General features: G+C 35.2%; 9 protein-coding genes, 3 long non-coding RNA genes and 1 other non-coding gene across 16 annotated transcripts; 4 read left to right on the forward strand and 9 right to left on the reverse strand.

Moving 5' to 3' along the window:
* The first annotated feature begins 12,524 nt into the window (after positions 1–12,524).
* LOC131020954 (serine/threonine-protein kinase D6PKL2-like) lies at positions 12,525–17,227 on the forward strand. Its single transcript, XM_057950009.1, has 2 exons — positions 12,525–13,155; positions 16,299–17,227. The coding sequence occupies exons 1-2, from the start codon at positions 12,656–12,658 to the stop codon at positions 17,098–17,100; spliced, it is 1,302 nt and encodes a 433-aa protein (XP_057805992.1). The 5' UTR covers positions 12,525–12,655; the 3' UTR covers positions 17,101–17,227.
* Positions 17,228–20,752: 3,525 nt separating this feature from the next.
* LOC131006623 (uncharacterized) lies at positions 20,753–21,529 on the reverse strand. The gene has a single exon (XM_057933802.1). It carries the CDS (start codon positions 21,527–21,529, stop codon positions 20,753–20,755), a length of 777 nt encoding a protein of 258 aa, XP_057789785.1.
* Positions 21,530–22,209: 680 nt separating this feature from the next.
* LOC131020995 (60S acidic ribosomal protein P2A-like) lies at positions 22,210–23,826 on the reverse strand. The gene is made up of 4 exons (XM_057950067.1): positions 23,615–23,826; positions 23,380–23,469; positions 22,524–22,753; positions 22,210–22,388 (listed from the first exon to the last, which is right to left on the reverse strand). Exons 2-4 carry the CDS (start codon positions 23,465–23,467, stop codon positions 22,362–22,364), a joined length of 345 nt encoding a protein of 114 aa, XP_057806050.1. The 5' UTR covers positions 23,468–23,469; positions 23,615–23,826; the 3' UTR covers positions 22,210–22,361.
* A 43-nt stretch (positions 23,827–23,869) lies between these two features.
* On the forward strand, positions 23,870–27,942 carry LOC131020971 (uncharacterized). 4 transcript variants are annotated; one of them, XM_057950041.1, is made up of 9 exons: positions 23,870–24,014; positions 24,204–24,361; positions 24,446–24,514; positions 24,696–24,845; positions 24,936–25,009; positions 25,123–25,241; positions 25,687–25,770; positions 25,901–26,101; positions 27,735–27,942. In XM_057950041.1, exons 3-8 carry the CDS (start codon positions 24,508–24,510, stop codon positions 25,998–26,000), a joined length of 534 nt encoding a protein of 177 aa, XP_057806024.1. In that variant the 5' UTR covers positions 23,870–24,014; positions 24,204–24,361; positions 24,446–24,507; the 3' UTR covers positions 26,001–26,101; positions 27,735–27,942. The 4 variants fall into 4 exon arrangements, with proteins under 4 accessions (XP_057806024.1, XP_057806032.1, XP_057806015.1 ...); XM_057950049.1 differs by having other exon boundaries at positions 24,464–24,514; XM_057950032.1 differs by having other exon boundaries at positions 24,467–24,514.
* Positions 27,862–30,909, reverse strand: LOC131020961 (flagellar radial spoke protein 5). The gene is given in 9 exon segments (XM_057950020.1): positions 27,862–28,279; positions 28,814–28,925; positions 29,016–29,095; positions 29,179–29,267; positions 29,367–29,431; positions 29,526–29,642; positions 29,726–29,810; positions 30,644–30,728; positions 30,730–30,909. Coding segments are annotated over 9 exon segments (981 nt in total). The 5' UTR covers positions 30,772–30,909; the 3' UTR covers positions 27,862–27,973.
* Positions 28,528–28,679, reverse strand: LOC131007449 (U4 spliceosomal RNA). The gene has a single exon (XR_009096148.1). It is a non-coding gene; the product is annotated as a U4 spliceosomal RNA (small nuclear RNA).
* A 20,753-nt stretch (positions 30,910–51,662) lies between the features above and the next one.
* LOC131021003 (uncharacterized) lies at positions 51,663–54,594 on the reverse strand. The gene is made up of 2 exons (XR_009100821.1): positions 54,417–54,594; positions 51,663–52,561 (listed from the first exon to the last, which is right to left on the reverse strand). It is a non-coding gene; the product is annotated as an uncharacterized LOC131021003 (long non-coding RNA).
* Positions 54,595–61,417: 6,823 nt separating this feature from the next.
* LOC131021010 (uncharacterized) lies at positions 61,418–64,349 on the reverse strand. The gene is made up of 2 exons (XR_009100824.1): positions 64,172–64,349; positions 61,418–62,316 (listed from the first exon to the last, which is right to left on the reverse strand). It is a non-coding gene; the product is annotated as an uncharacterized LOC131021010 (long non-coding RNA).
* Positions 64,350–75,396: 11,047 nt separating this feature from the next.
* On the reverse strand, positions 75,397–77,809 carry LOC131021013 (cytochrome P450 94C1). Its single transcript, XM_057950091.1, has one exon. The coding sequence runs from the start codon at positions 77,069–77,071 to the stop codon at positions 75,596–75,598; it is 1,476 nt and encodes a 491-aa protein (XP_057806074.1). The 5' UTR covers positions 77,072–77,809; the 3' UTR covers positions 75,397–75,595.
* A 23,008-nt stretch (positions 77,810–100,817) lies between these two features.
* LOC131006630 (uncharacterized) lies at positions 100,818–102,325 on the forward strand. The gene is made up of 3 exons (XM_057933804.1): positions 100,818–100,839; positions 101,320–101,675; positions 101,753–102,325. The coding sequence occupies exons 1-3, from the start codon at positions 100,818–100,820 to the stop codon at positions 102,323–102,325; spliced, it is 951 nt and encodes a 316-aa protein (XP_057789787.1).
* Positions 102,326–104,088: 1,763 nt separating this feature from the next.
* Positions 104,089–106,612, forward strand: LOC131021022 (uncharacterized). Its single transcript, XR_009100827.1, has 3 exons — positions 104,089–104,191; positions 104,277–104,340; positions 106,310–106,612. It is a non-coding gene; the product is annotated as an uncharacterized LOC131021022 (long non-coding RNA).
* Positions 106,613–112,874: 6,262 nt separating this feature from the next.
* Positions 112,875–115,440, reverse strand: LOC131021029 (uncharacterized). The gene is given in 17 exon segments (XM_057950110.1): positions 112,875–113,157; positions 113,159–113,268; positions 113,270–113,404; positions 113,486–113,854; positions 113,857–113,974; positions 113,976–114,013; positions 114,015–114,157; positions 114,368–114,410; positions 114,412–114,469; positions 114,589–114,658; positions 114,661–114,754; positions 114,865–114,911; positions 114,956–115,034; positions 115,036–115,185; positions 115,188–115,265; positions 115,267–115,340; positions 115,343–115,440. Coding segments are annotated over 17 exon segments (1,752 nt in total). The 5' UTR covers positions 115,374–115,440; the 3' UTR covers positions 112,875–113,042.
* A 7,030-nt stretch (positions 115,441–122,470) lies between these two features.
* LOC131021038 (uncharacterized) lies at positions 122,471–124,116 on the reverse strand. Its single transcript, XM_057950121.1, has 4 exons — positions 124,002–124,116; positions 123,052–123,675; positions 122,776–122,955; positions 122,471–122,697 (listed from the first exon to the last, which is right to left on the reverse strand). Exons 2-4 carry the CDS (start codon positions 123,670–123,672, stop codon positions 122,617–122,619), a joined length of 882 nt encoding a protein of 293 aa, XP_057806104.1. The 5' UTR covers positions 123,673–123,675; positions 124,002–124,116; the 3' UTR covers positions 122,471–122,616.
* Positions 124,117–129,961: the final 5,845 nt, after the last annotated feature.

Here is a 129,961-nt window from a genome sequence, read left to right on the forward strand (position 1 = left end):
GACTATAATATTTACACAATTGCTTGTCTGCAAATTCAAACGAACACATCATAGTATAGAATCTATCATAACTAACTGTACGCAACGAAAATCAACAAAAAGGCAAGATACGTGTATGAAGACATGCACCCATCGTTCACCTATCAAACACGACAAAAGTTTCACTCGGCACTCCATCATATCTATTACTGCTCAACCTGCACATTTATACAGATATGCAACGTTGAGTACGAGGGTACGAGGTGAACACATGCCAAAAGCTATGCACATGTTTATATAAATTATATCATTTCAATAGCACAACAATGAGTTTTTAGCTAAAAGGCTCAAGCTTATTAAATTCTTTTGTGAGTCTAAAGTTCGTCTGCGCAAACTAAATTCTTTTGTAATCCATCATATCTAAAGTTATGCATCAGAGAAGAGGCTACCTGTCACGGACACTTGATCTGTCTATTCGCCCACAAACACATAGTCATTAGGTATACACTAATTCTGGCAGGATAGTCATCCTCTCAGAATCTGAATAATTCTATCGATGTAGAAACGAAGGAAAATAGGGGGACAACGGCGGACCGAGTAGTTGTAGAGAATAAAGAAACTGGTGGAGAATCTGGTAGTTGGTGAAAAAAGGAAAGATAAAGATGAGGGGGGATGGTGGAGAATTGTCGGCCGCCTGCTTGGGTTGTTGACGAGAAGAAAGAAGAGGAGGGGAGGAGAGGGTGGGCGGCAGACTTGGGTCTGGTTGTATAATTGGATGGATGAAATTTTGAAATTTTTATTTGTTCTTTGTTTTCAATTTTTCATATTTTCTTTTATTTTTATTTTTATATGTTTTTATTATAATTTCCATTAAGAATAAAATAATCTATTTAGACAAAAAATGGTTTGAATTAAAATATTTTTATTTTTATGGCAATTATTAACTTTTTCTTAAGAAAATTGGTTATTTAAAAGTTTTAATACTTATATTAATACAACTTCGACGACATGAGCACGGAAAAATTGAGAAGCTCCGTAAAGGAGAGTATGATGATATTGAGAATGAGAATTTTAATTTCGATCCGAAAAGTATAAATTCACATGATTATCTTATGCATACTCACATTCCTGACCTCGTCAAATATTATTTCAGACATTGATTAACCAAATTATGGTGCTTATATTAAATTGTGTGAAATATAAAAAAATTCAATAAGAATGAAAACATTTGCAATTACTTTTAATAAAAAAAATGATTTTTGTGAATATAAATAATATTTTAAAATAAATTATGTGCATATATATGCAGGTTCAACGATGCGAATACATAGAAATTGAAAAGCCTACAAAGGAGATGCATGGCGATATTTAGAATTCGAGATATTCAACATCAGTCCTGAAAGTATAATTTGGGATAATTATCTCATGCATAAGGGTGGGAAATTTGGAATCGGATATCGGGTAAATCAGTATCGACCCGATACCCGATTGAGTATCGAGTATTGGGTACCCGATACCTAGATATTTAGGGTATTAGGTTAGTATCAATATTAGAGTCTACTGAAAAAATGAGATATTGATTGTGTGTTTTTATATTATTTGTTAATAACAAAGAATTGAAAGCAAACACATTGATATAGGTTAAGGGCTGAAAATAAGGGGGGAAATCAATATTTTAAAAAGGGATATTTGCAGTAAAATATACGAACTTTCAGCAAATTCTGATTTTTCCTATAACCCTTAAAATTTGAAAAAAAATACACCACCTTTCGATTTTTTCTGATTTTTTCCACGGGTATGAAATACCCCTAAATAGAAGCTGAATTTAGGACTTTTGACTTAGATTTTTTTATACCTAAGCGTGACGGATAATAAAGGTGGTATAATAAAGTCGTTGCATCGGCTTAGTTATAAACAAATCTAAGTCAAAAGCCTTAAAATCAGCTTCTATTTGGGAGTATTTCAAATTCATGGGAAAAATCAGAAAAAATCGAAAGGTGGTGTATTTTTTTTTTCTTCAAATTTTAAAGGTCACAGGAAAAATCAGAATTTATCGAAAGTTCGTGTATTTTACGGCAAATATCCCAATAATTGAATATTAAGGTACCCGATTACCCCAAATCGGATAAATTGGGTACCCGAATACCCTATCAATCTGGAGGGAATTTTGCAAATTGAATTAATTCGGGTAAATTATGATACCCGAATACCTAACTCGGGTATCCGAGTAGGGTATTAAGGTACAGGCCTTCGACCATTTTTTCCATTCAGGTATATGATTTTTTCGAGTAGGATACCCAAACTCGACTCGATTGCCACCCCAGTCATGCATACTCATATTATTGGTCTCGTCAAATATTCTTTGAGACATTGATTGGTTTCCACAAAATAGCAATTCAAATTAAAATTTGAATTAAAATGAGCGCTACACATTTGTAATTTTATTTTATTTATTTTTGTTTCGAATTCAATAAAGAAGATTGGTTTGTATTTTTGTCATAACATTTTACATACTCGTCATCATTTTAGGCCCATCATTTGGATAACTTTTCTTCGGTCCAATAATAAATGGGCTTTATATAATTCAGATTCAAAATCATCCAGGCCGAGATTTTGTTGCTCAATTTGTAGATACTGCTTACTGCTTGTGGTTTTGGAAACAATCAAATATCCCATATAATCGAGTTATATTCATCTAAACCTGATTCGAATCATATAATCGACGATTGTACGGTACACTCGATTGTACCCAAATTTTGATGTATTACTTATTAATACTAATATTTTATTGATATTTTCTGAAATTTCATCTTTCTCTATATATTCAGCTAATTTTCAAATTCAAAATTCAAGAATTATTAGGAAAATGATCCAACGAAGAGATTAGTCTAAATCTCATTTAAATAAAATCCTTCATAAATAAATAATAGATACTTGATTTAGTTTCTTTCATGATTTAAACATAAAATAAAAATAAATTTTACAATTAGCTAGATTCTTTTAGTATCATATTATTATAAGTAAAAATAGCAAAACGCGCATCTAATGAAGATATTAATTAATGCAGAGGCAATGAGGCATGGACAGCTCCAACTTTTTGACAGTTCGTAATATGCAGAACCATAAATATAATTTAATTCAAACCAATATTATTGACGAAAGCCATTTCACCTAACTTTGCATGCACCATAATTATTACTCCTGTATACACCCCATAAACACACTTCATTTTGCCCCATCGAATGTTTCTAGTGGTAAAGCATAATCAAATTTATGGAAATCATAATTAATCAATTAATTAATTATTCTGAGATTTACTAAGACGATGAATAATTGGTGCAAAATGTGAAACATAATATAGATTAAATGGTACTACTCTGTTGTCAGGTTTGATGAATACAAAAACATTTACAAGTATCAGAGTGAAACTATACACAACCGTGCATAATTACATGATATGATTCTGTATAGAAAATTGTATCAAACATGTACATGTAATATATAAATTCATTATCACGTATGGCTAAAAAATCAATGGGTTAGTATAGTTTATGACTTTATGTATATGTTTAATAGAATTTTCCACAAGTAAATATTGTGGTCCGTAACAATAAATTTTAGATTTGAAATTTGAATTTAAGTTCAAGTAAAAATAAAAAGAGAGACAATTTAAGTTTAAATTTGAATTTGAGATGCTTCGAGCATTTATTTTTTGGTGTCCAAGGGTTCAGAGAACTACTGGCCAACACTTTAAGTCATGCAAACAGTCAAAGTTTAATTATGTTCATGCAAATAAATGAATTCGAGTCACACTATAAATTAAGTCCAGATTATTTCTTTTGACTCATTTTTTAATTTCAACACTATTTTAAATCTTTGCAAATAAATATATATATTTTTCAGTTTTTGCAATTAGGGCTTAGACTTAAATTTAAGGCAGTCGGAAAGACGACACGACATCTCGTTGCCAGCGTGGACCGAAATAAAACGATGTCGTTTTCTCCATATGAGAGAAGCGATGTCGTTTTAGTATTTGGAAAAGTGGAAACAAGATGTCATGTCATCTTTCTGACTACCTTAAAAAAAAAATTAAGTCGAAGTTTTAATTGCAAAAATTAAAAAGAATATGTACTCCCTCCGTTTTTTGCTAAGTGTCCCATTTAGCACATTTTTTTGTTTCTCAATAAGTGTCCCATTTCAAAATTTGAGAGTATATTTATGACATTTTTTCTATTTTATCTTTATTTAATACTTGTATGAATGTAATAATTAGTTATATATATGCATTTATTATGACAATTACTAAGGTTACAAATGTAAAATATCTTATTTTATTGATATGTGTATTTTGACGGTTGGGGATACTTAACTGGGGACACTTAATAAAAACGGAGAGAGTATTTATTTACAAAAATTTAATAGTAGTGTTGAAAATGAAAAATGAGTTCAAGTTGGTGCCTTAATACAATTTACCCTTTTCTTTTCTTTTTAATGAATTTAAGGCCAGTTGTTGACTTGTTGGACGATGCACTGAATTCAATAAGGTATTCGGTTCAATTAATTTTAAAAAGTTCGTAACCATCACATCGCATACTCCATAAAATCATCATATGTAATTATCACAAACTTTAGTCTTCTAACATTCAATTATTATGTAAACCTATACTTTCTTCATATTTCATTAACACGGCCAAATTTAGAGAAGAGTTAAAACATCTTCACTTAAAAATAAATAAATAATACAATCTCCATTATTATCTTCACAAATTATCTAAACATTGCGTAGATAATTTTTATAAGATGATTTAGAAGAACTTATAATCATCAAATATCTTGAAATTTATTTGAAGCCCTCAAAAATTTGGCAAATACCCTTTTAACAGATTGTTTGTTACTATAATTCTTTTGATTGGCTCTAATTGGATCTGTTAGAGTTAATTGTTGGGCCAAAATGATCCATTCTCTGGCGGCCTATTTTTCTTGTTTGGACTTTGTGATAGGTCTTAGATTAAGACATTCTACTAAATCACTTAAATTTATAAACTTTTAATAAGTGGAGTAATGATTCTTGATTGAAAAGTGAAAACGCTATAATTCTATAACATGTTAGCTTGAAGATGGAAAGCCCATAATTGATGCTAATCAATAAAACATTATTTGCTCTATAACATAACAATTATAGCAACTAAACGAAGTACCTATTTCTTACTACACTTTGCAAATATGGCAAAATAAAAAGGTGTGCATGAACCATGATTAACGAATTTTTACCTATTTGAGGTCATCATTCTTAAAATGTTATTGAACTCATCTATTATATAATAGGATTAAGCCTTAACCTATGTGGCATATCTAAAATCTCACCATTTTAAAATTTACCATATCTATTATATAATAGGATTAAGCCTTAACCTATGTGGCATATCTAAAATCTCACCATTTCAAAATTTACCATATATAATCTTCATCATTTATTAATTAATTAACTATTACATTCTATATAAAGATTCATTAATCATAATAAATATAATTAATAATATATATATATAATAACATTAACATTACATATAATCTAAATTAATAAATTTTATTATTTATTTTTTCTAGATAAAAATTAGATTTACATGTCTGATAAGAAAAAAAATATAATCTATATACGATAAATTATTTTAATTGAATGTTAGTGATTAGATGTATATTTGTTATTAATTTTATATTTCTCAATAGCGTACATATTATATGTATATGTTGCAATATATTATATTATATGAATATATATATATATATATAATATTTATATTCTTAATTTTCAATAAAATTAATTTTAAATTAAGTTTGAATTGAGACATGCACGTATATGTAAATTATAAACGGGTGTGGTCATTGATTTACATGTTTGCATAATAAGGCACAAATTCTATAAACTGATTACTTTAAAACAAAATCTTATTTTATGTCTATCAAAATAATTAAAATTTTATTTTTATTTTTTATAAAATAAATCCATGCATTTTATTTATATAGGGAAGAAAAATATATTTTTCATTTCTGCAAACTTTATTTGTTTCTGTTCGTCCATTACTACAATAATAATAATAATAATAATAATAATAATAATAATAATAATAATAATAATAATAATAATAATAATAATAATAATAATAATAATAATAATAATAATAATAATAATAATAATATCAAATATATAATACGATTAGGCCTTAGCCTACGTGGCAGGCCTCAAATTCTTTCTTTTCAATCTCAATCTCCAACGTGGCATTTGAGAATCCAATCTATATATTCTCATTCTCACTTTTAAAACAAAAGTCACACCTCCCTCTTCCTCACCCCATTGCCGCCGTCCCTGAATCCGGTCGGCATCGTCTCCCCCTTCACTGTCTCTCTCTTCTCTCAATCATTTTCTCTCTCTAAAGTCGATTGCACACTCAAATCGAGCCCTAATTCCCCCCTTAAAATGCCCGCCTTTCTCTCCCTCTAAATTCAGGCGTCGCCGTCGTCCTAAGGGCGGCGTTGCTCCGCCTCATCTCTGACTCCCTCTTCCATTCCTTAATTAGTTAGATTCTGTTTCCACTTCTTAAACCCATGAGAATTCTCCATTCGAAGCAATTAATACAAGAGCCGTAAGATTTCTTTTTCCTATAACCCGTTGCCGTTCCTTCTTCTAGACTCTGGCGAAATAGTCGCCGCTGAGCTTGCGGTTCGTTTGCCGCCGAGTCACCGCTGAGCCCTGGAGTTCGTCCACCGTGCCGTCGACCCCCACCCCACCGACCACTTCTCTGTTTTGATACCTCCATTTCCTGATCTGCCGTGATTTTTCCTACACACCTATGGTAAGTATTAAATTAGTTTTCTAATTTAATAACGCGTTTCACTATTTTAAATATAGAATGATTATTATTTTAGAAAGAACAAATTTTGGAAAGAATTTTGGCATCTGCTATCAAGCGTGTTGTGATTGTTGCATGGAAGCAATATTATTTATCAACTCTGATGAGGGGTGAAATATGCAAGGTCCTAAGATCAGGACACGTGGCTTTGCTTGGAATACCAAAGTGGAATACCAAAGATGAGCAGCAGGGAGCAAAGAAGATGTGAGAAATAGGCAGAGGGAAAAGTCCAGAGTAGAGCTAACCAGAGCAGAGTTGGCAGAGCAAAGCTTCCAGAGCAGAGCTGCCAGAGCAGAGCTTCCAGAGCAGAGCTTCCAGAGCCAGAGCTAACCAGAGCAGAGCTTCCAGAGCGGAGGGCCAGAGCCAAGTTGCCAGAGCAGAGATGCCAGAGCCAGAGCTAGCCAGAGCAGAGATTCCAGAGCCAGAGCTAACCAGAGCAGAGATGCCAAAGCAAAGCTTCCAGAGCAGAGCTGCCAAAGCCAGAGCTAACCAGAGCAGAGGGCCAAAGCCAAGTTGCAAGAGCAGAGATTCCAGAGCTAAGTCATTAAAGTCAGAGCCAGAGCCAAGTCGCCAGATCCAGAGTCAGTGCTAAGTCGTTAGAGTCAGAGCCAAAGCCAAATCGTCAGACCCAGAGTCAGAGCTAAGCTATTGGAGCCAGAGAGCGGAGCCACACGCCAAAAGGCGGAGCTACTTAGCAGAGCGGAGCCAAAGAGTAGAAGTCTGTCCCAAGGAAGGAAATCCAGAGCTACTAGACAGAGCGGGATGATGAGGACATAATCCAGCTCTGTAATTAGGGGACAACGACCTGACAAGTTATAAGCTAATAATAGCCTTAATTAGTTTAATGGCGAGCATGCGGAATAGATGACCAAACGGATTTACTACTTTACCCCGACTGTAATGCCTATAAATACCTACGATGATGAAATAAAGCACACGCTCTCTCTTTTACTGCTTTAAGAACTCTTCTCTTTCCTTTCTCTCTAGAGTTTGAACTAATAAAATTACACATATAAATAAAATATCTAAATTGTTAGAGTTATGTTTGTTAGATAGTTGACAATTGGAGTCATGGTTGAATATAATTTCATATTTGATGATGCACTCTCAAACTTTAGATGAGATGATGCTCAAAACTCCAGACGAGATGATGCTCTTTCAAGTTTTAGACGAGATGATTCTCTTTCAAGTTTCAGACAAGATGATGCTCAGAAGTTAGAGGTGATCTGTCAAGTTTGCGACGAGATGATGCCCACAACTTGGTTGGTCTTAAAACTCCAAATGATACGATGTTCGATAAATCAGTTATGGTCTTTTAAATATCAGGCGAGATTATTTTCATAATTAGTTATGCTTTTAGAAGTTCGGAAGTATATGATACTCACAATTCAATTATGATTTTTCAAACTCCATATAAAATTATGGTCAAAAGGCAAAATAAAAAAATTGAACAAAATTAATAAATCTTGTAACAACAAATGCAACAAATCAATCCTCCATCATACTTATGTCAAATTTCTATGTATTTCTACTCTTTTTTTTTTTCTTACGCGTCAACTTTTTATAAAATTTCATATGAAAACTAATGGGTCTTTTTATGATCTCAACAAAATTAATAATTTAATTGCTAAAAGTTGTTGAGATTAATATAATTTAAAATGTATTACTAATTTAATTTAATTTAATTAATTATATAAATAATTTACATAAAAAGTTATTTTATGTAATTATCATATGAATAACATAAAATATATAAATTACAAGAAAATATATACCCGTCGAATTTCGACGGGTAATACACTAGTTATGATTAAGACCAAAAAAGCTACAATCATCACCATTTTATAAAAACGTATTAGTAGCTATATTAAGGTTATAACATGATTTTATGTTAGGGTAAATACCATGAAAACTCCTTAAATATACCCACTTTATCAAAAATACCCTGAAACTTTTGAAATTTTCTCAAAACCCTCAAACTATCAGATTTTTATCAAATATATCCCGCATATATTTTTCGGTTACCAGAAACGTGATATGGCTCGCCGAATACTGCAATGTAATTTATATTCTATTTTTTTTTAAAATGATATGGAAAAAAGGACTTAGTTTCATACCATATTCCATCGTATTTATCCCTAATTCTAGGTTATTAGCGTGAATTTCAAACACGATAGGAGTGAATTTTAAATTTCAGAATGGATTTTTATTAAATGATATAGTACGAAACGATATTGTTTTTGCCATTGCATTTAAAAAATAGAATATAAATTACATTGTGGCATCCGGCGAGCCACGACACGTTTTTTGTGACCGAAAAATAGATGCGGGATGTATTTGATAAAAATATGATAATTTGAGGGTTTAGAGAACATTTCAAAAGTTTCAGGGTATTTTTGATAAAGTGGGTATAGTTCAGGGATTTTTATGATATTTACTTTTTATTTTACTAGAGTTCAATGATATTCCTCTCATTTCAGTAGTCTATACGAATCTAAATATTCCTATATCCCAATTTTAACAAATTAAAAGGTGATTCTATTTTAGGGCTGCTTATTTGGATATTGGGTATTGGTTATATCCGAACCGAATCGAAACCCGCCGATTATCGGATAACCGATATCCGATATTTGGCTAAATGGTACGATTATGGGTATAATATAACTACAACTTTACGTGAAATGAAATGTATCAATTTAAAAACTAATAATTAAATACACTTACGAATAGTCAAAGTATAATAGAATAATCAATAATAAACTATTAAACTCTATTAAAATATTAACTCAACTCAATGAAATCATTAACTTGTTCATCACATCATCACACGAGGAATCGTGAAGGTGAATTGATTAAATAAATTCTGCCAAATAGCTACAATTTAACATAGTTAATTTTTTTTAATGGTATTTCGGTTACCCGTTTAACCGACTCATATAACCGTCTCATTTAATCGGTAACCGATCGAATACCGTTTAGATTTGAGTATGAATAACAGAAATACTAAATTTTATGTACGGGTACCCGAATTTTGGGTATGATTATCCCGTACCCGACCCGTTCATCACCCCTAATACTATTTATCTCATTTGAACAAAAGAAACGAAATAGCGTACGAGATCCAAACATTTGATCCGACCCATCACCGAAACTTTATCATTTAACAATAATAGAGTTTTATTTCCACCCCACGTTTATTCATATTATTGTTATGAATGGGAAATTGAAAAGCCAAATTAAACAAGAATTTCCAAGACTTTTAAGTTACCAACGCCTTTTAAATCGAACCTCATGACTCATGAGATTCGATTTTTTAAGTATGTCTGCTTCAATTGAGTTTTCAATTATCGAACCAACAATTTCTTCTAAAAATCTCTGGTATGCTTCACTTTCATCAGAATAATTTAATATGTAGTTCGATCACATCAATTTTATAATAGTAACCAAGATGATTTAATCATTGTATTTGAGTTCACCAATTGGCTATTATCCCTACATGAACATTTTTTGATCAAGTCGAGATTGTAAGATTGTTGAACATCTTTTTATGTAATTCGATTCATGTTTATTGAATTCGTACATTATTATTTCTAAGTTTGATGAATCCATGTGCAATTGAAATTAAATTGAATGTTCCCTAAAAAAAGGAAAATTTAAATTCATTGAGTATAAAATATATTTTTAATTAATAAATTATTAATTTATCAATTAATTATTATTTCTCCAAAATAATAAAATTTTACAGTCCCAACAATATTACTTTTTAGAGATTCTATATAGCAACACAAAAATATATTCTCTACATCCCCAAAATATTCTGATACATAAATAGTCCATTTTTATTTATTGACACTATCTCATAACATATTATTCTCAATATATCAATTTATCTATCTATTCTACTATATAGTGGACAATTTGTTTACTCACAATATAATTTAATTATCATTATTTTACTATAATTTAGATAAAATCATTTATTCGCTCCTAATATACTCAACTATTTTATTAAAGGGTTAATTGCTCCTAAATACATCACATTTCCTTGAATTCTACAATTGCACATCACCTTTAAATCCGCCCCAAAATACACCACCTTTATATTTTTTCTTTTTTTGCACATGACTAAAAAATCCTCAAGAAATAAATTAAAGTGTTAATTTATAAATTTAAATATCTTTTTAGCAGCGGAAATATAATAAAATAAAATTCTTATAAAGTTTAAAATCATATATATATATATATAAGTATTTTCGTAAAGAAATAAATTCTCTAATAAATTTTTAGAAAGAACTTGAATTAAAAAAATAAACAAGTCATGACATTAAGAAAATAAAAGGAAACTTTTATTTTAATAAATTTCACACGAATTCGATATAATTTGGAATTTAGAGTTACAATAATCAAAAGTACCACATGAATAATATAATGAGTTTGAAAGAAACATTTTTTATTTTTATTTTTTTTTAAAGAGGTTCAACGAGCCCATTCGACTCTCCACGCGCCTCCAATGTCATTTACCTGAAATATTAAATATGGGATAAGCATACATAGTATACTTAGTGTGGGAACATGCAATTATTGTCCACGTCAATAAAATGGTAACACATATGATCATAACATTCAAAACAACACAGTTTTGTCAATCTGGAAGTCACGTCATTTAAAGTGGTAACACCCTAATCTAATTAAAGTGTTAAATATAAATTTAAATATCTTTTTAGCAGCGGAAATATAATAAAATAAAATTCTTTATAAAAATAAATAAAGAATTTTATTTTATTATATTTTCGCTGCTAAAAAGATATTTAAATTTATAAATTAACACTTTAATTTATTTCTTGAGGAAAAACAGAAAAAATATAAAGGTGATGTATTTTGGGGCAGATTTAAAGGTGATGTGCAATTGTAGAATTCAAGGAAATGTGGTGTATTTAGGGGCGGATTTTAAAAGTGATGTGCAATTGTAGAATTCAAGGAAATGTGGTGTATTTAGGGGCAATTAACCCTTTATTAAAACTAATACCATTCCCTATATGATACTCCTCATGTCCCATTATAAATATTTCATTACTTTTGGGCACGAAAATTAAAAATTGTGTAGAATGTAGATAAAGTGGATTGATAAAATTATTTAAATATTAGGTATAAAGAGAAAATATATTATTAAAACTGAATGAAACATTTGTAATGAGACATCTCATTATGAAAAATAAGATATTTGTAATGGAACAGATAGAGTAATTATTTGGAGATGAACAGAGTATACTAGAAACAACAAAATGAAATGAAATAAAATACCCCCTCCGTCCCAATAAAAGTGGCCACTTTTTTTGGGCACGGAGATTAAGAAGAGGATTGTTATGTTTTAATTGAGTGTGACCCACCAAAATTAGTGAGTAATTTTTAGAAAGTGACCTACAATTGTTGACCAAATTAGTGAGTAATTTTGACATTTTTAGAAAGTGGCCTACAATTGTTGACCAAATTAGTGAGTAATTGTTGACTTAATTAAAGTAAACTTTTGCCATTTTTAGAAAGTAGTCACTCTTAATGGGACACCCAAAAAGAAAATGTGGCCACTTTTATTGGGACGGAGGGAGTAAAATAAGTCTCGGGGCCAATGCCCCCTTCCATAATTCCGTTTGCATATTTCTCAAGACCCCCAAAACAGCCCCCAATGCTGCCCCCCACCCTTCTTTTCCGGCCCATTTAAGTCTATATATATTTAGTATCTCCGCCCCCCGCCCCCTCATTCCCCCTCCCCGATGGAGCCATGGCTCGACGACGATCTCCAGAGCCTCAGCTTCAACTCCACCACCACCACCACCGCCACCGACATCCACCGCTCTACAAGCTCCGGCTCCGACTGGACCGCCCCCTCCTCTCACTTCCCCCCCTCCAAGCTCAACCCCTCCGGCGACCCCCACCTCTCCTCCCTCTCCCTCACCGACCTCCGCTTCCTCCACCGCCTCGGCGCCGGAGACATCGGCTCCGTCTACCTAGCGGAACTGAAGCCGCCCACCTCGAGCCTCTTCGCGGCGAAGGTGATGGATAGGAAGGAGCTGGCGAGCCGCAACAAGGAAGGGCGGGCGAGGACAGAGAAGGAAATTCTGGAAATGTTGGATCACCCGTTTCTGCCCACGCTCTACGCCGCCGTCGACACGCCCAAGTGGTCCTGCCTGCTCACCGAGTTCTGCCCCGGCGGCGATCTCCACGTCCTCCGCCAGCGTCAGCCCTGCAAGCGCTTCCCGGAATCCGCCGTCAGGTGCCTACTTTAACCATTTTCTTCATTTAACCAGCGCACCATTAAATTATTTTTTCCGCCATTCAAAATTACTGTAATTAATTTACTACATGGGTTTGATTTTTATATTTTTATTTCTCACATAATAGAGGAGCACTCGTCTGTGTCGCGCCTGCATGCACTCATCACAAGGATATTGTAGATTAAAAACCACATTCTTCATAACACTCTATTTGTAGAAATCTTAATAATTAGTGTCTCAATTTCGTAATAATAAAACCTATAGTAATTATTTAATTTCCAAATAATCCTTTTCTTTCTCTTTGTGCAAAAAAAAAAAAAACTGACACGAATTCTAGAAACATGGCAATAATTGCGGACTATATATTTTGGTGTGGTAAGCGGAGAATTTCAAATATAGAAATATAGAGGAAATTTAGGGTGGGAAAATGGAAGGGAGTTTTTGAATGTGTCTAGGTTTTGATGGTGAAATAGAAAAGCTAGTGAGAGTGAGGTGTCAGCAGGGAGCGGGCCCCACCCCCTGGTGTTAGTCAGTGGGGCATAGCTAGTTGTGGTGGGGGTGGGCACTACCCTATTGGTCAGTGTCTTCGGTGGGGCCCGGAAAATATAATGGTACAATCCGATACGAAACACGGTAGCGTAGCACTGGCTTCGTTTTTGGAAGGTTAAAAGTGGAAAACTGAAAGTGTTGCGAGATTCACTCTATTCGTTTACTTATGACCGCACGTGCTCGTTTACTTTTTACGGAATATTTGTCCATTTATTATTGCCTCCAAAATTACCGTGATGCCCCACTGTGGATTTTTTTTCTTGTCTTTATACCGTTTAGATCTTTAGATGTAATGCATCTCTAGTAGATTATCGCACTCCTTCCGTCCCACGAAGCATGACTCAGTTTCCTTTTTGATTTGTCTTATGAAATTTGATCTGTTTTTAAAAATGGCAAAAAGTTTACCTTTTATTCACTTTTTCACGTTTTCACCTACCACACTTAACACATAAAATACCAATTTTTTAATTCTCGTGCAGAAAAGAAATGGGTCATGCTTAATGGGACGGATGGAGTACTATTAATTCATAAGATATTATATATCTTTCAAAAAGAAAATAATTTAATTATAATATAAGACGCGATCTTATCGTAAAAAATATACATTTGAATTTAGCAATTCTGTAAAATAATGGAAGTATGTGAATTTTAAACATTGTACTTCCTCCGTCTCATTGTATCTGAGACTTTTTTTTTACACGAAAATTAAGAAAAAGTGTATTTTATTTGTAGGTGAAAAAGTGAAAATGTATTTAAATGGTAAAATCTTTACAAAAAAAAGAAAAGAGTCTCATTTACAGTGAGACGCCTTAAATAAAAAGAGTCTCAGATACAGTGGGACGGAGGAAGTATTTGGTTTGAAAGCTTGTAATAATAAAGGAACATGCCAGCTCAAATTCGTGGCGGTGTGTGTGTGTTGATATCGTTTCTATTATGGTTGACTTACAAAACGTGCAATAAAACACGTGACCCATGAATAAATTATTTGGTATATGCTCTTTTACAGATCCCAAGGCAGCCACTCGGTTAAATTCGATCAATTTTGAGAGATTTTTTTGGAAAAAATTGGAGAAATTGAGTTGTTTGTTCAAGATAATATTTGTGTTCTAGGGTGAAATGATGTACTCCTTATTTATAATAGTAGTATAAGTTTTTCTAGGATTTTGCATATATATTAATAAAATAATAGTAATACTTAAATTAACCTTAATCAATGATAATTTTCCTTCATGAAACAATTATTATTTGATGAAAAATATAAAAAAGAGACATAAATGAAGAGAGTTAATAAGGATAATTTTGGTATTAAATTCCAAAACTACATTTAAAATACAACTAATTAAAAGATTCAAAAAGACTTATATTATGAATAGGAGGGAGTATAATATTAGAATGATCAATGATGAATTGATAGAATTAACACCCCTTGGTTATTAATTTATCTAATAATTTAATGTTTTGCCACATTCAAGCATATGATCCTTAAAATGAGGACCATAAAGGCCTTTGAGATGCAAAGGTTCTAACATTTTGCTGAATTTGTGGGATTCCCATTGGACTATTTTTTAAAAAAAATTGTCATTGTCATACCCCTTAGGAACAGGAAAACTATTATATGGTCCCTACAAAATTGGGTATTTGACAATTATGCCATGTTGATGCTAGTGAAGCTAGGATGATGAGACAATGTGGATGCTCTGGTTCTGTGGTGTGAATGAAATGGCATCAATTTAATTTGTTTGTCCTTATTGGAAATAATGAGGTGTTACAAAAATCTTCATAAGCTCTTGATTTGATATTATATTCGAGCGATATTAGGTAATCGATCATGAATCTATTAATGCCGACTTTGTAGCTAGCCCATTGATTTTTTTCTTGACTTTACAAAAAAAACATCTTGCTCCATGACAAAACATACATTGAATTATTGCATTGGACATGTTATTGTTGATGATCATAATCTCATCATGTGTCTTGTGATAGCATAATTTGATAGGTTTGATGGCAGTAAGTTTCATTGTAAACCTAGCTAGAAATGGTTATCTTCTATCTTATCTTTAAGAAGGTAAGAGAAACTTCACTTTTTAGTTTCCAAAGATCTTTCATTTTTGGTAGTGGAAAAGAGCTAAACCTCATTAAGAAAGCAACAAAAGTAAAACCACAAACAGAGAAAATAAAGCTTTGAATTTTATATGGCGTGGGAGGCCGAGGCCCCCCTCTTAGTTTTTGTTTTTCCTTAGTTGGAGGTGGGGTGTGGGGGTCCTAGACATGCTATAAACTATACTTCTACCGACAGCAAAACACATTGGTCTCTTCTTTTGCATGATTATCACATGATAGAGTTGAATTTCTTTCTTTTTAATGTTGTAATGATATTGTATAATATGTTTAGGGCACCATTTTCTGCAGCATTAAATTTCGACCGTGATCTTGCTTGTTTGTGGTGAGCTTGTGACAACAATTAGTTAGGCCCCTTTCTTTTGGCTATGCTAATTCATCAATAATTCATTGGGTCTCAACCAATCATGTTTCCTACATAGATCATTGGTGTCTCAACTCTTCTTGATTTTATGTGTGTGTGTGTTTTAACTAGGTTCTATGCGTCTGAGGTTGTGGTTGCTTTGGAGTACTTGCACATGATGGGAATCGTGTACCGTGATCTCAAGCCCGAGAACGTGTTGGTCCGATCTGACGGTCATATAATGTTGACCGATTTTGACTTGTCCTTGAGATGCGACGACTCGACCTCGACTCCGGCCCAGGTGATCCCGAGCCAGAGCGTGCCGAGCGCACCGCTGCCGCAGGGCGACTACGCCCTCGACCGGCCGGGGTTCGGCTCGACCTCTTGCATCCTCCCCAGCTGCATTGTCCCCTCCATGTCGTGCTTCCACAACAAGCGCAAACAGAGGAAGAAGGCCGGCCGCCAGGCGGGGCCGGCCTTCGTGGCCGAGCCGATTGACGTTCGGTCAATGTCCTTCGTCGGGACCCACGAGTACCTGGCCCCAGAGATAGTCTCCGGGGAGGGACACGGGAGCGCGGTGGATTGGTGGACCCTAGGGGTGTTCATATTCGAGTTGTTCTATGGGGTGACGCCTTTCCGCGGGATGGACCATGAGATAACCCTAGCGAATATCATGGCACGGGCACTCGAGTTCCCTAAGGAGCCGGGGGTGCCAGCCCCGGCTAAGGACTTGATAGCGCAATTGCTGGCGAAGGATCCGGTGCGGAGGCTCGGGTCGACGATGGGTGCATCGGCGATCAAGCAGCATCCATTTTTCCAAGGAGTGAATTGGGCGCTCTTGAGATGTAATCGTCCACCGTTCGTTCCACCTCCATTCAGTCGAGATCTTTTGTCGGATGAAAGCTGCCCTGATACTCCTGTCGACTACTATTAGTAAATTAGAAAATCTTGGAAAACAAGAGTTTATTAAAACTTATGTAAATAATGTTTAAATCTTCAAATGTAACTGTCATTCTACGTATCACTTCTAATTTTGGCAGTTTACTTTCTATTTTCATTTAGAGCGTGTTCTTTTTTATGGAAATGGGTGGAGTACAATTATTTTTTAACTATTCTTCAATATTTCTTTATATGTTTTATAAAATAAATAATTTTTCTTCAATTAAAATGAAATCATTTTCTATGGAAAGTCTTTTACCTTCTTTTTACTTTAATTGTGGAAAATATTATGATAAACGGTCGGTGTGATAATATTGTATTGAGAGGAATGATTGCTGTGATAAATTGGTGAAATCACCGTTGGTGCGTATACGTACGTTGATAGATAAATTTATCATGAGAAAATGGATAAATAATATTATTCATCTTTGAAGTGAAAATAAGGAAGGAAATTATGGAATGATTGCATCGTGGGTGCGTTTACTTTGAAAGATAAATTTATCATAAGAAAATGAATGAATAATACTCCCTCCGTCCGCCAAAAGTATTCCACTTTGACCGGGCACGGAGTTTAATAAAATGTGTGATGATGTTGATATAGTGGAGAAATGGTCCCACCACTTTATGAGATGTGTGGTTGACATTGAATTTGGGGTGGGTTTTTTGTAAATAAAGAGTGTTTGTAAGGATAAAATATAAAGGTGAATGATGGGACCATGGCTTAAAAAGGAAAGTGGAATATTTTTTGCAGACGCCAAATATAGTAATTGTGGAATACTTTTGGCGGACGGAGGGAGTATTATTTATTCTTAAAGTGAAAATAAGGAAGGAAAATGATGAAGCTTCTCTTTTCTGTAAAATATTAAAAAAGAAAAAAAATATTTAAAAGCATAAATTTTTATTATTATTTATTTTTTCATGATAAATTTATCAATCAAAGTAAATGTATTCCACAAAGAAAATGAGATAATGGACTGTTAAAGTATAGTAGTAGTAAATCTTTTCCATTTTTTGTCTCGTATTTTATACCGAAAATTTAGGACCAAGAAGAAAATATCTTTATTGGTATAATATACTAATATAATTAGGGGAAGGGAAACTTAGTTTCGGGTTGTAGAAAGTGACAAGAATGTGTGATAATCTTGAAGTCGACAACGTGCATGCAAACAATGATGTTGACATTGATTGCATGAGAAGCATACAGCCTAGCTGTCATGTCTTTTTTTTTGTATATATGAATAAATTGAAGTTCCACCATTTTATTTATGAATTTTTAGGAGTGTTTAATTCTATGTATAGGATACATAAAATTGATCAAATTGATAGAATGATTAAATAATTATCAAATTTTTGAATGATAAATAATTATTTAATTAGAGGAATTATGACTAAAAAATACATGAATTTTCATGAAAATTGCACTTTTAATTAAGCCAAAAAAATATATAAAGTTATATTTTAGTTGTAACTTTTACCTGAGTTTGACTTCCGAAAAAATTAGAGCTTAATTGGCAGTTAAAATTAAGTCAAATATATTAGTTTTTGTCTTCTTATACATCTGAGCTTCAAAATACTTATCATCATCAGAAGCTAGACCAACATCAGGTGAATTTCCGATTGCCAACTAAGTTATAATTTCGCCGAAAGTCAAACTAAGATGAAAATTGCAACTAAAATATAAGTTGAGCTGATGAGGAGTAATATATGCGGAGTAGAGGAATGAACTCGGACAGAGAAATCACTAGGGTTAGAGGAATAAACTCCGCCAGAGGAATGCGGCTTAGTCAGAGGAATCACCAAAGACAGAGGAATGATTTATCACGCGAGATGGTCAGCGATAGGAGTGACCGTTTTACTCGGGAAGCGCCAGAGCAGAGGAATCGCCCGTCTACGGGCAAAATTACCGCCATACCCTCGACCATGTGGGGTGCATGACCCCAAAGGCAAAATTACTATTTTACCCTTCGATTGTACTCTATAAATACCCCATGCATTCTTCCTATGTAGGATTACGTGCTTTTCACTAATACAACAGCAAACTTATTCTCTCTCGGCAATTCAACTATTTCTCTCAACTTTTATGCTCAAACACTAGGTAAAACTCGTAATTTAGAATTAGGTGTTGATAAGATACATTATTAGATGTATTCTTTTTTTGGCTTAATTGAAAGTTCAGGTGAAAATTGCAATTTTCACCAAAGTTTGTGTATTTTGGGCCATAAAACCCTCATTGCACGATTAAATTATGAGTCGAATTATTCATCACGAGTTGAATCATGCAAACCAAACGCTTGATTAAGTTAAATTATTTTATCAATCATTCTTTATCGGTCAAACAAAACGCTTATAATTTTCTATATACTTTTTCGGGTGTCCCATTGTACTCAATATATTTATGTTTTGAGTGATCACTATACATTATACACTCTCAGTCCAAAAATAGTCAATTTTTATAATTTTGGGACGTCCACAAAAAAAAATGTTCATTTTCATTTTTGAATTTTTTTTATCACATGGTGGGTCATTGTCTGCACTCACAATACAATTAATTATCATTATTAACACTATTTTTTAAGTGGGTTCCATTCTCCTCTCACAATATACTCAGTTATTTTGAATAAAATCAGTGTCGTCCCCTTCTAGGACTATTTTTTATGGACGGAAGAAATATTAAATAATTATATCGAAAAAGAAAATATGCAAAATACAGATTAAATCTAGTGGGAGGGAAGGATTATGAGTTTATTATCGATACTATGACCTAAAACCTTTTCGATCACAAGACCGTCTTCACCAATTATGCCACTTCAAGAGCACAACTTACGTGTAGTAAATCGTTCCTCATTGCAATAAGTTTCGACTTTTTAAGAATCCTAGTTATGTGCGTGTGCATAATCATTGTCAAAAATTGATTATTTTAAGTGAATGTGGACTTAAAAAAAAAGGCAGGTAACATGATATTGGTGAGGGGTCAATTCTCTGCTGGCATGGTGAGAGTTGTAGAATTCCGAAAGTGAGAATCAAAACGCACCAAGTAAAATTGCAACAGAAAAAAGGGATTGATAAACAGAAAAGGATCCAAGTCCAACTTTTTATTTGCCACAAATTACGCTGCAAAAATTTGTGTAACCTATAGTGCGAAAAGGAAATGATCCCACCACGTGATTTTGTGTATTTGATAGAACAGTTGTAGGGTTGGGATGTTTTATAAATGACATAATCAATGATGCAATTAATTTAATCAGCACAATTTTTTTAGGGGAATTTAATTAGCACAATGATTTACTTGATGTGTAGTATGGATCTACCTCTCCCCATAATAATAGAGTTTAAAAATCACTAAGAGCATCTCCAATGCATGGTGTCTTAGGGGGTGTCTTAGATGGTGGTCCCTACCTAAGACACACCCTTCTCCAATGCATTGGTGCTTAGAGGGTGTCTTAGATTTCCATTTCCACAAAATTCATATTTCTATACTTTTATTTTTAAAATTTCAATTTTATTAAAATTAAAATTAAACATTACAATAATTAAAATAAAATTAAAATAAGATAATAAAATAAAAAATAACAATAATTTCCTAATTTAAATAAGCCCTCGACGCTTGCCCGTCATACCCGTCGTGTCCTTGTTCAAGAGCTTCATATTCATCTCCTCTGTTTCATCTCGTCTTGCATTTTTTTGACCTCGGCGATTTCCCCCGTTTTGAGAGCATGCTCCATCATGCTTTCGGCCACCTTCTCGAGGGCGTCGGAGAACGTCGAACCTCCTCCCGAAGACCCTTCTCCCTTCTTTGCCTTGCCCTTGTCTCGCTTTGCCGTTTTTTGGCATTGGGGCCTCGTCGTGACACTCGGCTCCAAAGAAGTGGTGGTTGCTCCACCATCGGAGCCCTTCGACTTCTTTATGGAGTGGAAATCCCCGGCTTGCGACATGAATCTTTCGCACACGCGAAGCACTTTCCAAGCTTTGATGTAGGAGAATTGCTTCTTGAAACTCGCCTCGAACATCGTCTGGGCTTGTTGGGTGATTTGGTCGTCGCTCATACCGCTCCCCCAATTCTCCTTGCAAGTGTTGTAGAAGCCCTCGAAAAATTTCGTCTCCTTTTGGACACGGGCGAAGTGGGACTTGAGATGTTCCGGCTTTCGCTTCGTTGCTCCCAACTCATTGAGTTGGTTGAACTTCTCCGCGATTGCTCCCAAATATTGGAGCAACCTTTGGGAGGTCCCCAAAATAGGATTGTGGGTTGCCTCCGCCCACAAGATTGCCATGAGCTCGGACTCCTCGCTAGAATATGGAGCGCGGGTGCCCTTGGCTTTCGGCCTCACCGCCTCCGGCTCTTCTTGGATGTTGGCGTTCGCCGCCGGCGTGGGAAGATTTCCCATAGCCAAGACATTGGAGGCTTGCGAAAATGAAGCAAATCCCATCATTGGAAGCCTCGATCCGCCTTGTTGCTCTAATTAACGCTACTCGATTGAAGGCAAAGACTTAGATAACTGACTATATGTAATTCGATCCCTGTTTATTCATATATGGATACTACCTGGTAACTACAACACACCATTTGACAACTCAATAATTTGTTCATCGAAACATTAAAATAAGTTATTTTGAAATAAAATCGACATCATTTACATGTCTAGCAACCAGGATTTGGAAAATGATCCAGAAGATAATTGCAAAAATATTAAGAACAAAATAAACATTTTCCCGTTTGCAAAAATATTTAATCAAACCATCATTTTGACTTTAACTCAAATGAAAATTGGAGTTTGTTATGCATGTGATCTTCATTTCTAAAGTGATAATTATTCCCTTAATTTTTCCGAGTCAATTGAACAATTGATCTCATTAGAGTGACTATTTTATTCTCACTATGTCTACACACAAAAACACAAATACCTAAAACAAAGATTTAGAAATGAAAAAAAAAATGAAAAAAGAGCATATTTCACATAGGAGCAACAAAAATATAAAGAGATCCAAATGGGAAATCGCCAGAAACAAATTATATAAAAATAAAAAATATGTATTGAATAAATCTACATCCTAACACCAACAAAATGAGATGAGAAGAGCCTGGAATAATAAAACCATAAAAGAGATATAAAACTCAAAACAAAGAACACTATATTTAGTCCTCAACTTGTTCGGATACAAAATTCCAGTGCCAAAAACATAAAAGAAAACTTCTCTACTAACATAAATTGAAGAGAATGTGGCGAATACTTGCTTGATATACGACTGCATTTGCAAATTCTAGTCAAACAGACCGAAGCCCATGTCCTGAAACAAATAAAGAAAGACAACTCAGGTCAGATAAACAATATGGTTATCATATGAGAAGAAATGCATTTAGACTTATATCTGGTTTCAAGGCACAAGGAAACCGAATATATACATCCATAATAATACACTTACATCGTCAGACTCTTCTTTCTCTTCAACTTTCTCTTCTTTCTTCGCCTCAGCAGCAGCAGGTGCAGCACCACCTCCTGCGCCACTGGGAGAAGCAGAAACAGCAACCGCACCACCACCGGCTGGTACTGAAGCCAATTTTTCCCTCCCGGCAGCAATCAACTCAGTAATATCCTTTCCAGCAACTTGAGACAACAGCAACTCAATTCTTTCCTCGTCACAATCAGCCCCAACTGAAAAAAAAACCCAAGAAACTAAATCATGAGCAGAAGTGACTCAAATACTTCATTAGCAGGTACTGATTGACATAACATTATTCACAGTCATAGCACTCATATACCATAACAAAAAATTTAGATAACTTCATCTGCTAGTAATCACTAGATAGTTTATACTATCTGGATAAAAGATTTGAGCTTGTAACTCTTCACTTATACCAGCTAGCAAATTCATTATTAGACTAACATTATGTATTCCACGCCATTCTAAATAGATACAAAGATCAAAGAAACAACAGAAGTAACTTTTCACACCTCACCAAGATCTAAACTCGTATGAATATCAAAATTGAAAATCAATATTATTAATAAAACAAAATATGCAAGAAAGCAACATGCAATTCTGTTGAAGCGCATCAACCTAACCAATAGAAAGATTAAATTTAGATAAAATTTTGCACAACTGAAACAAGAACGACGCAATCACCACTAATATATATTCACTCAAAAATATATTAGTATTAAATAGATAATGAAGCGCGAACTCAAACAAAAAATAATACAGCATTTAGATCTAATTCCAAAACGCGAATAACGAAAGATAAAACAATAAGACAATTGGCAGTAGCGAAGCAACGAACCTGAGCTCAAAATGCCCTTTACATCCTCGGCGGAGGGACTGGCGTTCCCACCCAGAACCGCCAACAAGTAAGCCGCGACAACCTTCATGTCTTATTTAAAATCCAAAAATAAAAAATAAAAAATCACAAAACAGTTATAAACAATAGAAAATCAGAATTAAATTTCCTCGAGAAACAGAAATGCTACAACGAATAGTAATTATAATAAGAAATAGATGAACGCATCCATATTCACCTGAGAAGTTAAACAGAGACAAATGCACCACTGAAGATCAAAGCTGCTGCTAGGTTTACAGAGGGGAAATCGCGACTTCGTCAATTCGGCTATTTATCCTGATTGAAGATTTAGTTCTTATAGTTAGGGTTTAGGCGGTCCAGGCCGGTATGCGATTGGGCTTTTCTATTTGGGCCGAACTAATCGGCAGTTATGCGATTGGGCTTTTCTATTTAGGTTATTAATTAAAAAATAAAAATAGAAATTAGATTTAGAAATAGAAATTGACAGTTTCAGTCACTTTTCCTCAGTCTTCACCTCTCCGGCCGGTCGCCGCCATCCTGCCCCGTCTCCATCTACATCTCCGTCGCAACAGAAGGCTGCCAGCTTTCCGAGTGCCAATGTCCAACAACAACAATAGGTAAAACTAATTTTCTGAAAAGCGGGTATTTCGGATCCGAGTCGGATATTAGTAAACCTTATCACTAATGTCGGGTCGGGTATCTCTTGTAACTTTTATTGAATGACAAATATACCCTTCCGATTCATTTGTATCCAAATTCCCGTCGTTCAATTCTAGTTTTGCATGAATTTTGTCCGATTTCTACAGTTGAGAAGCAAATTGCTGAAGCAAAATTTGCGTAATTCCGGAAAATTTTTCCAAGAGTATTTTGCTGCAGAAGTTTGATCGAGGAGGTTTTGCGGGATTAATAATCCGGTGGTGATTTTTTCCGTCCTCGCCGGCGCGCCAGTAATTTATATTTTCCGGTTAGTATTGCAACTAATGTTGTACAGTTTTCTGTAGTGATTGGTGTGTTTTTTGATCGGTTTTTGTGCTGGTGTTGATCCAAGTGAGTCTTGTTTTGTCAGAAGCATTTCGTCGAGCAGCTTGTGTTCTATAGCAAGCTCCCGCCATGGATGGTAAGTTAGCATTTTTCTCTCTTTTTAATTCCTTTTTTCGGTTTAAATGAAGTTGATGAATTTAGGTAACTGGTTTATGATGTTTAGAAGGTGGAAAAAGTTGAGAAAATATAGTTAACTGGACCAATTTGATTGGGAAAATTCGTTGAATCATTGTTGCGTTTGATGTGTGTTGGCGTAGTTGATTCGAAGCCTGGCATGGAGGAAACTATACTGGTGGGTGATGATCTGATGATGGGGCCGCCTTCACCGGTGATTCCACCGGAGATAGCATCACATGTGCTCGAGGGAGTTAATCTCTGTGATGGGATTTTGCGAAATTTGTTCCTATGTAAACTTTTCTTTACACTTTCTCACGGTTGATCTTAAGTTTCCCAACTCTAACCAACGCTCTTTGATTTTGATTGGTTGTGTGTCGTAGGTCTGCAAATTAATGACATTGAGCCGTTCTGTCAAGATGAGATTGCATTGTATAAGCAATGTGCTGAGAGGAGGGTGGGTTTTGGTACTGATTAATGAACTGTTATGCTTGATCTTTTTTTTTTTTTCTTTTTCTTTTGTAGAGCTTCTTGACCTAATATTTTTTGAGAGAAACTCCACTTTTGTAGGATAAGGAACTTAGGCAGAGGCTGCAAGATAGTGAGCGGAAATTAGGGATGTCTATGCCTTTGAATCTAGCAAACGAAAGATCTAGTCAGCTGGAGGCAGAAGCAACTCAATTGGAGAGGTGCGGCATACTTTCACCAGCTTAATTCTTGAAAATTTGGAAGTCTATTGCAAGACCAATTAATGCATTCTTCCCCTATAAGATTTTCTTCATTGTGAGCTGAGTATGGGGAACAAGAACTTGCACGTATTTTTGTATATAGATACTAAGTCTTGGGATATTAGTTGTTTGTATGAAACATACCTTTTTGCTAATTCATGAGGCACATTTGAGCTTGTTTTTCTCTTTTTTCTGGTAATGCTGAGCCGGGCAAGTAATGTCATATAAAAGTGGGGAAAGGGTAACGTTATATTTGTACTGACTCGCCTTTGCAGATCCTCTTGGTCTAGCAGTAGTGAGTCTTTGAAACACCAGCATATCAACATATACGCTTACTAGTTTGGTAGATTGTCCAAAGACCATGCTATATTTTATTGATTCATACATTCTTCCCTTGTATTCATAGACGCTTGATTTTGGCAAGTGGAGTCGAAGGCATGGAAGGGTTTAGGCAAAGATGGAGTCTACACGGTCGCCTTACTGATACAAAGTAAGGCCTTCTGGTCCTGAACCTTCACGGATCAAAATGAACGTAGTTGATATCTGCTATCCAATTAACAATTCTATCTCAAGTTTAATTGCCACTGCTAACATTTTTTATGTACGTTGTTGTCATGTAGGAAGCGGCTGGAAGCCCTGAAGCTAGGGATGGATAGTAGAAAGAAAGATGAACCCGTTGGAGACTCGAGTGCGAAGAAGAAGAGATGGTTCTTCTGGTGAATACGGCCCTCATATTTGCTAATGTGATTTTCACCTAAACGATTGTGGAATTATTCATCAACAGCTAAATCGAGTCTTCTTTCATACATTTTGTTGTATAAGAGCATCCGCAATGGGGTTACATGATAGCTTACATGATAGCTTACATGATAATGGGGGGACCACATAGTGTAAAGATGCTGCAGTGGGGTTACATGATAGCTTACATGATAGAATTAGTTTCCATTTTTATGCTTTTTACTTAAATTTAATTGCTCAAATTTAAATAACACCTGTGACTAATAATTAAAATTTCATTCAAATAAAAAACCTAAAAATTACATTAAAAAAAAAAATTAAAAACATAATTTAAATTACATAAATTAAACTCCTAGTCTAGATAAAGCCACGACGCTTGAGCATTTCTTGTACCATGTGCTCGTGGGCCATCTTCTGTACATCGCTCATATGCGATGTATCAATACTGAGGAGTTGCATGTCGAGCTCCCGCTCCTTGAGCTCGTTCTTTTTGGCATATTCGGCCGTGATATTTTTCAAGTTCTGATCGGACCGATCCAACCGCTCTTTGTACTCCGATGACTGCTCGGAGCTTGCCGCCGCCTTCCCCTTCCCCTTCGCTTTCGCCGCCCTTGCCGCCGCCTTCGCCGCCTTGTTCCCAATCGGCCGGGCAGACGAGATCTCCTCGCCTGACGCCGAGGTGGTGAAGGCGCCCTCCTCTGTCGTCTTTGTCCTCTTGGAGGAATGCACGTCTCCCTCGAGGTACATCGACTTGAACTTGTGGTTGTTCCGGAGAATTTTCCACGCATTCCAGTAGTTGAAGGAGGCGTTATTTGCGCTCCGACTTTTGAAAAGAGTTTGGGCCTTGTCCCGGAGCATATCGTCAGAATGGCCGGACGGCCACTTGCTGCGCGCCTCCACCCAAATACTTTCCCACAACCGCACCTCTTGGGCCACTCGGGTCCAGTGGCCTTGAATCTGACGAACTTTGAGGTGGGCGCCGATGAGAGGGTTGACACGGGCGACGATTCTCTTCCAGTACTCGAACCCCTTTTGATTTGTCCCACGGATGGCGTCGTTTGTCTCCTCCATCCAAATTTGGACGATGATGTCCGTCTCCTCAGTGGTGTAGGTATGACGGATAGTCTTACCTCCGTCATCCTCCGCCCCCTCCTCCTCCGCCACCGACGCCGGCCTGTCATGTCGGATCTTGTGGGCGACTTCTTTCCTTCGGCTGCCTTTCTTCGGTTTGGCAGCACTATGGGCCGAAGGCATCTCCTCGCCGGCCTGAGGAGCATCCCCCAAGTTACATCCCGATAAATCGGGATGATATTCGTCGGATAGATCGGGACACCAATTTAGATCGTAGAAATTTGGGTTGTTTGGATCCATGGGGTGTAGAGAGAGGAAGAAATGAAGAAGATGAAGAAGAAGAAGTGAGAGGGCGTAGGGAAAAAAATGAGGAAGAAGAAGAATAAATAGAAGAAAAGAAAGGAAAAAAAAAAAAAAAAAAATTTTTGAACGGTCAAATATACACGCAAACCGAGGAATAAGATTTTTTTTTTTTTAAATAGGCGCGTGCATTGCACGCGCCTTACACTCTCGAGAAATTGGGCTACACGATAGAACGTGTAGCCCTCGTGTAACCTTCGTCTGCAACGGTTACACGATAGAGCTTTTACACGATAGGGCTATCGTGTAAGCTCTATCGTGTAACCGTTATTGATGCTCTAATACTATATCAAGTGAGAGTATTCAATCTCAATCTCAGGATAGCAGTTAGCAGTGCTTTCATAAAGAAAATCAGTTTAGAATAATTACAAGTAAAAGTGGCTCGACTATAACTTGTGATCTTCGTATGACGTGTTAAAATATTACTCTTTGTATTTTCAAATATTCCTGTATGAAAGCAAATTGTTGAAATTTCAAAGTGATTTTACACTCATTGTTGAAGCTGACTACAAAAATATGCAGCGTTAGATACGCCTATATTCATCACCACAGTCGCCGATGATTTTCATGAGATCTTTGCCTTTCTGCGTGACTTGTAGTATGCTACTAACATCCTCATCATCAAGAACAAGTGAGAAGATAGCATTGTTATCTTTGATGTGCTCGGCCAGACCAAGCCTAACTCCGACCATAGATCCTGCTACGGCCGCCTGATCCAGAATGTATCTCACGGCCACCGTTGAAATCGAAACCCCGTGCTTTGTCGCCACTCTTTTCAAGGTCTGCAGCAAACCTTGGAAGAGACCCCATCCTCCCCAAGCATCAACCATCTGCATAATTTAATTAGGAGACGTTTAGTTTTATAATTGATAAGATACATCACTAAAGATTAGTACTCATTGTTAAAATTTCTCCAATTCCACACCATTTCAATAGAATATAAATATAGTAAAATTAAATCAAATGATAAGAACAAACGATTCCTTAGACTGCAAGAACAATAACACCATCTTAGAAAATAATTTATTGAATGTGATTATTATTAGATTAGATAAAGAAAATTAAAACTGTAATGTAGGGCTTTGCCCAAAAAGGGAGCCCTTCCAGAAATTCTCGACGGCCAAAGTCAAGCAATGGCCGAAGAGGGGGTTTGGAAATAGTTTTCAACCAGCAATAGACGCGCCTCGGTTAGAACCTCACTAGCTGCGTCATTGCCCCAAGCGCAAAGATGCTTTTCTCCTACTGCTTACCCACCCTTTTATACAACAAACTACACTTCATTTTTCAATCTACTAACCGATGTGGGATAATAATATGTAGTATTGCCATTATTCATGCAAACCAATCACTTGGGGCTGACTTACCCGTTTGTATTTCTGCAGTGAGGGAGTATTCAGTGGAGGGCCGGCGAAAGGGATCGTTAAATTGGTGTCGAGGAACTTCTCCGATAGTAGTCCACCCATCACCGTGCCATACCTATTCGATGAATTTGCAATTGAGAAAACAAAGTTGATAAAATCAAGCACTGTAGATAAGCTTGTGTGTGAGAGAGAAAGAGAAAGAGACGTTATAAGCTTTACTCCAGTGAGCTGACAGAGCTCGGCCATCTTCTGTTGAGGACGCATGTCAACAATCGAATGCTGTACCTGAAGAAAGGAACACAAGGAATTATTAAAGCATACCAAGACTTGCAACGGAGATCCGAGACAAAGAAGAAAAATCCTCTTACTTGGTTGCTCACAACGGGGATCTCGTTTTCCAGGATCTTTTCAAGCCTCACCGTATCAAAGTTGGTCAAAGCAACCGTCTTTATCTTACCTGCACTGCACACCAATTGCTGAAGTAACCAACCTAATCAAGCAATGGCGGCTCCCATAACGGTAAATGTAATCATCAGATGAATAAGTGCAGACGAACCTTCTTCCTTCAAGTCCGTGAGGTGTTTAAGAGCATCGAGGTAACCAAGATTAGAATAGTCCCACCTAGTTCAGACAGAAACGAACGAGTTCAATATAGAAAAATAGTCTATGATCTGAGACCTAACTGAACAAACCAAGAAATTGATAAGCAAATCACCAGTGAAACTGAAGCATGTCAAGAGAGGCAACATCCATTCTCTTTCGTGAAACGTTAATGCTCTCCCGAACAAAGCTACTAGTCATCTTCACCGGTGGAGGCACCCATTTAGTAAGGCTGCATTGCAGAAGAAAAAATCCATTCCACAGTTTATGAATCTGTGTAATCTTCCTTTCAATACCAAAATAGTTGTTACTTACCCCCTAACATTTTCAAGGTACTCTGGCGGGCGCTCTCTACGTACTCTATTTATGAAAATACCATAAAGATCCTCTGCAGGTCCATCTGTTAACCAACGAATGTTGAGTAAGAAACACGAAACAACGTACATAACAACCCCCTATTTAAGCCATAATCCTATTTAAAGACCATATTTCATCCATTAACTAGAAGCTATCAAACAATGTGAGATGAAGTGGTGCAAAATCATAGCTAGGAGACATGGTTTACATATATCAGCCAAATCAAAAGTGTTGAGTCCAGCATCAGCGTACTGGAGCATGGCCTCGACAGCATTGTCTCTATCGATTCTACCCCAACCGCCACTCGTCTGCCATGTCCCGTTGACTACTCTGCAGATGTCCAAGGAATCTTTCCCATTCTTGACCTCAATTCTCTTCTTATCATCGGTTAACAAGCACACAAATGGCCTTGATACCACTTTTCTAGTTGTGATTGATCTACCATACTTAGCCCTTTTCTTGATTGAATTGGATGAGAGCAGATTCCATGGCCATGAGTTGCTCACAGTTACAGCCATTGGCAGGTTGAAAACCAAAATTCCAAAGGCTAAGAGTTATTATATCCTATACATTTTATGTCACTGCTTAGCACAGTATTTCTATATTTGAAATGACATTTTTGCCCTCGGCTACAAATTTATTGTGCGCCTAAATATTTATGGCTCTTATCCTTCTTTCTTTTTTCCTTTCATATTTTATTTAGTATTGTGATTTAAAATGTTGATTTTCAACCACTCGTAGAAAAATATTCTAAAATTTGCAATCCACTTTTGAGGTCTCGTAAACTTTCCATCCAATAAAAATATAAATTAAAAGCAGAGGAATAAATATCTAAATTTCTCTCTTCTGAGAGGGGCAGAAATGTAAATTACGTACAGTGGTCAGCCATGTCGAAGGTGGAGAGGCCGGCGTCGGCGTAGCGAAGCATCGCCTCGACGGCGTCGTCGCGGTCGATTCTGCCCCATCCGCCGCTGGTCTGCCACATGCCGTTGAGCACCCTGCATATCTCGAGCGAGTCGTTCCCGTTCTTCACCACCGTTTTCCTCTTCTCCGCCACCTCGACCACCGCCTCGCAACACCGCACAACTCCGTGGCTCGCTCTCCTCGGCCACCGGAATCCGACAGAAGGCCGGGAATTATACGAATTTGACATTAACTGGTGCACCGACATCGCGGCGGTCGCCATAGCTCGCGGCGCAGCTGGTGGTGTCGATTTTGGATAATTTTGACAGTTAATGTTGGTTAAATTTGGGGGTTCAAGTCAAGTAGATAAGGCATATTTCGGCCATTTATTTTTTGTTTTTGTTTTTTTGTTTCTTTTCCTTCAATTTTGGGAAAATATTATAGCAGCTGTTAGTCATCAATTCATTATCGTGCGATATTTTTATTTTCATTATTATTATAGGGTTTTTGGTGTTTTTGTTAAATAGAGTAGCAATTTTTATGGTGTGCAGACTATGATGACTATAAAATGAGATACTTCTTGTTTTATCGGGTTATTTAATTAGTTAATTTTACGATTGAAGATGTGAAGTTAATGGCCATACTGTGGAATAGATTAGAAGTAGACGTATTTGACATTTAGCTTCTGAAATTATATACTCCTTCGATCCCAATATAAGTAATATTCATTAATATAAAACTTATCGTGATTTTAGTTTGGCAAATAGAGCTATTCCGAAGTCGGAACTCACGACACGAGTTGTGATTACAAGTAACAATAGACATTTTAGCTCTGATTAGATGTAGAATATAAATGTACATTTTTTAGAAATGAATTAAAGGGTAATTCTATTCATAGTCCCAATTTTACTCTTTATAGCCTTTTACTTAAAATAATAAAAAAAAATTACTATTTTATTCTTTGCCCATGACCCTTAAATTAAAAACCCCTATAATCACAACCTTCGAAAAATATAATTTTTGGGGATTGATTGCTCATGATAATGGAACTACAAAGAATCGATCACTTCTCTTGTTGAGCGGTAACATTGAGCGCAACAGGATAAGAGAATGGCCTCGAGCTAAGGGAGTAATTGTTTTAAATTAAATTAGCTCGAAATTAATTTTGTCATCGAAGGAATACCGAAATTTATAAGATCTGATTAAGCATATGTGATGTTGTCCTGAAACTATGCACGATAATTTCTTTCACAACTTTGAATATGTTGTAATTAGTTGGATTAGACGGTAGACAAACACACTAGCTCAAAATTTAGCATATTTTAACTTTGAATCTTCATGTGCTAGTTTTTTTCAATTAAGAAAGGAAATGATGAGGTTTGAACCACAAATTACACTATTAATATAAAGAATTATTAGTGTTTAAATACATAAACTTTAGAAATATTTCGATTGTTTTTACGAACTTTGAAACTTATAAAAAATATACGAATTTTGACTTATTTTGATTTTCCCCATAAATTTTGGAAATTGTCAAAAAATATACGAATTTTAACTCATACTATTATTTTTTTCCCACGTATGATATATACTGTTATAAAAAAATTGTCTAAATAATTTTTTTTTTATAGTTAACAATAAATATCGATTCTCTTGAGATTAGACATTGAAAATTTTCTCAATCACATGATCGTGTGACGAATATTTCACGTCATTAATTGGATCGGAAAATGTTAATTAGAATTATACAAATGCTAATTAGAATTATAAAATTTAAGTCAAAATTGAATCTAAAATGACGTCGACATGACACAGCTCTAATCAAAACAACGTTGTTTTGATTACGAAATACTATATATATATATAATCATGTCACCCATGAATAATTGTTATCTATCATTAATTAAATTAACAAGCTAGTTAGTTAAAAGATAACGAGAGATAATGAGTGTATGATTACCTATCGTTCAATTGTATAATTATAATTATAATTTTTTGAGCCAATTTAATGACATGAAATATTCATCACATAATCATGTGATTGAGAAACTTTTCAATAATGTTTAATCTCAAGTAAAGTGATATTTATTGTTAATTACAAAATAATTATTTGGATCATTTTCTATAACAATATATTTCGCGTAAAAAATAAAATAAGTCAAAATTCGTGTATTTTTTTGATAATTCTCAAAATTTGTAGAAAGAAATAAAATGAGTTAAAATTTGTATATTTTAAAATATTTTTTAAAGGTAAAAAAAATAAAATAAACTTAAAGATGGTGTATCTAGGGTGTGTCACGCTAATATAAAAAGTGAGAATTGACCTCCTTAGCCAAAGTAAGATAGTTTATGACTTATATAGCCAACTATATAAAAGCATGACTTTAGGGGTCAAAAGCCATTGAAAAGACAAAATAACCCTTACTAATCCAAGAATAAAAATAAAAGAAAAACGAAATTAAAACAAAACCCAACAACAACATGTTCTCTCTCTCTCTCTCTTCGAAGGTGAAGCTTTCTTCCTCACAAATGAAGCTCTCTTCCTCACCCAACACATGAAGCTTTCGTCGCAGGTTAAGGATTCACCGTATAAGTAATTAATGTGATAGTAAATGCAAATGTAGGGTATGTTGGTGAAGAAATGCATGAATATTGGGGTTCTTCTTCATCTTTTTTTTTTTTCCTGTCGACGAAATACCCATGAAAACTCTGAAAAAAATTAGCGATTTTTTATATGAAAAAGCTTGGGTCGAACGAAATTCTTTGGGCATTCTGATTGTATTTAGGTATGTATGTTAAATTCATAGCAAACGTATCAATTATATGTTTTATTTTCTGATTTTGGTGAGAAAATTACAGTACACTGTAGCATCTGCTTAAATGGCACAGTTAAGACTATATTGATATCAAAATCAAGATTTATTGTTTTGTAATGATAAAATTTAATTTTTTCACGTCCAATACCACATTAAGTATTATTTTTTTTTTGAAATAGAAATTTTATTAGAAAGGAAAAAAAGAAAGACAAGAGTCAAAACAAAAGCAGTCTTAAACATCCGCGAGAAACCACGGGTAAACGAAAACAAACACCCAAACTATGAGAAAATATTTAGAGATTCATCCTCATCCAAAGAGTCGTCGTCGTCCAACATATCTCCCCATCTTTTAGAAACCACCGCCGACATAGCTCGGGCAGCGTCGGAAGAAGAATGAATCACAAAATTTTGTAGAATCGCACCTCCATCCTGAGCATGTTGGACTTTATTCAAGAACTCCACTGGCACAATATGTGCTCCTGCGCCCTGCAAAACGGCACCATCCGCACGACTCTTACTCATATCCATACCATTCTTGATTATACGCCGGAGCCGGTGCTTTATAGAGGAATCGGAAACCCTCCCCTTCTTGGTAGAACCCTTTGGACGCCCACGGCCGCGAGGTATGGGAGAATCCTCCATCATCGCCTTTCCTGGCATCACCACCAAAGCTAGATCCGATTGCGGGACCTGAAGCATAGTCTCCGCAGAGGAAGACGACCCAAGTTGGGCCTCAGGGAGGACCTGATGCAGAATCACCGCAGAAGAGGGAGACCTGGGTCGGGCATCAAGAACAGGCTGCCCACCAGAACCCGTCGGAAATGGTTCCCGAGGTGAAAGGGACGCCGAGGGGTGAGGATCCTCAAACGGCCCCTTAGGCAAAGGCTGCGTGTCATGTCGCTCTGGAGTATCCGCTTCCTCTTCAACCGAAAATTCCCCCTCCTCAACATCGAGACCAGCAAATTGATTTTTTCCCGTGGCCAGAGACTCCTGCTGCTCTTTAGGCTTCCAGTTACTAACTTTAGCAGGAGGCTTGAAAGTATTCAACACCTGTTTGCTGACTTCCTTCGCTGGCATATTGGCATCCTTGTTCGTCCCCTGATTATTGCCTTCCTTAGTTGGAGCCTGCTTGGAATCATTACCATCGGCATTGATTTTAAGCCGCTTGCATTCATCGAGAACGTGGCCTGTTATTTTGCATAGAGAGCAGTAGCGAGGCAAATGTTCATAGACAAATTCCACATAAAAGGAAGTAATATCGCAATCAATTGTCATAGAGTCAATTAAAGGAAGAGACAAATCAATCTCAACAAGCAATCGAGCAAAACTTCCCACTTCCCGATTCGCCGAAGCGCCATCCAATTTGATAGGAAATCCTAACGTACGTCCCATGGCCGCAAAAACCTCTGGGTGCCAATATTCAGCGGGCATATTATATATGCGAACCCAAACTTGACTGAGGGAAGAAATATCCTTATGAGGATCAAAGTTGCGAGTCCATTCACGCAATCGAAGTGAGCCAGAAGAAAGATCCCAAACCGTTTTGGCCTTGGCTATGTCTTTGTCTTGTTTCGCTCCGAACTTCAGCGTGAAAGATCCACATTAAGTATGAAAAATATAAAATAAATGCTTAATTGGAAGGACACAATTGGGAGCTATGAATATATTCTTAACTACACAGTTGTGTTGACAATGACACAGTTAACATAAATAGCCATGCACAATTGAGCTCAAATGTGTACTTAGAAACACAGTTGTATCCACACGCCACAGTTTTAAAACATCAACCGTGTACAAAGTCAATCAATTGTGTACATATTGTGCACAATTGATCTTGGCTGTGTACAATTTGCTTCTCTACGTACAATCGTACACAATTGATTAGGTTCATACACAGTTGACATACTATATATGAATTAGCTTAATTATCATTTGTATAATAATGGCGACGGCGTATAACCGGCCGTGTAGCTTTGATTTTGTGTTTTGGCAGTTAGGCGACGACGTCTCACCGGCCTTCTGCCATTGTCTTGTTACTTTTCTGGAGGGAAGAGCCGGGATTGTTTGGGGACGATGGTTAGACCGGAGTTTCGGAAACTTTCCCTTCCGCTCTTCCCTTTCTTTTCTTTTTGCTCTAGACGGGTACTCTTTTTTCTTTCCATGGTTTTTCCCACTGGATTTTCCGTGAAAAAATTTTAATGAGGCTCGGCCCTTAGTCTGCTCTTCTGTACTTTCAAGGGTGGTTTTAGGTTTTTTCTTTTCTTTTTAATAAAAATGCATTTTAATAAATAATCATTTGTATAATAATCTAATTAATTAATTAATTAATTAATTATTGAATTTATTAATATATTTATACAGTTGTAAAATTAAATGTTGTGCACAGTTGACATACTCCCTCCGTCCCAATATTGTTGGCCTCATTCTTTTCGGCACGGAGAAAAATGATGATTATGTTTTAATTAAGTGTAATCAACCAAAGTTAAAGAGTTAATTAATTGTGCTCCATATTCATCTTCTCCGTGCATCTGTTCCATATTCAGGCCGGCGCCGGCAGCTCCGGCGCCGGAGATGGCGTCGCCGGCGGTCAACATGCAAATCAATAATTCTCTCCATCAAACCAAAAAATCAATTCAAAATCAGAGAAATTAATAAAACTAAAATGCAGAAAACCCTCGCACACACTAACACGAACAACACAATGCCGCACCGCCCTTGACCACCGCTTCCAGCTCCGGCCGCCGTTCACCGGATCTGCCCGCAGCTGTCGGTCACTTCCCGTCCCCAGCAACACAGCAATTGCAGCAGCACAATCTCAGGGAACAAGTGTGCGGCGGCGTTGTCGCTTCCATTAAACCCCCAAATAGCCACCTGAAAGCCCTAGGCCCCAAATCACCGCTGCTGTGCAATTGAAAGTGAGAAAGAGAGGGAAGGACATGGGGGCGGTCGTGGTCTTGAGGCGGCGGCGGATCTACCGCGAGGATGAAGGAGGCCGACGAAAGGGACGCGGCGGCGTGCGTCCTGTTCTTGCAACAGAGATGGCGAACGGGAAAGAGGAGCGAGAGAGAGAGAGGGGTCTAGAGAGAGAGAGAGAGAGAGAGACGTAAAGAGATGGGAAATGGAGGCGGCAGACGCCGGCCCTGTCGGGCGGCACCACCGTCAACGGCGGCGATATAGTGCCGAGAGAGAGAGAACAATGTGTGCGTGAGTGTGTGTGTTGGTGTGTGTTTTTATTTAAAGAAGATTTAAGTTTAATTAAAAATTTGAATTAAATTACTCAATTAAACTTAATAAATACTATAAACATTTCTATTTTTAGAAAGTAGCCAAGAATAGTGGGACAAACTAAAAAGGAAATGTGACCAACAATATTGGAACAGAGGGAGCATTATTTATGAATTAAAATCTTAATTATTTTTTATTAAAAATTAATTAATATTTAATTATTTTAATTTAGCTAGTTAATTAAATTAATCATTAAGCATTTTAGTTAATTTTTCATTAATTAACTTACATATTTATTTATTATTATTAAAATATTTATTTTGTGCACAGTTGACTATAATACGTACACAATTGATTCTATTTGTACACGTTGATCAAAATCAACCGTGTAAATATTGTGCATTGTTGAACTATATACACAGTTGACATATTATTTATAAATTAGTTTAATTATTTCTTATTAAAAATTAATTAATATTTAATTTTATTAATTTAGCTAGTTAATTAAATTACTGATGAGAATAAGGCTTGTATTAAAGGAAAAGTAAAATAGTACAAAACATCCCAGAAAGCGCAAAAGAGAGCAAACAAAAGACCGAGCCTCATTAAAACCTTCTAAGAAGAAGAGACCTTAGAAGGAAAAAGAGAACTCGTGAAAGACTCACATCCGGTTCAGGAGCGGGAAGAGACAACTTCAGGAGTTCCGGCCTAACCATCACCCCTAAGAAGCTCGGCTCAAGAAAACCGGAAGAAGAAGAACCAAGAAAGAAAACAGGAGACCAACAATTTTTTAATTAAATTACTAATTAAGCATATTATTTAATTTTTTATTAATTAAGTTACATATTTATTTATTACTATTATAATATTTATTTTGTGCACAGTTGACTATAATACATACACAGTTGATTCTATTTGTACACGGTTGAACAAAATCAACCGTGTAAATATTGTGCACAATTGAACAATATGAACAGTTGACATAATATTATGAATTAAAATCTTAATTATTTCTTATTAAAAATTAATGAATATTTAATTTTGTTAATGTTGAGAAAAGAAAGATATATTTAAACCCTTATGTTTTGATGATACCAAAACCACCCAAAGGCACACTCTTAGTTCTTTTAATAGCTAGACGGATCAAGAAAGTTGAAATAAATGAAGACATCATCTCGACTGAAGAAGTGTTCGACAAAAAGGCTCCACACGAGTCTAGAACATGCGGAAGATGCAGACTCAACTAAAAGCTCCTAACTGAAGGAAACTGCATCAAGAATGACCACATGAATAACTTCTAAGACACGCCGCAGTTAATGAAGAAGTCAGAAGCATTGACTTTAGAAGAATGTCCTCTTTAGTACCTGAGCAAGAATAAAGAAGTTATCTCCAACGGTAGGATTTGAAGAAGAAGATCTCCACTAACGGATCTATTCATCAGAGACGCCTATAAATAGCTCAGAAGATCTCTCAAGAAAGGTGTGAGACGAGAGAGGTGAAAAAAAAGAGAAGAGAATGTTCCGATTCAATCCTCAATGCCAAAGCTATAGCAGAAAATCAAATAGAGCTCAATATTCCTTAAGCATTGAATCGATGAAGAGAGTATCTCACTGTTGTAAAATCAGTTTTACTGATTACCTAAACTCTCTTAGTATAACTAGAAAATTCACATAGATAGATCATTATCCTAATTAATGATTACTTGAGATTCTGTACTCAATAATCCTAGTTGGTATATTACAATACCCCATTTTTAAAAGAGCGAGAAGAGTGTTTGTAATCGAGCTTGAGACTTAGATCGAGCTCAGTGGTTGTTTAATACCAGTAAACTAAACAGTTAGGTTGCTTAGCACCCGCAAGCTAAGTATGAAAATCCAACTCAGTGAGTTGGTTGATGTAAGGTGTTTTTCTTATCAGTACAGGTCGCTTTGCACCCGTAAGCATTGCAGTTAGGTTTGCGTTGCACCCGTAAGCATCGTGGCTAGGTTTGTTATGCACCCGTAAGCATATGCCCAAAATATTCGTCAGATTCATCAACTGACCGTGGATGTAGGAACATTATTTTTCGAACCACGTAAAAATCCTTTGTATTCTTACTTATTTTTTTTTTCAGTATCTGTGCATATCTCTGTTTCTATAATACTGACTAATTGAAAAGAGTAACTAAGGTATTCTCTGTGAAGAAATTCTTTCAAGGCTATTTCACTAAGTTTAATATTCCGCTGCTAGAGTTATAGGTTTAACTTATCAATCTTTCGATAGTCAGTTAGATAAATAACTCTACTCTGTTTTACTTACGACTGAAGCCTTACTTGGACTAAAGTTAATTGACCAGTTCGATTAACTTTAGTCACCCATTGAATCTTTGTTTCAGTATCAGTCGCCCATCTCTTGTTAATTGAAGCACGCATTTTCAAAGCAGTAAAACTGTTTTTCAGTACAAAGGTGTTGATTTTAAGTAACCTCCGAAAAAATAGCCTACAGGTGTATCATCCCCATACACCTGTCCTTTCAACCCTCACGAGACCCAACAGTTAATTTAGCTAGTTAATTAAATTACTAATTAAGCATATTAGTTAATTTTTTTTTATTAATTAAGGTACATATTTATTTATTATCATTAAAATATTTATTTTGTGCACAATTGATTATAATACGTACACAGTTGATTCTGTTTGTACACGTTTGATCAAAATCTACCGTGTAAATGTTGTGCACATTTGACCTAATATTATGAATTAAAATCTTAATTATTTCTTATTAAAAATTAATGAATATTTAATTTTGTTAATTTAGCTAGTTAATTAAATTACTAGTTAAGCATATTAGTTAATTTTAATTAAGGTACATATTTATTTATTTATTTATTATTATTATTATTAAAATATTTATTTTGTACACTGTTGACTATAATACGTACACAGTTGATTCTGTTTGTACACATTTGATCAAAATCAATCGTGTAAATGTTGTGCACAGTTGAACTATAGACACAGTTGACATATTATTTATGAATTAGCTTAATTATCGTTTACGTACTAATCTAATTAAATTAATTAGTTAATCAATTGATTGAATAATTTATTAATATATTTATTAACTAATGATTTGAATTTCAAGCGCATAAAAATCTTAATTATTACGTTATTATATGTACACAATTGATTAATTTGTACACGATTCATTTTAATTATTGTGCATAGTTGAAAATGGTATGCACAGTCCAGTTTTCTATACACAGTCAATTATCAACAATTGAACTCATTTACTAATTTATTACGTGATTCTTTTGCAGATATGTTGTCGCGACGTGTAGCAATTCATCATGGTGGTCATTAAAAGAGATCTAATTACATAGGTGGGGACGAGGTTCTTTTATATATGCATGTGGGTGGAGTTTGTTATCTTATGATAATCTAGTACGAGAGATTAACGAGCAATTGGATTGTGATAAAAGTGCCTCTGATTATTTGTTTCAATATCTGATGAGCATGAGCGATGGTAGGAGAACAAAAGTTGCCTTGAAAAGTGATACAGATTTTTTTCGATTGCTTTTGGAACAGAATGACTATCCAGTAGTATATGTGGTCAAGAAAGGCAAGCAGTCAGCTAGAGGTGTAGAAAATCACATTAAATCAAGGCGTTTTGGTGACGGCAAACGTCAAACAGTCGAAGTGCATGCTCAGATAGTGTTTTTTGATGACGACATATTCGATGATGATGATATAGTGTCTTCAGATGATGAGTCTTCGGATGATGAGGTCGTCGACAAGCGTCGTGAAGAGATAGTGTTAGCGGCAATCCATGAATTTACAGGTTGGATTCGCCAACCTGGTCACCTCGAGAAAATGATTGGGAATCGTAAATTTTCTTTTGATGATCATGGTAACAAAGACGTGCATGCTGAAGATGACGTTCCCCATTCGCATAATGAACTCCGTAATTGGTTGATTGTTATCCCAGATTTTGATAGTGCCTTACCATTGAATTAGGCTGAACCATCGTTTCTAGATAAAGACCAAATGTCCAAAAACTCAGTCTAAGAACCGTTGCTCTAATTCACTATCACCAATTTTGTGTAGTTTCTGTCGAACCTGATTCATGACCTCCACACGCACATAAAGATTTATGAGTGCTTGATATCCCCTCATATTGGGTCAAACCCATCTAAATCGAGGCTGCAATTAAAAAAAGTAACAAAATTTAATTCAACTATTTATTAAAATGTGCAACTGTGTATTAAACTATTCAACTGTGCCCTAATTGATTCAATTGTGTAACTGTGCCCCACAATTGCATAATCACATACATTGCCCCCCAATCAACAATCAACCCTATGCAACTGCATAATCACATATATTGCCCCACAATTGCCCCCAAATCAACAATTAACCCTATGCAACTGTGCTCTAAAGTACAAATTGTGTAATCAAGTGTGTATAACCAATTTCATTAAATCGATTGCAATATAATTCAAAAACCACATGCATTGTAACACAAATAATCTAAACAACACCAAATCTTCATATTAGAACTCCCACATTGCATTTATCGTCAAATTCCAACTGAAATTAAAAATAAATGACAACTTACTTGTTCCATTATACTTGGAGTCTGTTCCTCAACTTGTTGCTCGTCCACTGTCGCCATTGATGGACTTCCGGCGGCGTTGGTGGCGTGCTCTTCCACCGTCGCCTGTTCTTCAACTTGTTGCTCAAATATTTTTTTTTCCGAAGCAAAAAAGGTTTTCGATTTTGAGAAGATTTTTTTTTCGAAACAGAGAGTCGCCGCTGCCGTTGGATCTCTGTCTCCGCCCTAAGCGCCGCCCGCTGGAGTCGTCGTGGAGGCTGCCGTTGGAGGATGTCGCGGAGGCCGCCGCACTCTGAACGACAGAGGCAGCTGGAGGTTGCGCCGTGAAGAATCGCCGAGAACGAGTCGACGTTGGGGAGATGAATCGCCTAGAACAGAGGTTTTCGAATGAGGAAGAAGAAACTGATGAGTTCAAAGTGTTTTCTAATTTCTTTCAATTCGTTGTTTTTGTTTAATTGTTTAGGTTAAACTTTGATTTTTTATTTTGTTTTATTACAATTTTTTTAAGTCAAATTTTATTTTATTTTTATTTATTAATTAGTAAGGGTATATTTGTCTTTTACTAGCATTTTAACCCCCAAAATCACGGTTTAAAAGTAGTGATTATATAAATCTTAAACTATATGTTTTTTATTATATATGTCTTTCTCTCGTATAAAAAACCATCATTATTTGAACGTGCTTGAAACGACTCTTCATGTCCTAGTTAAATTTGTTGGTTGGTCCCATTTCATCTCAATTTATTCACATTGTACGACTGAAGCTCTGCTTCCTTGATCTTTAAATGAAGTTTTCATTTTCTTCTAGAAATAGGGTTGGCTATTGGAATAGACAAGGGGCCATTTTACTTCAAAAATTTAAGATAAATAATTTTAAGAAGATAAAGGTTTTAATGAGATTTGGCTTTCAATTAATTTTTTGTGTTCTCAAGAGTTTTTTTTTTTTTTAATTTTTTATCTTTCTTATAAAATTTCTATTTCAGCTAATTTTTTTGTCTACTTTTTGATGTGTCAAATTTGGATAAAAAATGGATTGTAACTAAATTAACGTTCACGTGATGTTACACAAATTTAAGATTGAATCCGTCCAATTAGAGATGCACACCTAGCTAGAAGCCAAGAAGCTACCTCATAACACATGGGTAATTAATTTTAATCAAAACTAAAAAAAAAAAAAAAATCTAACATGACAATTTTTTATTTTTATTTTTATTTTTATTTTGAGGGGGTTAATAGTGTTTTATGTCGCGAAATTTCAGCGTTTTCCACAAAATGTCCCGAACTTTCATTTTCTCCTAAAAAACTCTGAACTTTCAGTTTTTTTTTCCATAAAATGTCCCTCTATACAAAATTCGATAACGAAAAGATGATAAAAAAAATCCCGAACTTTCAGCGTTTTCCAACAATGGTGGTTCTAATATGATTTTCCAATAATGGCAGTCTCCAAAATATTTCTTTCGGCGAGATAATTCATCTTTTTGTCACCGAATTTTGTATAGCAGACATTTTATGAAATTTTTTGAAAGTTCAGGGTTTTTAAGAGAAAATAAAAGTTCGGGATATTTTGTGAAAAACGTTAAAAGTTCGGGACATAAAACACTATTAACCCTATTATGAGGTAATGACAAATTTTAATTAAAACAGTGATGAAATCAACCGACAATCGAACACCATCTACGCCAAGATCTAAGATTATGTCTAGAATTAAGACATGGGGCGGTTTTTGCAGACTATTATACAAAATCTGAACTTCATTTCCCTACAATAATAATACTCTTTGTATTATTTTATTTTTTTAATCATTGAGTCATTAGTTTATAGCGTAATTAGTGGTGTTTAATCTCGAGACTTGGCAAATTTGCCACCTTCGGTACTGCACATTTATCAATTCTAAATCTAGAGGATACCTTTCTATTGGGTAGCTAAATTAGGTATTGGACATTGTGTTAGATTCTTGCTCGTGCAACATAATTAATTGGCTCCTTAGTCTATTGGCTGCAATTGAGACAACTTAGAGAATAGGCCAATACAATACAATACAAACCTATATATATATTAGGTACACGTTAATTCACTCACTAATTTGCGTCTGGCTAAATATGTTTTGCCGCTTAAATTGATTTGGCTACAACTTTAGCATTGAATTTTAATTATAATAATTACAATTTTAGCATTAAGGAAAGGATTACCGATACTCTTTCCTTAATAATTTAAAAGAAACAATCCACCCAGATGGTCATAATGAGGAATGAAAATCAATTTTTGGCCCCTAATCTTAAAACATAAAATTTTGGCCATTAATTAGGCGGTATGCCTATTATACCCTTTTTACTTGCGTAACCTAGCCCACTTGATTCTGAAAAAACTCTCTCCAATTAGAGTTTAACGGCAGCGACGTTCGACCTCCTCCTCCTCCTTCGCCGCCTCAGTTCAGCGTCGCCTTCGCCGCCCTCCAGACCTGGAAAACCGCCATTTCAAACGACTCTGCTCCTTCAAAGGCGTCTTCTGCTCCAATTCCGTCGATTTCATGGGAAATTCCGCCGGCCAAGTGGTGGCGGCGATAGTTCTCAATCACGCCAATTTGCAAGGCACGCTGGTCAAAACAATAGCAACCACTTCAGCAGCAGCGTACCGTCGTTGTTCAGAGACCTCGCCTCGCTCACCGAATCGACTTCAGCAAAAACCGCTTCTCCGGCGGTGGATCTGATCTGATGAGGCAGCGGTGGTGGATCTGATCTGATCGTTGCGTCGCCTCCTCCATCGGCAGATCTGATCTCCGCCTCATTCGATTTCAGCCATCGGCAGATCTGATCTGTGCTGCACGTATGGCACTATTAGTGCCATAAGTGCACACTTTCCCCTAGGGTTTATATATTCCATTTAGGGTTTAGATTGTCCATTTGGGGTTTAGATGTTCAATTTAGGGTTTAGATTATCAATTTAGGGTTTAGATGTTTCATTTAGGGTTTAAATGATGTTGTTGTTTCTGTATTTGTGCTGCACGCATGGCACTTATGGCACTAATAGTGCCATAAGTGCCAACGGAAATCCAAAATAAAACCAAGTAAAATAGTCATTTTGGCACTTATGGCCCTAATAGTGCCATAAGTGCCAACAAAAATCCAAAATAAAATCAAAGTAAAATCTTGGCACTTATGGCACTAATAGTGCCATAAGTGCCTAACCCGACCCGGCACGCGACCCGCGTGCCTGATCCTACTCGGTCCGCCTCATTAAGGGTAAAAACGTCCAAATCAATAAAAAAAAATGGCCAAATTTTGTGTTTTTTCAATGTGTGGCCATAAATTGTGTTTTATGCTTCATTTTGGCTACTTCAAAATTTTACTCAATTTAAAATGTACTCCCTCCGTCCATGAAAGAACTTCCTAGGAGGGAGTGGCACGAGTTTTAATAAAATGTTGTATAGTGTATTGAGGGTGGAGAAAAAGTTGTAAAGTGTATTGGGAATTGTGAAAAAGTATTAATAATTTATTGTGTTGTTTTAATTAATGTTATTTGAGTGGTGAGAATTGTCTTAAAAGGGGAGTATTTTTTAAGTGGTGGGGTATTGTCCCAAAATAGGAAAAAGTAGGAAGTTCTTTCGTGGACGTCCCGAAATAGAAAAATAGGAAGTTCTTTCGTGGACGGAGGGAGTATTTCCTTCAACTAACAAGTAACAACATTCTCCGTTGTATTCCCTCGGTTGGGGATTGCACAAATTTTAAGAAAAGGTTGTTGAATGTATTGATAGTGGAAAAAAAGTGTTATCATTATTATTGAAAGTAGTGAAAATGTGGTATAATTATTATTGGATTTGAGAATGGTGAAAGGTTGAAAAGTAAGAATAAACAAAATATTATTAATGATGAAATAATGTCCCAAAAATGGATATAAAATTATTTGGGAGACGTCCCAAAAAGAAAATATATGAAGTTATTTGAAGCGCGGAAGTAGCATTTGGTTTTCAAGCAAGTAAGCTGTGGTAAATGAAGGTGTTTGAAATCAGTTCCATTAAAAAGTTATTTTTTTATTTATTTCAGCTCTTTTTTTCAAAAAAAAAAGATTTTTTTCTTTTATTTTACATGACAATCATATATTCTTAAAATAAGTGTATAAAAAGTTCAAAATTCAAATATAATGTTATGAATCTCCAAATAAAATAAAATAAACACTAAAAAATATAATACCAAGAAAAAAAACAAACATCTCAATATTAATGAAGATAAATCGAAAGAAAAAATTAAAATTAAAAAATACTCCCTCTGCCCTCATAAAATATATTCAATTTATTATTTTCGTCCGTCCTCATAAAATATATCCAATTTATTTTTAGTAAATATTTCACTCACAATAAAGTGGGATCCTTACTCCACTCACAATACATTCAACTACTTTATTAAAACTCGTATTATTTACAAATAATTACTTTTTATAAGGACGGAAGGAGTAACAAAAAATAACAAAAAGAGAAAACAAATTAAAATAATAACAATTTAATAATATTTTCAAAAAGAGATTCAAACATACAACCTTTCAATATTTTAAAACATGCATTTGCCACATTTTCCAATAATAATATTTGGAATATAATGAAGAACATGTTGGGAACTTAATGAAATATTCTATCTCTAGTTTTTGATGATACCAAAACTCTTCGTGCGTATTGTAATAGACTAGAACTTTTTCAAACTCATATGTTGGAGTTCATGTCTTTGGTTTGTATGAAGATAGAAGACTGAAGACCACAACTTGAGAAAGCTGGAAAAGACAAGTCAGAATACATCAGTTTTGACTGAATGAGAGTTTCACTGAACTTTCAGTGACGATTAATGCTTTAATACGGAGCAAATGGAATTAGCGGACTGATACTCCTGACAAGTATCAGTTTACATTCTTCATCGGACTTATACTCTGAAGTCAGCATTAAATGCTCCCGCAACCACATTAAATGCAGAGATTTTGAGGATCGTCCTTTCTCTGCAGAGAGTTCCTATTTGATGCAACATGTCTCAGAAGCACCTTACCGAATGTACAATGAGACGTCGTTCCTCACCAAAATAGGAACCTCGAAGATTGTGGACTCAGTCAGATTCAAATATACTCTCACAACGGTAGAAATCCTGAAGACCATCTCTCTAACAGATCTATTCAAGACTTCGCCTATAAATAGAGCTCGAGGAATACTGCAATCTTCACCGATTCAAGCGCACAAGCTGAAACTCTGTCAAAATTGCAGCTCAGCCTTCAACTGCTATCAAAAGTTTGAATCGAAGAAGAGAATCATCAAAGCTTAAATCAGATCACTGATTACATACATTATCTTAGTTTCTTAGGCAAATCCTTGTATTACCCAAAGCCTAAGATTTTGATTACTTGAGATCTCATTCTCACTAATCCTAGTTGGAAGAGTCCAAACCCGTTTTCAACCGAACGAAAAGAGTGTTTGAGTGGTTGTTTAGTACCAGAAAACTAAACAGATCGGGTTCCTTGGCACCAGGTAAGCCAAGAGGGAGATCAAACCAAGGGTCTGTCTCCAAAGACCTTAGCTAGACACGAGTGTGTCAAGGTGTGCTAAGTGTCAGTGTAAAATCCAACCAAGAGTGGTGTTGGTAGGTTTGTTGTGCACCTCAACACATTAGTCCAGAGTGATTGTCAGATTGATCATCTGACCTTGGAGTAGGAACGTTATTTCCGAACCACGTAAAAATTCTTGTGTTCTTTTCTGTTTTCAATTATTTCCTATTTGCGCAATTGCTGACATTAACTGAATCTGACTAACTGAAAAGGTCAACCAAGAGTTTTATTTGTAAAGGCTAATTGAACTAAGTTTATTTTCCGCTGCCAGTGTTATCAGTCTGACTGATAAATCTACTGATAATTAGTAAGATTCGTAACACTTCTCTGTTTTCGCTCAAACTCGACTAAAGCCTTATTTGGACTAAAGTTATCTGACTGATTCAGATAACTAAAGTCATCTACTGATAGCTCCTTCAGTATCAGTCTTTAGCCTATTCTTTTGAAAACTGTTAAGTTCACTTCTCATTCCATAAATCAGTTTTTCGCAAAGAATTACCCTACAGGTGTATCCCCCCCTTCCCCCCCCATACACCTGTTCAGATACCCTCTGGGACCTAACAGAACACAATTACTCTTATAGTTATATGACAATTACTCTTATAATCATAAAATTGTCACTCAATTTTAAAATTGATTCGACATTGTTTCAAATTGAAAATTATTTTTTAATATATTATGATAGATGTGAAACAGTTACCAATATATGTTAATTGGAGACTTAATTTAATAGAAATTAGAAAACTTATTCAATTTTCAACAATCAAGAGATACGTTTATACCGTATATATATATTATATATTTGCGCATGCTTTTAGGTTTAAGAAGGGATAAATTCATTTACCACTTTATACCTTGTTTAATTTGAGGTAATAAAAAATTTGGGTAGGCGACATAAAATTTCGGGTAGTACATTTTCCCTTAGAAATGTATAATTATACCCATTTTAAATAATAAATTTATGTCTTATTATATAAGGGAGAGTGTTTATACCACCTTATACATATAGTATATATAGTCCCCATTTTAAATAATAAATTATGTCTTATTATATTATCCCTCTATTTGAAAGGATAAAAAACAAATACATCCTATGAGTTAACTGTAATCCTAGATAAGTCAAAAAAAAAAAAAAAGAACAAAAAGTTCATAAGGTTTCTACTTCATAATTAATTCTTTTCTTTGAATTAATTCTTGACCATTTTGTGTACTCGACACCTACATCTATCCAGCACATGCAGTATCAATTATTAATTTATGCAATCAATTATTTATAATTAATCTAGTCTACATATAGATATAATTCCACTGAATATCAATAGTTAAATAATATGACATTAAGATAAAATTGCATATGGCTTCCAATAGTTACGGTTTTGAAGAGGGGTGTACAAGTGACACTTGCATAATCCCAGCATTTATATATACATATGATGGCCTAAAAATTGTATCAAAAGTATACTAATTAATTATAATATTCTATCAGGATGAACTTGTTTAATATATAACAACGATAATTTATACCAATAAACTAATATATATATATATAGGGGAGGGCTATTCAGAAAACTCATCTTAAACTATAAAATAGGAACTAATATTGACCATAGATCTAGTATCGTTGAACGGCCCAGATTTAATATTTCTCAATTTCTGGAATTCGAAGCTTATAAACTGAAAATGCATACAAATTTTTCATTCAAGGGCATAATGGGGGTTTTAATTTTGACTCTCCAATCTACAACAACTCGTCTCCAAAAATAGCGTGCAATTAATAAGGGAAGTAAAATCTCTTATGTAATCTATGTATATCAAAGCTAAGGCATATACAAAAATATCATTTTCCAACTTAATAGTTTATGAACCAAGAAGGTAGGGCTACGTTCTTTCGTTTCATTTTGTGCAGCGAATTTTCGTCAGCCTGTACCGCCGATTTATACAGATTAATAGATGAGTTGATCCTAGAAAAGTACCACTCGACGCAGTTAATATATTTTGGCAATGGCGAAGACCAAAGGTAACCCCCCTGGTGAGTGCGACGGGAATTTTTTTAAACACCTTTTTTTTTCTTGATTCGAGATGATGAACTCAGAAATTTTGTGAACTCATTATTTTCTATATGAAGAACACGAGTATTTATGTGGAATCTATGATTTTGATTCTTTAATGTTTCACTTCGATGTATGGGGTCAGAGAAAACTATTTTATGAAAGGTCTTTTTCGTGTTCTTCGGTATGGCTGTGCGTTTTATTACGAGTCTTTATTGGAACTTAAGTTTGTATCGATTTACTGTATATAGTATGAATTAAAATTAACATGCATCATGTGATCTATGGAAATGTTTGTGCATCGCATCAGTGGTGCGAATGAATTAGAATGGTGTATCGTATGAATTATTCAAACTGATGTAATTATTGGGTTTTGTAATCTCTATAAATCTGAATGAATTTGTGGTATGACCTGTATGAACTATTAGTCTTAATTATCTTAAGGATGTATGTTTGTTTGGGTTAAATAATGTGAACTTAATTGTAGTATAATGTTTAATTGTAAAACATAGTGTGTGCTCCATTATGCGTGTATTTCTATGTTTGAATTTGTATGTGATGAATCTTCTTAACATTCATTTTTTGGTGTTTAGTGAGAATACGGTGAATTTGCTTGTTTAACCCAATTTATTTTCACATCTGGAGTTCATGAATTCAGTATACTTTGTTTAATTTTATTATAAATAATGAAATTAAGATTTCTTATTAAAGGGAATAGTTAATGCTTGTTCATTATTTTCGGCAGGTAGTGCGCAACTTTCTTGGTTGAGATTAAAAAGAAAAACGTGTCAAAGATGTGGTGGATGTTGGTGCGAACAAATACTACGATGAGGTGTTTGAGAATCCTGCTATAAAGATTGACACTACTTTGTTTGGATGATGCCTTAATGAAACTGCAATTTGAGTTGTTTTATATTTTGGGATACATTTCTGAACTGTTTTATTTGTATTTATTTTAGTCTGAATAAGTTTAATTTGGTGCCACTTTTGACATGGTCTTAATAAATTGGTGTTGGTTTCTTATTGTTTAGATAAATGGGTGTGTTTTTTATGATAGTTTATGTATAAATATTGGAAAAAGTAATGTAAAAATCGTATGGTAATACACATGATAAGATGAAACATCCAATAAACAATCAATAAAATTGTAATATAATGATAAGATGCAATCCACACTGTATTAATGGTCACTCGTGGTCACTCTCTTCTTCAACGTCCTTTCCACAATTGCGCAAGTCGTGCTGAACCAGGAGACTACATTTATTAAAAGTGTATAAACTGAATTTAATTTCACAGTCACAACAAACATTCACGTAATTAAATAATTTAATTTTAAAATGCAGTCGAATCTTCTAATTACATTTATTCATAATGTTTGTAATAATTTTAAGACAAGACAAAATACTTATCCTGAATTATGAATTATTACGATCAATGTTATGCATTGATAGTCGATTGTGTATAAACTGAATTTAAATGAATTGAACAAACACAGTATGAAATATTATCAATAGTTGTACGCATTATTTCCACTATTAGTGATACTTTTATCATACACCACACATAATGAATTAATAAAACAAGTGGTATGAATTAACAATAAATATATGTGAATTTGAAATTACATGCGATCACTTACACATTATAAAAATGCATTCGTTCAATACTTCACCATAATTCGTTCAATAAATATATGTGAATTTGAATAATTCATACATTGTTAATGTAAAATTCATACAATGTTGCATATCAGTTAATTAATTTATAATCCAATAATTCATACATTGATACTGTAAAATTCGTACAAAGTTGTATTTTAATTATTCATAATCCAATAATTCATTCATTGTTAATGCAAAATTCGTACGTAAGCTGAAGAACTGAATTTTTTATTTATTTATTTATTTTGGACTTAATAATTCATACACATTAATTCATGTCTAATGAATAATTAGTGCATATTAATGTCTAATTTATTTTGGAAAAACCCACGTTACAACAGTGGATGAATAATAAAAATGTGGTGAACTAATTAACAATAATGATATGTGAATTGATAGTTGCAATTTACGAATTCGTAATTAACAATATAAATGTTAATGAATCAATTAAATTATTTTATTATGGCACGTAAATGAATGTTAATGTATTGGATTTAATAATGGAAATAATATTAGTATTAAATATTGTGATCCCTTAAATCTTGGAGTAATTGAATCTTGAAATGTAAAATTACTTAATAACCCTAAACTAAATTGACGTGTAGTTTACAGCTGAAAAAAGGGATTAAATCTGGCCATCCGATTTTTTAGATCTAAAGGTCCATATTCCTATTTTATAGTTTAACAATTGTTTTTATTTTAGCCTCTCCATATATATATATATATATATATATATATATATATATATATATAGAGGGGGGCTAGAATAAAAACACTCTTAAGTGTATAAAATATAAATGATTTTCAGCCCTTAGATCATCAAGATCTACGGTTGATTCGTAACCCTGTTGGATGAATTCGTGGTCCTGAGTTCGAATCCCAAAGGTAGCAAAAAATTATTTTCACAATTCGTGTCACAGCCCGCCCTAACTAGGGATAGTTAGGCCGAGTGATCCACGACTAGGGATGGGGTTAAAGAAGAAGGGGAAGAAAAGGGGCGTTATTTATAGCCGTAAAACTTACTCATCTTAATAAAACTCGTCATTTTTATTCATTAATACTCAATTGAAAACAGTCTATGAAAGACAGCATAAAACTTAATTAATATCATTAATCAAGTTATACATCATATGAAACCATTCTCTTAAGACTCAAAGTATGACATAACATACTATAACATCAACAACATCTTGCAGCGGAAAGTAGCTAGACATATGTATGAAGACATATTCTAGACAGGTTAACTATTTATTAACAACCCTGGAGACTCCGCTCATTGCAGCACCATCATCACATCAGCTCAACCTGCACATTTAGAAAACATATGCAGGGCTGAGTACATAAGCACTCAGTGGGCACGTATGCCTAGGTATAAAAATACATGCTTCAAAACTGTAAATTGTCATGCCATCATAATCAGTACAGCAAGGGAGTTTTTTCGCTAAAAATGCCCAAGCTTACTAAGTTCATTTGTGATTCTTAAAGTTCGTCTGATCAGACTAAGTTCTTTTGTAATCTATCATATCTGAAACTGTGTGCCGGAGAGGTGGCCACCTCTCACGGTCACTTGACCGGCCAACCCGCTAGATGACTCACGGTCACTGGTGTACACTAGCCCTGGCAGGATAGCTATCAACTGCTCAGGACCCGAATTCGATTGCATCATTGGCAAAGCCAAAGCAGATAGATATCATACTAAAATTTAAACATTTTATGGCAAGACAATACTTGAAATAACTTTAACTCAAATATTTTGTAACGAAATAACTTGCTCAAATGTAACATTAAACTCATTTGATAGATATATATAAAACTAAAATTAACAGTTAAATCATCTCATGCATTCATTCGTATAAGAGGCCTACGACACGCAGGGGATCTCTATATACGTATAGTAAAAGTAATGCCCACATCGTTGTGTCTCTGTATCAATGAGTAACGTCACTCTCTCCCTCAAGTCGTTACTTCCCAAAAGGACCTTCATCGTTATGAAGAATTGGTGAGAAGTTATAAAAGAAACCTCGATTAATAATCTAATTTCTTTTATGAAACATTAGTATCTCTAATGTTCATCTCTCTTGATTGTTAATCAATATAACAATTATTATCTCTCGTCATTACTCATTAATTATAACATCCTTATGTTATAATTAGCAGCGCTTCAATTAAAAGAAATATTTAACACATCGAAAAGTCCACTTTCTTAGCAGATCTATTCGCTCTCATCTCGTCTAATTAACCAATTAGAAAGTTAAACTTTCCATTAGGCATGTATTTGAGTCACGGGTCAACAAGAATCGACTATGCTCAAATTCTAATTTCACTAAAAATTTCGGCATGACCTATTCATATATCATGTCAGCCACGAGATTTCAACGCGTGAATCTCACTACGTGAACTCGTCTCTCGACTCAAAACTTAACATCTTGACATCTTTTCAACGCAACCCAAACAATTCAAAATCATCAAAACTCTTTATCAGTAAACTATCATTTATACTCGACACCAATTGTTCGAGTGTCAGATACCAACATTTATGTGCGTTAATCATAACTCTCACAACTCACACCATTTAGTCATATCGTATCATCCATCAAAACAAATATAATCAAGTTGTTTTCTAGAAAGTTTTGCTGTTTTTGTGTCATCTTTAAAAATTCATAACAACCAACTCAATAATCATAAACTCTCATACCAATTGATCTCAAAAACTTCATGAAGTGTAGTTCACTCTAAAAATGGTAGTTAACCAAAAAGGTTAAAGGTTTTTTTGAAGATATTGCTCTTTTAGTGCAGGCTGTCAAAGATTGACAGTTTCTGCCAATTTTGTTTAGGCCATTAGAAACCAAGGCAAACCTTAATAAAATTCCATCAAATTTAATCAGCCAAAACTAAAGGTATCCTTGAAGATTTGGTTAAAATTTCACAAGAGAAAACGTTCATATGATCTGCCAAATAAACAATGAAACTCATACACTTTTACTGTTGGACAAATATGACAGCAGAACAGGGCATTTTTGAAATAATAAACTGCTCTGTTTCAGAGGTCATAAAAATCGAAATCTTATGTTTTTAGAAAAGTATTGAAGTCTAGTTTCGTTTAAAAAAAACGGTGATGCAAAATCCTTCATGGATTAATAGATATAAACGTTTTTGTGAAGTCTACCAATAGTTGACAGATTCTGTCAAGGATTTTTCAAAATATCTTTAAAATAGCAAACATCATCCAAAAGACATGAAATTTTGCAGCAACGAAATACACATATCATAGATAAACATACTAAAATTTCAGAGCCATCAAGCAATGAAAACTCATCGAAACATAAGCTTGAAACTGCTGTAAAATTTTGACAGAATTCCAGTTTTAATTTCGTTCAACAATTATCATCCATAAATTGTAAATCAATTAGCATGCTCATGTGATATCGTAGAACACATATACGCAATAATATTCATTATGCAACGTCTCAAACTTCACGAATTTAAATAATCATACTCTAAAAATTTATACAATTTTCGTGCTTGGAAAAATACGAATTTAATATATATCGATTCTAGCATACCCCTAAGCACAAATATCAAGTCAAAACGATCAAACAAAAATCGAAAGACAAGCTAATATGTGAAAAACGGGGCTGCCCTCATGGGTTTCATAGCTACGGTTCGTTCCGTTCTTACTCCCTTCATTAAACATGCTCAACATCTACCCAAGAACAACATACTAAAATTTCACGACGATCCGACGTCGTTTCAAAATAAAGTCGAGAATCGACGTTTTTCGACGTCGACAAAAATCGAAAAGAAAACCATCAAAACGTAGGTAGAGATCTTACCTACTTAGATACGTGATCGAAAAGATGATCGACGCTCGTCTCGGTGCTCAAATCGGAGGTCAAAAGCTCCAACACCAAAGAAAATGGTGTTATGCGTGAAGTGTGTGTGTGTTTTAGGTGTTAGTGTGTGTGTTGTGGCTGATATCAACGTGATATAGTGTGAGTGAGTGGGTTTGGGCGGTTGGGGGGGTGGTTAGGGGTAGGGTAGGTTAGATATTTAGTCGTTAAATATCTCGTCTCGTGTCGTTTTAACGACTAACTACCCATACTCTTCGTTACTCGCCCTCTCAACCTCTACTCACTTTCATTACACTCGTAATTCTATATAAATATAGAAAATACAAGCTCGTTCTCGAAATTCTGATAAACGAGATCTACACGTTTATCGAGAAATCCCGATTCACTATTCACTCGTCGTAAAAAAAAAAACTTTCATTATTGGACTCGTATCGAAAAACTAAGAATATTTCTCGACGACGTGCACATAAGATTTTGAAAGTCGACAAAAAGACGAAATAGCAGTATTTTACTATTCATCGTCAAAAAGTCAAAATTTTGAAAAACGTCTTAACGGACTCAGATCTCACTTCCGAGTTCATCATTCTCATTCAAATAATTATCTCGAATTATTCAAATACTCAAACTCAAATACGGATATAAAATCTCACATCATTCTCACATCATCGAAAGAACATCTCAACATCTTAAAAAAAATAACAAGAAAACTTCATATAACTCCTCATCTCTTTACAAAGTAAATCAAACAAGGGATCTAAACCTTAATTACTCAAACTCAAGAAATTAAACACGTCATCAAAAGCCCGGGTATTACATACCCTCCCCCTTAAAATAAATTTCGTCCCGAAATTTGTACCTCTTGTAAATGTTTCGGGTACTTCTCTCACATCTTATCCTCAAGCTCTCTTTCCACTTCTTTCTAACTATCATATCTCCATTGGACCTTATCCAATGCAATCGACTTATTACTCAATTGCCGAATTTTATGATCTAGCATCATCTGAGGTCTCTCTTCATAACTCAAGTCTGGTTCTAAGATCATTTCTTCTTAGTAAACCACATGGTTTGGGTCGAAAATATATATCCTCTCAATTGTGACACGTGAAACGCGTTATGCACATTTCCAAAGCTAGGTGGCAAAGCCAACCTATACGCTATTGGACCTATCTTTTGCAATGTCTCGTAAGGACTTATAACTCTGGGTCTAAGCTGTCCTTTAACTCCAAACCTATTCATCCCCTTTGAGGGTGAAACCTTCAAGAAAACTTTGTCTCCTACCTCGAAACTTTGTCTCACATCTTATAGGCAAACTCAATTAGTGGCAATACATTCTCCCGATGTACTCCTCTATCAAGGATAGTAGTTCTTATCATATCTTCTATCGTCTGCTATGCTAAAATTCATCCTTGTACCCAACTCTTTCTGTAACTCATCCAAAAACGTGATGTAAATTTTTTTTTTATTGATCTCTTTCTGAGGTGATCTTACATCGGTACTCAAAGCAATCTTATAATCTCACGAACGTACAATTGTGCTAACTTATCTGGTCCATACGCGATTAGGATCGGTATGAAATGTGCAGATTTTGTTAGTCGATCTACAATCACCCAAATTGCTGTATTTTCTCTTTGACTTTTGGGTAAAGCTGTCACAAAATCCATCGTTATGTGATCCCATTTCTACTCGGGAATCTCCAACGGTTTTAACTTCCCATAGGGTCGTTGGTGTAATGCTTTCACTTGCTGACAAGCTAAGCATCGCTCTACAAACAAAGCTATGTCTCGTTTCATTCCGTCCCACAAAAATCTCTTTTTTTTTCACAACCTGATACATCTGTGTGCCTCCTGGGTGGGCGGTGTAAGGCGTGTCATGAGTCTCACTCATGATCGTATTCTTAAGTTCATCATCGCGGGGAATGCATCTTCTCCCCTCAAATAAGATAGCATTGTCTGATTTTTTTTTTTTTTTTTTTTTTTTTGTAGTTCTTGAGATCTCCTGCTCTTATCCTTTCTCGTAACTTGTTCATTGTCTCATCTTTCCTTGTGCTTCAATCACCATTTTCCTCAAACTAGGCATCGTCTCAACAATACTCGCTATCGTCCCTGGTGGTTTTATCATCTCTATCCTCATCTTGTCAAAGTCCTTTATAAGCTCATCCTCTCTCGTGAGAAGACATCCTAACTTTGACGAGACTTTTCGGCTCAATGCATCGGCTACTACATTGGCCTTGCTAGGGTGATAATTAATGTCGCAGTTAACATCCTTTACTAATTCGAGCCATCTCATTTGCCTCATGTTAATATCCTTATGCTTGAAAAAGTATTTCAAAGTTTTGTGGTCCGTGAAAATCTCACATCTAACTCCGTAGAGATGATGTCTCCAAATTTTTTTTTTTTTTTGGGCATGCACAACGGCTGCAAGCTTTAAATCATGCATTGGATAATTTATCTCGTGGGATCTAAGTTGTCGTGATGCATAGACTATAACTCTTCCTTCTTGCATCAAAACACATCCTAGCCCATTCTTTGACGCATCTGTGTAGATGGTATACTCTTTATCCATTTCCGGGACTAGCAGCACTGGTGCTGTAGTCAATTTCCTTTAAGCTCTTAAAAACTCTCTTTACACTCCTCTTTCCAATTGTACTTAACTTCTTTTCTCGGTCTTGCTATCATGGAAAATCCTTTAATAAACCTCTGATAGTATCCTGCTAAACCTAAAAAGTTGCGAATCTCGTTAAGCGTAGTTGGTGATCTCCACTCATGTACAACTTGTACCTTGACGGGGTCAACTTTAATTCTTTCGGATGATACAATATGTCCTAGAAAAGTTACTTCGTTCAACCAAAACTCGCACTTGGTGAATTTGGCAAAAAGCTTCTCAACTCTTAGCGTTTCCAACATCGTTCTCAAATGTTTTGGCGCTCCTGCTCATTCTTCGAATAGATGAGAATATCATCTATGAAAACTAGGATAAATTTATCCAGTTATTGATGGAACACTCGATTCATGTGATCCATGAAAACTACTGGTGCCTTCGTCAAACCGAATGGCATAACTATGAACTCATAGTGCTCATACCTCATTTGAAAAGCTGTCTTAGGTGTATCCTCCTGTCAAAATTTGAACTAGTGGTATTATGATCTCAAGTCAACTTTCAAGAAAAACTCGCTCCTCGTAATTGATCAAACAAGTCATCTATCCTCGGCAAAGGATATTTGTTCTTGAGTGTCAATTTATTCAGCTCTCGATAATCTTTGTACCTTCTCAACGTGTCATCCTTCTTTTTGACAAAAAGGACTGGTGCTCCCCACGGGGATACACTAGGTCTAATAAAACCTAACTCGAGCAATTCTTGTAGCTGAATCTTCAGCTCTCGTAGCTCCTTAGGCGCCATTCTATAGGGTGCCTTCGACACTAGTGCTGATCCAAGTTCTAGGTCGATAGTGAACTCCAACTATCTTGTTGGTGGCAATCCTGGTAAGACCTCGGGAAATACATCTCTATATTCCCTTACCACTACTACATCCTCAAAGTTTTTACTTGATTCTCCTTCATCATTCAAGTAAACTAGGTAAGCTTGTGCTCCTTTCTTCTTTACCAATTTCGACGCCTGAAGTGCCGAAATGATTGGAACTCTCTTCTTTCTATCAATGCCGTGAAAACATGTCTGTTCCTTCCCAGGTGGTTGGAAAGCTATCTGTCTCTTCTTACAATCAATCGGGCCAAAGTTCTCTGCTAACCATTCCATCCTTAGAATAATGTCTACGTTCCACATATGCATTAAGTGCAAGGTTCTTGCTTTCATCTTTAGTGATCCTAACTCAAGCTCTAAGTTAGAAATCATGTGAGAAACTGTAGTAGCTCTTCCTACAGGAGTGATTACTCTCAACTCGGGACTAGCTTGTTTTGGTTCGAGTTTGAAGGTAACATGCTTCAACCAATTAAAGAATGCGAGGCTCTTGTATTAAACAGGATTCTAACTGGTGCATCCAATAACTTGCCCATACTACCTTAAAGTCCTGTCTTAAACCGGCACTTAAAACTCAGACATCTCTTCATCAGTATCCATCTTCTGATGAGCGAACGTGTTAGCTCACAGAATTCTCGATTATACTCTACAACCGATTTCTTTCCTTGCATCAAACTTCGATAATCAGCCTCTCGCTTCTTACTGTACTCCTCTGTACATACTTCTCAAGAGTAGTCTTCAATTGTTCTCAAGTGTAGTTTGCCAGTTGCTCAGGTGTTAAAGTCCTCTGACGTGCATCTCACTAGTCTTATACAAAAAAAAAAAAATCTACTAGGATAACTCAAAAGTTGTAAGGGTTCAACCATAGAACGACATCAAAACAAATTGTTCAAGAGACTCAAATGAATGACCTGAGGGTAGAATGAAGTAACTACCAGGTCGAACAAAAATGACCTAGAGTAAGAACCCATCTGGCTTTTCAACCGAAAGTTGAAACATGTGGGTTTATAAACCCAAAACACGTCTACTGAGATTTGGATCATGCGGACTGGCCAGGTCCAACATAATCACTCCCCAGTCACACGGGATATACTATCCCGAACTTGGAAATTCTGTGTCTTCTAAACCCTCAACATACTATACATAACAAAACTTAAGTTCACACCAGCAAGCTAAAAGCTTAAACTCAGGGTCCTATGTTCTAGACTCTTGTTTCGAAAGTTCAATATTTTTTTACTCTCCTCTCATGTTGCGGTGGTGGTGGCGGAGTATTATCCCGCCTATCCTTCACATCACACTCTTGATGACATCTTTGAGGCATTTTTGAAATCACAAAAGGAAAACTCAACTCGACCAACGCTCTAAGCATCCTCAAAACTCAAGTTCAATTTACTAACTCAACTTTAAGGAAACCCTCACGGTCACCTTAACATTCATCTGTAAGGCAATAAGCACTCACGAAATGCTAACAAAAAGACCACTCGAGTCCACAAAATATATCCATCAGTAGAATGCCTCTTTTTAGAGGGCTTACATAAAGGGGTTATTTAAACCCTACAAAAACCATAGTATCTATCGTAATGTCCCTTCTAAATCGACACCATTAATAGTACTATGTCTCGGTCTGGACCTCCTACGGTAATTGCTACCAGTTAACTCATCTAGTTGCTACTTTAGCACACTAGGAACATCCATCTATTTAACATCAGTAGGGTACTAAATTCGCATGCTTATCTATCATCATGTCAAAATCTCAAGTACCAGTATCTCCTAAGTAAGTTATATACATCGCAATGTAATTGCAACTAATCAAAAACGAGGGTGTACCGCGCATACTCTCAAGATCATCCTTAGCTCTAGCCTACATCGACTTCTCTTCTCATCCTCATCAACTCTAGCCCTCCTCGGCTACTTCTCATTCTCATTATCGTTTATCATTTTATCATCTTTGGTAACTGATACTCAAGGATCGACTCGATATCTACTACACTCTTCTAGAGTCCCTGGTAGAAAACAAGCATCCGGTCAGTAGATCCGCATAGAAAATCTGGGTATCTGTAACAAATCCCATCTCCTGTGGGTCCAATGCTCAAGACGACATGTCCCATCACATTGAGTGGCTTTCTTCCTTGCTCAATCCTACCACTCGATTGGTAGCACGGGGACTAGGTGCACGATGCCATCCAGTCTAGTAACAACCATAAGGCTTTCATCCTTTCATAGTCTATGAACATGTGTTTGAAAATCTGCTAGGGTATCTCTGTACCACATACTGTATGCCTCGTCCTCGTATCCGATCTTCCCTGAGTTCGATCTCACAGCAGTCCACTTTCGTGCAATGCCAACAGTCCTGGCCAACCTATAAGGAGAACTTAAAGGTGACTCTAGGAACTAACTCTACTTAGCTTCAGCAACAGAAATAAACAAAACATAACTTAGCAAAACTCCTACTAAGTAGTACTGTTTTCTTAAAACTCAAGCTCAAAACATCTAAATTCTCATCTCGTCCCATCTTTACATAGTAGGTAACCTCTCTAAACAATGATATTAGATCCCTTAATCTAAATCATCGCGACTCAGTAAGACAACTCAAACAATTCTCTCTCAAAGCCATCTCCAAAGACTATGGCTCATGATACCTTCTCAAGTACCATTCAGGTTGCGTGAGCAAAACTCGCGTTACAAAACATCTCAAACATATCGTACAATATCTCATTGCAGCATGCTAATAACTCATCATTAATCATGCTATTATACTCAAGCTCATAACTCAAACTCATAACTCATAACTCATAACTCATACCAACAAGTACTTAAAGCAATTGCTAATTCTCTCAAGCTTTAGCTCTAAGTTCTCATTTCATCCTTCTACTTAGTAGAAAATCTCTCTTAACAATGACATTAGATTCCTTCATCTAAATCATCGTGACTTATCACAACTGCTCAAACAATTCTCATCACAAAACATCTCAAATACATCACATCATAACTCATAATTATGCATCCTCAATCATATAACATCATATGATATAAACTCTCTCATGATTCATCATGTAACATCAACATCATACTCTTACAACATAATAACTCATTATTAATCATGTTGTCATCCTCAAACTCAAATTATGCATCTTCAAAGTGTAACATCATAACTCATCATATAACCTCAACATCATGCTCTTCAAAATTTAACGTCAAATAAACTTTGAAATTTTACATACCTCGTTGAGCCTGGTGTGATGGTGCGCTGAGCTCACGGTTGTTAATAACTATTAGCCTAGTAACTCATTCTAGACTAAACTCAAGACTTCAAATTCAGAGCTTTCCTTCGCTCTGATACCACTCTGTCACAGCCCGCCCTAACTAGGGATAGTTAGGCCGAGTGATCCACGACTAGGGATGGGGTTAAAGAAGAAGGGGAAGAAAAGGGGCGTTATTTATAGCCGTAAAACTTACTCATCTTAATAAAACTCGTCATTTTTATTCATTAATACTCAATTGAAAACAGTCTATGAAAGACAGCATAAAACTTAATTAATATCATTAATCAAGTTATACATCATATGAAACCATTCTCTTAAGACTCAAAGTATGACATAACATACTATAACATCAACAACATCTTGCAGCGGAAAGTAGCTAGACATATGTATGAAGACATATTCTAGACAGGTTAACTATTTATTAACAACCCTGGAGACTCCGCTCATTGCAGCACCATCATCACATCAGCTCAACCTGCACATTTAGAAAACATATGCAGGGCTGAGTACATAAGCACTCAGTGGGCACGTATGCCTAGGTATAAAAATACATGCTTCAAAACTGTAAATTGTCATGCCATCATAATCAGTACAGCAAGGGAGTTTTTTCGCTAAAAATGCCCAAGCTTACTAAGTTCATTTGTGATTCTTAAAGTTCGTCTGATCAGACTAAGTTCTTTTGTAATCTATCATATCTGAAACTGTGTGCCGGAGAGGTGGCCACCTCTCACGGTCACTTGACCGGCCAACCCGCTAGATGACTCACGGTCACTGGTGTACACTAGCCCTGGCAGGATAGCTATCAACTGCTCAGGACCCGAATTCGATTGCATCATTGGCAAAGCCAAAGCAGATAGATATCATACTAAAATTTAAACATTTTATGGCAAGACAATACTTGAAATAACTTTAACTCAAATATTTTGTAACGAAATAACTTGCTCAAATGTAACATTAAACTCATTTGATAGATATATATAAAACTAAAATTAACAGTTAAATCATCTCATGCATTCATTCGTATAAGAGGCCTACGACACGCAGGGGATCTCTATATACGTATAGTAAAAGTAATGCCCACATCGTTGTGTCTCTGTATCAATGAGTAACGTCACTCTCTCCCTCAAGTCGTTACTTCCCAAAAGGACCTTCATCGTTATGAAGAATTGGTGAGAAGTTATAAAAGAAACCTCGATTAATAATCTAATTTCTTTTATGAAACATTAGTATCTCTAATGTTCATCTCTCTTGATTGTTAATCAATATAACAATTATTATCTCTCGTCATTACTCATTAATTATAACATCCTTATGTTATAATTAGCAGCGCTTCAATTAAAAGAAATATTTAACACATCGAAAAGTCCACTTTCTTAGCAGATCTATTCGCTCTCATCTCGTCTAATTAACCAATTAGAAAGTTAAACTTTCCATTAGGCATGTATTTGAGTCACGGGTCAACAAGAATCGACTATGCTCAAATTCTAATTTCACTAAAAATTTCGGCATGACCTATTCATATATCATGTCAGCCACGAGATTTCAACGCGTGAATCTCACTACGTGAACTCGTCTCTCGACTCAAAACTTAACATCTTGACATCTTTTCAACGCAACCCAAACAATTCAAAATCATCAAAACTCTTTATCAGTAAACTATCATTTATACTCGACACCAATTGTTCGAGTGTCAGATACCAACATTTATGTGCTTTAATCATAACTCTCACAACTCACACCATTTAGTCATATCGTATCATCCATCAAAACAAATATAATCAAGTTGTTTTCTAGAAAGTTTTGCTGTTTTTGTGTCATCTTTAAAAATTCATAACAACCAACTCAATAATCATAAACTCTCATATCAATTGATCTCAAAAACTTCATGAAGTGTAGTTCACTCTAAAAATGGTAGTTAACCAAAAAGGTTAAAGGTTTTTTTGAAGATATTGCTCTTTTAGTGCAGGCTGTCAAAGATTGACAGTTTCTGCCAATTTTGTTTAGGCCATTAGAAACCAAGGCAAACCTTAATAAAATTCCATCAAATTTAATCAGCCAAAACTAAAGGTATCCTTGAAGATTTGGTTAAAATTTCACAAGAGAAAACGTTCATATGATCTGCCAAATAAACAATGAAACTCATACACTTTTACTGTTGGACAAATATGACAGCAGAACAGGGCATTTTTGAAATAATAAACTGCTCTGTTTCAGAGGTCATAAAAATCGAAATCTTATGTTTTTAGAAAAGTATTGAAGTCTAGTTTCGTTTAAAAAAAACGGTGATGCAAAATCCTTCATGGATTAATAGATATAAACGTTTTTGTGAAGTCTACCAATAGTTGACAGATTCTGTCAAGGATTTTTCAAAATATCTTTAAAATAGCAAACATCATCCAAAAGACATGAAATTTTGCAGCAACGAAATACACATATCATAGATAAACATACTAAAATTTCAGAGCCATCAAGCAATGAAAACTCATCGAAACATAAGCTTGAAACTGCTGTAAAATTTTGACAGAATTCCAGTTTTAATTTCGTTCAACAATTATCATCCATAAATTGTAAATCAATTAGCATGCTCATGTGATATCGTAGAACACATATACGCAATAATATTCATTATGCAACGTCTCAAACTTCACGAATTTAAATAATCATACTCTAAAAATTTATACAATTTTCGTGCTTGGAAAAATACGAATTTAATATATATCGATTCTAGCATACCCCTAAGCACAAATATCAAGTCAAAACGATCAAACAAAAATCGAAAGACAAGCTAATATGTGAAAAACGGGGCTGCCCTCATGGGTTTCATAGCTACGGTTCGTTCCGTTCTTACTCCCTTCATTAAACATGCTCAACATCTACCCAAGAACAACATACTAAAATTTCACGACGATCCGACGTCGTTTCAAAATAAAGTCGAGAATCGACGTTTTTCGACGTCGACAAAAATCGAAAAGAAAACCATCAAAACGTAGGTAGAGATCTTACCTACTTAGATACGTGATCGAAAAGATGATCGACGCTCGTCTCGGTGCTCAAATCGGAGGTCAAAAGCTCCAACACCAAAGAAAATGGTGTTATGCGTGAAGTGTGTGTGTGTTTTAGGTGTTAGTGTGTGTGTTGTGGCTGATATCAACGTGATATAGTGTGAGTGAGTGGGTTTGGGCGGTTGGGGGGGTGGTTAGGGGTAGGGTAGGTTAGATATTTAGTCGTTAAATATCTCGTCTCGTGTCGTTTTAACGACTAACTACCCATACTCTTCGTTACTCGCCCTCTCAACCTCTACTCACTTTCATTACACTCGTAATTCTATATAAATATAGAAAATACAAGCTCGTTCTCGAAATTCTGATAAACGAGATCTACACGTTTATCGAGAAATCCCGATTCACTATTCACTCGTCGTCAAAAAAAAAACAAAACTTTCATTATTGGACTCGTATCGAAAAACTAAGAATATTTCTCGACGACGTGCACATAAAATTTTGAAAGTCGACAAAAAGACGAAATAGCAGTATTTTACTATTCATCGCAAAAAGTCAAAATTTTGAAAAACGTCTTAACGGACTCAGATCTCACTTCCGAGTTCATCATTCTCATTCAAATAATTATCTCGAATTATTCAAATACTCAAACTCAAATACGGATATAAAATCTCACATCATTCTCACATCATCGAAAGAACATCTCAACATCTTAAAAAAAATAACAAGAAAACTTCATATAACTCCTCATCTCTTTACAAAGTAAATCAAACAAGGGATCTAAACCTTAATTACTCAAACTCAAGAAATTAAACACGTCATCAAAAGCCCGGGTATTACAATTCGTAACCATGTTTGATGAATTCGTAACCCTGTTGGATAAAATTCGTACATTAAAAAACGTTTATATTTATATTTTAAGAAGTGTTTTTACCGTAGCCCTCCCCTATATATATATATATATATGTATATATATATATATAGGGTTGCGCTAAAATAAGACTCAATCTTATACTATAAAATAAGACTCAATCTCAACTCTTGATCTCATTTATATAAACGGTCAGATCATGTTTTAGATGTGTTAGCCTATTTATATTAGGAGGTTAATAAGGTAAATACATTTCCATTAATTAATATGAATCCCATGATTTATGGGATCACGTTTTCCATATCTTCATGATGGCTTAACTTTGCACCGTTATTATCTCAGAGAAGTAATCTAGAGTTTTCTGCACAAACATTGCATCGCCCAGATCAATACAAATGCTTTAGAATTAATTTTCTGTATATTTAATTTTTGAATTGCATGTTTTTTAGTGCACGAATGTATACGAAATAATTCATGCAGTGACTGTGAAATATTCATTAACAATATGAAAATCCTTAGCATAAACTAACAATTTTATTCATTCACAAATTTCTTTTGCACGTATAGTTCGTATAAGTTATTATATATTAATATGTTGTTATTGTGTCTTACATATGTGGTTCACACATATACACATATTTATTCATGCAGGGAGTATAGAAACACAAGATCAATACAGTATTATTTAGAATGTGCAATGTTCATACTCAAATATACAAATATTCATACCACTCTTATAAACATTCATACAACATTGCTAGATTGGGTATTTTGCAAGTTTTTCCTCGGTTGTTGCTTGAATCATTTTCCACACCACCACCTACATAATAAACACCAGAATAATTATTCATACATAAACCACACAAAATGCACACAAAAAGATAAAAATCAGAATGAATTTTTTTGTTTTGATTCGGAAGATATGTGTGATTTTTGATTTGACACAATAAATTAAAATTCAAATTTTACTTGATAAACATAAAAATATTCGTTCATTTTTTAGTTGGGATTCATTCAATACTCAAATGGCGTCTCTCCCTTCCATATTCCAAGAGGTAATCATTGCAAATATTTAATTTCCTAAAAATTTACGCTTAAGAATCAGAAGAGATTGAAACGCAGATTTGGAAGGTCAAATAGCGTTTAAAAAGATATGGCAATAATACCCCTAAATGGCTTACGTTAATGAATAATCGATTATTTTGTATGAATTATTTAACCCATCAAATATTGCAATCCAACCGTCCATCATCTTGATTGTACGGTTGATATTAAGTCTTAAATTATAGATTAAGAGAAGTCCATTGAATAGCACTACCATATATATATATATATATATATATATATATATATATATATATAGGGAAGGGATCAAAAAAGAAGGCTAAATGTAGAGAGAATGAAGAATGAATCCTGAGCCTTGATTTATGCCATCTAACGCACCAGATTTTTCCTAATTTTCGGTTATAATAATTAAATTCAAGGACATACATGTAATTTACTTTTTATCATTAACAATCATTCCTATATTTAAGGTAGATATGATTTTACTATTTATGGACATACACGCATCAAACTTTAATTCTTTCACACATTAAATTAAAGTAAATCACACGGTACATTAATTCTTCCTGAACTCAGCCTCACGCCATTATCGTCAGCAATTGAAGAAAAACATTTTCTTCAGCATTTTCGTATTTTCCGTATTCGCACAACTTGAAAGTTTATTCAGTTTAATATGTGAAATTATTCAGATTAGTTAAATGTTAATTCAACAGAGTCTGTATTTCATATTTTACGTTAATTATGGTTTTTTTTCACAATTATTTTATATACTCGAATTCATGAATTCATCCAAATTTTTTATTTGTTCAAATTATTTTAATGTGTATTCAAAAATTAATATTATGTGAATAAATAATAGAATCTTCACCTAATTTATATTTTTATTAGTCCAGCAATTAATTATTCATAATTTAACTCTTAATTGCTTAAATAAAATTAGTAATTCATGTAGCATTTTATTTTTTTCATTATTTCAAAACATGTACATATTAATTTGGTTCTTTGTGTGATAATAAATAATTATATTGTATTTGAATATTGTTCAAAACGTACCCAAATAAGAATTATATTTTTGCGAATAGGGATACTAATTTGCAGAAAAACATAACTGTTACTCATAAATTGTGAGTAAAGAAAATATTTTGTTGAATAAAGTAACGTTATTCATGAATATATCGTATTCGAATATTGTTCATGACGTACTGAATAAAAATAATATTTATGCGAATAAGGATAATAGTTTGCTGAATAATTTATATGATACTCATAAATTGTGAATAAGGAAACTATTTTGTTGAATAAAGTAGCATTTTTCATGAATAAATCGTATCTAAATATTGTTCAAAATTTACCGAATAAACATCATATTTATGTGAATAAGGAATCAATCGCCTACAAATGTGTAAATATGGACGAAAACATCACATAAGCTAACTGCATAATTCACTAAAATTATAGTGAATAATATTGAAAATTCATCGAATACCACTTTGTTATAAACCGAATAAGTATAATTCTTTAATGAACAAAATACATTTTGCAATGAACAGAAACTCATATGAAAAATCTCTGCAATGCAGAATCAAGATCCTCTACTTCAGTCCAACATAAATTCTTCAAGCCATATATAAGCACTCCATCCCCTCTTCGGTACGTAGGAGCAAATTCCATATGAATACACAATATAAAAAACCCTTCACGAATCCAAAGTTAAGATAGCAGATTCGATATGAATAGCATATTCAGCAATATATTTATAACATAATTGGTGCTCCAATAATTGGAATTTTACCTTGAACACTACATCCATCCTAAAACTGAAGGCATTTCAAAAATTGCACCAAAATTACTCAAAATGAAAATACACTAAATACTAACTTGAATTGCTAATGGCGCTTCAACAGTAGAAAGAAAGTCAATGGTGATGTAAGGGTGATTTGAAGAGAAAACCCCCACTGAAAAGCAAAAAAATAAAAAATCGAAGCAAATACCTTTTAACAAATATTCATATCTTTTCAAAGGACCCAATTGAAGAGAAAAATCTCTTTCTCGATTATTGAGGGGCTGCAGCTGCTTTTTCACAATGTGTATGAGGGGGAGAAACAGAAGAGGGGAAAAGTGTTGTGGTTAAAATGCTGCTTCTATTCAGTCGAGGAAAGAGGAGGTTCAGGCGAAGGCGGCGCGTCGGCGATGGCGACATCGTTGCCTAAAATCGAAGAAGGTGGAGTCGGTGAAAAATTTACAGTTCAAAAAATATAGGCTACACTTTTACTAGTTATTTTTGCTATTAGTTTCGAACATACCTCTCTAGAATGGTTCAAACTTTTGTTAAAAATCTCGAGCTTCTTCAAACGTGTTCTTCAAATCTGCAGAAATTTTTTTGAAGCAAAAGTTATGGCTGTTCGATACCCTAATCTAGATTAAGTTAACTGGCGAGAAATGGGAGAGTAAAAATCGGAACTTCCGAATTTACCTTCTGCGTAAATTCCCCAAAAACTCCTTCCGCCTTCTGAGTTGGTGATTCATTTAATTTTGTGAGTTTTGTTTGTTTTTTTTTATATTTTTCGAAATTATTCCAGCCGTCCGATTTGGTGTATCTAAAGGCTTAGATTTATTCTCTTTTCTTTACTAAGGCTTTATTCTCTATAGATCCCTCCCCTATATATATATATATATATATATATATAGGGGAAGGCTAAAATAAAAACATTTTTTACAGTATAAAATAGGAACACTCGTGGGCCTTTAGATTAAGAAGAATCAATGGTTAGATTTATGCCCATATTACTAAGTAATATTATTCGCAGCTTTTATAATGGGTCATTTCGGTAAATTTGTTTTTAATGAAATCCATTGTTCCATAAATTAAGGGATTAGGTGATTAATCCTAGGGATAATTATCAATTTTAGATTTCAATTTCTTATACTTTAAATAAAATCGTCAGAAACATATCTTCAATAATTCTATCATGAATTTAGGTTTATTTATTTATCTATTATTATTATTATTATTATTATTATTATTATTATTATTATTATTATTATTATTATTATTATTATTATTATTATTATTATTATTATTATTATTATGTGTGATCTTTTTCGTTCATTATGTTCTTATTATTTTGTGGAATAGTGGTTTGGTTAATTATTATTTGTATCATTTATTTTATATCAAACTTTGACGAATTTAACATATTATAATATGGATTAATTCACAATGATGTATGTATGAATTATTTAATTATCATGGATTTTGGCAAGAAATAAATTAACTATTATTTGGTGTAGTGTACGAGCATCTTTAAAAAACATAATTTCAATGTTTGAGATTAGTTTAGTGTTTTTTTTAATAATTCATTAATTTATTTTTCATGGTTAAAGGTCTTATTCACTAGAGTACTAGTATATATGTTGATTTTAGACTTTTTTTTTTTTCTTTTTGGCCAAAATTCATGATAATCAAATAATTCATATATAAAACTATTGTGAATTATTATTATAATGTACTGAATTCCTCAAAGTTTGATAGTATGATAAGAAAAATAATGAAACAAATCATTACTCCACAAAATAATATTATGAACAAAAAAGACCATAAATTATGATTAAAAAAAAAACCTAAATTCATTGTAAAATTAAATTTAACTTTCTATTATTGTTTGCGTTTTTTTTAATTAATTCATGAACATAATTAAAGTTCCTAAAAATAAAGGTATTATTATTTTTTGATATTTTATTATGAATTCATACATTCATACTTGATAAGTCATAACACAATTCATACATTCATACTTGACAATCCATACATTCATAATTGATAATTCCTCAAAGATTAAATTCATACATTCATACTTGATTATAACATTAAATTTACAGATGAATACTCCATAGTTCATTACAGGCAAATTATAACACATTTTGGATTATATGAAATTGCTTATAATGTTATATCCTGTCAAAATGCAAATATGCAATGCACACATTCATTTATATCATCATGAAAATTTAGATCGATATCGCTTACAGTTCATTACAAATTATTCCCCATTTAGTAAAATTGTATTGATTTCAGACATGATTGTTGTGCATGATTAGTATGAATTAAACATTAATATGTATGAATTAGTATGAATTAAACATTAATATGTATGATTTAATATGTATGAATTATTCAGTATAATTAGTATGAATTAAACATTAATATGTATGAATTAATATGTATGAATTATTCAGTATGATTAGTACGAATTAAACATTTATTTATATGTTTTTAATAGTTTCATTAATTTATAATCATGAATGGCGTAAAATTTTTGCAAAAAAGATTTGTTTCAAAGATCATTCTAATTCACATATTAATTGCTTAATATATTTATTCCATAATTATATTGCACACAAATCGGAAGAAGATTAGTTGGTTATATGGAAGATCACATGCCATTTCCAATTTTACCCTTTGACGCATTAATCTCTGCATTTGAGGAACGAATTCAGCGAATTAAAGAGGCAGTTGTCTTTTAAATCAAAACCGTTCAAAAACTGAAGATCTATAGTCTGGATTTGATCTTATTTTATATGCTAAGGATAGTTTACTGTATAGCCTCCCCCTATATAATATATATATATATATATATATATATAGGGTGCGGTTATAGTGAGAACCACAATTATCGTGAGAACATAAGAACCAATGAAATTACTGCATCTGCTATACAAATTAATGCATCCGCTATTAAATTTAATGCATAAAAAAAAAAAAAAAAATTGCTCCCTTCAGGATTCGAACCCAGCATCTGCATCCATCTACCAAGATGATGCATCCACCGTAGATCTTGATGATCGAATGGCTTAAAATGGTTCTCTGTTCTTATTTTATTAGTGGTTCTTATTTGAACCTCTCCCTATATATATATATATATATATATATATATATATAAGGATGCGCTCCAATGAGACTCTTATTTTTCGTGAGACACTGAGATCCTTATTTTTCAATGAATAAGACATATATACTGATGAACAAGACAGTATATATACTGATGAACAAGACAGTATATACTGATGAATAACGAAATTTAAAAAATTGGTAATGAATAAGACATATATACTGAAGAACAAGGCAATATATACTGATGAATAATAAAATTTTAAAAATTGGTAATGAATAAGACATATATACTGATAAACAAGATAGTATATATTGATGAACAATGCAGTATATACTGATGAATAACAAAATTTAAAATATTTCACTCCCTCCAAGATTCGAACCCTGAGAAAAAAATTCGGCCTCTAGGTACAATATCAACCATAAGATTGATAAAATAAACGCACGAGATCGTTAGACACGATCTCACAAAATAAGGGGTCTCATTTGAGCGTTCCCCTATATATATATAGGAAATGGATCGTGTACATCTCACCTCTCTTATAATAGGATATAGATTCAAATATGGAGCACACAATGTGTATATATGGCGCACCAAGAACGTGACACGTGATGGAGACTTTAATTTCAAGATATTTCAAGACAAAATACACAAAGAGGTAAAAAAAGAATATAAATTTCGGATATAAATAATATTTATTTTTGCACGACCGCCGCCATAATTATCACACCAAAAAACCCAAACAAGCATGGAGTTCTTACGTGCTTCCCTCCTGAATCGTCATCTCCTTCATCTTATGCATATAATTGAAACAAATATGCATTTACATAAATACATATATGCATATTTGTATGCAATGCTATGCATGTATGTGTTTATGTATATACTATTTGTGTTTAATTATATACTCCCTCCGTCCCGAACGAAATATCCTGTTTTCCTTTTTGGGTTGTCCCAAACGAAATGTCCTGTTTCCTTTTTTGGCAATACACTCTCTCTCTATACTTAATATTTAAATAATTTTCACCAACCCACTTTATCTACTTATACACATTTCTTAATCTCCGTGCCGAAAAGAGTATGACATTTCGTTTGGGACGGAGGGAGTACATAATTATGGCGACAATTGTGTGAAAAAAAATCCAATTTATTCATATTTTACTCATGTGTATATTTTGTTTTAGAAGACATCTGCCACATATCAAGTATACAGTGCGTCACATAAACAATAATTGTGGTCTAATTAAATTTGGACCTATATGTGAGAAGTGGATACTATCACATCTCACCCTGTGTGTGTGTGAAGGGGCTTGGGTGGCGGTGTTTTATATGGATATTTGAGTTGACTAATTAACACTTAATCTAATTCAACTTGTACTTGATTACTCAAACTTAATTATATTAGTTTAAATTAAATAGACGACTGCAAACTCATAACGGCATTTAAAAATGATTTGATCATGCCACACTTTTAAAATAATATGTAGCAAAATAATAAATTAAATATTAATAATAAAATAATAATGTTGGATACTAAGATACAAGTAAATTTGAATACGACACGGTTAATTATATATGACTAAAGTAATACGACGTGGGGTGTAAACATTATCCCTGTTTGCCCAACAAAAATTATAGGGAAATCACATTAATGTTTGTAACAGCAATGAAAAGTAAAAAATAAAAACAAGGTCAACGTCTCAGTGATTAGTTTTGTTATTTTATTATAGTATTTGTTTTGATTAATTTATTGTATTATGTGCTTGTCGACACATGACATAAATTTATAATAGAAACCTTGGGCGCGCGCACGCGGTATAATGTATTGTGAATACTATATAAATTATGTAGGCTGCATACATACATATATAGGATTTTAATTTACATAATTATTGAATAATGTTAATAAATGTGCATAAAGTCCAAATGTATGAGTCATACATTTGGGTATGAGACATAATATGTTCAAGATAAGCCACGACAAGCAGTTATCAATATATATATTCAAAAATTAATAATTACAAACATAATATATATTCAAAAGTTAATTCAAATGTTTTTGAATTTTAATTTAAATTGAGCTAATATGTAAGCATCTTAATAATATGTATGCACTTTGTGTGCGTGTGTTAGCTTAGCGGTAATATTGATTAATGTCCAAAGCCATAAAGTTTGAGTTCGAATGCACTATGTTTTTATTTATTTATTTATTTATCAAAAAATTAATAATACTATAACATGTATGCATTCACGTACATGTTAATTTATTTAAAAAAACATAATATGTATGTATCCACGTGTAGCGACTCCGAGTCTTTTGATATATAAAGACATAATATAAATTATTCGATAATGAACCCACCTTGCATGTAGGTATGCAAATTAATCCTATCATTTTGGTTCGAAAATTAATCCTATCATTTTGGTTCGATTTATCTGATATTTGAATACAAAATTTTATAATTTAAATATAAATATATAAATACTTCTTTTAATTTAATTAGTTGTCAAATATAATTTTAAAATTATGATATTTGATTATATATATATATAATATTTAAAAAATAAAAAATATTATAGGTATGAGGTAAAATAAAGGAGAAAGAAACATTTACCTAAATAAAAAGGAATATGGTAAACATAAAATTATTAATAATCAAAACTTAAATAGAACACTTTGGTTCAAAAGTTTTAAATTTGCAGCATCTATATAATATATAAAACATCAGTTTTACAACTAATATTTTACCGCCAAATTAGTGTTAAATTTGCAATTATAATCATAAAATAAGGGCAATTTATAAACAAATAATTATACAGTTTTCTATCACATGCCCACTAACTCACCCACTACTAAATACTTATTTTTTAATTGTTATATAATACTAAAATATTATTAAAACAAAATTATGGCTCATGTTTCTTAATTTAAGAAGATAGCGTACTATTATCTAATATTAAATGGTATATTATACTTTATTTATACATAATATATAGAAAAAATAAGTGTAACCTTTTCCATTTAATTTCTCTTTCTTTTCTTATCCTCTATTGTTCTAATATTAAATGGTATATTTAATATACTTTAATACTAATACATAATATAAAAAAAAAATAAGTGTAACATTTTCCATTTAATTTCTCTTTCTTTTCTTATCCTTTTTATCTCTCTTCTATTCTTTTTATTTTTATTTTAAATCTTTCCTTAAAATCATTAAATTTAATTCATAAAAAAATATTCAATATGCATTTTAAATTAAAGATCATAACAAGATCAAGTAAAAAAAAATCTTAACATCTTTAATTTAGTGTGAAAAATATTATAAATACTTTTAAAATAAATAAGTTATAATTATTTAAAATTTTAAAATAAAATTTTCTTCTATTCCTCTCTCCTATCTTCTTAAAGTTGGAGTACGTTACTTTTTCTTTCATTTTTTTTCTATATTTATTTTATTTTATTTTCTACTCTTTTGCTAAAAATATGTTTTTGTATTTTTTATTTATAAATAGATTTTAATGCAATTAAGGAGAAAAAAAAATATTGGTTAAAAATAAACTTTTAAAAATATAATTTTAATTTTAATACAATTAAGGAGAAGTAAAATATATTGGTTAAATTATATTTAATATTTATATGTAATTACTAAAAAATAGTATCAATTGATTTTATAATTGTCGTGCATCACACGAGTCAGGTGGGTGTACTAGTGTATTATGATTTGTGAGTTGGAAAACAATGAAATAATCTTTTTAGCATCTATTATTGAGTGTTTATTATGTAAATGTATTATACGTCACGTCAAAATAAATTATGTAAATGTATTATGTGTGAGCTCCAAATTACATTGTTTTAAAAATCCTTTTCTTCAAACGCGTCTTTTCTTGTAGTGATTACATATTTGAATCTAATCGAATATGTATTCAATTTGTATTGTTTAAAAGATATTTAAAAAAGTCTAAACATATATTCAATTCAATTTGAATATTCGTCAATCAGTATGTGAATCAAATACAAATCACAAATAAGATCCGAAAGATATTCTAATACTAATTCGAATATTTAAGTATTTTGCGAATATGAAGTGAATAATATATAGTGATGAAATAGAACATATATAGCTTAATTAATTATATATATAAAAAAAACATATAATGTGAGCGAAACACTCCACGTTGATCTACTTGGCTTAACCAATAAATTAATATGTGGTCCAACTTCTAAAAAAAACAAAATACAAAATGTGGAGTTTATTCTATGCACTACGTGATCTGTTCACACAATGTAGATAAGAAACTGCTCCTTAGAGACAGGTATATATGAGTTTAATGAATTATATGCACGACGAGAATATACACATATTAATGTGTCAAAATCAATGAGGTGGAGACGAAGACGCCTAATAACAAAATTATGTTCATTGATTGGAGACAATGTTGAATTTGAAGGAGTAATGATATAATCTAGTGGGCCCCCATCCGTAATTTGATTTGATGAAGTTGAGTTCCGGTATATTTACATAGGCGCCTCATCTGATGTGTCATGTACAATACTCCCCTCCTTCATCATCTTCACACGTACAAAGCACGGGAAGCACAATCAAAACCTCCCCTCTCTCACAGTCACAATGGCGGGCAACCCGCCTCGGATCGAGGCTGTCAACCCGGGCATGAACTTCGGAGCCTGACCCGACCCGATTACTTCGATGTCGAACCTTCTAATTATGGACAGCGCCACCGCCTTCATCTCCACCAACGCCATCTCCTTCCCCAAACAAACCCTAATTCCGCCCTGGAATACCGGGTACTTAAACGGGTCCTTGTGCTTGAATACTCCGTTTTCGAGCCACCTCTCCGGGGCGAATTGGAGCGGCACCTCGCCCCAAATCCGCTCCATTCTCCCCATCGCGTACGGATGGTAGGTAACCCTAGTTCCTCTCGACACGAACGTGCCGTCCGCGAGAACGTCGTCGTTTTCGCAGAACTTTGAGTCGAACTGCACCGGCGGGAAGAGCCGCATGCTCTCGTGCACCGCCGCCTGCAGGTGGTGCATCTCCCGGAGCTGCGCGAATGTCACCGTCTCTTCTCTATCTCCCCCTATCACGCGGTCGGATTCCTCGCGGATCGCGTCCACCACGGCAGGGTTCCGGCTGAGGAGCCAGAAGAAGCTGGTGAGCGCCGACGCCACCGTGTCGCGCCCGGCGAGGAGGAAGCTGATGACGATGTCGCGGAGGAAGACGTCGTCGTCGGTCGTCCCCATGAATCTCGACAGGAGATCCCCGTGCGCGCCACCATGCTCCCGCTTGTGCCTGATCACCCCTTCCGCGAGCTCGTGCACGGATCTAATCGCCTGCTTCAATCTCCTTTCCGAGCCGAGATTGAGGAACCGCTTCACCTTCCACACCAGCGGCGACGTCGCGATCGCCCTCTCCGCCGACAGTTTCGACGCGAGGTCGAACGCCGCCGCGAACTCGCAGGCGGGGAGCGACGGCGCGAGGCAACCGGGGTCCAATCCGAAGGAGAATCGACATATGCTGTCGAACGAGAATCGCCGGAAAATATCCTGCAGATCGAAATCGGAGCTCGATCGCAGAAGAGGAACGAGCCTCGATTCAATCTCGGAGGTGACGATATCGAAGGCGTGGGATCTCACAGACACGCTGCCGAGCTCGAGGCACGCCATCTTCCGCTGGAACCGCCACAGATCGCCGTCGACGTTGAAGATACCTCGGCCGAGGAGATCGCCTAAGATGGCGGAGAACTGCTTCCCTTTGGGATAATTCTCGAATTTTGTTTTCAGCATGTGCTCGACGTTTTCCGGATTCGCCGTGATCACATTCCCCAAAACGTGAACGTGGATCGTTCCGGTGGGCGACTTGGCAAGGAGATGGGAGTACCAATCGCATAGATTGTTGTACTCTAGAGCCCACCGCGAAGTGAGGAAAGTCTGGCAGGTCTCGCAGCCGCACGAAGGCTTGAGGCGCACGACGAAAATCATGGCTGCGGAGAAGAGGAGGAGGAAGAAGGCAAGGCCGAGCTGCAGCAGCCACGAGAGAGAGAGAGGCTCGAGCGCCATTGATGGAGAGTGAGTTTTGTAGAGAGAGAATGAGTGTGTTTTATGATGGGGAAGGTGAAGGGCGTGATGGATGTGAATATATATATATATATATTGTTCGGTTGGTTTAAGTGCTGAATTAAATTTGGGGTTTAATAGATTTTTGCAGTTATTTGACAGCTAAAAGGGGAATTAGGAGAGTGGTCTATTTGAGATAACAGGAAAAGCACGAGGATAAAAACGAAGAAATAGGCATTAAAAAAAACGCGTGTGACAAAATATATACTAACAATTTGATTTGATAGGACAGCGTAGAATGTGCGTGCACTGAATATTTACAAATTAGCCGTTTTGTGTTGTGACCGTGTGAGTGAAATCAGCATTGATGGCGCTTTTCCATTTTGTAAAGGGCATCCACAATCGTCAGCTGGCATCTATGGGTCGTAGCTAGGCCCCTTCCTTCGAGCTACCGGGCTCTACATCCGTCGTGCTCCACCTCCGCGACCGACTTGTCCCATGTTCCACCGTGGTATTTGTATGCCCTGCTCTTCCACACCGAGCACACATTTTTGCTTTAAGGCGCATACCCAAAATAATAGTAGCGGGCTCGTATGCGGGAACTAAGCACGCGTCCGCTCGATGAGTCTCGCTGTGGGTGCCCTAATAATTTTCAATTTTTTATGATTCTAATGATAAATACAATGTTGTAATGAAATTTTATTTGACTTTTTTTTTTCTCTAAAAAGAAGAGTATTTTAATTGAATTTTATTATTGTTTTTTGAGTTATTAGCCTGTAAATACACAAACTTTTTCAACTTTCTGAAATTTAACATGACTTTTATTTTTTGTTCATAAATACATGAACTTAGTATCTTTTTTTATTTTTGACACCGACAAGAAAAAACTCTAATTAATATGTTAACGGGAAGGCTGAAATTCACTCTCCAATCAAAATAATGAATACAATTATTTTATTCAAATGCATATTCCGTAGTTCACGTCATGTATTCCGGCCTCTACGTCAACAATAAATAGAATTTTTTATTAGCGATGTCAAAAAAAAAAAAATGTTAAGTTCATGTATTTGTGGGCAGAAAATAAAAGTCATGTTAAATTTCAAAAGGTTGAAAAAGTTTGTGTATTTACAGGCTAATAGTCCTTGTTTTTTTTAGATTAAATTATACTATGTGTTAATAGGCAAAAATGCCCTATTCTTTATGTTGTATATGAAAAATGCTCTACTTTATAAACTTAAACATTTTATGCCCAAATTATGTGAAGTACCTATTTTACCCTTTGATGTTGATGAGTTTGCTGCGTTTTTGTGAAAGTCTTACATATTTGACCGATTTGACATCTATCAGTCATAAAAGTCAACGATTTGACAGCTATCAGTCAAAAGTTCACATGACCGGTGGGTGGCTAGATCATGTGGCCGGCCGGGCGGACACATGATTTTATCGGTCGGCCAACATGATCTAGCCACCCACCACAGTCATATGTACTCTTGACTGATAGTTGTCAAATGGTTAACTGATAGCTGTCAAATTGGCCAAATGTATAAGACTTTCACAAAAAATCAAGCAAACTCATCAAATCAAATACTCCCTCCGTCCCAGCTTTTTGTATCCACTTTTAATAGTAAATACTACTAAAAGTGGATACAAAAAGCTGGGACGGAGGGAGTAGTATTTAAAGAATAGGGCATAGAATGCTTATGTTTATAAAAGAACGCATTTTCCACGTATAACTTAAGGAATATGACATTTTAATTTTTCACTCAAATTATTTTACTCACATTTTTTAACTTTTTTTTTCCCCTTCCAGATTGAACTATTTTACTTTTTTAGATAATATAATAGGTGGATTTTGAACTAGTCAAATAAGTAAGTGAAAACTAATAGTTGTCCCTTCAATATAGTTTTAAGTAATAATTATATAGCCAAATTTTAATATTTTGGACAAATTTGCCTATGGCTTGGTACGTACAAAACACGTACTTCATCTTTCTCAAATTTTATGTTTTGTTTCGCTTTCTTTCTTTGACGGCTTTCTTTCTCCGACGACTCCCTTTATATTCATCGCTACTACCGTCGCCATCGTCTTCTTTGATTTTAATTGTCACAGTCATCATCATTTTTCTCTCTGATTCAATTGAATGCCGCCATCGCCATCTTCTTCTCAAAAATTCGGTGAACTCCAATATTATGTCGTCGTAGCTAGATCTTACCTTCAGATATATGAGACCGAGTTATAGGAGTCTCATATCTACGAGAATTATTAGATCGAGATTCAGATTACAAGGATTTGAAATGAAATGGTAAGAATGATTTCTTTTGTACCATCATTTTCAAGATTTGTCGCACGTGTTAAGTGGAGAAATGGATTGTGCTAATGGGTTAGCACCATCTGCTCCATCAGTTCCAAGATTTATCACGCCAAGCCATGGCACGAAGTGTGCTAACGAATCCTTTAACACCATTTGTTCCACTCATTACAAGATATGTCGCATATATAAATGACATGAATGGAACGAAAAAATCCATTCGCACCATTTGTGTCTAGTGCACTGCAGAGACTCATTATGGTGAGAAAAAAACAATCTCATCCGAGTACAAATTTACTAACGCAACCAAACGACGCTTGCTCTTTTCTCCAGTAAAAGAAAGTGAATGAGATGATAGAAATGAAGATTTAGTTCGTGCATTTAGTTACATTTGTGAGATTTTGTGTTATTTAGTGTTATTTGTGAGATTTCATGTTGATTTTCTTTTATTGAATGTTTTGAAAAATGAATAAAATGTTAATTCCAAATTTATTCAACAACTATACTTGGATTTGTTGAAACAAACACAAGGCTTTGATTTTTTTTTTGTTGGAACAATTTGTGTCATTTTTCGGAGACAAATGGTATACTAATGAATTCTCCGTACCAGTCGTGCCAAGTGTTGGCTCGACAACTATTGAAACAATAATTTGCATGAATGGTGCAAATGAGTTCTTTCGTACCAAGTGTTGGTGCGACATATTTTGAATTTATGGTGTGGATGAGTGCTTTCACAATATTCATTCCAAGTGCTGGTGCGACAAATATTGGAACAAATGTTGCGAATAGGCCTTTTCAATCATTTCTTGCTAAATATTGGCGCGATAAAGCTTGAAAAAAATGGTGCGAATATGTTCTTTTATTCCATTCGTGCCAACTATCGGCGCGACATATCTTAGAATGAATGGTGCGATTAGAAACCTTATTCCATTGTACCAACACTTGGTGCGATAGATCTTGGAACAAAAGGTGTGAATAACCTTTGCTCGTACTAGATCTGAAATGGAGATGAAAAATAATTATTCAAAATATAGCTTAAAAAATGACTATATCTAACAATTAATTATTTTTCTCGCCAAGAAATATCAGACTCTTTCACATTGGCGATGAGTTGGTAGATGATCACGCTCCCATGGCAGACCATGTAATGAGCTTCTACAATAACCTTTTCGCGAAACCCCCAGGCCCGACCGTGGATAGGTCGTGGATACCGAGCTTTTTCCTACAATGGTCACGCCAGATTAAATCACTGCCCTCACCCATACATACTCTGACCGCGGAGGAGATCCAAGCCATTATTTTTCTGATGGATCGCAACAATGTGTCAGGGCTATGCGGCTTCAATGGCTTCTTCTTCTACAAAGCATGGGATATTATTGCCCCAGATATTATTCTGGGTGTCCAGAGGTTCTTCACTCATAGCTACCTTCTGAACGGACTCAATGCTAACTTCTTAAGCTGCATTCCCAAGAAGTCAGAAGCGGTGCTGATCTGGGAAATTTCTTCTTCAAGATCATCTCTAAAAACCTGGCATCCCGTCTTAATGCGATTGTGGCTTGCATTATTTCTCCTAATCAATTCGATTTTATCAAGGGTAGATCTATGAGTATATTCTCCTTGTGTCTGAGGGCGTGAACTCCATGGACTGCTCTAGGCATGGGGATAACATGGCCATTAAAGCAAACATTAGAAAAGCCTTTGACACTCTTAACTGGGACTTCATTCTTTCGGTTCTTGAGGCTTTCAATTTTTCCCAGGTTATCTACCGCTGGATTCGCACGATATTTACCCCGGCCAGGATTTCTATATACTTCAATAGCTCTGTGCATGGGTACTTCCATTGTAGTCTAGGGGTCCGTCAGGGTGACCTCTCTCTCCTATTCTGTTTGGCCTTGCGGATGAGGTCCTTAGTCGCCTCTTTATTACAGTTGCACATTCCGAATACTTTTCGCACATGCGGATGTCTCGGGCATGCCTCTTTTCTTCGCAACTCCTGTGTGCCTATGATCTTCTACTTTTGTTCCAAACTACTAAGAAGAACTATATCATGATTGATTCTATACTGAATATTTATGGTGGCATTTCTGGCAACTTTGTAATAACGAGAATTCTATTATTTACTTCGGGAAGGGGGTCCCCTCTCCTATCAAACGTCGCCTCGAAAGAGTGCTCCGCTTTTCCACGGCGTCTACGCCCTTTGTTTATTGGGCGTCCCTATATTTTCTAGTCGCGCCTCTACGCCCAAGCTGCTTGCCCTCAGGGATAACATTCTCGCCCACTTTCCTAAGTGGCAGGGCCTTCAACTATCCATGGCGGGGCCGTATCTGCCTCGTCTCTTCCATCATTCACAACGCGGTTGTTCATAATATGTTTATTTACAGGTGACCTACGGACCTTATACATGACCTGGACAGGGCTTGCCGGTCATTTATATGGACCAGTAGTACCACTAGCAAACATTTGAGGCGGAGTTACTAGCACTAATTATTTCTGTTGAGCGGGCTATTTCCGCTAGTTGGACTAACCTTTGGATAGAGTCCAACTCCACGTATGTGGTTAACCTGCTCTCTTCCCATTTTTTCATTGTTTATTGGCGCTTCAAGAGCAGATAGAAGAAGATCAGCTCAATGTTACCTCTCCTAAACCTTCAAATTTCCCACGTCTACCGTGAGGGTAATCGAGTGGCTGATTATCTTGCCTCTCGGTTCATGGAGAAGGCTTTTTGGTATCACGATGTCACAAACACCACTCAATTGGTGCGTGAGGACCTATATACTCCATCGTTTGTGCATGTGGTGTTTTAGAGCCCGACTCAGTTGGTTGCGGCCTTTCACCGAACAGTTGATCTCCATTCTGGGCGCGGAGTAGAGCTCTGGTTGGGACGTTCTTTGGTGATTGAGGCGCGCTCCTATGCGGCGCCTCTCTTGTGTGCAACATGGCTGTTTCCCAAGCAAGGAGCAGAGCTCTGTTTTGGGCGTGCCTTGGCGCGGTTCTGCGCAGCTCCTTGCTCGCGAGAAGTATGCCTCTCTCACAACCTTGCTTGCTTGGGATAGGTGATGGTTTTCTTTTGTTAGGTAGATTTGTTGGTGGTTCGGGTCGGCATCTGTAATGTTGATACCTCTCTTGGCTTGTTCATGGACTTTGGAGTGTCGAGTGTCGGTTTTTTCAAGGTTCTGGTGCACTAGACCTTGGGCTAACTTCGGTCGGACTCTGTTGGTGTGTTTATTCTTCACGAGTCTCCTGTTTTATTAGGAAAGTTTCCTGCTTTGTTTGTTCCCGGTCTGTCTGGCTTTTTCAATTTTACTTTCTGTAATAGACGAGTACTCTTTTCCCTTACGCGGTATTTTTCCCACTAGGTTTTCGCCGCTAAGCTTTTGATGAGGCTCGGTTAACTTATTAATATTTTTGTTCTTTCAATGAGTGCCTAGGTTTTTTCTTAATAAAATTTCAAATCAGGTAAAAATTAATTATTTTAATGAAAAAACACAAAAATTGATTGAATTTAACTTCTATTTGAATGGAAAAGATAACCAAAAAATTATATTATGAGGAAAAAACGTAGGAACCAACATCGTCGGATTTAAATGGAGAAGAAGATGAGAAAAATAAGTACATATTGTGCCGACATAGGAGAGACATAAGAAAGCAGAGAGAAGAGCGAGAAAGGATGAGAGAGAGAGAGAAATTAAATATGAGCTAATTTCGTACAAGTCAATTTAAGGACAATTTGGTCCCTATAGTTCAAAATTGGCTAAAAATTATTCAAATTAAATTGATGGACAACTATCAGTTTTTAATTCCTTATTTGGCCAATGCGCACCATTAACACTAATATGATTACATATACTTTGCGCTCTCTTCCCTATACATATTTAAGTACCTTACATAGATGAAATGTCTAATAGTCACCACGTTTAAACTAACTTGATTTTTATATTAGATGCTACCACTACAAGAAAATCGCTAATAGATGACAAGCAACAAACGTCATCTATTAGAAAATCGTCTGTCATTAATGAAGGTGTAATCTATTAGGAGACGCTGATAGGCGTCAGTTTTTTTTATCCATCATCTATTAGAGAATAGACGACGAACATAAAAATCGTCATCCATTCTATAATAAACGACAGATGGAAAAACCGTCATCTATCGTCTATTCTAAAGAATAGACAACGAATAGAGGCGGTTTTTTTGTCCGTCATCTATTAGAGAATAGACAACAGACAAAAAAACGTCATCTCTTGATCTTCTTCATACCGAAATACTCGGGACTCTTTTAGATAAAGTTTGGTCCGTCTGAGAAATCAGGCCTGCAAAACAATCAGCAATGCTGTTTTGGGGACAACTGCAGCGCTGTTCCTGGCGAATTTGGATTGAATCTGTTTTGATCTTTCTATCTTCAAGTGATGCATATTTTTGTCCTTATCACCACTATTTGTTCTCGTGATGCACGGAAAATATTTTATATTTTATAATATATAAAATAAAGAGTGGATTTTGAAAATAGTTACTTTGGAATAGTAAACTTAAAAATTACCCACTAAGATAAAAATATTTAAAAATTAGCCACACTTATCATTTTAAAGTTTAAAAATTGCCCGCGAATTCACAACCAGTCGAATTCACAACTATCATTAATTTTGATTGTGAATTCAAGCTTTAAAACTCGAATTCACAACCAATACTAGTTATTCAATAGTGAATTCGAGTATTAAAGCTTGAATTCACAACTAAAAATAGTGTTAGTTGTGAATTCAAGTTTTAAAACATGAATTCACAACTATAAATAGTGTTAGTCGTGAATTCGCGTAAATTCACAACTAGAAATAGTATTAGTCATGAATTCACAACTAGAAATATTGTTAGTCGTGAATTCAAGCTTTAAAACTTAAATTCACGACTAACATTATTTCTAGTTGTGAATGTAGTTCTGAATTCAAGAACATTAAGTTGTGAATTCATAGATCTGATAGTGAATTCAATAACATTAAGTTATAAATTCATAAATCTGGTAATGAATTCAAGAACTCTGGTGGTAATTAAATATCCAACAGAGTTTTTGAGTGAAGCAAAGTTATTTTTGCTATCATCTTTTGATATGCTAGACATGAAATTGCTAACATAAATTGAGAAACGACAAAGCTCATCTTGACATATCTTCGTGCAACTCAGGTACTCAAGTGTCTCGCGGCACTAGAGGTGTCGGTGATGATGAAAACAACTAATTGAGGCCGAGTTAGATGTATTGTCGGTGATTTCATCCGACACAACGCCACCTCCGTCGATGCTCAGCGTATGCAAGTTCCAAAACCGATAGATCAGAGACTCGAACTCGTGCTTCGCGAGGGAGATCGGACCAACGAGGCGCAGGTTGACTAAAGAGAGATAAAAGAGAAAGAGAGAGGAGAGAGAAAGAGAATGTGTCTGCGAACAAAAGAGAGAAAGATGAGAGAGAGAGAGAGTATGCGTACAGAAAAAGAGAGAGGAGAGAGAGATTTTTTTTTAAAAAATGTGTAGTGTTTTTGTGATGATGTATTTGTGGGTAATTTTTTAATTTTAATCTTAGGGGCAATTTAGTAATTTAACACAAAAACTGACCATTATTTAAATTTTTTATTTGAGTGGGTAAATTTTTAATTTACTATAAGAAATAGGCTAGTTTGATATATTGACTCTGAAATAAATATTAATTTAATCATATGATTATAAATGCAATAAAAATACAATTTATTATAAATATTTAAATAAATATTCTCACAATCACTAATATAAATGCATATATATTAAGTATAGTAAGTTGCTGTCTTTCAATAATTGGAAATATAGTATATAAATCTAAAAATGTAAAGATACTGTGAAAAATGAGAATTAAATTTCGTAAATTCACATAATTTTTATTGCATTTTACAACAATTGTATTTGAATTTTTATATTCTCATATTCCTATATTATATAAAAATTAAGATGTTGAAATCATACATATATAATATATGAAGATGAAAAATGTGAAAACACAACTGTTGTAAAATGCAATAATAATTAGAGTTAATATATGACAGTAGCCATTTTTTTTAGTAAAATTAAAATTTACCCACTCAAATAAAAACTTTAAAAAATGCCCACTTTTTATGTTAAATGACAAACTTGCCCCAAAAATTAAAATTAAAAATTTACCCACGAATACATAACCACAAATACACTTCACATTAAAAAAAATATATATATCACCGGTATCTCTCTCTCCTCTTTCTCTCTCTCATCTTTCTCTCTCTCCGTCTGGTACGCACTCTCTCTCCTCTCTCTTTCTCTCTCTCTCTCCTCTTTCTCTTCATCTGGTCTCACCTCTCTCCATCTCTCTCTCTCTCTCTCTCTCTCTCTCTCTCTCTCTCTCTCTCTCTCATCTTTCTCTCCGTCTGGTACACACGGTCTCTCTTTCTCTCTCTTCCCATTGCGCCGCCGCCAATTCCTTCGATTTCAGCCAACGTCGCCGTAGCTTCAGCCTCTACCTGCAGCCACCGGCGGAGCTGCTACTACTCCATCTACGCTGTCCACCGCCCGCAGCAACCACCATTATCCGTTGTCTTGCTCCATCTCGTTAGATCCAACCTCACCAATCTTGTCGATTTCGCATTTTGTCACACTCGTCCATGATCTCTAGATCTGATTTGTCTATGGCGAGTCGCAAAGTCATCGCCTACAAAATCAGAAACATCAGCGAATTGAAAAGATTTATTAATGTTGGCGACACCATGGAATCCTGGTTTGTGTATTTTAAGTAGTCAAATCTGCAAAGTATTTCATCAATTAACAATGGTTAATTAATTGCAAATCTATAAAGAAAAAAATAAGTTTTAGGACTGATATGCAAAGTGCACAATTCCGCAAAGCTGCTGAAATAGAAATTTTATTAAAAAAGAGAAGAAAACCTAAACCCAAGAGAGCACAGACGCAACGGAGGGCTAGGCCTCATTAAAACCTCTTTCAGGTAAACCCAAGCAGGGGACCCTAAAAGAGGAAAAAGAGTGTTCGTCTAGAAAGTAGCGGAAACAGAAAAAAGCTGGTGGTTTAGTGGAGAGAGTCCCCTCAAAAGCTTCGGCCGAACCATTGCCCCTGGGAGACCCGGCCTACACAAACCAGAAACAAGAACAACGGCAGCAAACCAAACCAACCCTACACGGAAATAGAAGAGCAACCCCTGCAAGAAGCACGCCTCGGACTAGTCCGCAGCCCCCTGCAACCAAAAAACAAAAGAGTAGACAAAGAAAATAAAAACAAAACCCGAACCTGAAAAAACAAGAAAAGAGAGGAAAGACCCCAAAGGCAGGAACTCAAGCCGCAGCCACAACCAGCGGAGGCAAAACACTAGCGAAACCACCGTCCAAACCAACACAATCCAACCCAGTCCCACCCGAATATACATATTCCAGAGTGTGCGCATAGCTAAGGCTTCAAGGAGCAATAATAAATTGATGCAACTCCGATCGCTCAGACCCAATTCTCTGTTATGGGTGAGTTTCCTAATGCTTATGCCTTTATGATCCATATCAACCAAACTTAACACATCAACCAACCATCAATTCAACAAGATCAACTTCACGGGATGAGCACTTTGGTGGTAATCCAAAATGTTCCCGTGTGGTTTTCTATGCTCATGATGGGGATATAACCATCAGAGGAGCAGGGATCCAGAAAAATCACAAGACAAACAATCTTTCCAAACCAAAGACGGATACTAGGCAAAGCAATAAAAACACTCCCCATAACATCAACTGGACAAATCGCAGAAAGAAATTGCTCACTAAATTGTTGCCCCCAAAACATTAAACTAATAGCACAACCAAAACAACATAAAACAGGGTAGACAAGGATAACAACCAAAACCAGACACAAAGCCAGAATCAACCAGTTTTCCACCTCTAACCAGAGTGAAGTACCCAAAATCCTACCAACAGTCAAGCCAAGAGAGCCAGGCACCCCCTGCCACAACCAACCAAGCAAACATCCAAAACCAAAAGACCAAAGAAGAACAAGAAAGAAAACCTTTCCTGAAAAGAAGAGCTCTCACACCAAGCCAGGACTCCTAAGGCACGATCCGAACATAAGGAGGAAGACCACGCTTGTCATCCTGTACAACCTGCAGAATATCAGGAGTGGCAAAATGCCAAAAGCCCTCCACAGACGTAGAGGACGCAAGGAGATCAGCCATCCGGTTTCCCTCACAAAAAATATACGAGATCTTGATATGTAAACCGACAATATCCTGAAGAATCTTCGTCCACCTGCTGAAGAACCTCCAAGGGACCGTAGTAGAACGAGCCCAGAAAAGATCCACCAAGTAAGTGCAATCGGTCTCCACCCAAATGAAATCCCACCCCTGAGAAACAACCTGCTCGAGAGCAATGATTAGAGTGAGGAACTTGGCTTCAAAAGCCCAACCCCGACCCCCAGTGAAATGAAAGCACCCAATAACCGAGCTAGAGTCCCGGATGATGCCACCAGTATGAATGCAAGGAGGAGAGCTGCGAACCGTGTTGGGAACCTTGTGGAATATCCTAATCCTTGTTTTGATGATACCAAAATTCATAGGTCTTAATTGTAATAGACTAGAACAGTTTTGAACTCAAGTGTTAGAGTTCGTTTCTAGTATAGTATGCGGTTCGAAAGACTGAAGACTGAAGACTGAAGACTGAAGGACGAAGGACTGAAGACTGAAGATACCAACTGAAGTATCAGTTGAAGAATCAGTTTGGAACTGATTACTTAATGCGTGCCACAGACTGATACTAAAGTCAAGTATCAGTTGATCATTCCTTCTCGGACTGATCTTCCAATATTCAAAGGAAGCCACGTACTCACAAGAGTACAACCGCATTAAATGCAGAGATCTCAGGATCTTATCTCTGCAGAGGTCATTCCTATTTGGTGGTTACTTTATCAGAGACGTCACATCGCCTGTCCTTCAAGAGAGTCGTTTCCACCAGACAAGGAACCTCGAAGATTGAAGCCTCAGCCCAAATTCGAATTGCTCTCCAACGAAAGAAATCTTGAGGACGCTCTACGCCAACGGATCTATTCAAGAGTTCTCCTACAAAGAGCGCTCGATGATCAACTTCAATCTTCACCGATTCAACGACATAAGCTGAAGCTCTGCCGAAATTGCTACTCAGCCTAAAGCTTAACCTCTCCAAAGCTTGAATCGAAGAAGAGAATTCCATAGCCAAAATCAGTCACTGCTGATTACATACATTCTCATAGACCTTAGGCAAACCTCTGTTTACCCAGAAGCCAAGGTCAAACTTGCTACAAAGAACTTGTTCTTTGCAGTATAGTTGGCACTCGTTCAAACCTCCTTTCCAAAAGAAAGATTTGAGTGTTTTGAGTGATTCAGAGGTCAGAAGGGTTTTCTGTCTCTGAGAGTCTTAGTGCGGGTTGTGCTAAGCAAGAGAAATCCGACGCGAGTGAAGCGTGGGTACTGAAGAAGGGTTTTCTTCAGTGGTACGGTTGTGTGCACCCGGCAAGCAGACGGTTTGGTTTGCAGTGTACCTGTTAAGCACTTGCGGAGTGGATTGTTGGTCTGATCAACCGACCGTGGATGTAGGAAAGGGTTTTTCCGAACCACGTAAAAGTCTCTGTGTTGTTTACAGCTTTCAGTTTTACATTCCTACTTGTGTTGTTTCCATTGATAAACTGAATACTGATTAACGGCAAAGAAAAACCTAAGACCAACAACGTGCTCAACCGAGGCTATTGCGAAATTAAGTTTAATTTCCGCTGCGTATGATATCAGTCTGACTGATCTATCTTTTGATAGTCAGGCAGAGTGTTATCATCTCTGTTTTAGCAAACTCGACTGAAGCTCATAAGTGCATCAGTTAAGTTCCAGTAACTTAACTGATAACTCCTTACTGAAGAGCGTTCAGTATCAGTCGTCAACCCTGTTTGGTCAAAATTGTTTTCAGTCAACAGGTGTCTTTGTTTGCATGCAAAGTTTCGTTTAGATCTCTATCTTGAGATCCCTCTTATTGAGGATTTTGTAAAAATAGCCCATAGGTGTATTCCCCCCCTCCCCATACACCTATTCGAGACCCCCCGGGGACCTAACAGACCGAGCTGTCAATATTGATTTTGAGCCACGGCGGCGGAGGAGGCATCCATAGCACATAAATATAAGTAATCGGTCGGCGGGGCTGACCCGGTACCCCCAAACCATGAAGGATAAGCAGCTCCTCCACCGAATTAGCCATCTCCCCAAGATTAAAACGAGAAGCCTCCAGAATGAAAGTCTTAATCTGCACAGACAAGGCCATCGCGGAGATAGAAGCATCTTCAAAAACAACCTTTCACAACCATATTTATCAGCGTTGGTTAAAAATAAGTTTTGATATTTCATCAATTAACATTTGTGAATTCACAACCATATTTATGAATTCATAACTGAATTATGAATTCACAATTGAATTATCAACGTTGGTTGTGAGTTCACAACTAAAAATAGTGTTGGTTGTGAATTCAAGTTTTATTGGTTGTGAATTCACAATTAGAATTAGTATTGGTTGTGAAATCACGACTAGAAATAGTATTGGTTGTGAATTCAAGTTTTATTGGTTGTGAATTCACGCGAATTCACAACTAACACTATTTATAGTTGTGAATTCACGACTAACACTATTTTTAGTTGTGAATTCAAGCTTTAAAACTTGAATTCACAATCAATACTTGTTATTCAGTTGTGAATTCAAGTTTTAAAGCTTAAATTCACAATCAAAATAAATCCTGGTTGTGAATTCGATTAGTTGTGAATTTGTGGGTATTTGTAAAAAATTTATATGCAAGGGTAAAATGGTAAATGTGGGTATTTTTAATTTTTTTTTTATCTTAGTGTGTATTTTTTAATTTTACTATTCCAAAGTGGCTATTTTCAAAATCCACTCTAATAATTATATTATTGTATATTTACGAAATATTATCACAATAACATTAGTTTTTATCGCGCTCGCGCGCGGGCGCGCACACACACACACACACATATATAGGGAATGTTGTCAATGATATCTTGTATACATGGTGAAATCTTATATTGATTTGTAGGTGTTGATTTAACGTATCCTATAGCTGATATTTATATGAAGTGAGCAAAATTTTACATGGATTCAAATAAGAGAGGGAGCGAAAATTTTACTATTTTTTAATATCACCATTCAACACTATATACTGGTTTATTCATTATTCTCTCATCTTGCGAAAATAGTAACCTCACTATAACCTAATCATACATATACATATACATACATATATATATATATATATATATATATATATACATATATATGGTCAGCTTCAATGAAGACCACTTCCCTATATAGAGAATAGAGACCAAATCAGAGCCATTGATCTCACCAAAATCAATGAATCAGATTAATCTGAATTCTTCAAGTTTAGAAAATCCCGTAAATTCCTCATTTGTTCAATGTTCGTCGATGTGTTCGTATAAAAAATAAATGAACATACTAATGTTTGTCGATATGTTCGTATAAAAACAAATGAACATACAAATAAACATACTTATGTTCGTAAGTTCATAATAATGTTCGTTGATTCCCAGAATTGGAAAATGAGGAATTTACGGGATTTCTTAAACTTGAAGAATTCAGATGAATCCGATTAATTGATTTTGGTGAGTTCAATGGCTCTGATTTGGTATTCATTCTCTATATAGGGGAGTGGTCTCCATTTAACTCTTATATATATATATATATATATATATATATATAGGAGAGTTACAATATAAACACTTCTTAACATATAAAATACGAACTAGCTAAAATGCATGAATTTTATGTAGAACACGTATGAATTCGTTGTACAAATGTATGAATTGCAAAAAATAATTTTTTTGCTACCTATAAGATTCAAACTGAAGATCATGAATTCATCCAACAAGGCGTTGAATCAACCGTAGATTTTGATGATCTAAGGACACAAAATGATTCATATTTTATATTTTAATGGGTGTTTTTATTTTAGCTCATCCATATGTGTGTGTGTGTGTGTGTGTGTGGGAGGGGGATGGTTCCAATTAGAATAGATAAATGTCGTAAGAAATAAGAATGAATTTAGAACATTAAATTTACAAATTCTACGGGTGATATTTACTTGGATGTGATAGAATTTTATCTGGATTCAAATCCTGGAGAATACGTACAATAGTTTTATTAATTAATTGAATATCTTTATTCGACACTTTATACCATTTTATTCAATAATATATACTTACTATACTACCTTATTCGTTATTTTCATTTTTCATAAAAAGTAGCGTTTTTATGTGAACCTAACCATATACATGCACACACATGAAATACAAACCAATGTGTGTGTAATTTAGTCAACCTCAAGTTTTCTAGTCAAGCATGAGGAACAATGTGAATAAGAATGAAGCATAATGTATTAATATTCAAAATCATGAGTTTTTGACCCAAGCGTGAAAACTACTTATCTAGAAGTTGATCGAGCTTGTTAGTCATGATCACTTCAGAAAATAACGAAAACCCCCTCTTAATTTGACTAGTAGTCTATAAGACTATAACGTGGTCCCATGTGCGACAATTCCATATATGCTTGGTGTTGAATTATTTCCCCTTTTATATATGTAATTAACAATAACACTAATTAATAGTTAAATTACGTTTACCTAAATATAGCCCATACTTTCAGTCAAAGAGATTCCGACGGCGAAAATTCGTACAATTTTGTGTTTCGACTTTTCAAAGTGAGTATGTAACAGTTCCATAGGTTATATTATTACAATTATTGAAAGTCAAACTATTCATTAATAAACCGATGATAAATTTATTTTATAGATATATAAAATTTCATTTAATGTAAAAGCTAAGAATTATTTGTATTTAAAATATAAAATATTTATATTTAATTTATAAATTATTTGTATTTTCATGGTTTTGGATTAAAATTTCAAAGAGGGCACATGTAATTACTCCCTCCGTCCCGCGAGTCTTGACACGTTTGGGTTCGTCACGATAATTAAGGAGTTGTAGATTAGTGTTTTAAGTGTGTAATTAATAAAGTATAAAATTGATAAAGTAGGGGAGAGAAGGTAATAATAGTGATAAAATAGGAGAGAGAATATAATAAAGGTGATAAAGTAGGAGAGAGAAGTTAATAATTATTACCAAAAAAGGAAACGTGTAAAGATTCGTGGGACGGCCCAAAAAGGAAAACGTGTCAAGATTGGGACGGAGGGAGTACAATATATTTACAGGACTACTAAATTGCAGTTACTTTATACATTAAATATAATTATTTTATATGTTAGTATAACATTCCGTAGTTTTTACGTTAAATGAGGTTTTTACTATAACCCAATCATATATATACAAAGTGTAGTTTTAATGAGAATTATAATTTTCGTAAGAAGTACATGTGAATCATTAAAATTACTGCATTTACTGTAATAATTAATGCATCCGTTGCTAAATTTACAACACTCCAACTCAGGTGTTGCATTCATCCACCAACATAATGCATTCACCATAGATTTTCATGATCGAAAAGTTGAAAATGATTATCCAGCTAATCTCTAAAGGATGTGCTGCCGGATTTGGGTGATGTGACATAGTTAACACGATAAATTTGATCTAAAATCATAATAAATTCTAACATTTTGATTTTTTTTCCCCACAATCTTTCATTCATGTTTCACAATACATAATAATTTAATTTTTAGAATTTTCCACAATAACATTTTGGTTATGTATTCATAATTAATCGCCATATCATTTACATTTTTAGCTGGAATACGTCAATATGGGAAATATATATATATATATATATATATATATATATATATATATATATATATATATATATATATATATATAAATTGATTTATTGTGTGTTATGAAGTAGGAATGAAATGGCAGACTAAGAAACGACGCCGTTTGGGTTGAATTTTAGACGGTTGGGTTGAAGAGTGTTGGGATGAAATACAACTTTACTTCAACATGATGAATAAAAAAAAATCGGGTTGATATTGATTATTCATTTTGGGCTCGTAATATTCTAATTTAATTGTCATGTCATATAACTTATCTATGTAATGGCAATTAATTGCTACATTATTTACAATTAGTACGCTCTCCCGTGCGATGCACGGACTGCGATTACACTAAATCATCAATATAACTAAATTAATAGCCGTCATTTAATATAATAATTTTTGCTCGTAAAAGTCCAAATCGTGTATTATTAAATTGTTATATAAATAAATACCCGATACTTGACTTTTTATGAAATTAAATACCCGCACCCAACCCTCTTTATAATTTGGGAGGGTATCGGGTATCCGATACCTGCGCGAGTATCAGGTCGGTGAGGATGTATCTGATACCCTCTACCCGAATTTACACCCTAAACACTATATACTGCATTATTCATCGCTATATAATGTCTTATTCATTATATTCAAGGTCTCATGGAAAATAGCAATCTGACTGGAGCGTACCCCTATATATATGGGCTAAAATAAAAACACATCTTAGCGTATAAATAAGAACCATTTTCAGCCCTTAGATCATCAAGATCTACGGTTGATTCATCACCTTGATGGATGAATTCATGATCCTGGGTTCGAATCCATTGGTAACAAAATATTTATTTTTTTGCAATTCATACCTTTATGCAACGAATTCATACGTATTCAACAAAAAATTCATATATTTTTGTTGGTTTGTATTTTTTATTTTAAGAGTTGTGTTTTTACTGTAGCCCTTATATACATAGGGAGTGATTAGGATATAATAATTTTTAAAATATAAAATACAAACCAGCTACAATGAATGAATTCTATGTAGAATACATATGAATTGGGTGTGTAAATATATGAATTGTAAAAAATAAATTTTTCGCTACCTATGAGATTCGAATTTATGATCATAAATTCATTCAATAAAGTGATGAATCAACCGTAAATCTTAATGATTTGAAAGATGGAAATATTTCTGTCAAATAAAACTACTTCAATGATCTTCAAGCTTCCTGGAGTGATCTACAAAACAAGCTGGAAGGAGTTTTTTGAGGAGAGATTTTGGTGCTGAAATTAGTGATATGATCAAGATTTTTAGGATGAAGGTTTTTGTAAAGAAATCGGAGAAATATAAATTATTTTTCAAATGAGAGTGTTCGATATAGGTACCTAGTACATCCACATAATGAAGGTATTTATGTATACTATAACTATTACATCGAAATAAATACTAATTTATTTTTAAATTCATACTTATAATTTTTTACATAAAACGACATTTCGTACTCGAGGAAGTACTTGATAGACTAGTCAAACACATTGAAATGCACTTCGTACAGCTCAATAAAAATCCAAACAACTTGAGCACTCTCAATCAATCCATACAAAAAATTAGATTGATAGAAAAGAGAAAAAACTGGATTCACATTTACTCCTAATTAAATATCGTCGACATGAATCTTTTGTCTTTTTTTTATTAAGATTCTTGCATTCATTATCTCAATTAATGTCGTTTTCACAAGTTGCATAAGCAGTCAATTATTCGTACCCCCTTTCGCCAGTTGTGGGCAGTCGCAGAATCAAGTGTCCAATTTGAAGTCGGTATTATCATAACTGGAAATCAACAGGCAAATTATTTTTTAAAACAGTAAGAAATTAATGTCACTTTTGGAAAATCGATGACCGAGCTCATCTCTCGGCCCAAAAGAGCAAAACCACATTATACACGTTTTAAATGAGAAATTGATGAGTTGTATTTAACGTACGATGATGTCGACACTTCGCAAGTACTGCCCCCGTCTAATTTGGAAAAGACGTATATTTGCAAGCAGTTATTTCATTAGTTCGAAATCGGTTTTTTTTGGATAAAGATAGTTGTGGAGATATTTATGTCGGCCTTAAAAAAAATATCTTTCCCTTTGGTGATTTATTTTTATGTTTATTCAAACGAGTAATTTTTTTTTTCTTGTTAGAATCAAAAGAGTAACACAAAAGATAAAAATATCTTTCGTTTCGTGCTTTATTTGTATGTTTATTAATAAGAGTAATTCCTTCTTTTTTATGGGTTAGAATCAAAAGAGCAATTCTTATTTTGACTTATTTTTTTATTATTATTTTAGTACATCTAAAACTAATTCAAATAGGAGTATTATTTATATTTTAATTTTAAAATAATAAAGGTGAAATTTGAACTCAAAATCGCATTGCATACAGAATGAAGGCTGCATAGTATCCAAATATCAGCTAAAACAAAAAATTATGGCGATGCCACATCGAACTATTCCATTTCCCTATTATATATAATGATGATGATGATAATTTTCTTATTAAATAATATTTCATCTGTTCAACTCTAATAGTCTTTTTTTCTTTTCGGGACGTTTCCACTAGAATAGTCTTGTTTTTATTTATGGTAATGATTTTTACACTACAAACAACGTGGTCTCACACACCTTTACGCACTTTTAAACTCAAAAAGTACGTTTCTTAATTTTCGTGTCGAAAAGAAACAAGACTATTCTACTGTAACGGAGGGGTAACATGTTCGATTACAGATTCAATAAACAAAAAAAAGGGATAAAAGAAAATGTATGTGCAAATTTCATCACAATAAAATAGTTATAATTTTAGGTCAAATCAAATTGAAGAAATATTTTATTTAGTCAAAATTACTTATTTTTTAAAATTAAATTAAATAATTTTTTAACAAAATAAATTTGATCGATTAAATCGGCATTGCGGTTCAGGTTGTATTAATTCCAAGCAAACTCCAACACTAAAATGTGAATTTTTGATTTGGAGAGTAGGATCATCCTTCTTTATAGGTTTTTATTTGATAACATCTCATAAAAATTAATGTGAAATAAAATAATCTAAATACATATGAAAATGACTGGATAATTAAAATAGGAAAAGTTAAAAAATATAGTGATGTCACATAACACTAACTCATTTTCCTGTTCCTATTAGATACTAACATCCCGATTTTAAACCAACACCATGTGTTACTTACATAGCGAAAGTAATGTAAAAATAACAAAGGGATTGTTGAGTTGATAATGATTAATGAGACATTTGAATTTGAATATGTTAATTCGACTCCACTCGATTACATCTTTATGAGAGAAGCCCATGATACTGTATTTATCTGGGCTCAACCTGTTATTTGGTTCCCAAAATACCTATTGCTAGCAAGGGCCCGATTTTCCTAGATTCCCCTCCGACAACATACATGACCTTCAACTGTAACTGATTTTTGTGACGAGCACAAAATCTCTTCCTCTAAATTTCTCCCATTTAATTTCTCTCTTTTTTTGACAAATCACTCTGGACTCGAGAGATGCGTGGACGACGGCGAAGTCAAAGAAGAAATCTTGAAATCGATCCCTCCAATTTGAGCAGAAGCAGATCGAGCAGATTTTATCCTTTTTTCAATTCTTGGCGAGATTTTACCCAATCTAAGAATCGATTTTATCCCTTTGCCTCTCCGCCACTAACAGGCCTCACCAACAATTCCCCCATCTCCATTCTACTTCTATAATTCTAATTTCATTTTATTTGTTTTAGATTTGTTGAGAACAGATGCCAATAGCTCGACTAACACCACAACAAGTATTCAAACGAAATCTAAACAATCCAAGATTTTACGTGGTTCGGCAATTTGCCTACGTCCACGGCGGAGTCACAATGTTATTGATTCACGAACACAAATCCAGCGATTACACTTTGAAGATGAAATCAACAAGAAAACAAACCTCTCCAGTTCTTTCCCCTCTTGTATCAACTCTCTTCCTAAACAAGTGAATCTACTGATTGAATAAGCAACAACCTATACAAAACTAATGCTATCAGTATGTATAAGAGAATAACAGCAGTAGAGCTAAACCAGAAGAATGAGCTGTGAATTCTATATCGCAAATCTCTCTAGAATTAGTCCGTTATAACTGACCTAGAAATATTGCAAATAACTCCTTCAACTCCAAACTATTTACTGGTAGCACCCTAGCTGATATGTACACGTGGAATATTCACCAAAATACAACAAGATTAGACGAATCATTTATAAAATCTCAAATTTGGGTGCAAGATGTTTTCTTCAACTCAAGTTGTTGCGTATTTGGATTAAAGATAAGAATTTTTGAGAGGCTATTTGCTATATCCGCTCAAGGAGAGAGAGGAGGCGCGGGGACGCCGTAGTTGCTGGCCGCTGGCGAGGCGACGTCGGGCAGTGGCTGGCGGCGTTAGATAGAGAGGGGGTTGGCGAGAGTTCTGGTGTATGTATGTGAGTGTGATTGTGTGATGTGTGTGCTAATATGAATTAAAAAGTGTAGAATAGATTTTAATTTTCAGGATGGATTTTTATTTATAAAATGACATGGATTAAAAAAATAGAATATAAAATGACAAGGAATAAAAAAATAGAATATAAATTACAGTGTGGCATCCGGTCACGTTTCTGGTGGCTGGAAAATAGATGTGGGATATATATATATATGTGTGTGTGTGTGTGATAAAACGCTGATATTTTGATATTTTGAGGGTTTTGAGGACATTTCAAAACTTTTAGGATATTTTTGATAAAGCGGGTATAGTTTAAAGTTTAATATGATATTTACCTTTGATTTTCTAATTTTCATAAGGTAAAAATTGTAAATTCAAAGCTTAATCACGAGTTTAAACAATGGTACCAAGGCTACATAATTACAATTATTATATGCAATTAATACCATGAATCAATCCATCAATATGTTAGTACTTGATTTATTTCTAAAAAGGAAAAGATGAAATAAATTTGTGGTCAAATGTGATTAAGTAACATAAATAATAATATGCGAATATTGGGTCGGTCCATTTTTAGGTATGATAAACCCTTAATCAATTGAATGTGTAATCAATTGAGACACATTCGATGAATATGTTCTAATTAAATTTAATTGTGATTATAAACCTAATTGAATTTGCCGGTTGTCACAACATTTCTGCTGCAAAATATTATTACAATAAATCAAAATCCTACAATAATTTTGCGGGTACCTCCATTGGGTAATCCCCGCCTTGATCCCGACCCTACCCTGATTTAAACGGGTATGACGCCCTGTTGTCATCCCTAATTTGCTTTAGTAAATATCCAATTTTTTTGGATGAATATCTAATTTATTTAGGATAGTCTAAATTAATACAATAGTTTATATATAAACATAACTTTGACATGACATATATTAATATGTGATTTAATTGATTCTTCACAATAATGTCGTTTTTTGTTTCCACAATCTATGTAATTAATTAAGGTAATCGTTGGCTAAATGTTTAGAGCATCCACAATGCTTGTTGCTTAGAGGGGTGTCTTAGGAGTGGGCCCCACCTAAGACACACCCCTCTCCAATGCATTGTGTCTTAGGTGGGTGCTTAGATCTCCATTTCCACAAAATTCATATTTCTACACTTTTATTTTTAAAATTAAAATTTCATTAAAATTTAAATTCTACATTACAATAATTTAAATAAAATTAAAAAAAATAAATAAAATACGATAATAAAATAAAAAATAACATAATTTCCTAATTTAAATAAGCCCTCGATGCTTGAGCACTTCTTGGACTAGGTGGTTGTGCAAGGCCAATTGTACATCCGTCATACCCGTCGTGTCTTTGTTCAAGAGCTTCATATCTATCTCCTCCCGTTTCATATCGGCTTGCATTTTTTTGACCTCGGCGATTTCTCCCGTTTTGAGAGCATGCTCCCGCATGCTTTCGGCCACCTTCTCGAGGGCGTCGGAGAACGCCGATCCTCCTCCCAAAGACCCTTCTCCCTTATTCGCCTTGCCCTTGTCTCGCTTTGCCGCTTTTTGGCCTTGGGGTCTCGCCGTGACACTCGGCTCCGAAGAAGTAGTGGTTGCTCCACCATCGGAGCCCTTCGACTTTTTGGCGGAGTGGACATCCCCCGCTTGCGACGTGAATCTTTGGCAGTCACGAAGCACTTTCCAAGCTTTGACGTAGGAGAATTGCTTCTTGAAATTCGCCTCGAACATCGTCTGGGCTTGTTGGAAGATTTGATCGTCGCTCATACCACTCCCCCAATTGTCCTTGCAAGTGTTGTAGAAGCCCTCGAAGAATTTTGTCTCCCTTTGGACACGGGCGAAGTGGGACTTGAGATGATCCGGCTTTCGTGGCGGCGCTCCAGACGTATTGAGCGCGTTGAACTTCTCGGCGATTGCTCCCCAATATTGGAGCAACTTTTGGGAGGTCCCCAAAACAGGATTGGGGGTTGCCTCCGCCCACAATATTGCCACGAGCTCGGACTCCTCGCTAGAATATGCAGCGCGGGTGCCCTTGGCTTTCGGCTTCACCTCCTCCGGCTCTTCTTGAACGTTGGCGTTCGCCGCCGGCGTAGGAACATTTCTCGTAGCCAAGACATTGGAGGCTTGTGAAAATGGAGCAAACCCCATCATTGGAAGCCTCGTTCCGCCTTGTTGCTCGAGGTATTCATCGAATTCACGATCCATCTTTGGAAATATAGAAGAGAGAATTGTTTTTGGGAGAGAATTGTAGTTGAAGATGTTGGTGAATTTGAAAGAGTGGAAGAGTGGTATTTATAGAAGGGGAAAAAAAGAAAAAAAAAAATTCAAAAGAGCCGTTGAACTCAACGGTCGATTTAAAAAAAAAAAAGCAAACGGTCGAATTAATTCAAAAAAGCCGATTTTTGTTTTTTTTTTTTTAAAAAAAATTGGGCGCGTCCGAAGGACGCACCATACTCTCCCCTCTCTCGCCCCGAGTCCAGGCTTCGACCCCGCCTCGCATCTGGGCGCGTCTCCAACGCGCGGCCTCTTCCTTCGACGCGGGTCGATCCCTCCTTTGCAACTCGCGCTGCAGTTGCTCTTATAATATAATTGCATGTTTCCGATGCAAATTTATGGGCTAATTGAATATTCATTATTGCTAAATATAGACTTAATCATTGTGCTTAGAAAAAACAAATCTCCTCAATCAATAGATTATTTCTCAAGTAAAAATTAATAAAGTGTCACTGAGTCATTTGCATTCAACAATACTAATGCATATCCTCGGTCCTAAGGGCGTGTTTGCTGCTCCATATGGGATTAGCCTATATAGTTTAAATTTGATTTATTTAAAAAGATTAAAAGAGATAAACTTAAATCTATTTTGATAACCTAAATTAAGATATGGAAGATAGTGCAGATTAATGAATCGTGGGCCACTAAGTACAAATTTGCCCTCACATAATTCACAAATTACCATTACAAACGTGGGAAACATCCCACGCATATAACTCACATTGCTATGAAAATTTTGGACTCATAAATCACGCAGAGAATAGGGTTTAGTTATGTGACTGTCCATTATTTGCTTACCGCGCGAGGAATCGAAAGCGCTACAACATGAGCTCCGCCCAAACGCAAGGTGAGTGTCCAATACTTCATTGAATTTGTTGCTATAAAACGTGATGCATCCATCCTTAGTGCTGTTGAATTTATTGCTATAAAACGTAAACAAATTTGCAAATAATTCGCTCGTGCTTTCGTAGAACTTCTGGTTTCGAATAAAGTAGTCTGTATGCGATATATTAATGTGAGAAATCGTGTTGGATTGTCTATATACTCATATACGTTACACTATGATGCTCTATATATGCTCTTATTTCATGTTAAAAATCTATAAAAATTTCACCTCCTTTCAAACAACCAGCTGGAGAAAGGCAATTAAGCGTTCCAAAAACTCATGACGATATGAGGGCTAAAGAGCTTGCTGCTGCAGAGAGAGTGCAGATTGATAAAAAAATATAAAGTATATATATATATAACGTGTGATTGTCTAATATGTTCATATATACACTCTGATGCTCTATACTTTGTATTGTCCAATAATCATAATGCAAAACAGGTACCAGTGGCGTCGTCCGCGGTGGTCGGATAAATAAGACCGACCAAACACGTCGTAGTTGGTCGAGTAGAGAGGAGGAGGTTCTTTTGGTGGTGTTGAAAGAGTTAGTTGTGCAAGGTTGGAAATCCGACAATGGATTTCGTGCGGGTTACTTGAATAAATTAGAGGAGGCAATGAAAAAAGATTTTCCACAGACCGATTTGAAAGCTATGCCACACATAAATTCAAAAACAACGACGTGGAAGAAGAATTACAACTCGTTATGTGGCATGTTGGAGGTTACTGGCGTCGGCTTCAACTTGGATGGCAAGCACATGATCGATTGCACTAATGAGCAATGGGAACATATTATGAAGGTCAGAAGATGTTTATGTTTTGGTTTTTTACTTTTTGGTGTGTACCGAATTTGTCTAATGCACTAATTCTATCGTAGAAAGATAACAATGCACGTACTATGAGAAAAAAAAGTTGGCCCTACTTGGAACAATGGAGTGAGATTTTCGGAAAGGATAAGGCCACCGGAGATGTCGCGGAAGATCTAATGGAGGCAGCACGCCAAACGTATCACAATATCGATCTCACCCAAACTGTAGAAGTCAAGGGTGATTGCAATTTTTCGCTAGATGATCTTAATGAAAGCGGACATATTGATGACAGTGTTAGCCAAACACACAAACCCGAAGCTGGAGTACGTGTACCGAGCAAGAAAAGAAAGAATGGTGGCGGGGCCGATAGGATGTTCGAGGCGATGATCGAGATCAGTCATAGTACGAACGGTAGACTTGACACAATTGCAGGCAGAATGGGCTATGATTTTGATGTTTCCAAGGCGAGGAAAGACGTCTTTGCTCAACTTGGATTAATCAATGGCTTGTCCAAAAGGGAGAAGTTCGAGGTTGCTGATTTACTTGTAAAAGAAACCGAGCGCCTAGATTTGTTTAGTAGTCTATCGGTTGAAAAAAAGATGGATTACGTTCACTACCTCATTGAGGAGAAGTTGAAGTAGACACGGTGGAAGTATTTTTCCGCGATGCCATTGTCTTGTAGGTTTAAGTTGCTTTTATGTTGCTTTTATGTTTGAATTGATCTACCTTATTCGAATAGTTGAACTTACATTGGAAACTTAAGTTTAGTCATTATTGTTTATGATTAGTGACCATTTTTTATGGGGATTATTACATGATATTATGCCATATGATTTATAGATGCTTTATATGAAATTGATATTTCTATGATGGGTATTGTATCGGGCAGTTGGCGTGCTGTTTCTAGTCTCTTTGCTCTTGCTATCGGATCTGCCATGTTAGAGTTTTGGCCATGCATGCAATATTCACTGAGGGGTTATTATGCAATATAGATATCTGAAGCGTCTGGAATATAAATTGTCTTCAATTTTCTGTTTTAACAATGGTCATTTGCATCAATTTTGGAGCTGATTTAGTTGCGATTACAAGATAGTGTTAGAAGCAGTTTTTGATTGTATTTTCAAGTGTAATCTTCAGAGTATATATAAGTGTAAATTCCTCATTGATTTTGGTTGTTATTCATTGAGCAAAAAGAGAGAAAAGTTAGCTGCTAGAGAGAGTTTGAGAATGAGTTCTAGGTGAGATTTTAGAACAATGAGTTCTAGGTGAGATTTTAGAACTGCTTTCTGATGAGGAGTAATATACGTGGAGCAGAGGAATGGACCCCGCCAGAGGAACAGATCTCACCAGAAGAATGGCCTTCGCCAGAGAAATGAGCCTCGTCAAAGAAATCATTAAAGACAGAAGAATGATTTGTCCATGCGCCAGAGCAGAGGAATCGCCCGCCTACGGGCAATGTTACTATTATGCCCTTGACCACGCGGGGAGCATGCTTTTAGAGATGAAATTACTATTTTACCCCTAACATGTAATCTATAAATACCCATGCATCTGTATCTTGTAAACACACGCTCTCTCTCTTAATACTACAGCAATTTTCTTCGACTCTCAAGCGATTAAACTTTTCTCTCGTCTCTCACGATCAAACACTAGGTAAAATTTGTGGTTTAGATTAGGTGTTGATAAAATACTTTCTCAGCTGGCGCTGACTGTGGGAAATATGAGTTAAGGCGTGAGTTTCGACCACCTGCGCATGCAGATCTACAATCGCGAGCGGATTTGCGTGCGCATGCCCCGATTGATCCGTTGTTTCGAATACCCAAGTGAATCTGGACCGATAAATCTGTTTCTCGCTCCGATCTGTCTGTAAATTCATAAGATTCGTGGTTTTATTGTTTTTCTCGCATGTGCATGTTGGGAAAATGGGTGAGATCGAAAGTGGGGCGTTGATCTATGTTTTTCATCTCCTACAGCCACCAACTACATCCTCCTACTACCTACATGCTCTTTCATCCAACACTTAGGGGCTGTTTGAAAACTTGGTCATGTTTTGGCAGCATTGAAAGGCCCAACTTAAATTTAAGCTTTATTGGGCCGTGTGTATCTAGATTTTGTGTTTGGTGTGTTTACTTAAACTTGTGGAACGGGTATTTAATTAGACCACTGTAGCAGTTCGCAACTGGAACTAGGGGTCACCCCTGCACCCATTTCCGCATTATAACAGTGAACAAGGCCGGGCTGAGACGTCAACTGCGGGCTTATAACTGGATCTTAGTTAATTATCAAACCTAATGTAATAGGTTGTTAAGCACACAATATGCCCTTAACACAAAAGTCGAACAGGCCCTTAACATCAACCTTAACTTTAACCATACCTCTACAAAGTCATTTCACTTCAATAAAGGACCCATCTCTTCCCCCCCCCACTTAGGCATTTTCGATCAATCTCATTTCTCCCTCAAGTTACTCTCTAGTTCCAACAAATCCAAAGAAATCCAAGTGCAGAGGTAAGCTTCTGCTCTAAACTCCCTCCATCTCCCTCTTGAGTCCTCTTGCAAATGTTAAAGATACAATATCTGAAATTTCTTATAGCTCAACCATATTACGAATGGATCAAGCTGCCACAAAACTCAGATTTCAGCAACTCAAACCAGAGGTTTCATCTTTGAATCTCTCTATCTATTTTATACTTGCTCATTCAGTTATAACACTGCAATTGTAGCACATCAAACCTTCACAGACTTCAAATCCATGATGACCCATTTCATTCATACACATGTGTTTACAAAGAAACAAGAAACTGAATAAATATATGAACCTTACCTTGTTATATATTCAAGCATGATTTTTATGGACTAATTTTACATTTAGAACATAAGCTATGAGACAGATATTGATAAACAAGCATGCTTCGAACTTGAATCTTGAGCTATGTTGTGTGGGTTGTGCTGCTGTAAGTGTCGAGTTTGGTGAGAAGTGGTAGAGAGGGCAGCAGTCGGCGGCTATTGCTGTTCGGCCGGAAACCGAGGGAGTTCAGGCGGCGGCGGCGGCGGCCTCGTCGTTGCTGCCCTGAGTCGCCGGAGTTGAGGAAGGGGAAACCTAGGGATTGCAGGGCGGCGGCGTTGCTGCTCGAAATACGAGCGGCGGCGGCCGGAACTAGAGGAGAAGAGAGATGAGGGGCGGAGACATCGCCAGTGGTTGTCGTTGTCGGATTTCAGAGGGAAGAGAACGGAATGGGAGCTTAGGGCTCGGCGGCTCTGCCGTCGTTCCGAGCGGGCTAGACGAGAGACGAGCGAAGGAGAAGAAGTTGTGCAACGGCGGCCGTCGCTTCGCCGGCGGCTGCTGCTGCAGTTGAGTATGTGTGTGGAGAGAGAGAGCGAGAGAGTCAAGCGGGGGAATCGGGAGGAGCAGATTTTGTGTGTGCGCGCTTGGGTTTGAAGAGAAAATGGGGAAGAAGGGTTTGGGGGTTTTGGGGGTGTTGGGCTTTGGCCACTGGGCTGATTTTATTAAAGTCTTTGGGCCTTATTACTTTATGCGTGGACTGCGATTTTTATTAATTTAGGGCCCCCTTAATTACTTCTTTTTGGGCTGCCATATTTTAATTAATTGGACTATTAATCAGTTTAATTAATTTATTTAATGAATAATTTGCATAATAATATTATATTATTATTATGTGCACATTTTAAGTTATTACTTATCATATGTTTAAAGCATGACATGTATTGCATTTGCGTTTTGCAATAAAAGCATTTATGATTTAATTGGTTTTATTTATAATTCCAATTATTAAAGAAAAATCAAGTAAGGATATTGTTGGTGTCCTTAGCTCAAGAATTTGTTTTCGATCTTCTAAAACCCGGCGTGATGAATCATAGAATGTTAAGCACTTCACTATGACCTAAGATTAGATTCAGGATACCTATTAAGATAATAGATTTCTTGTAGGCTTTGTGGACCAAGGGAATTAGTGTTGCTTTCCCAAGACAGGTTTCCATGTTTATGATCTTCAGGCTTTGCCTAATCAGGTGGGCTTACTTTCCAAATGTATAAAGTATGATTGAGTTATTAAGCTCTAAATGTTTCAATGAAATGCAAACTGTTTATCCAATAAAATGTTTATGTGCACTCTGCTCTGTTTAAGGCTCGCAAAGTTAATCAATTGAGGTCTCTTATGACCTAATATGTTGTCTGAGAATCGTGTACACATGCTAGTTGACCTGGTGGGTTGATCTCCATCGGGCACTGGCTAGAGGCGTTATAAGGTTGCTCGACGGGATGTGTTCCGGAGCATGTATCATGTAAGGCCTGCCTGGGTAGCGTCCCGAGGTCAATTCAACTTGTCTGAGTTACGTCCTCAGGGCAAGTGCAATGGGAGAAATGGATCCGTCGGTGGCTAAAAGGTCCGGGATCACAACGAGTAATGAAAAGGGAGTGTGACATGTGCGCACAAATGAAAAAAATTATTTTAACATGTTTAGAAGTTCTTTCAATTTTAAAACCTTCTAAGTTATGTCATTTATGATTGGATAAACTGTCTTTACGAAAATATGAAATGTTTCAGAAAATGCATGCCCACTGAGTACATTAGTACTTAACCCAAAATTACTTTCAAATATTTTCAGGTTGGCTGACTGGTGCTGACGGGACTGAGTTGAGGCTAGGGTTCAACTTCCTTTTAAGACTTCCGCTGTAGCAGTAAATAATATCTTGTCTTTTGTTTTCTCAACTTAAGACTTTCATATCAAATTTAGAATGACATCTCTGATTGAGCCTAAACACTTAACTCCTAGTTTTATGCTAATGAATACTGGTTATCAGAAGCATGAAACAAAACTTGTGATCCAAAGGGGCCTAGCCCGACTTGTTACCTTCTATTCGGTTTCAACAAGGATTTTTCCTTGTGTTATTTTCATGATTTAGTTGCACCTCGATGTATTTATTCATTCAAGAATTGGGGTGTGACATAAAAATATAAAATCCTACTAATCTACGACAACAAATAATCACATTCAATCACATTTCAGACCACATTTCGAGGGTGTTTGGCTAAGCTTATTTTCAAGAGCTTATAAGCTCTTGGAGCTTATAAGATGTTTCAAGAGCTTATAAGATGTAATTTTTAAGAGCTTATAAGTTGTCAAAGTGTTTGGATAATTGAGCTTATAAGCTAGAGAGAAAATTTTTTTGCTAGAGAGAGAAAATATTTTTTTAGAGAGAGAAAATCGAAGAAAAATAAACTTAAATGATATATGATCGAAATAATAAACTATAGTTGAAAAATATTTGTAAAAAGATTGTTGCATATGAGATTATAAAAAAATAAGTTGGGGTAAAGAAACTTATTTTTTGGGGAGCTTATTTTTGGAGTTTATAAGCTGTTGAAGAGCTTATTTTGCCAAACACTTTGAAGGAGCTTATAAGCTCTTAAACAGCTTATAAGCTGTTTTGAGGAGCTTATAAGCTCAGCCAAACACCCTCGAGAATACCAACCTAATTAAAAGGGTGTCCTTGCGCCCCATTCCACTTCTTTTATTTTTTGTCTTATTTCTTTTACGAAAAAAAAGAAGATATTTTTCTGCTCTATTTCTTGTAACCTGCAACTTTACATGAAAAAAGATTTGATATGTGGTTGTATCAATTGCCAAGAAACACTTAGAAATGAATATCCCCCAACTTGTTTGATCATTGGTTCAGTGATTCACCACCATCTATATAATATATACAAAGGCAGTTTAACGGCTATTTTTTCCCGTCAAATTTTAAAAAACAAATTTCCTATTTTTTAGCAAGCATATTTTCGTTCCATTCCTTTTTCTTTCCACTACACTTTTTTTTACTATTTTTCTATTTCTTTATTTTTTTTAATCTTTTCTCTACTTTCTAAAAATTGTATAATTTAACTCATGATAAAATATTTAAAATAAAGTACTCCCTCCGTCCGCCAAGATTATGTAAAAATTACTATATTTGGCGTCCGCCAAGATTATGCCACTTTCCTTTTATGGCAATGGTCCCACCATCCTCTTTAATATTTTATCCATACTAACACTCTTTATTTACAAAAAAACTCACTCAAAATTCAATCTCAACCACACATCTCATAAAGTGGTGGGACCTTTTCTCCACTACATCAAAATCATCACCAATTTTATTAAATCCCGTGCCCAAGCAATTTTACATAATCTTGGCGGACGGAGGGAGTATCAAATTATAGATCATGATAAGAGCTTTAATTTGATATATATATATATATATATATATATATAGGGAATGGATCAAAAAAGAAATGCAAATGTTGGGAGAATAAAGAATGAATGTGATCCATCAGATTTATTAGATCTTACGGTCAATATCAATTCCTTTTAATGTCATCCGTTTTTTTCATTAAGGCCATTTGTGTAATTTTGTTTTATTTTTAATTAACTATCTCTCGTAATTTTAGGTTGACCGAATCTCATTGTTTTTTGGATTTAATTATGAAGATATCCATCATTACTTTTGTATAGTATTTATTTCTTAATCATTCGTCCTTTTTTTCGAATTATATATATATTTTAATTTTTTTTCTGTTTTTGATATATTTATTGATTTTTCTTGAACTTGTTGTATGTTTCGATTTTTTTTTAATGATTTTATTGTATGTGTTTAACTAGTTGTAGTGTTTGTTTCTGTTTTCTCGTTTTCATTTATTTTATTTGGTTGGTTTTTTTTCTTTTTTTTGATGAAATTTTATTTGGTTTGTTATTGTGTTTATTTATTTATTTTTGGTTTTATTCGACAGAAATTGATTATGACATTTGAAAGATATGTTTATGATTTTCACAATATAATATTTTTTTCATTAAACTACTTCACTTTTGAAATTTGAATTAAAGAGTATTCCTAGAAATTAGTCAATGCATCATTACTGTAACCCATTATTTCCATTTTTTATTTTCCAAATTGCTTTTCATTATTAAAATGTTGATCTTCTTTAAATTCAATCGGTGATATCCTATTATCAAAAGTAATTTACAATCAAATTTGCCAAAATCTAAGAACACTATATAAAAAGAGACTCACGTCTTTAATAATATGACAAAATTGGGTGTGTAGTATAAAAATAAATAAATTAATCTACTATTTTAAATTCATCAACTGTATAATTAAATATGAAAGGCTAACAACAATAGAGATATCATATAATAATTGGTTTAGAAAATTTGGAACTTAAAGAACAAAATATACATAAAAAAAATTAAAATATCACACCATCCCTCTTCCTAGTCCAAATATATTTACGTTATTTATGATATATTTTTTTTTCACAATTCTCCATCATATCAATAATCAGATTTCATTACTAGAATACTCATAATTTTATAATATTCATTCGAAAGATTTAGTTTGATCATTTTTTTATAAATTATATTATTATTTTAGTTTATTTCACGTTTTGAAACATATTCAGTAGATTGTTCACATTATTCGCACAACTTGAAAGTTTATTCGGTTTATAAATACAATATGTTAAATTATTCAGATCAGTTAAAGGTTCATTCAGCAGAGTCTGTATTTTATATTTTGTAACATGTTCAGTATATTTTTAACTTGGGTTAAGTATCAGATAGGCCCCTCACATAGAGGCCCTTTTCACGTTGGGCTCCCTATAGTCGAAGTTGGGCCAACTAAACCCCTATAGTCCAAAAAATTGAATAATTGGGCCCCTAGCCCTAACGGCTGATAAACGTCGTCCGTCTTATTTTTATTTGTATTTTTAATTTGGGCGGAGCGGTGGTTTCCTCCGCCGAAAACAGGGGAATCGATTTTTTGATTTTGTTTTGGCAGATAGAAGAGGGGAACGAGGAGGAGGAATTCTCTCAGGGGAGGATGAGTTTCAGAGCAACTCCGGCGAGCGACTACACGGAGAAGAGAGACATCGATTACACACACTTTCCGACGCTGCTGAATTCCGAGAAGAGCCGGCGGAGCAGCAAGACGGCGAAGAAGCGGTAGGAAAAGGAGGAGGCGAGCGGCATGTCGTGCAATAAGTGCAGGCCTAGCAATAGGGAGAGGTTCTCGGTTGTTCCGTTGGAGAGCAATAATGGCGGCAGGCTTTCAATGGCCAGCCCCAACGGCATTTTCAAGTCGATTCTAGCCTCTCTCGCGCTCAAGAGGAGCCCGAAGTCGTCGGAGTCCGCCGCCTCGTCGTCGTCGCGGAAGGAGCACTGGAAGATCGTGGTGGCGGAGCTCTCCATCTCGAGGAACCCTCGGGCCCTCGTCTTCTACCTCGAGGCCCTGTAAAACGGTTGTGGCGGCGCGGCCTTCTTCAGGCGGTGCGTTATCAGGTCGACCTCCAGCGCGCCCTCCGGAAGAACGGCGGAAGTGGCGTGGAGACTCCGCCGCGCGTTGAAGTCCTGTTGGACTGATTTCAGAATCAACAACCACTCGATGCTGTGGATGATTCCGTACGGACGGCGTTTATCAGCAGTTAGGGCTAAGGGCCCAATTATTCAATTTTTTGGACTATAGGGGTTTAGTTGGCCCAACTTCAACTATAGGGAGCCCAACGTGAAAAGGGCCTCTATGTGAGGGGCCTATCTGATACTTAACCCTTTTAACTTTATTCTCAAACATTGAAAGTTTATTCAGTTTATAAATAATTTTATTCAGTTTATAAATACAATATGTTAAATTATTCAGATCAGTTAAAGGTTCATTCAGCAGAGTCTGTATTTCATATTTTGTAACATATTCAGTATATTTTTCACATTTTGTAACAATATGTTAAATTATTCAGATCAGTTAAATGTACATTCAGCAGAGTTTGTATTTCAGATTTTGTAACATATTTAGTAGTATATTTTTCACTTTATTCTCAAACATTCAAAGTTTTTTCAGTTTATAAATGTCATATGTTAATACAGATCCATTTAGTAAGACTAATATTATAAAATGAAATCATATCCTGATAATAATATATATTTTTGTTATGTGCAAAATGATTTGTAATAAATTTTGCCAATACAATTATAAATTATACTGAATAAATATATAAATTTAACAAATAAACTACAATATATACTGAATAACACATAAGCTAATTGTATTATTCACTAAAATTATAGTGAATAATATTGAAAATTCATCAAATACCACTTTGTTATTAATTGAATAAATAAAACAAGAAACTGAATAAATTAACTAATACAACGAATACAATATAGCTATGTACGTTATAGTGAACATGTCACTATAAGATGTCGAATAAAAATACAAATTTTCTGAATAAAAAATTCTTAATAATAATATATGTGTGTGTGTGTGTGAATATATTAAGTAGGCATGCTTGATTAATTAGGTTGATTAATATTATCTCCAAAATCAATCGCAAGAATAATTCAAAGGAATATTCAAAGGTAACATGAAAGAGAATCTTTAGCTATTGTGCTTTTTTAGAGAGAATGGTAGGCTGCGAATGTGGAGTGAAATTAGGGGATGCTGTTTTCATTTTAATGAGGTTACCTAATTGTCCTTCCGTAACTATCAAACCAAATTCTAAATATATTTAGTTTGTTTTTGAATTTAGATCCTAAATTTTAGTAACCGTCCGATGGCTGTAATTCTAGGGTGTAGATCTATTCTTTATTCTTTATACTTAAGGGATTCTCCATGGATCCATACCCTATATATATATATATATATATATATATATGTCAAAGATAGGTTTTAAATAAAAATGTTATAAAATTAAAGTCAAAAGACTCAAAATAATTTTTTTTATCACTCTTATTAGTTATGGATATTATCTTTTACGTTTTAGTTTATTTTATTTTTTGTATTTTTTATATTTTGCTTTTATTTAATTAACTTTATTTTTTTATTTTTAAGATCTTTTATCCATAGAAAAAAATATGACATCAATTTATATATATCTATATCTATATAATAAAAGGACAAATTTAACGGATGCTTTTTAGTGTTAGTTTTTTTAAAAAATAATTTTTGCTACTCCAAAATGCCTATTTTTCTTTCACAAGTCACTCTCAATCCTACATTTTTTTTTCTTTTTTCCTCTTTTTTTTTTTTTTTCAATTACAATGTAATTTGACTAATGGTTAAATATTCAACTTACATATCAAATTATCATAATCTTTAATTTGATATATATATATATATATATATATATATATATATATATATATATAAAAGTAAATTTAAAATTAAATATTTATAACATTTTGAAGTTTTAAACTACAAAATTATTTTCTTTATTCTCCCTTTTATTCTTTTCGCATTTGATCTTTTATTATAGAATACGATATAAAAATATTATTTACGGTCCATCGAACACATTGTCTTGCTTGATGAAACACAAGTGAATGATTTAACTACTTAAATTTTATAGTTTACAATTTATAAATGAATTGCTCATAATTAATTATATATGGTATATAATTTAATGTTAATTATTTTTTTTACTATTTTATGTAACTATAATAATTCCTGTGCATCGCACGGGATAGCGATACTAGTTTTATTATACTATGCCCCATTATTATTGTAATTAATTTCTCACACCACACATTTCTTTTAGAGTGGAAATTTAAATTGCCCCATTCCTCATCACATTTTCGAAAAATGCCCACCCTTATCTTACAAAGCTTTCCATGCCCTAAAGGACTAAATTATCCCTAATTGGGTCAACATCAAATGTAATCATATGACACTTCTTACACACTCTTACACACTCATCACTTTCGATGCATTTTTTTACAAGAATTAGTGATGTTGACCGAATGCATGGTTTTAGTGCATTAACTCAAAATTGTGTTTTCTGTTATATATATATATATTTTCCGACCGTGTATGTATGTATATATGGTTTTTTAATTTTCCTTTTGCCTATTAACACCTTAACCTATTGTTACATTTCCTAATATGACACCTGCACTAAGTGCCATTATAGTTAAAGTGTCATAAAAATATATTTCTGATGATATTTTTAAGTGTCATAACATGTCATTTTTCTAGTAGTGTAGTAGTATTATCTGCCTGAGGCTGCATCAACTTATAACAATTGTATAACGAGTCAAATCATTAATGCTGATTGTTCAAGATAATGCATTATGATTTATGCAGCTTTCCTAGTCAGAATCAAGTAGTAACTAAAATCTAGATAGAAAACCAAAACTTCACAGGGACTACGGGACTAAAGCAGAGTGCCTATGCCACTAGCTGAACAAATTCAACTTTGTTGCAATTATATACTAATACAAAACAAATTCAAAACCAGAAAACAACCACCAAGACAACTCCTCTTTTTAAATTGTCTGTATCACTTTCTCACATCTCGTATCCTTCCATTTTAATTAACTAGAAACCAACCCATCCACCAGGCTGGGAATCCAACTTACTCTCTTTGCTCTTTGATTCACCAAAGCGCTGAGAATTATTCAATTCACCAATAGGATACATTAATCTTACAGCTAGCAGCAGCATGGACCCCCTTGAAACTATCAGTTTCGAACCCCCACGAATTTGCACCTAAAGTCTGTTCACCAGCCGACTTGTTTCTTGTTCTGACAGATTTTGAAGTATTGTATGTTGCTGTGGCCTGTGGCTTGTGTCTTGGGAACCTCTGCAAAGGCCTGCCACTGCTTAGAATCTGGGCTAGGAGAGCTCCGATTAAAGAAACTCTCTTCAAGTTCCCAGATTGTTCCTTCAACCTTATCCTTCTGCCAAAATGCCTGACACACAAGAGTAAGAGACACTGAAATTAACAAATGAAGATCATTTAAGTAGGACAAAAAGATTACCAGTGGTTTGGTGTGTGATAAAGTTCTTGTAGCTAGAGCATGCTTAAGGTCTTGTATCTCTTGTTGTTGCGACTTACAAATTGCTAAGAGCTTTTCATATTTGGAGGTTACTTCTGCTTTTTCTGCATTGACATTTGCAAGCTGTTCTTTCAGCTTTTCAACCTCAGCCTCCAACCTGTCTTCTTTCTCTGGTTTCTGATGGCTATTGTTTGGACTTTGTTTACTAATGTCGAATTCACCCACAAAAGCATTAAAAACATCATTTTGAAAAGCAGGTGTAACTTCTGCTTTGGGTGGTTTTAGTCTTTCAGAATTATGGTTTAAGCTATCAGGAAACAGATTTAAGTCCTTACATGGGTAATCACTAGACCTACACTGAAATTATGGTTTAGACTGATTTTCCTTGCTCTTTTTGTGGAATTACATAAGAGGCAAGATGATCTACGGTCAGTTGAGTCTTCATCATACTTTGGCTTGGTTTTTTCCTTTGGCTCCTGAATCTTTTGCGTGCAGAATGGCCCAGAATTCAGAAAAAACCCAAAGGTCCATCATTTTCACCACTTTTTGAATTGGTTGGGGTTGATGACACGTTCCGGGGTGCTTCAAATGAGGGGGGAGGAGGAGAACTCCTACGAGGCATTGGGCTAGACTTGTTTACAGGCTTTGGTGTGCCTGAAGATGTAAATAATCCAAACAAACCATCAAATGCAAGGAAGGAACCACTAGCAAAAAATAAAATAAATTTTGAAATTTCAAAATTATGTACCTATGTACATGTATTTTGATCAGATTCACTTTCGAGTCAACTAACAGATTGATAGTTTGTACCATCTGAATTCTTAATATTACTACATTCCTAACCATTAATTTCTAAACCCTTACCTGTAATGGCATCAGTACTTTGCTGTAGCATTTCCGGAGGTCTTATCAGGTACTGATTTCTGCAGTTCATCTGGTAAAAGATCATTAACACGAAACCACACCCGCAAAAATAACAACCATATAAAGGAATCAGTAATAATACATGTAACAGTAGCCCTCATGATTTGTGGGCATAAAAATCTACAACTAACTTAGGTTCATGGGGATGAATGACGCTTGCCTGCGTGATATCCGGTCTATCGTCAGGGGAAGACTGAAGCATATCCCTGATAAGGTTTGTCAGCAATGTATTGGGATGCGATAGTTCCCATTCAGAATTTGGAGCTTTGATTCACCATCGAATGCTAGCTTCAAGTAACATATGCGGAAAAGGAGACACCCAACTGCCTGCAGAAAACAAAACTCCACATCAAGTGCTTACTAAGTTCATGGAGATATTCCTGACTGATTGTTATTGCTGGGTCTAATCCACATAATTTAGGAACTTGTCAACTTACCCATATATCAACCTTCTCGTTTATAAGTTCTCTCCGAAATAGATCCCGCATCTGAGCCATTCAATGAGGGAGAAGAATCAATTGTTATGCAATAGAGAAGTGCAACAATAAGATCTTGTGTGTTTCCTTATATTGTCTTCCTCAATTCCCATTTCTTCAGGTTTCTCAAAGGGACTTCTCACAATATTCCATGAGAAGGAAAGCTTCTTTAGTGCGACCCATATCAAAGACAGCGTGGGCAAGAAGGGTAACAACATTGGGGTGGCCTGTAACTGTTTTCATAACTGAAATCTCCTCTGCCACTAGCTCCCGTGACTCTTCTCATCATTACATATTATGTGCTTTAATGCATACTGCTTGAAGCCATTTACTGCATCTCGAGCTAAATAAACACAGGAGAAAATCACCCTCCGCAATTAGATTGTGAACCGAAACTTTGAAATTGCAGATGTCAATAACACGTCCTTCAAGCCCGATTCTTTGTGCGCGAAGGGTTTGAATCTCCACATGGCTTGTTGTGATTCTTTACAAAAATTAACGACTGAAAGGTGATATCATTATTAAAAAATTATAGCATAAAATCTGTACGTACAAAAGTACTGTAAATCACAAACATTTGTACAGACAAAAAAAGGGTTCGAAAATATATCTAATTCGTTAATAGTATAGCTCCTTTGTGCATAACTTAAGCCCATTGGTTCGAATTAAAATCACTTCCTAAGGAGGAGCCAAATTGACCTTGTGAACTACTAGTACCTACACTTGACGAGTATGATGGGTTTACTAGCATATATTTTTGTTCATATTAATTAAATAAGGCCCTAATTGTGTTATATATTCTATGTTTAATAGCATATAATTCGGGAAAGTACCATTCTATTTCTTGATTATTTGCTAATATTTTCGTATAAAAAGCATTTCCCTAATGGCACCATAATAAATTTTCTAACATTCGATAAACACTGAAACGTTTGATTGTAGAATCTAAAATCTTAGCACATAAAAAAATATCGGGAATTTCAATAAAATATTTACCCCACATAAGGACCATTCGATATGATATGTCATACAAATCTTTATTTTTAGCACAAGCATTTAAAGCAATAGCAATATCCATGCAATATCTTCGTCGGATTCGACATTGATAGATTGATCACTAATTTCTTAGCAACAAAAACTGTAACTATACAGTATAATTGTAGCACGAAAACAGCAAGTCGAGTATCGTATCCACAGGGACTATTATAACGAATCACTCTAAGTAATCCCGAGTAAACTCTAGTAGTATTCAGGCAAACTCCCACGAAAATGAAGAACAAAACTAAAATCAAAACAAAGCAAATAAAATAGGATAAAAACTCAAATAATAAAAGACTCTGACCCTAGGGATGTACTATCGTTACTCAAACACATGCATTCAATTTATTAATTCAATTACCAATTTAATCCAACCCTCATGAAAGATCACTATATTATTCACAAGCTTCTCTAACGAACACCTATAAACGTAGATTAATTTACCCATTTTCACATTCAAGACTCCAAGGAATAAATTAACTCCAAATAGCACACAAAGAATAACTTCATATAGCTTCACCTGTCGCATTCAAGACTCAAGGCTAACACTATATCATGCATTCCTGAATCGGCTGAACAATTATCGCATTCAAGACTCAAACTGAACAACTAGACATGTAAATTATTGATCAGGTAATTCACAAGAAAATAGGCACCAGGAATCATGAATCACAAGTTGAAAGGCAAATTGATATCAACAAATCAAACATACATATTAAAACAACTTTGTACAAACCCTAGGTTCAGATAAAAGAACTAGCCAGACATCATAAAATAAAATAAAAGCATAAATAAAATAAAGCAATTGAAATAAATAAAATAGATAAAACCCGTAAGAATGTTGAATGACAGCTTGAATCTTGTAGGAAAATAAAGCTAATCTATGAAAACAATAAAATTCTAAGTCTAAAACTGAAAAGATGGAGAAAAGAGGTAAAGAGATGTGAAAAGATGTCTAATAGGTCAGGGAAATGACCTATATATAGGCACAGAGGATAAATACAGTGTAGAACTCGAAAATACTGAAAAAATATAAAAAACCCGAAAATTCGGAAATTTCCGTCAACACTATTCACTGTTGTGCGCGATTTTCTTGTTTTGGCCATAACTTTCTCGTCCAAACTCCGATTTACGATCTGTTTGCGCTCACAAACTCCACTTGAGACGAACTACAACTTCTATTACTGATAATATTTCCAAATTCCATCTCGAAAATCCTGTAAAATACATCAAAGTTCGAGCAAGTAACATAGTTTACAAGATAAAACAATAAAAGCACAAAACAATCATCCAACACTCAATTTCCTATAAAAATGACATCATATGAACAATAAAAACCATGGAAACATGAGTGTTATCAATAGACTTATCACGGTTACCACGACCTTGAGACATGATAACAAATAAACAAGCAGAGAAGAGTATAGAGATAATAGATATTAGAGAGTTAGTAACAATTAATGTAAAGCAAGAGTGTGTGTAGTGCTAGTGTAATTTAAATATCTAGTAATATATAGTAGATAGATAATAGATAGTATTTAGTACTTTGTAAGTTAGTAGTTACTAGTTAGTAATGTAATGTAAGCAACATCAATAAAGTAAAGCAAGTGTGTGTAGTGCTAGTGTAATTGAAATATATAGTATAATAGATAGTATTTAGTAGTAATATAATGTAAAGCAAGAACAATAAAGTAAAGCAAGTGTGTGCAGTGCTAGTGTAATTGAAATATATAATATAATAGATAGTATTTAGTACTTTATAGTAGTAATATAATGTAACCAAGAGAGCAATAAAGCATTAAGCAAGAGCATAACAATATAATTATAGAGCAAGAGCAATAGCACATAAAGAATTGAGGAGAATTAGAAGTAGAAAAGAGTGTAAAATTGTTAACACAATGGGATGGTTTTGAAGATGGAAGAATGAGGGTATTTATAGATAAAATTGGGTGGGAGAAATTTGAATTTGAATATGAAAAATAAATTAATTAATTAAAATTCGACCGAAATCGCCAGATTCGGGCGGTTAACCACCGGTTTTGAACCGCCCAAAATCGGCGGTTCCAGCCTCGCCTGCCGTGCAGCCCTGCCGCCTATGCCTACCACCTCGCCTGCAACGCCGGAATCGGCGGGCCGCGTGCTGAAAAAAATTAAACCTGAACCGATCCTTGCCTTTTAGCGGTCCAGTTTCGGAACTGGCCCGTGGTCAATGGTTCGGGCTGGAACCGTTGACTCTCGAGCCAATTTCGGACAGAACCGCAGGTTTCGGTTAGCCCATGGCATGCCTATTTGGTAGTACACAATATTTTAACGGACGTCTGGCTCATTTACCATCAGACACACCACTAAAAACAAAACCAAAAATTGCAACAACCACTTCAAATCCCTTAATAACAACCGTACCGTAGTACCATCACAAAAAACACTACAAACAAAATAAAACAATAAAATGCAAATCCCTTCACCTGTGAAAGTTTCAGAACTGAGAGCACACTCAATCTTTACTCATAGAACTTGACGAGCGCACTCAACTTTTACTCAAAAAAACAATAGCTGGGGAGGTTGCAATGACAGTGGTTACGATAGAGGGGCCAACCCAGCTCGGGCCGAAGGAAGTGGAGTTCTTGGCAGACATGCAGGAGAAACTCTTCGAGCTGGTCATCCTGACGACGCAGGAGGAGAAATTCTTCGAGCTGGTCATCCTAACGACGGAGGAAAAGCTCGAGGCGACGACTAGGGCAGAGGAACTGGAACTCAAGGAGGCCGCAATCGCAGAGGAAGAGCATGACTTGGCGGCAACGGAGGAGAAAAACTCAAGGCAGTAGGGCAAGAGGAGCTCGCAGCGGCGATTAGGGCAGAGGAACCGAAACTCAAGGAGGACAAAATTGCAGAGGAAGAGCCGGACAAGGCGGCTGTTAGGGCGACCAGGATGAAAGAGGAGCGACTCACCATGGTGGCGAGGCGGGAGAGGGATGTTGAGGAGCGCCTACGTGATGAGGCTAAAAAATAGAGAATGGATGAGGAACGCCGGCGTGATGCGGCTATCAGAGAAAGGAAGGAGAAGCACCAATGCTAGACAGATCAGAGACAGAGGGAGGTGACGGAACAAGCTAGGGAGTTGATGATTAAAAAATCAGAAAACACATGGATCAACAGTCGCTTTCTAACCGTATTATTATTTCTTGTGGGAGTCGTCTGCGCTTCCTACACTCTGACTTATTTCATCTATTAACACACGTGGTATGTATATTAAGAAAAAATATATTACTAATTAAATATAATAATTATTGTGATATTATATATTTCTTTTAAATTTGATGTTTTAGGGTTCAGGCTATTGGATTCGTCTTATTTGTCATATTATCTGCACTAAGATATCACTACCAGATGAACTAGATTCTTAGGGAGCCGCCTCGTATGTGGGTACAAATGGTATTAATAACTTTATCTACTATTATGACGATTTCAGTTGGAGTTTTGTTTGAAACGTCCCGAAACAGTTTTATTGGCTTTTTACTTCTAGGAGTTGGAGTATTTTGTCTAATAGGGATTAGTCAGTCTTATTGTAAATTTGGTGCACTGCAATTATTTGTATCTTTAGTTTATGTTGTCAAATATATTTTGTTTGATTCGATCCAGAACAGGCCTGGGAGTCAACGGGACCGTTGGCCACAGGCCGGCTGCAAAATCGGAATGCTTAAAGCTAAAGGCCGGTTTAGATTCCATAATTTCTGACCCGTGGCCCACCGGTTTGGCCCGAAAATGGAGGTTGAGGAGCACCTACGTGACGAGGCTAAGAAAGAGAGTATGGATGATGAGCGTCGACGTGATGCGGCTATCAGAGAGAGGGAGTAGAAGCAACAACGCTAAACGGATCGGAGACAGAGGGAGGTGATGGTACAGGCTAGAGCGTTGATTATTAAGAAATCAGAAAAGACATATATCAACAGTCGCATTCTTACCGTATTACTATTTATTGGGGTAGTTGCCTACGCTTCCTACACTCCGACTTATTTCATCTATTCACACACGTAGTAAATATATTAAGAATAAATATATTACTAATTAAACATATTAATTATTGTAATATTATATATTTATTTTAAATTTGATGTTTTAGAGTTCAGACTATTGGATTCGTCCTATTTGTCATATTATCTGGACTGCGATATCGCTACCAGATGAACTAGATTCTTAGGGAGCCGCCTCGTATGTGGGTACAAATGGTATTAATAACTTTATCTACTATTATGACGATTTCAGTTGGAGTTTTGTTTGAAACCTCCCGAAACAGTTTTATTGAGGGAGGAGAAGAAACAACGCTATACGGATCGGAGACAGAGGGACGTGATGGTATAGGCTAGAGCATCGATTATTAAGAAATCAGAAAAGACATATATCAACAGTCGCATTCTTACCATATTACTATTTATTGGGGTAGTCGCCTACGCTTCCTACACTCCGACTTATTTCATCTATTCACACACGTGGTAAGTATATTAAGAATAAATATATTACTAATTAAATATATTAATTATTGTGATATTATATATTTCTTTTAAATTTGATGTTTTAGAGTTCAGACTATTGGATTCGTCCTATTTGTCATATTATCTGGACTGCGATATCGCTACCGGATGAACTAGATTCTTAGGGAGCCACCTCGTATGTGGGTACAAATGGTATTAATAACTTTATCTACTATTATGACGATTTCAGTTGGAGTTTTGTTTGAAACGTCCCGAAACAGTTTTATTGGCTTTTTACTTCTAGGAGTTGGAGTATTTTGTCTAATAGGGATTAGTCAGTCTTATTGTAAATTTGGTGCACTGCAATTATTTGTATCTTTAGTTTATGTTGTCAAATATATTTTGTTTGATTCGATCCGGAACAGGTCTGGGAGTCAACGGGACCGTTGGCCACAGGCCGGCTCCAAAACCGGAATGCTTAAAGCTAAAGGCCGGTTCAGATTCCATAATTTCTGACCCGTGGCCCACCGGTTTGGCCCGGAAATGGAGGTTGAGGAGCACGTACGTGACGAGGCTAAGAAAGAGAGCATGGATGATGAGCGTCGACGTGATGCGGCTATCAGAGAGAGGGAGTAGAAGCAACAACGCTAAACGGATCAGAGACAGAGGGAGGTGATGGTACAGGCTAGAGCGTCGATTATTAAGAAATCAGAAAAGTCATATATCAACAGTCGCATTCTTACCGTATTACTATTTATTGGGGTAGTCGCCTACGCTTCCTACACTCCGACTTATTTCATCTATTCACACACGTGGTAAGTATATTAAGAATAAATATATTACTAATTAAATATATTAATTATTGTGATATTATATATTTCTTTTAAATTTGATGTTTTAGAGTTCAGACTATTGGATTCGTCCTATTTGTCATATTATTTGGACTGCGATATCGCTACCGGATGAACTAGATTCTTAGGGAGCCACCTCGTATGTGGGTACAAATGGTATTAATAACTTTATCTACTATTATGATGATGGCTTTTTACTTCTAGGAGTTGGAGTATTTTGTCTAATAGGGATTAGTCAGTCTTATTGGCATAAAACACTCTATATGGCATCTGGATGTACATAACAACAGAATAAGAGATCGAATGCAAACTTTTCACGACATAACTACTGCGCTGCAACTTCAAGGCATGGTGCAAATAAAGAGTAACTCTTGTGACGACAGCTTGAAACAGATGGGTCACAAAAAAATAATTAACAGAAGGCATTAAGAATCACATACATAAATATATAGTTTTCATCAAAGAAAAGCCAAACATCAATTAATTCAAAATGGGTATATACTCTATAATTGGACTACTTTAGGCTCTTTATAAATAACTGAAGTTCATAGAGAAAAATACACAAACTGTTTGAGGATTAACACTTGGAGTGGCTTATCTACTTCAACATCGCCCTAGAGAAATACAACACATAAATAAACATGAGCAATGGACAAAGGTGACTGCAGTACAGATTCAAGAGTTCAAATCCAGTCCAGCAATCACTATTAAGTTTCTCATATCTTGATTTTATTCCCACCCGAGTCCAAACATTCAATCTCACTGCGTTATGGCTCAAATAATAAAATTGAAGTTCAAGAGAAATTTATAGTGAACAAGACATAAAAGAGGAACTTACAACTGCAAAATTATAAAGAACAAAATGGAAACTAATTTGCATGTTATCAAGAACGAAGGTCTATCTTTTTCAAGGCTTAATCAATGCATTTATTTACTATTCAGACACAGACTTAGTAAACTTGTTTAATGTCATAGATTCTTAATAATCTCATAAGGCTTTATCAATTTATGATCAATAATGCATACCGTAAGGTCAAGATAATGACTAGTTCGTTATCTACAGAGGATATACAGTTTTTCTTATATGTAAATAAAATAAACGATTTCAAGCATCTTTGCTTTCATAATGTTTCATGTTGATTAGCCTGCTAGTACTTAAGAATGCAATAATGAAAAAACACAAAAACAAGTCTACATATACTTTTGACTGGTGCAATCTGCTTATTCATCAAAAGAAACTCATTAACAAAATCTCATCAAAAGAAACATAAATGCTAATATCCATTCAATGGTAACACCATCATGAATCTTCTACACTTTACACAAGTATAGACAAATTTAAGCTTCCTTACCACTTAAGAATCTTTGTGTACCATGCGTATGATGTTCCATGATTTCCTAAAAGCCGATCCAATTGGGAAGCACATATCATGTATCTACAAATACACAATATTAACTAACTGACAATAATTAGCGTAATACTATAAAGCAAAAGAGTTACATGATATCGTCACCTGTACGTCGCGAAAGAAAAGGAGCGAGTTACACATCCTTCTGAGATGTGGCAATTGAAATCGATCAGCTGCTCGAAGCATACTCTGACCCCACGAATTGGGATCACGCATGTTGCTCCTAACAATATCTACTTTATCTAATGTTTGAAGCTTTTTGTTATATATAAACCATAGCACAGCCTACAAGATTAGAAAATTGCATAATGATAAATCTTGATTATAAAAGTGCTGCACATAATAAAAATGAATACTGTATTGGGAAGATTAGAAACATACACAGAAAAGATCTGATCCAATATCTGCTTCGAGAACAACATCTGCATCAAGAACATCGCCATTGGAATCACATGCGAGTCTGTGAAGTTGACGACATCGTGTTCTTAATACAGACTCCTCTGCATAGAATCGTTCACCCCCTGCTCGAAAGAATATAGTCCTATCAATTGGCACATCAAGTGCATTGATAAAAACTCCAACTGTTGCTCTAATCTTCAAGGTATCACTTATTCCTCGAGGCATAGAAGCAATCCATGGTTGCAAAAATGGAATACATCGAGACTCAAGTCCAGGTTGGGCGGTAAGGACATTCCTAAATATTAGTCTGTCATGAAATGAAGAGCGCCTCACGTTTGAACCGAGTAAAGGATATGGATGGAGAATCTCAAACGAAACCACCAATTCCACTTCTGATACACTTTCATTCTGAATAGTAAATGCACTAGTCTGATTAATGTAATCAATCTCATCCATTCCCTGAGGATATAAGACGATTCTAAACAAGTGACCAGCCACATCAAATATTTCGCTTCGTGTACATTCCCCCACCGGCATTTTCTTGATAGTTGAGTAATTGTGCACCACATATACATTACACCCTTTTACCATTATTTTGGCCATTGGCTGAAGATGGACAAAAAACAATTGTTAAGAGGCTGGAACAGGTGGTAGAGTTGTCACAATGGAGATATAATATATATATTGAGGGTAGAAGAAACAGAGATCGTCCAAACATCCGATGTAATTTTAATTTCAGTTTTGCCAATTTAATCAGTGAATGCTCTCGTACCCATTCCCTAGTTATCAATAAGCAAAACCAATAAAGAATTTAACAATAAATCACTAATTATCAATAAGCAAAACCAATAAAGAATCAAATAAGAGCAAATGATGACGCGCACAATTTTTCAGATTATAAGAATATGCAACACAGGTTCTAATTGACTGACCGGCGGATGTGTAGTGAGGAGGCGGGCGACGGCGGGTGATGACACGCGGAATCGACGATTGTCGTGATGAGTATATATAGAATCTATCTATTATATAATATAGGATACGTTAATTCTAAATCTTATGTGGCATTCTAGAATCATTCTATTTATAATTTTCTAAATTCTTTATTTTTTGTCTTTGAAATCCAACAAATAAATAAAAACATTACACAATAAATGTATTCGTACTCATTAGATGTTCTAGTGGCACAATTCACTAGAGCGGGCAAAATGACGGGTCGGCCCGGCCCGGCCCGGCCCAACGGGCTTTTCAGATTGACTGGGCTGGGTTGGCCAGGCCCGAATTCTATCGGGCTATCAATTTTCAGACCCAGCCCAGCCTCAACCGGGCTATCGGGCGGTCGGACCAAACCCGCCCAATAATTTCTTTCCACTAAATCCTGTTTTTATTTTTACAAAAAATTAAATAAATTAAAATAAATCCAAATGATAATTATAAATAGAATAAAATGTAACGCCCCGCTTTTCCCTAGCTAAATTTAGAGTAAATTTTGAACTTAACCCTAGCTAAATTTAGAGTAAATTTTGAACTTAGAAGTATGAGACGATTCACGCTGGAGAATAAAAACGAGTTTATTTTAAATTCCAACAAAAAAACTATTTATAAAACTTTTATAAATTTTAATTATTTAAATTTTTGTACATAATATGTATATTTAAATTTGAGTATTATTAAAATTTTACACGAGCATTTTAAATTAGTGATACCCGAATATTACATTACAGATCCAAATTTTTATTTGAAGAGTTTTAATTAGTCATATCATATCATCTCCTACAGCCACCAACTACATCCTCCTACTACCTACATGCTCTTTCATCCAACACTTATGGGCTGTTTGAAAACTTGGTCATGTTTTGGCAGCATTGAAAGGCCCAACTTAAATTTAAGCTTGAAGTCTGATCGAATGCCAATGACTTGAAGTTTATGCGATGTAAAAATGTAAATTTAATGTTTGTCTGATGTTTAGTGGTGCATGGACCCAACGGAACTGACGGTTCGGCCTGGAACCGTCATGGAGGTCAACGGGACCGTTGACCACAGGCCGGCTCCAAAACCGGAACTCCAAAAGCTAAAGGCCGGTTCAAGTTCCATAATTTTTGACCCGCGGCCCACCGGTTCGGCACGGAAAGGAGGGTTGAGGAGCGCCTATGTGACGAGGCTAAGAAAGAGAGCATGGATGAGGTGCGCCGACGTGATGCGGCTATCAGAGAGAGGGAGTTGATGGTGCAGGCTAGGGCGTCGATGATTAAGAAATCAGAAAAGACATGAATCAACACTAGCTTTCTTACCGTAGTAGTGGCCTACGCTTCCTACACTCCGACTTATTTCATCTATTCACACACGTGGTAAGTATATTAAAATAAATATATTACTGATTAAATATATTAATTATTGTGATATTATATATTTATTTTAAATTTGATGTTTCAGAGTTCAGGCTATTGGATTCGTCCTATTTGTCATATTATTTGGACTGCGATATCGCAACCGGATGAACTAGATTCTAAGGGAGCCGCCTCGTATGTGGGTACAAATGGTATTGATAACTTTATCGACTATTATGACGATTTCAGTTGTAGTTTTGTTTGAAACCTCTCGAAACAGTTTTATTGGCTTTTTACTTTGTAGGAGTTGGAGTATTTTGTCTAATAGGGATTAGTCAGTCTTATTGTAAATTTGGTACACTGTAATTATTTGTATCTTTACCCATGCAAATAGACATATTGCACTACAGGTTTGAATTCCATCTTTAGTACATCACATGTGGAATTTTAGCTATATTTAGTTTTTGTAGTCAACTCTATTTTGTTAGGTATTATAACACGAAACACGAAATGAAAGTTCGCCATAGCTTACCCCTAGAAGAGCAAGCTTAGTTTGATTATATTGTAGAGTTATTAGTTTCATTATATTGTAGAGTTTGATTATATTGTAGTCTGATCGAATGCCAACGACTGGAAGTTTATGCGATGTAAAAATATAAATTTAATGTTTGTCTGATGTTTAGTGGCGCATGGGCCCAACGGAACTGACGGTTCGGCCTGGAACCGTCATGGAAGTCAACGGGACCGTTGACCACAGGCCGGCTCCAAAGCCGGAACGCCAAAAGCTAAAGGCCGGTTCAGGTTCCAGAATTTTTGACCCGCGGCCCACCGGTTCGGCACGGAAAGGAGGGTTGAGGAGCGCCTATGTGACGAGGATAAGAAAGAGAAAATGGATGAGGTGCGCCGACGTGATGCGGCTATCAGAGAGAGGGAGTTGATGGTGCAAGCTAGGGCGTCCATGATTAAGAAATCAGAAAAGACATGAATCAACACTAGCTTTCTTACCGTAGTAGTGGCCTACGCTTCCTACACTCCGACTTATTTCATCTATTCACACACGTGGTAAGTATATTAAGAATTAATATATTACTGATTAAATATATTAATTATTGTGATATTATATATTTATTTTAAATTTGATGTTTCAGAGTTCAGGCTATTGGATTCGTCCTATTTGTCATATTATCTGGACTGCGATATCGCTACCGGATGAACTAGATTCTAAGGGAGCCGCCTCGTATGTGGGTACAAATGGTATTAATAACTTTATCGTGACGATTTTAGTTGTAGTTTTGTTTGAAACCTCTCGAAACAGTTTTATTGGCTTTTTACTTTGTAGGAGTTGGAGTATTTTGTCTAATAGGGATTAGTCAGTCTTATTGTAAATTTGGTACACTGTAATTATTTGTATCTTTACCCATGCAAATAGACATATTGCACTACAGGTTTGAATTCCATCTTTAGTACATCACATGTGGAATTTTAGCTATATTTAGTTTATGTAGTCAACTCTATTTTGTCAGGTATTATAACACGAAACATGAAATGAAAGTTCGCAATAGCTTACCCTAGAAGAGCAAGCTTAGTTTGATTATATTGTAAAGTTATTAGTTTCATTATATTGTAGAGTTTGATTATATTGTAGTATGATCGAATGCCAATGACTTGAAGTTTATGCGAGGTAAAAATGTAAATTTAATGTTTGTTTGATGTTTAGTGGTGCATGGGCCCAACGGAACTGGCGGTTCGGCCTGGAACCGTCATGGAAGTCAACGGGACCGTTGACCACTGGTCGGCTCTAAAACCGGAACTCCAAAAGGTAAAGGCCAGTTCAGGTTCCATAATTTTTGACCCGCGGCCCACCGGTTCGGCACAAAAAGGAGGGTTGAGGAGCGGCTATGTGACGAGGCTAAGAAAAAGAAAATGGATGAGGAGCGCCGACGTGATGCGGCTATCAGAGAGAGGGAGGAGAAGCAACAACGCTATAGAGGGAGGTGATGGTACAGGCTATAGCGTCGACGATTAACAAATCAGAAAATATATATATCTACAGTCGCATTCTTACCGTATTATTATTTCTTGGGGTAGTCGCCTACGCTTCCTACACTCGGACTTATTTCATCTATTCACACACGTGGTGAGTATATTAAGAATAAATATATTACTAATTAAATATATTAATTATTGTGATATTATATATTTCTTTTAAATTTGATGTTTCAGAGTTCAGGCTATTGGATTCGTCCTATTTGTCATATTATATGGACTGCGATATCGTGACCTAGATTCTTAGGGAGCCGCCTCGTATGTGGGTACAAATGGTATTAATAACTTTATCTACTATTATGACGATTTGAGTTGGAGTTTTGTTTGAAACCTCCCGAAACAGTTTTATTGGCTTTTTACTTGTAGGAGTTGGAGTATTTTGTCTAATAGGGATCAGTCAGTCTTATTGTAAATTTGGTACACTGTAATTATTTTTATCTTTACCCATGCCTCCTTTGTAGTGTAAATGAGGAATGAGTAAGGGTCATGTAGGAAATGTGGGAAAAGAAAGTAAGGATTTAAAGGGTGAAATTTTGTTTATCCTTCATTTTCTCATGATAAATTTACAACCAAATAGAACACATCCTAAGTGAAAAGAGCAATATTACAACCGACCAAGTCGATTATGGTTTGAGGATCCATTGAAAAGCAACTCATTTTGCCCTTTTCATATCCCGCGCCACGAAGCTATCAATATGCCTGCCATAATAATAATAATAAGGGTTAAGTACCAAATACCCCCCCAACGTTGGGGCCCCTATCGCGTATAGGACCCTATAGTCAGGGTTCGCGCTGTTTACTACCTCAACGCGGCTAAACCTAAGCAAATCCCCCCCTCAAATACCAAATACCCCCTGCATTAAGTCACCGTTGGGGGGGGGTATTTGGTACTTAATACCTGACTATATGGTCCTATACGCGATAGGGGCCCAACGTTGGGGGGGGGGATTTGCTTAGATTTAGCCACGTTGAGGTAGTAAACAGCGCGGACCCTGACTATAGGGTCCTATACGCGATAGGGTTCCCAACGTTGGGGGGGGTATTTGGTACTTAACCCTAATAATAATAATAATAAATTAAGAATGAAAATGTATAATACCCGAGCCCTTCAATCCAACCGGAAAAAGGTTCTTTGAAAGTACTAGTTATAATGGTAGGGCGAATTATTACTAAAGGAATGTTAGTTTTTAAATGTCCAACAACATTTCTCCCATTGCCTTGGTGAATGAATATGTATTTGGCCATCCATACTTTCTTGCTCTGCCACAGTGATACTCAACTTAACTCAACTCAACTCAACATCAGCATATATATATATATATATATATATATATATATATATATATATATAGGGTGCGGTTATAGTGAGAACCACACTTATCGTGAGAACATAAGAACCACTAAAATCAATGCATCTACTATATAAATTAATGCATTCGCTATTAAATTTAATGCATCCGAAATAATGAATTTTTTGCTCCCTTCAGGATTCGAACCCAGGATCTGCATTCATCCACCAAGATGATGCATCCACCGTAGATCTTGATGATCGAATGGTTTAAAATGGTTCTCTGTTCTAATTTTATTTAGTGGTTCTTATTTGAACCTCTCCCTATATATATATATATATATATATATATATATATATATATATATATATATATATAGGGTGTGGTTCTAGAGAGAACTACATTATTTGTGAGAACGGGAGAACCATCAAATCTAATGCATCCACTGTAAAAATTAATGCATTTGCTGTTAAAATTAATGCACTAAAAAAATTTAAAAAAAATGCTCTCTTCAGGATTCGAACTCAGGATCTGCATTCATCCAACAAGATGATGCATCCACCGTAGATCTTGATGATCGAATGGCTGAAAATGGTTCTCCGGTCTTCTTTTATTTATGGTTCTTTCTTGAACCTCTCCCTATATATATATATATATATATATATATAACTTCTCTTTAGTTGAAATTTGACACACCTTTGATAACCTAAATCCTTCATCGTCGATGTAATTTGCTTTTCAAAAGCTCCATCGTTGTGCAACTGCTTTAATATATTGTCAATAATTATTTTCTCTGTCTCAATATTGAGTCCACGTGTCTCATTGAGACTATCACCCAATTTCAATGGCGTCTCCAAACGCAGTCCCTCCTTCTCTCCACATACATATGCTAAATTAAAATTCAACAGACATATAACTTAACTACATCTATAGAGTTTGATACAATATCAATACGAAATTAACTAGAGACCATTACATATGCAAATAATATGCAAATAATGTGCCCTATTTATTTTACCATTGTTGCTTTTTTTGTTATTTTTTATTGGGGGAGAGACTGGGGAGATTCAAATCTTAGATTTCGTTGTTTACTATTGTTCACATTGTTTAGATGTGTCCTTGGAACATTTACCATTGTCTTATTTCATGATGAAGCAATTAATTTTTTATAGCGTTTCGTGGTGGAGTTTGCTATATTAATAAAGAGTAGGGCTATTTGGACAAAATTTGTTC

The sequence above is a fragment of the Salvia miltiorrhiza genome, chromosome 1, assembly GCF_028751815.1.
Source record: "Salvia miltiorrhiza cultivar Shanhuang (shh) chromosome 1, IMPLAD_Smil_shh, whole genome shotgun sequence".
Taxonomy (NCBI): domain Eukaryota; kingdom Viridiplantae; phylum Streptophyta; class Magnoliopsida; order Lamiales; family Lamiaceae; genus Salvia; species Salvia miltiorrhiza.

Bases quoted from the DNA above. Each gene is read 5' to 3' on its own strand.
- LOC131021013 (XM_057950091.1), bottom strand. From the start codon at position 77,071: ATGGCGCTCGAGCCTCTCTCTCTCTCGTGGCTGCTGCAGCTCGGCCTT.
- LOC131006630 (XM_057933804.1), top strand. From the start codon at position 100,818: ATGAGCTCCGCCCAAACGCAAG. The intron at 100,840-101,319 runs GTGAGTGTCCAA...AATGCAAAACAG, and splicing joins GAGCTCCGCCCAAACGCAAG to GTACCAGTGGCGTCGTCCGC. The intron at 101,676-101,752 runs GTCAGAAGATGT...ATTCTATCGTAG, and splicing joins AATGGGAACATATTATGAAG to AAAGATAACAATGCACGTAC.
- LOC131020995 (XM_057950067.1), bottom strand. From the start codon at position 23,467: ATGAAGGTTGTCGCGGCTTACTTGTTGGCGGTTCTGGGTGGGAACGCC. The intron at 22,754-23,379 runs GTTCGTTGCTTC...TTTTTTTTTCAG, and splicing joins AAAGGGCATTTTGAGCTCAG to TTGGGGCTGATTGTGACGAG. The intron at 22,389-22,523 runs GTAAGTGTATTA...TATTTGTTTCAG, and splicing joins AGAAAGAAGAGTCTGACGAT to GACATGGGCTTCGGTCTGTT.
- LOC131006623 (XM_057933802.1), bottom strand. From the start codon at position 21,529: ATGGGATTTGCTTCATTTTCGCAAGCCTCCAATGTCTTGGCTATGGGA.
- LOC131021038 (XM_057950121.1), bottom strand. From the start codon at position 123,672: ATGGCCAAAATAATGGTAAAAGGGTGTAATGTATATGTGGTGCACAAT. The intron at 122,956-123,051 runs GTATGTTTCTAA...CTAATCTTGTAG, and splicing joins TTGGATCAGATCTTTTCTGT to GCTGTGCTATGGTTTATATA. The intron at 122,698-122,775 runs GTGACGATATCA...GTGTATTTGTAG, and splicing joins TTTTCTTTCGCGACGTACAG to ATACATGATATGTGCTTCCC.
- LOC131020971 (XM_057950041.1), top strand. The intron at 24,846-24,935 runs GTAAACTTTTCT...TGTGTGTCGTAG, and splicing joins TTTGCGAAATTTGTTCCTAT to GTCTGCAAATTAATGACATT. The intron at 25,010-25,122 runs GTGGGTTTTGGT...CCACTTTTGTAG, and splicing joins AGCAATGTGCTGAGAGGAGG to GATAAGGAACTTAGGCAGAG.
- LOC131020954 (XM_057950009.1), top strand. From the start codon at position 12,656: ATGGAGCCATGGCTCGACGACGATCTCCAGAGCCTCAGCTTCAACTCC. The intron at 13,156-16,298 runs GTGCCTACTTTA...TGTTTTAACTAG, and splicing joins TTCCCGGAATCCGCCGTCAG to GTTCTATGCGTCTGAGGTTG.